General features: G+C 39.3%; 7 protein-coding genes and 2 pseudogenes across 13 annotated transcripts; 4 read left to right on the top strand and 5 right to left on the bottom strand.

Annotated features, from left to right (window-relative positions):
• Nucleotides 1–6,198: 6,198 nt before the first annotated feature.
• On the bottom strand, nucleotides 6,199–6,988 carry LOC136364609 (uncharacterized; annotated as a pseudogene).
• Nucleotides 6,989–16,264: 9,276 nt separating this feature from the next.
• Nucleotides 16,265–31,234, top strand: VCAM1 (vascular cell adhesion molecule 1). Of its 4 annotated transcripts, XM_066325278.1 has the most exons (8): nucleotides 16,265–16,802; nucleotides 18,403–18,493; nucleotides 24,538–24,822; nucleotides 25,473–25,790; nucleotides 26,014–26,286; nucleotides 26,791–27,054; nucleotides 27,480–27,746; nucleotides 30,234–31,234. In XM_066325278.1, exons 3-8 carry the CDS (start codon nucleotides 24,552–24,554, stop codon nucleotides 30,392–30,394), a joined length of 1,554 nt encoding a protein of 517 aa, XP_066181375.1. In that variant the 5' UTR covers nucleotides 16,265–16,802; nucleotides 18,403–18,493; nucleotides 24,538–24,551; the 3' UTR covers nucleotides 30,395–31,234. The 4 variants fall into 4 exon arrangements, with proteins under 4 accessions (XP_066181375.1, XP_066181376.1, XP_066181374.1 ...); XM_066325277.1 differs by lacking the exons at nucleotides 16,265–16,802; nucleotides 18,403–18,493 and adding an exon at nucleotides 23,514–23,816; XM_066325279.1 differs by lacking the exons at nucleotides 16,265–16,802; nucleotides 18,403–18,493; nucleotides 27,480–27,746 and adding an exon at nucleotides 23,511–23,816.
• Nucleotides 31,235–50,142: 18,908 nt separating this feature from the next.
• Nucleotides 50,143–50,972, bottom strand: LOC136364608 (uncharacterized; annotated as a pseudogene).
• Nucleotides 50,973–51,660: 688 nt separating this feature from the next.
• RTCA (RNA 3'-terminal phosphate cyclase) lies at nucleotides 51,661–59,435 on the bottom strand. Its single transcript, XM_066325275.1, has 11 exons — nucleotides 59,240–59,435; nucleotides 59,033–59,133; nucleotides 57,995–58,138; nucleotides 57,101–57,224; nucleotides 56,562–56,620; nucleotides 55,885–56,026; nucleotides 54,658–54,782; nucleotides 54,461–54,519; nucleotides 53,814–53,908; nucleotides 52,605–52,709; nucleotides 51,661–52,252 (listed from the first exon to the last, which is right to left on the bottom strand). Exons 1-11 carry the CDS (start codon nucleotides 59,282–59,284, stop codon nucleotides 52,154–52,156), a joined length of 1,098 nt encoding a protein of 365 aa, XP_066181372.1. The 5' UTR covers nucleotides 59,285–59,435; the 3' UTR covers nucleotides 51,661–52,153.
• Nucleotides 59,436–60,254: 819 nt separating this feature from the next.
• On the top strand, nucleotides 60,255–72,909 carry DBT (dihydrolipoamide branched chain transacylase E2). Its single transcript, XM_066325267.1, has 11 exons — nucleotides 60,255–60,318; nucleotides 64,376–64,499; nucleotides 64,670–64,745; nucleotides 65,621–65,802; nucleotides 66,151–66,278; nucleotides 67,018–67,261; nucleotides 68,025–68,191; nucleotides 68,829–68,906; nucleotides 69,937–70,128; nucleotides 70,274–70,345; nucleotides 71,208–72,909. The coding sequence occupies exons 1-11, from the start codon at nucleotides 60,268–60,270 to the stop codon at nucleotides 71,373–71,375; spliced, it is 1,482 nt and encodes a 493-aa protein (XP_066181364.1). The 5' UTR covers nucleotides 60,255–60,267; the 3' UTR covers nucleotides 71,376–72,909.
• A 1,071-nt stretch (nucleotides 72,910–73,980) lies between these two features.
• Nucleotides 73,981–83,518, top strand: LRRC39 (leucine rich repeat containing 39). 3 transcript variants are annotated; one of them, XM_066325273.1, is made up of 8 exons: nucleotides 73,981–74,157; nucleotides 76,024–76,266; nucleotides 77,116–77,221; nucleotides 78,536–78,692; nucleotides 79,239–79,375; nucleotides 80,731–80,876; nucleotides 81,251–81,403; nucleotides 82,293–82,557. In XM_066325273.1, exons 2-8 carry the CDS (start codon nucleotides 76,142–76,144, stop codon nucleotides 82,501–82,503), a joined length of 1,035 nt encoding a protein of 344 aa, XP_066181370.1. In that variant the 5' UTR covers nucleotides 73,981–74,157; nucleotides 76,024–76,141; the 3' UTR covers nucleotides 82,504–82,557. The 3 variants fall into 3 exon arrangements, with proteins under 3 accessions (XP_066181370.1, XP_066181368.1, XP_066181371.1); XM_066325271.1 differs by having other exon boundaries at nucleotides 73,983–74,157; nucleotides 76,080–76,266; XM_066325274.1 differs by lacking the exon at nucleotides 82,293–82,557 and adding an exon at nucleotides 83,454–83,518 and having other exon boundaries at nucleotides 73,986–74,157; nucleotides 76,080–76,266.
• A 55-nt stretch (nucleotides 83,519–83,573) lies between these two features.
• Nucleotides 83,574–89,414, bottom strand: TRMT13 (tRNA methyltransferase 13 homolog). 2 transcript variants are annotated; one of them, XM_066325270.1, is made up of 11 exons: nucleotides 89,235–89,414; nucleotides 88,853–88,899; nucleotides 88,708–88,774; nucleotides 87,879–87,941; nucleotides 87,685–87,754; nucleotides 87,152–87,258; nucleotides 86,686–86,853; nucleotides 86,351–86,423; nucleotides 85,569–85,643; nucleotides 84,309–84,723; nucleotides 83,574–84,002 (listed from the first exon to the last, which is right to left on the bottom strand). In XM_066325270.1, exons 1-11 carry the CDS (start codon nucleotides 89,376–89,378, stop codon nucleotides 83,804–83,806), a joined length of 1,428 nt encoding a protein of 475 aa, XP_066181367.1. In that variant the 5' UTR covers nucleotides 89,379–89,414; the 3' UTR covers nucleotides 83,574–83,803. The 2 variants fall into 2 exon arrangements, with proteins under 2 accessions (XP_066181367.1, XP_066181366.1); XM_066325269.1 differs by lacking the exon at nucleotides 85,569–85,643 and having other exon boundaries at nucleotides 89,235–89,381.
• On the top strand, nucleotides 89,381–101,878 carry SASS6 (SAS-6 centriolar assembly protein). Its single transcript, XM_066325266.1, has 17 exons — nucleotides 89,381–89,471; nucleotides 90,433–90,493; nucleotides 92,134–92,213; nucleotides 93,434–93,538; nucleotides 93,852–94,023; nucleotides 94,961–95,038; nucleotides 96,008–96,127; nucleotides 96,216–96,407; nucleotides 96,613–96,807; nucleotides 97,150–97,239; nucleotides 97,331–97,510; nucleotides 98,117–98,198; nucleotides 98,551–98,660; nucleotides 99,494–99,616; nucleotides 99,924–100,012; nucleotides 100,462–100,553; nucleotides 100,645–101,878. The coding sequence occupies exons 1-17, from the start codon at nucleotides 89,404–89,406 to the stop codon at nucleotides 100,731–100,733; spliced, it is 1,926 nt and encodes a 641-aa protein (XP_066181363.1). The 5' UTR covers nucleotides 89,381–89,403; the 3' UTR covers nucleotides 100,734–101,878.
• Nucleotides 101,879–102,424: 546 nt separating this feature from the next.
• MFSD14A (major facilitator superfamily domain containing 14A) lies at nucleotides 102,425–116,325 on the bottom strand. The gene is made up of 12 exons (XM_066325268.1): nucleotides 116,115–116,325; nucleotides 110,826–110,921; nucleotides 109,621–109,683; nucleotides 108,924–109,051; nucleotides 107,722–107,836; nucleotides 106,437–106,655; nucleotides 106,031–106,144; nucleotides 105,496–105,567; nucleotides 105,196–105,308; nucleotides 104,976–105,073; nucleotides 104,300–104,463; nucleotides 102,425–103,753 (listed from the first exon to the last, which is right to left on the bottom strand). The coding sequence occupies exons 1-12, from the start codon at nucleotides 116,199–116,201 to the stop codon at nucleotides 103,547–103,549; spliced, it is 1,476 nt and encodes a 491-aa protein (XP_066181365.1). The 5' UTR covers nucleotides 116,202–116,325; the 3' UTR covers nucleotides 102,425–103,546.
• Nucleotides 116,326–119,714: the final 3,389 nt, after the last annotated feature.

The following is a 119,714-nucleotide window of genomic DNA, read 5'->3' as shown; positions in this document are numbered from 1 at the left end:
ACAACCAGTAGTAGCAAAACAAATACCCTTTAGGTTAGCAAAGAGCAAAAAATCAGTTACTTTTAGCATGGTAGTCTGTTTAAAAATAAGAAAAAAATTATTTTCACAGCAATTTTTTTTTTTTTTTACATCTTCCTCCCATTTCAAGATACACTGAATTTGCCAGCTCTTGTTTTACTGTGTATTTGGTCATTCCAGAGTCCTTTTTAACTCCTGTACCTAGTATCAGTATACTAGAAGGACATACTTGAAGTTTAAATAGAAAAAATTATGCTTCCCAGGAGATGGAAAACGTAAAGGGCCTCCATCACCAAAGTGGTGAAGAAGTGGGATTTAGGAATGAAATTCAGAGGAAATTATAACCAGTTACTAAATCTTTCCCTTCCATCAGCAACATGTGAAAAACTCTAGTTCCTGTTAACGCCTTTTAGAGACAACACCTCCCGCTGCTCTGCCCATTTGCATGGAATACAGAGATGCTGTAGATTACCCAGCAAGGAGTGAGTACTACAGTGAGCCTTCCTCCAACGTGTATTCACACAGGGCAGATCATGAGCCTTGTCCTTAGTTAGCTGTGGATTCCTGCTGCTTTATTAAAAACCGGCCGTAATTTTTAAATTTCTTTTATTAATTTCTGTAGGAATCACACACTTTCGCCTTAGTGGGAACTGTACCATGCAGTTTGCCACTTGATTCTGGACTTTGGAGAGCTGACTGCAGGTTTCAGCCTTCAAAAGCTCTAAAAATTATGGTAGGGCCGATACAGTACTTGTACAGCTGGGAGTTTTGCTTCGTGCTGCCTCAGCAACAAGGAACAGGACTGTCTGACCTGGCAACATTTCTGTCCTTTTCTTTTTTGTCTTTTTGCCATTCAAGTGTTTTCCCCTAAAATTCAAGGAAACTCATATTTTGTTTTTTTTCTGATGATGTGTCAAATCCTTTTAAAATAGTGTGGATGTTGGCTGAACCCTCTGCAGGTTCAGTCTGTAGTGACTAAACTGAATGGAAGCCAAGGAGTTCTCTAATGTCTGTTACAAGTCAAGGGTCATGTTGTATATGGAGCAAGAGACATGTATAGTGAGAGGAAGCAGAGTTTTCCCTATGTTTTAAATAAACAATAGGAGGTCCAAATTCTAGCTATTGGTGATAGGAAGATCTTTTTGTTCTGTGAGATTTCTGTTTCCTGTGACACTCTATAAGGTACATCTCCTTCATGTTTTTGGCATTATTTGTGTTTTCTAAATGTGTGATGCAGCACATTCTTAAAAATAACTGTCAACTTTGTATTTGTTTTCAAGAAAGTGCTGATACTAAATAAAGTACTAATTTTGGATTGCAGCAACAGCCATAAAATAGGAACACTCAGCAAGAAATCCAGCGTGACTCTTTGTGGATTTAGTGTCATAGGTGAACTGAAGATAGCATGAGTTGATAAATCTAATGTACTTTGAATTTTTGAATGTGTGTAAGCAGTTGTAAACATTAGTGTTTTTAAGCTGCTTATCACGCATTGAAAGTGCTTATTTTACTTCACTATCCTTGTATGAATTTATTCACAAAATGATTCATCAAAGCAGTGTATTTTAAGGGCCATGTGTTTATAAAATACTATAAGTACCAGGACAGTTGCATTTTGGCTGGTGACTGTTCACAGGAACTCTAAGCAGGGTCTATGAAATAGGCCTAAGAGCCTTGTGAGTCTTCTAGCAGAAGACACAGACAGTAACTGAAAACATGAAAATTTCTTCAAGTTCTTAATTGCTCTGAATAAATCAACAACTATTTATTACAATGAAGATTGTTTCTTGGAAATACCAGGAGTGCATTAGAAATTTACAGCATTCTAATGGGATATTGAATAGGCTCTTTATTGACATGGCATTTTACAACGTACTGATTTGAATAGCAGATCAGAATTTCAGATAATTATTATGAATACATTTATACTGCAATAGTCACTTGAAAAACACTCTTCTGCCATAAAAATTAGTTTCTGGTAAATTAATTTGTTTAATATCCTTGGAAAGTGCCAGATTAATTATGTTTATTTCAATCATCTGTAAATATGTGCTGCTGTATTTGCAAATTACATGATAAATTCGCAGTGCTGGCTCAGTGTTTGCAGAGACACCCTGAGTGAGCTGCTCTCATTGAGGTACAGTGTGTCTCCCAGGCTGCCTGCTGAGGAAGGCAGCCTGGAACACAGAGTAAGAGCTGAGCCTGAAAAGACCATTCTTCTGCTTGCCTCACTTTGGGATTCAAACCCAAGCCTGCTACTTCATTTGCAGTTAAGGGACAGCTTGTGGAAAGACACATCCTCCTTTTCATCTGTTAATGTTGCTGTAACAGTTTATGTGCCAGTGACCCCGTCTGCCTGCCCAAGGACTAAATGCAGCTTCCCCAAATTCCTCACCCACGAGCCTCCTCCCTGAGCAGCAGCCTTCCTTCTGGGACCCGCGGTGTGGGGGAAGGACAGAGACTCCCCACTGCCCCTCATTCTTTTTGTTTGCTTTTCTTTTCTGTGTTTTCTCTCTGAGTGTAAGGTTTCACCAGTCCTGAAGTCCTAAGCTGCAGTATTTTTATTATCAGCAGGAATGTCAAAAGCAACTTGCTCTAGCACAGGTGAGGACTAAAGAAAAAGATGAGAACATTCATAACCAGTGTAATAAGCCAGAGGAATTTGCTCCCTGTGCCTGGTCTGTGCAGCATTTGATGGAAGCAGGAGTTAATCTGATCATGTACAGTCCTTTTTCTTTCAGTTCTAGTCCAGTCCTGTGAAATACAAGAATTATTCCAACATAAGTTAAAGAAGGGACCAATATCTAAAAGAGATGAAGTTTTTGCTGAGAAAAAATAGTTATAAGCAGGAGATTCTGGAACCATAAAGGCCCCTACAGATCCTCACAAAATATCCAGAATGCAAGAGGCTTTTTCCACATTCCTAAACATTGAACTCCATCCACGACTATGATATTAATTTTATATAAAATATTTTGAAGTAATAATGGATGCAAAGGGAATTTCCATTTTCTCTCTTTTACAAGGGTATTTCCACAGATTTCAAACCCTCATTAAACAGTGTGTGCTGTAGTACATATGTACAAAAGATGTTCAGAACTATTAAGATAGCTATTAGTGATTGCTCCAGTAAAAGTTTGTTAGAGATATTTTCACACGAAGCCTGTGAGCCTCTGAGTTCATTGCTGAATGCTCTGCCAACTACAGGGAAGGTTTCTTGCATTTTTATACCTCTATTAGCAATTCTTATTTAGTGACACTAAGGATTCTTTTAGCAAAGCATTTAAGCATATATGAGGCTTCTATTATACAGTTAACTGGAACTAATACCCTCTACTGATGTTATGCATATATTTCAGTATTTTACACAACTTATAACCAGAAATACAGACCTGTGAAGTAACATCTAATTTTTTTTTCAGTTTTGAGATTGTGCTGTGTGCTAAGAGCCTACGCTGAATTTAGTATTGAGTATTTTTGTAATCCTATCTTGTTTTGTTTCTTTTCACAAATACCACGTTTTGCCTAATATTTTTTTCTTTTTTCTTTATTCTCCTGGAGTAGGTTTCAGTTTCAGTATCTCAGAAAATTTTTTTCTTGTTTCTGAGTAGGTGGGGGCATTCCAACAGGATCACTGAAAGAAAGAATAGTAGGAAATCTTAATTAATTGTATTGATTTTGTACAAATGACGTAACTGAGTGACAGCAGGAAATAGGTGGGAAAAGAACAACAGTCTGAGTACACAATACTAAGAAATAACATAGGGCTAGATTTGGGAAGTGTTTGGAAGCAAGGAGTTTGAGAATTTAGCTAGTATTGGAAGTTATAGGACATGCAAATAGGTTAAATGCCTGCAAATATGCCTGCTATAAAATATCTTACAGTTCTGCTAGTGTTAACTATCAGGGCAACTGCAGGCTACATTCGGTAGTGCCTGGAACCATTAATGGCTTGTGAAAATGTAGTCATCTGAGTGATATTGCTACCTTTTTCCAGGTGCTAGTGAGGAAATGTTTGCAAAGGGATAAGAGAGGTGTTCAGCATACTGAGTGAGAGATTGGCTGTAATTCAAAGTGTAAGAAACTGACTTTTGGAAAGACATGTTGGAAAGGAAATGAGAGCATTTAGCATGTGATTTTTGAGAGAACTGAAAAAAGTCCCAAGAGCAATTATGGTGATAGGAAATGTGAGACCTGTCAGTGTAGAAGAGAGTCTTTAAAGAAAATAAAAGCAGTTTTGAAGTTACCCTCTGATTAACTGGGCAGAGAAAATATGCAAAAGAAAAGTGAGTGTGCTGCACACCCATTTTATACCTTTGGTGTATAAAGCTGCAGGTGATTTCATAATTAAAAAAAAAAGATAGTCTAGCTGAACTACTGAAAAAAAGATGAAAAACTAATTACCAGAAAGAAGAATTTCAAACTAACTGTTAATTTACTGATAGCTGAAAAGAAGTTGAAAGAGGAGAATGCAGGTATTTAAGAGATGATATTGCAAGAAAGCTTCAGAAGTTTTATATATCTGCTGTGATTTTAAATGCTAGCACTTGCAGTTCTTCTACCACAGGAGAATAGCCAGTGTTTGGTATTTTACATATTTGTAAAGACAGAATGTCAGAACAAGTTGTCTTATTCAGCAGAGTGTCTTCATTGTTCTAGGTTATTGTTGTTTGCATGGACAAAAGCGCCCAACAGTTGCAGAGAACCAGAGGATGCTGGGCCCATAATAATCAAGAAGGAAGTATAGATGTGTTAGTGAAGGGGGAAGTATTTTAAGTTCCTTCAAGTATGAGAACAATTTTTTCTATCTGGAGATCTAAATATTTGTGAGATCATTGTGCAGATACTTTTCGAACAGTAGCATGTAAATTGTTTCAGTGCTTTGCACAGCTGTGCTTCTTTAGTTTTGACATCAACAAAACAACTTGGGGCATAGGCCATTGCAAAACTTCTTGGCAGAGAGGGAGTTTCCCAAGGGTGCATTTCTCTTTATAGCTGTCTTCCCATAAGGTACAGGGTTTTAACATGTTTGTGCTCATTAGATATTTATACTGTGACTTTCTATTCTCCACTGTATCAGTGGAGATCACTGCCATACTTGGAAGGCATTTGCACAACTTTAGACTGTCCAAAAGGAGAAAAACAAAAGGAAATTGTACATAAAATTGTGAATTATTTAAACATGTTAAAAAACAGGCTCTTATTTTTGTTATTGTATGATGTAGCTTATTTTTCATGGGACATCTGGCTGGCAATGATTGGTGTGGAGCTACCACAATTAGTTGCAGCAGAATAGTCTAATGGGAGCAAAATTTTGCCCATGCCTATGGGCTCATCTGAGTTTGAAAATGGAGATAATAGAGAGAATCAGAAGGGTGGAAAATATCTCCAAGATGAAATTCAACCTTTGAATATTCTGAAGCTTTTGAAACCTCCAGAGTATATACTTTTGTGTGTTTATCGTAATATTTTTATGGTAAAAATATAAAGTTATGTGATATTAACAGGCCAAATTTTAGTACTTTTTCCCTGCTGTAACTCCATACTACAAGTGTTACATCACACAACAACTCCCACAGTTAGGAATCACTGTTGAATCTAAATTCTGCCTGAGGTTTTTGTCTTCATAGTCTAATTGTTATTCTTTGCTTGATGAGCTCTCTGGATGGATTTTTAATTGGTAACTGTTAAGATTGTCTTGTAGGAGCCCAGAGGAGCCTGTTCTGTGGGGATGCTCACAGAAGGCACTGCTGGCTGCTTGGGTTCAGGCAGCTGCGTTCTCCACAGGTGCTGCACTGTTATCTGTGAGTCCTTCCTCATCTAAGCTTAACTGATCTCAGATTTATTGTATTTTATAAGATGGCCAGTCACAGAACAGTTCTTTATCAGGCCCATTTCTAAAAAATAAGTGTTTTCTTTGTGTAACCAAAGGATTCCACACGTGTGCTGTTACACAGACTAAAATTCCAGTCTCTGGTTGGGGGTGTGATTTTCCTCGAGCTGTCTGGAATTTAGGTTCACTTAGTGTAGCAAAACGTGGGAACTTCTGTCAAGGGAAATTGCTGTGAGGCTCTGGGTCTTGCTTGGTGTTTTTTCCTTGTAGAATCAGAGGACCAGAGAATCACTAGGTTGGAAGAAACCTTCAAGATCATCGAGTCCAACCCAGCCCTAACACCTCAACTAAACCATGATGCTGAGTGCAACATCTAAGTTTTTATTAAACATATCCAGGGATGGTGACTCCACCACCTCCCCAGGCAGATCATTCCAGTAGGTTATCACCCTTTCTGTAAAAAAATTTTTCTAATATCCAACCTATATTTCCCTTGGTGCAGCTTGAGACTGTGTCCTCTTGTTCTGTCAGTTGCTGCCTGGAGAAAGAGACCAACCCCCACCTGACCACAGCCACCTTTCAGGGAGTTGTAGAGAGTGATAAGGTCACCTCTGAGTCTCCTTTTCTCCAGGCTAAACACCCCCAGCTCCCTCAGTCATTGCTCACAGGGTTTGTGTTCCCAGCCCCTCATCAGCCTCGTTGCCTCCTCTGGACACAGTCAAGTGTCTCAACGTCCTTCCTGAACTGAGGGGCCAGAGCTGGACACAGCACTCGAGGTGTGGCCTCACCAGTGCCAGCTACAGGGGAGGAATGACCTCCCTGCTCCTGCTGGCCACACCATTCCTGATCCAGGCCAGGAGCCTTTGGCCTCCCTGGCCCCCAGGGCACCCCCTGGCTCATGTTAACCCGGCTGTCACCAGTGCCCCCAGGTCCCTTTCCTGCCTGGGCACTGTCCAGCCACACCGTCCCCAGCCTAGAGCACTGCAGGGGGTTACTGTGGCCAAAATGCAGGACTGGGCACTTGGACTTATTAAATGTCATCTCACTGGACTCTGCCCATCCATCCAACCATTCCAGGTCTCTCTGTAGAGCCCTCCTACCTTCCAACAGATCCACACACTCCCAGCTTAGTGTCATCCACAAATTTACTAATGAAAGACTCAATACCCTCATCCATGTCATCAGTAAAGACATTGAACAGAAGTGGCCCCAGCACAGAGCCCTGAGGTGACTGTCCCCAGCTGGATGCAGCACCATCCACCTGAGAGACACTGGCAAAGGCCTTGCTGGAGTCCAGACACATCCACAGCCTTTCCTGCCTCCACCAGGCAGGACACCTGGTCATAAAAGGAGACCAGGTTGGTCAAACATGACCTACCCCTCTAAACCCGTGCTGGCTGGGGCTGAGACCCTGGAAGTGCTGCATGATGGCACTCAGTACAAACTGCTCCAGGCTCTTACTGGGTACTGTCAGGCTGACTGACCAGGATCCTCCTTCCCACTCTTTTTGTGGATGAGCATCACATTGGGCAGCTTCTTGTCATCTGGAACCTCACCAGTGAGCCAGGACTGTTGGTAAATGATGGAGAGCAGCTTTGCAAGCTCATCTGTCAGCTCCCTCAGCACCCTGGGATGGATCCCATCTGGGCCCAGAGATTTATGAATATCCAAGCATCTCAGCAGTTCTCTGACTGCCTCCTCCTGGATAACAGGGGAACCGTTCTGCTCCCTGACACCATCTACCAACCCAGGAGGGCACTTGTCCTGAGGACAAGCCATCTTCACACTAAAGACTGAGGTAAAGAAGGTGTTAAGCACCTCCACCTTCTCCTCCTCTGCAGTTACTATGTTCCCTTCTGCATCCAATAGACAACAAAGGTTGGTTTACCCTTCCTTCTACCATTAATATATTTGCAAAAACATTTTCTATTATCCTTTACAAAAGTTGCCAAATTAAGTTTGAACCTTTGGCCTCCCTAATTTTTTTCCTACATGCCCTAGCAGCCCCCTTAAATACTTCCTGAGAAACCTAATCCTTTTTCCAAAGATGATACATTCTCTTTTTATTCCTAAATTCCTTCAAAACCTTGTTGCCCATCCAGGCTGGACATTAGCCTCATTGACTTCTCTTTCAGCAAACAATGGCAGTCTGTTCCTGAGCCCTCAAGATCTGTTTTGAAGAACGCCCACCTTTCCTGGACTTCTTTGTTTTTAAGGGCTGCTTTCCAAGGAACTATGTGAGTAAGTCTCCTAAATAGGCCAAAGTCTGCCCTCCAGAATTCCAGTGTAAAAGTCTTACTGATGTTCCTCCTGATTTCACCAAATATCGAGAGCTATGCCCCAGGCATAGAAGTGGTTGCAGATGCAGGAAATGGGACAAAATGGGTGTTACTTCTTACGTAAAAAATGTTTAGAAGCTAGATATAAAGCTGGTTTTCTCTGTAGCTCTGTTATTATGTCGTCTTTTTTTTTTTTTTTTTTTTTTTTTTTTTGTCTGTAATCTCAAAGCATTTCCTCATAATCATGAGGATGTTACTGAAATTCCTATCAGTAACAGGATTTAAAAACCTTCTCCTCCCTCGCAGCTTATTCAGAGGATAATAGATGAACTGAATTGAAAATGTGTGTTTATATTGTACCTAGGCCAACATACTTGATGTAGATCACCAAAACATGAAAGACAACTGCCACTGATTAATTTATTGGTGTTTTCTACCCACTGCTTTGGAGTGCCTGTCCTCTATTAACTTTGATTGCCTAAGTTAAGCACCTGAATTTGCAGAGTAATGAACATTCCTTACTACTTTAATTAGTTATATGACAGTGTTCAGTAACTTTAATTGTGGCTAAATGAGACAAAGTGCAGATATAAAGAGTCCCCTTTTTAGTCCAGCCCCTCTTTAGTTACCACAATAAATTTATCTCTTCTAGTATTGAAACGGAATGTTTCCTGGGAAAAAGTATGTGGGAACATACAAACATGCAAATTTCAATTGTCTTCTCTCCCATTTTATAGTATGTGGATTTGCAACCTTAATAGCAATTTTAAATAAAATATCTCATTGCAGAAATTCCTGCATAACATGTCATACTGACAGAGACCACGGGAACACAGCTCCAGCAGACCAGCTGTGCTGTTGAGCTGCAATGTAGGTGCAATTAGGACTATTCTGGGCACCTGCAAGCAAGAGCTGGGACAGGTTTATTTGCTCTGAAGGATTGAGGGGATGTGTGTATGGTCTGGTCATACACCATATTTAGATAGTACCTCCATTTGGAAATAACTGAAGTTTTTGGTAAAAAAAAACACAAAACAACAACAACCAAACAAACAAACAAAAATCACAAAACAAACAAACAAAAACCAAACCAGTAAAAATTTGCAGAGTTGTGTTTTAAGGAACATCTTAAATTAAGGAATGTGAACAACTATATGTTTTTGGATGCAGGATATTAAAAATTATTTTGTAAGAGTAGCATTTATACCATGACATTTACTGGGGACTTTGCTATGGCGGTCAGGTTTTCATTAAATTTCCTAAAATACTGGTGATATAGTTTTAAACTCCAATATGATTGAATGAGCAAGAGCTGTAAAACACATTTTCTGCTTTATTTGTAAAATATGGATGTACAAAGGCATTAATATGAGTAGGAAATGATCATGATTCAATGCTTAACAGATTAAAAAAATTAAAATATCAAAAGAAATGTTGAGTATCCTCAGGATATGATTCTGTAGTGACTTTCAAGGATATTGGTAGTATGTAATAGTAACATAATCAAGTGGAGTTAAGAGTGCAGAAAATTTCAAAACAATCTAAATTGCCAGAGTGTATCTCAAAAAAGCCTTTACTGGAAAAATACAGTAATTCCCATCAATATGCTTCATCTCATGAACTGTAAGGATAGTGAGTGAGACTTTGTATTTTCTCATTTGATTATATATATATATATATATATATAATTTTTTTTTTTTTTTTTTAGAAAGCATGTCAGTTTCATCAAAATCTGAAGATCAGATCAGTTCAGTAATGCAGGAGTGCCCATCTAAGTGGATTTCATGCTATTGCAGCCTAGACTTTGTAAACTATTGCTTGAGGTGTCAGGGAAAAAATAATAACTAAGCAAATTAAAAAATTCTAGAGAAATTCTTATTTTGCACCTTTATTTAGAAAATTCATATTTTACAAGAAAAAAAAATCTGAGGCAATTTGGAAGTCTTCTAAGATCTTTAGATAACCTAGAAGGGCAGTATTTCCCAAACCTCTATTCTCCAGCTTCCTTACAAGTCTGATTCAGTCTCTTTTTATCAAAGAGAAAAAGTGGGTTAGAACAGAGATATGCCTTGGAAGGGACCCTGAGATGGATTTTGTTTAATCAAATGATGTCAATACAGATTTGACTATGTAATTTTTTTTGTTTCTACATATAGCTATTGATGTGGGAGTTTTTAAGAAAGTGTTTTGATCAATAGTCATCTTCACTAGAACACGTTTGGAAGTACAAAGTAGTTCCATTTTATTAACAGTATTTGATCCATGACTAATTGCTTTTATCTGTGAAGCTGTGTTTCTGTAAATGTATCTTTATGGTTTTAATGAGTGTTTTTAAAGTCTATAGCTAACCCTATAGCTGTAGGAACAAATTCTTCAAGGACTAGAAGATGAGCTTAATTCAGTGGTTGAATTTTCCTTTGTATGTGTTTTTAAGGCTTTTAATTATTCCTGTAGGATTTCAGAAACATGAGTTCACAGCAGGTTCTAGTTTGGCATGTGTTGGTCACTTTGGACAGACTTCACAGCTGGATGAAAGCTTAACTTCAATGACAGATTTACAAACAGGATGTAGAGGCTGTAATGAGATGAACTGCATTAAAGCAAATCTTCTAGCATTTAGCATCCGTAGCTGAGATTTCAGCAAACAGGAAACCATTTCAGGGTGGGGACTACAAAAGTACCTAATGTTCTTTAACATAATTTTGTGAATGCCTGTGTTTCTGTAGCCATAGGTTTCTGTCATGTAGAAAGAACAGGGTTTGTTATTTCAAATGGGCAGCCCTCCCTCCTTTTGCTTCCTAAAAGGCAGCATGTAAAAAGAATTAGAGGGAAACTTCCACTGACTATTGCACTGTATTGTTTTTTTTTCCTAACAAAGGCTGCTTTTCTCAGCAGTCAGTTGTAATTTGGAAGTCCTTCCAAAGGAAAACAGGGCACTTTGAATTGGTCCAAAAGAATCAACATTCAATGGCTAGTGATAATCCTTACCAATAATTTTCTGAAGTTATTGCAAATAGAGAAATTGAAATAGCTGATTGATGGCATCATTTACAGGCCCCTCATTAAGAAACACTCCTGGATGTTTGTATGGTCAAATCATTTGGGTCACACATTTCTCCATAGAAAAATGAGTAAGAAATTTTAGTGCTCTCAACTGCCTTAATTTTGCCCCCCCCCCCCCAATTAATACTATCTCTATTATTATTACTATTATTATTATTATTGCATGATAGTGCTGATGGACATTTATATAAAACATGACTAGAATATAAACTAAAATATCCCGACTATAATTGTATGATAAATAGAATGTTTTACACAAGGAAAAAAGCCAGCCAGGATATTGAAAGCAATTTGGTACCTGCATCAGGGTGATAAATTCTGTGTTCTGTTAGAGAGCACACATGACAGTTTTGTCAAAATCAAAAGAAGAGATGGGTGAATATTTATTAGTTTTCAATTAAAAATGTTTTTCAACCATTTTTAAAAGAAAACTGAAATTGAGAATGACTTCCCTAATTGCTTGGGTATGGATTTTATGTGCCCTGTAGGGAATACAGTACTTTTGAAGATTGATGTAATTCAGCATATAGATACATTGGTTCAACATTTGAGTAGCCTAGAATGATTCCAGTAGAACTTGGAATACTGAAGCATTTTCTCTTCTTTTGCTACTACTGATAACTCTTAAACTTTCCTGTGTAGTTCATTCACAGTGTTTTCCATTTCCTTTGAGCTTATTAGACAAGTCAAATGACAGTTTCCATCAGAAAGAGTAGTCCTTGGCCTCCACTTGTATGCATGCAAACAACTTGGCGATATTGGCATCCACCTGCAAACTGAGAAACACATTTTTAAATTAACTGATATTTAAATATATCTGAGATGATTTGACCTATGAATTCCCTGTTGTTTGGAGAATAGGACTAATAAATCAACTGTTAAAATGAGTCTTAATACTGACAAAATACATGCAAATATAACATTTTTGTGGCACCAGAATACAACTTTGTGTTTATGTACATTTAATAAAGGTAGCATACAGAAGACATTTTCAGGAGTAATCTGCAGTATATACATAAATCACTAGATAAACCTTAAATTCCTTTTTAAAATTTTTTTTCCTGCCTTTCTATAACTTATTTCAATTAAAGGTCAAATGTAAAGGTCACCAACTAAATATAGGCAGTTCAAATGTTATTGATACCTTAGCATAGATGAAATGAGGAAGATTACTTTTTAAATCTGAAGAATAGCATGGACTGTGATTTAATTAGTGAGAATTCCTCTCATTTCCAGTCAATGTTTTGCATTTACTTGATTTAAGTATATTGTGATTTCTGAAACTGATACTATCTGATTATACAACAGTTTGTAGGTAGGAAACTTTTGGGAAGTTTCTTCCTGTCTTCAGAGATAAAATGTTCAAATTAGACAAATTTATATGCACCAGTATTTACCAGTGTTTGTATGCATTGTTCCTTCTGAATGGGTTTTGACTTTTAAAACAATTTTGTGGTTTTTCACTGTTGAAGGAGTAATAATTGTAGTAAAGTATGACAAGTTAAAGAAGGAAGTCATACCTCAAATAAGGAGACATAATCTCAGCAAAGAAGGACATTATTTAAAGAAAAGCACAATGAATTTTGCTGGTTACGAGCAGTCTTCATCTTCTGCTAAAGCCACTGCTGCTGACTATTGCTGTAATTTAGACATTGGACCTACAGTAAAGATACATGGGGGAAATGATCTGTTCCTCAGGCAGGTTTTGCCAGAGCGCACTCTAGTCTTGCACTTCTGTCCTGAGAATGATGGGTATCTCTGACCAGGTGGCCAACTTTGGCAGGATAATAGATCGATGTTCTTTCTTCTCTGTCCCAGAGGAAGCATGGAGCAGGGAAAATGCCTTCCTTCCAGAGGATATTTGCCTTTGCCATAGTGATAGAAAAAGTTGATGAATAAATCAGCCAGAAAAAACCTAAAAAACAAAACATAAAAACAGAAGGGTCAGAAAACTTATGGCAAAGGAAAAAACAGTGAGAATATTGTATATGTCAGGACTCTGGTTGCCATTTCATAAACAACCTTCTTCCTATTTTTGTATAACTTACTTGAACATCCTGTTTCTTTCTTTATCCTGTGTGTGACTTTGGGATTTTGAAAAGGGCTGAAGTCTTAGAAAGGTTTCATCTATTGTGTATTGGGAGAAGGTGGAGTGTTCTCTGCTAAAATTGAGAAATGTTTAAAGAGAGATAATAGATGCCAGTATAATGATAAATGCCAACTTTCTCCCAAGAGGAGAACGGAAAGAAAAACCACAAAAAGAAAAGTGATTTTGATTATATGCATTAGAGATTTACTATTTCATATATTTCATTTGAAACATCTTTGCATTTTGAGATTGGATTTTACATGATATTCAAGCTGTTTTGCAAAGCCAACTTCCGTTCTTCAAGTAAAGATATGTATTCTTGTGATAAAATTTGCAAACTTTTGTGCTGTGGCAAAGACAGTCTTCTGAACTACATCCCTGCTTTGTGCTTGGGCCCTGGGCTGAGTGGCACAGTGTAGCAGGAGCACTATAAATTATCATGTTCTTCATTACTTCAGTTACACCAGTCCTTGTTGCAAAGAAGCAAAGTAGTTCCTCAGCCTTTCAGTCTTCAGTAAAGAATCAGTGCTGGTTTTAGAGTTGCAGAAGACAGCAAGTGATTCCTAGTTCTAGCTGAAATAGTGTTAGTTAGTACTTAATTTCTATTTTTCTATGCTGTTTAGGACAAATTTTAAAAGGCTACAGGCTTTAGAAATACGCCAGTAAACTTGTATTTCCAATCTCTTAGATATTTCTCAAATTTCATGTACTCACAGGATTTTTCTTGTGTTGAATTATGCTCTCAAAAACACAGACTCAGTGCAGAGACCATTTCTCTCTGAGTCCCTGTGTAAGCAGCTGTGTCACTTGTGCTTCCACCATTCTCAAGATTTTATCTTTTAATCTGCTTTTAGCCTGTGTTAGGGATGGGATTCTGGCTTGAAAAAGTTCTCACTGATCCAGTGTAGGTATATTCTGTCCATCTCTGTCTCCTTGTAACACCTACATTGACGAGCATATCCAAACAGGATTTCAGTTCCAAAAGACTGGAAATGGGGAATAGGAGTGAGATCTCTGGTACTAGCCAGCTTCTGGCCTACTTTCTGTGATTCTTACCAAGGTTTAGAGGAACACAAAATTAACTAGAAAAACCTTCTTTCTCTTGCGAAAGCAGGCCTTTCTGTCAAATGCCTTGAGGTACAGTTTTGTTTCTGTTAATATACGCTGGAAAAGACAGTAAGCAAATAGTTCTAAATGTAGGGGAGAAACAACAGCAGCACTTAATTATGAAAATTTTTCCTTTTGGCAAAAGAAGTTAAAAAGTGTAATCTCCAATTCAAAACATGTAATGTATTTTGTATTATGTGGAAATAATAATAAAAGAATAGGAATATTCTCTATAATATTTTTTATCTTAACTATATGTGCTAGCACCATTTGTCCTTTCATCTGAGCTACTTCATAAGAAAAAAAGTTTTCCTGAACTACATGAGATACTGAAGCAAGACTATTTAATAATGTTTTCAGAATTTTCCTTAATATCTACTTCCTGTTACTCATATTTTCCGGGTTTTGTTCTTTTATCTATTTGCATTATTTATTGTGTTTTGTGGAGCATTGGTAAGTAATTCTTGGTTTTTCAAGGAAGATCTTAAGTTTTAGCATGGGAAGAACTTAGGATATTTAAAAGAAATTGTTTTAACACTCTTTCAAATAGCCTCTCAATATGTGGACCCTGGAAATTTTACAAAGTTTGTTGCAGAACCTGACATTGATGCATACCTTGAGTAGTAAGTTTCTCAGAGAAGAACCCGTAAAATTTATCTCTATGTAAAGCACTGTTATGTTGGCAGGAATGGCAGGTTTCATTTCTCTTTAACAGCAAGATTTTAAAGCTGCCTTGGGCTCCTGGGTAGTTCCTGCATATTCATATGGGAAGCATCAAGCTGCTCTCACTGTTGCTGAACACTTCTGTGTGTTGTAAACCCAGATGTGACAAACCAGGCTACACTCGCTTTCCCTGCAGGCTCTTGACATTCCATGAGCTCCAGAAAGCTCTCTGAATAATGTAGAGAGACAGCCAGCAATTACAGCCAAGGTGAAACTGAGGTTCCAATCACGTATCAAGTTAGGCTTGCTCTGTGTTTAACCCTCAGTGACTAAGGAGTTACTATTAAATTGTTGCAACTTATGTCACTCTGTAATCATGAGATTACCAAGAAGTCACAGACAACTTATCACTTGGTTATACGTCCTATTTCTTCTAATTAGAGCCTGACAGGATTTCCAGTTATTATTCACAATGGTTTTCTCTACAGCTATGTGCCAGAAAAGTGCTATTCACACTCAAGTCCCATAGGTACCTGTGTTTGCCTGTCAAAACACTAATGTGGTTGTCTGAGTTTTGCTTTAGTTTTCTGTCTAATACAGCCTTGGAAGGATAAACTGAATCTTAACTGACACATTATAAAAATCTTTATGAAAACTGCTTAGTGCCATAATATGAAATGCATTCATTGAAACATTTGATTTTATTAGGAAGAGTTAGAAAATAAAAGATCAAGGTAAGTTTACGTGTTTCACAAATTTTACAAAACTAAAACTAACTTCACAAGGAAAGTTGTGCAGGATTCTCATCTCCCTGTTTATTCATCTTTATAACCAGCTGCAGTTTTAGTCTAAATTAGTAGCATTTATCAACTACAATACTTTCAAAAACTTAGAAAACAATTGTTTCTTTTATTAAAAAAGAAATATGGTGAGCTAGTAGGAAGTAATAAATAGTGCAGATTAATTTAATTATTGCTTTCCTCCTGGGTGGTTATGGAGTTTTGAACATATACACTGCCTAATTTTTAATCTTGTGATAAACTTCTCTTCATTCATGTAATCATTTTGTACTATAGATTTGACCTGAAAATTTTCCCTCCTTTATGTTAAATGTAAAAATCTTGTAGTAATCTTTACATATAATTTTTATTGATTAAATTTCCAATTAATGAATTAGAAAAATAAATATAAAATAAATATTCTCATTAATAAATAAAATATGCAGGATAAAGGGATGCAATTTTTCTTTAATTTTCTGAGATGCTAAATTGTTGATAGACTATATTTGCTGTGTAACAGCACATTTTATGAAACCATGAGCTACAGAAGGATCCATATGCTGACCTTAGAGGTAGAATAAAAATCTCTTCATGCTGCAAAAATTCAATAGTCATGGCACAAGATACCTGAAAGTGCAAGAAAAGCAAAGGTAGCAGCTGTATCTTGATGCCATAGCAGATGAATCAGTACAATAAAATGTACTAATAAATCACTTATAGGTTGATGGGTTTATATCAAACACTTTATATCAATAATAAAGAATTCCTAGAATGTATTTCTTTTTAGGGTGAGATGTTTGTATTATATTCATTCAAATAATCTTGGAAACTCGGTGTAAGATGATTTGCTTAAAATCTTAATGAATTCACCTTCATACATCTCGGAAAATTCCTGTGCCTGGATCCTGATGGTCTTGCAGATCCTACTCACCATGCTACTGATATCCTGAGTTCTGAAAGGCGCTACAGAGGTAAGATTAATCTCGAGCTCATGAGCCTGTGAGAACTTAACTGATTGATCCTTGATCCGCAAATGGATTCAACACTGCTTATGAAACATGTATGTCTTTATCTGTTGGAAACTGTGGGTTGCACAGAATTGTTCCCTTTCTCATTAGGATGTCCCAGCTTCCAAGTGAAAGCCCTGGCAGAAGGTGCATTGTCATCTCACTTAGTCAGTAGTGATTTCATTCAGCTGCAAGTGAACCATGTAGGTTTGCCTGGAGCTGAGCTGTTGAAAGAGAGGTACCAATCTTCCTTCCTCACAGTGTGGAGCTAACTGTAGTAAAACATTCAGTCCAACTTTATCCAACCAAGAGGGTCATTACACCACCTGTTACTTATGATTTGGTATTCACATACAATTCTTGGGAAATTTCAGGAGAGATCCTTGGCTAAGAAGTATCGGAATGTTGGAAGTCAGGTGTTTCTCATACTAAATCTGCACAGAATTTCATCCTGCCTGAGAGCAATTTCAAACATGTGACACATTTCTCAAGTTGCCTCTCTTATCACTAGAGAGTAACATGGTCTATGATAAAAGGTGACACAACTATGAAAGTCATTCTTGCTCTGTTGTCTGTATCAGACTAAAAGGGCTGGGGCTTTGATGCCTAGCCAAGTAATTGTCTGGGAAGGGGAAATAAATTCCAGTAACTCGCATCTTTCTTACCCTTGCCTGCTGAGAAAAATTCAGCTGCTTATGGTTTTATCGCTTAACCACTCCTACTTTGGCATATTTCTTTTGTGGAAGTGTTAACAAACAAAGCAGTTAAGATGATACCTAACTGTCTGGAGGGGAAAAAAAGGGAAAGAGAGAAATAGTCCAAGTAACAAAACAGTATGGCTTTTATTTAGGGTACAGCATATTCAAGAGACAAAAGCAAGGTGCTAGATCCTTAACAGAGTTGCAGCTGGTTTCAAGCATCACTTCATTTATCAGTATGTGTACAGACACACAAACATACATATTTTACTACTGCAAAATGCTTCTTGCATACTTGTCATTTTGGCTCTATGGAAGTAAAAACTGGCTCGTTCCTGACTGTTTCTCTTTGGAAGGTCAGTTTCTTCAGGACTTCCAGTCCACTTCCAGAGAGGGGAAGGTGACAAAATCGGTAAAAGAAAGATTTCCTTAGTGTGTATCTTTGAAAAAAAAAAAAAATAAAGTAAACTGAGCAATCCCTGTAATTCTTACCTATATGGAAGCTTTAGAAATTAGGAATCTTGACTCCTGCAAAGTTAAGTAATTTAATTTCTTTCTGACATCTGTGTAACACTTCTACCTGTTTATGAGCCAGTCCACTGTGGGACAACGAAGATAACATTTCTATAACACAAGGCAGCAAAAATACACAGCCAAGCACAGTATTTCAGAATATGAACCATTGTAAGAGAATAAAAAAGAATATATTCTGGAAGATAAGTTGAAGGATAATCAATTGGTAGCAGTGCAGTTTTCAGTAGCCTGTCTAGGAGAATCCAAGTTCTGTAGGTGGAATTTCTTGCAGGTGGAATTGTCTGTTATAGATCTTGCTCTCATCATCCCCCTTCTTCTTTTTTGGTCCATAGGGGCATCCACTTACCTCCTGACCAAAGAGCAAGAAGGACGTGGGAAAGAGGGAAGTGACTGACCTACAATTTTATTGGAGAACTGCTGCTGGTGAGTAATAAAAAAGCTTGGTCAGAAAGTTCCCCACCACTGTCTTGATAAACCTCTTCTGACCATGTGATATACTGGCCTTAATAAAATACACAACAAGATTTAATGGTATTGGAATTTCCTGTGGGATGTTGGGGCAATTAAGTAACTTGCTCATATTCCTTCCTAAATGGTTTCGTCTGACTTTACCTCACCATACTCTAAGTTCTAGTTATCACCTCCATGTTGACCTAAAGCCCACTCTATTTTTCGACTCTGTCCATTTTGAATGAGTTTTGTCTGGGGTTTTGTTTTGTTTTCTCCAGTGAGAACAAATGATTTTGATACGACTTGGTATATTCAGGTCAAAATACAAGTAGATCTGAAGTCTTACTTAAGAATTCCTGAAGAGATTTTGAATAGTCCAAGGCTAATATTTGAATTTGACTCCTGTTGTGCATAATATTTAAGGAGAGAAAGGGTTTTTTTACCTATGTCACTATAAAGACAACAGGAGTTCAGCTATCCAAGCTATCGAAGTTTGTCTTGGAATACAGCACTTGGCACTCTAGGTATGTGGATTTCAAGGCTATCTAACAGTTTCATTTTTAGATCCAGCACCACTAAAATCATACTTTTGTTTTTTTAAAAAATAAAGTTTGGAATTTCCACACTATGTTTTTTGCCAGTAACAAAAGACTAAGATAAAAAGTAGGGACTTTTTTCTCTAGTGGCTTTTATTTATTATTAGATGAAGTTTTGGTCTTTCTTGTGAAGTGGACAATGCCTCTGAATAGAAGAAAATAAGAAATTAGCTATTCCATATTCTATGCAAGTTATCACATAATCTGGCAGCTTTGTGGATTTTGATAGCCTTCAGACTGACCAGACAGGAAGTGTCCTAACTGAGAAGCTGGTGCCTGAGAAAGATAATGAAGGAAGTAGATGCATTTATTTTTACATACAGCATTTAAGAAATTCCAGAAAAGGAAAAGAAGCAGATATAAAACTTTTTGAAGATGTTTCTTTTTCTTTTCCTTTTTGCAATAGATGACAAGTTAGATGTGGAGTACAATTGTGAGGTGTGATGTGAGTTACAGGGTAATGCGTTGGTGTTCTTTTTGTAGTTAGGTACAAAGTTACAATTCCTGAAACAGACACAACCCTTTAAATAGATCTGCATGTAGATCTCATCCTTCCCATCCAGAGATGAAAATTATAGGGAGCCAGTGATGCTCTCCTCCCCCTCTTGGGGCTATACAGAGGTTGTATTATTGTCAGATGGTGACAAAGCAGGTGGAGGGAGTCAGGGGAACCAAAGTATTGGGGAGGCTTTGGGAACCAAAAATCCAGGTGCTCTGAGGAAGGAGACAGTGTATAACCTGTAGAGAAGGCTATTGATGTTGCTGAGAACTGAAAATGTTGAGGCTGGCAGATAATTCCCTGATGTATTAGCCACATAATCAGCAGTCTTCATACATATCCTCCAGCTTCATGTTTTTGCAGTTACTTTATCAAGATAAGATCATACTTAAGGTACTACCTTGCATGGGGTGCCTGAAGGGCATTCCTTCTTTGCTGATGCATGTGAGTTTTCCCTCTGAGGTAGCTCTCATTTGAGTTACAGCACAGTCCTCTGGCTCTTTTTCTTTAGGCACCATCATCCTGCAGAGGTAACAGACAATCTTTGCATGGGGTGGGAGCTCTTCATCCCAGCTGATTCTGTAAAGCCTGTGAAACTCTGTAAGGGGCTTTCTTTACTCAGACCCCCAATGCACATCCCAAGAATATCTTTCCTGAGATGTGCGAGGGCTGCAGTTTGAATGGGGGACCTGAGTATGGACTTGCTGTAACACCTCTTTGATATAAGGCTGAAGAACTGTTGAGTCAGACTTTGCTGCATCCTCTCACTGGCATGTCAAGCCTACCACAGAAGGATTCTGATCTCTGAAGTTGATAGGACACAGAGATCTTTAGTAATATGGTTCTGTGTTGGGGTCCTATAGAGAAGTCATGATTCCAGCACAGTATTTTTAGGGAAGTCCCAAATTGTGCCTCTAGATGCAGATAGAGGAATGAACTGCCGTGAAGAATTTTATTGCTGATACAGGAAACAGAATATCAAATTAGATTAGTTTCTTTCTACCTTCTCTTTTCTTAAATTTCCTCTGTCAAACGGATCATCTGTCTTCCCCATAGATCCTTGGCCATAAATCACAAAACTAGTGCTGAAGATTTTAAGAGTCCAAATTCTGCAAAAGGTTAGCATTTCAGCTTTCCCCTAACAGCCTCCACGACACAGTGCAGTACACTAAAAATGCAGGAAGAGGTGGATAAATGCTGGATAACTAACATGTTGGATAACGTGCATTTTGTTCAAATAATTCATTAAGATTTCAAGAACTTGTTATCTCTTTGGCTTAGAGGAAAGTAATAAATGTGTCCTGTAAGTAGTTAACAGTATTGCAGATGTTGAAGCAAATACTTAGCATAGTTCTGAAATGGTTTATTTTCTTAAATTCCTGACAAGTATGATGTAAATTTTAGTTTCCTGAAGGATGCTTGTGTTTTCTTATGCAAGGCCAAAAATTGTGTTCCGTATTTCCAAACTCCCTTCTGCAACGCATAATTGTTTTATCTTTGTTTGTCCATCAAAGCCTTAGAAGTCTCTTTTGATTACTAGATGTATTGAAAAACATGTAGTTACATCTCAGTGCTTAATTCTTTTAATCTTTTCTGCCTTTAGTAATATTTTTGTAATACTTGTTTCATTCCAGTCCTCATTACACTCTGCATGTCAAGATTTCTTCCAGTTGGTCCTAATACTTAATACTTAACTCACTGTGGATGTAGATGCATCCTCCCTTTTTACCCCCAGGATCCTCCTCTGTTTGAATAAAAAGCTAGATTATCTGAATTCTCAAGGTCAAGTGCTAAAACTTGTCAGCTGATCTCTGTTTATAGACAGAATAGACAGTTCTGAAAAGAACCCAACTTGGTGCCCATTTTCCTATTTTGAGGTTGATGCTGAGAGTAGTAGGAGCAACAGTAATGTACATATTCTTTTTAAAATACAGAGAAGGCTCACATTTGAAGTTGTGTAAAGAGAAAGTTTTAGAAAACTTCTTAAATTTTTGGCAGATTTGTAGTTCCTTTAGTAATATTTGTTGGCTAACTCTCTCTTACCTAAACTGTCTGAGTTGAATTTGTCTGATCACTCAGTATAGTAGTCCCTCTGGTAAGGATCCACCTCCAGTAAAGTTAATGGCAGCTGTCCAGCTTAATTTACTGAGAGCAGGATCCGAGTTATTTCCTATTTCATGTTATCTGATGAAGGTCTTGATTAAAATTTTTCCAGTATGCAGTTATGGTCTCCTATGTTCAGGTTTTTTTCTGTCTGATTTCCCAGAAACAAGGAAATATTGCCCTTTCTCTTTCAGCTCAGCTTCTGATGATTATTTAAGCAGTCCAAGTTGAAGAGTTTAATTTCTTGCTTCTCTCTATGATTTAAAAGTAATTATTTGCAACTGAAATTAGAGAATACACTTTCCTTCAACAAAACCAGTAAAATCACATTGTGTAGATGTGTTGTTTCCTATCCTGGATAGCTTTTGGATTTTTGGTTTTGATAGCAGTACTTCCAGAATAGTACTATGCTTGCATTATGTGACACTTAGGAGTGTTTTATTCTTCGTCCTCATCTTCTTCTTTCTCCACCTCCTTCTGCACGTTCTCCTCCTCCTTTTCTTCCTCCTTTAACAAAAAAAAGCCCCAACAAACTATGATGGTGATAAGAAAAGTAAAATATTATGGTAGAATCCACTGTAGCAATTTCATTGCGTTTTAGTTTTAGTGAATTTTGGTTAGGCATTTCTAGATGCTTCAGATTTCCCTGTTTTATTGCCTTCTGGGTAATTCTTAGATTGTCTTGGGGTGGTTTTTTATTACTATTATTATTATTAATAATAATAATATTACATACTTTCTGAGATCACAGATTTTTTTTTTTGTTATCTTTCATCCCATTTATATTTATGAGTTTACTCTCCACATTTCAGTGTCTTCCCTGAGTGGATGGGCCCACAGCTGGACACAGCACTCAGTGTGGCCTCACCAGTGCCGAGTATAAGGGGACAGTCCCTGCCCTGGTCTTGCTGGTCACACCATTCCTGATCCAGGCCAGGATGCCGCTGCCCTTCTTGGACCCCTGGGCACACACTGGCTCATGTTCAGCTGCTGTTGACCAGCAACCCCAGGTCCTTTTGCCCTGGGCAGCTTTCCAGACACTGTTCCCAAGCCTATAGTGCTGCAGGGGGTTGCTGCCAGCCAGGAGCAGGACCTGGCAAATCACTGTATTGAACCTCATCCAGCTGGCCTCAGCACATTTATCCAGCCTGCCCAGATCCCTCCATAGTATGTAATTTACTTAAGTAGTTAAATAAATAAAGAACGGAGATTTAGAAACCTTTATCCATTCTTTGCATTCACAACATTTTCCAACTGAAAACTAAACGCTGAAAATATTTTTTTACTTTTTTTCCTAACATGGCTGCCATATTAGCCAGAAAGAGTTGTCCTCAGAAATATTCCAAACTGCATATCCACTGCAAAGTGGCATTGGGAATATTAGTTCATTCAGTTAATTTGAACAGTATGAGCCTGATTCAAGCTGATGAAGTCAGATCTCTAGACTTCTGCTGTCTGATATATTTCTTCAGTTTTATAGATCAAAAATACTTAGGAGCATGAGTAACAACACCTCTTAAGGTGGTAGCACAGTTTTCAAAGGAAATACTGATTCATGTAATGTTATTTACAGGGGTGAGCATTGTTAAAGTATTTTGAAGATTCAGTCCTACAAACATGTTTTCGTTAAAAGCAAATTTGAATAACTTTTTCTTCTGAGATATAGTTGCATTCAATTACTTGGACTTACGCACATTCTTTTATTTTATCACTTGTTTGCAGGATCAGATCTGAAACAGATTTTTTTCAAATGTAGGCGCTGTATAAACTCAAGTGTTACTATTTATTTTTCTGGGCTTTGACAAAAGCAGCAGAGGGCGCTGAGCCAACGGACGCCGCCCGGTCTTCCTCCCTGCTCTGGATTTCCCCGTCCAGGGATTTCCCACTCTCCCTCCAGGACAGCCTTTATAAAGAGCACACTGGAGCTCTTGAAATAAACTGTTGCAGAGCAGAAAGTTCTCACAGTGCCTCTTCACAGAAAATAGAAATTAAACTTTAGAATTTACTTTCTTTACCCGGTAACAGCAATTACAAATGTTTAAAGAGATGGGAAGAACAAGCCAGGCTGTGCTAGTAATTTTGTCTGTGTTAAGGACTGGTAAGTTGGGGAAGGTGGGAGTTGGTGGTGCTTGTTTTATTTGTTTTAACTTTGTTAAGTGCAAAATGAACCTAAAATTTACTGTTTGATCTTTATTTCTCTTTTCTCCAGTTACCTTTTCTTTCAGTGAATACAACTGTCAATTAAGTAGCTCTGTCAAAATGTCAGTAAGCTTTTTTTGACATTTTCTTTGAACTTTTCTGTGCTCTGCAATGACTCAGTCATTTTCCTATTGAGCTAGCTAAAAGACAGTCTAGGAGACAACTGCAGTGTATCACTGCATGCTTGATTTTTTACTGTCATTGCTGGCAGTATAAGGCAAAATTGGTAATAAATGTCCTGTTGAAAGTGTTTCTGCTATTGTCTTTGCTGTCTACCTGCTACCTCTCCCCTCAAATGTTACAAAGTTTTAGAACCAGATCCACCTGGCAAAAGAACCAGTTGTATTGTGCCAATGCCTTTATTTAAATTTGGTTTATGCCATTTTATACATGAAAACTAGCTGTTAGTCATCTGAGTCTGTATTGTCTTGGAAAATAATAGCAATGTTTATGGGGTGTTTTGAATATGTAAACCACTGTATGAGATTTATTAGTTTAACTTCCACACAACCATAAAGAACTGAAGAATAAAGACCTCATGTCACAGTAGAACATGAGAAGAAATAGGAAGATAGAAGCTGAGAAAGCTGCTGAATTGATGCATGTTCTCCCTTTTGTAGTTAAAGCTTTTGAAATGGAAATTATACCTGCTGAGAGAACTGTGGCACAGATTGGAGACACACTCATACTCACATGCAATACTACTGGCTGTGCATCACCAATTTTTTCTTGGAGAACACAGATGGACAGTCCCCTTGAAGGAAAAGTGATCAACCACAAGACACATTCTACATTGACTATGAATCCAGTTAGAGTTGTGAATTCTCGTTCTTATCTTTGTACTGTCATATGTGAGACTGCTGAGAAAGAGAGAAAGGAGAAGAGTGTCAAAGTTGAACTTTACTGTAAGTAAAATAGTAAAACTCTCTTTAAATAGAAAACTATTGATAGAAAACTCAGGAATTGTTTTAGATATTATGGTTACCAGTTAACTTTTAATTCTAGGATAATGAGTCTGTTATAGCTGAACATATACTTCCTTCTAAGGTTCCTTTATATGTCTGTTCAGGACACTTTCTCAGACCTTTGTGCTTAGCTTTCTGCATTTAAGATTGTATGTACTAGTATTATTTATTCATCTTTTTGATAATTCTTGAAAGCCAAAAAATACACTACCTGTATACATTTCCAGAACTGGGGGAGAAAAAATTCAAGCCTTTGTAGTTTGCAGGGGAGTAATTCAGAAAACAGGATAGCACTAGTGTATGGATTGCTCTGACTGCCTATAGTTAGGCAGCTGTGACTGCCTAGGTGCCATGCTGAATCTTAGTAGTATCTTTCGTGATCATGTTTCAGCAATGGTACAAATAAAATTCCAAAGTTAGTCTATGAACTGCTTACAAAGGACCTGTAGGTCTTCAGATCAAGATGTGTCTTGTAATAATGTTGACAGAATGTCATCTAAACTCAAGATATTTGGTGCCTGGACCTTGCTTTTATGTTGACCCTACTATTCATCTCTGCTAGTCTAAAGAAATTGATTTTATTCTTTTAGCTTTCCCCAGTGATCCTATCATTGAGATCAGCCCATCCTTAGTTGCTGGAGAACCAGCCACTGTCATCTGTAAAATTCCTGATGTGTATCCTTCTGACCACCTGGAAGTTCTCCTAAAGAAAGATGAACATATTCTTCATGAGAAAGATTTTTTTCAAGATGAGAGCATAACTACAGAGACCAAAATTGTGACATATACATTTCATCCCGTGGCTGAAGATACTGGGAAAGAGATTACCTGTGTGGCCAGGTTACCAATTGCTAATATGGACTTTGAACCCAAAGAAAGATCATCTTCTCTGAAACTTAATGCAAATTGTAAGTATCTTTGTACAAGAGCTTTGGCTAGTTAGTTTTCAAAACTGCAAGCAAAACAGCTTACTAAGTCTGGAAAAATCGTTCCATTGTGCTACCGGGATACTCGTAATTCATTTTTTTCTTGGTATTCTGTGACATGTACCTCTGGAAAAGCTAGTGTTTGAGATGTGCATGTCATTCTTCATTTCCATACTGATCTTGTCTTCCTTTTGTTCTCTTGCAGTTGGCCCACAAAATACTGCCATTACTGCATCTCCAGGCAACTCACTAATGGAAGGAGACTCTCTGAACCTCACTTGTGTGACTCAGAGTAACCCACCAGCACAAATAGTTTGGAGTAAATACTTGGCTGAGGAAAGCATTCAGCATCTGACAAGAAACAATGTTCTTTCTATTCCCCATGTCCACTTCAATGATTCAGGATTATACATCTGTGAAGTAATTAATCTGGTAACTAATAAAACAGAGAAAGCAACTGTGGACATCATTATACAAGGTACAACTCTGCTTGAGTTTCTCGTGTATTATCCAGTACCTAGCTGGCTGATCTCTGTTATGTTAGAGGATGTTAGAGGATGCTGAAACCCAAAAATTAGGAAAATATGGGGCTTTCCTTGTTACATGTTCTGGATTCAGCTTCAATTTAAGGCTGCTCCTCATGGGCTGTACTTTTTATTTCTATATTAATTTTCAGCTAATTCTCTGTGTTTTGCTGTTGTACATGCGCACTTCTATACATTTCCCACAATGCAATGCTAGAAATCATAAAAGAATCTTGGAAAGTGGTGGGGGGACACACACTGTTATTTCCTTGAAATATAATGTGTGTACCAGTTTCATAGGGACATCACAGTCTCCTTCTTTGAACTAGTAGTTTTAGTCATTAGTAATAAAATTAATAGAAATTTAATAGTAAAACTGTTTTGGACATAATAATATTATTGTTGTTATTTTTTTTTTTGTTTGCATTACTCTAACAGCCTTTTCTTTTGTCATGCAGGTGCTCCAGTCATTACAAAACTCTCCATTGAACCTTCTACAACAGTTCGAGAAGGAGAAAATGTTTCCATACAATGTTCTGCTGAAAGTAACCCTCCTCCCAAGATTATTTTAAGGAGAAAATCTGACAATGCAAACATGGGGCCTTACAGTGCCAGGAGTATTCTTCTTCCATCTGTGATGTTCCAAAATGGAGGAGACTATGAATGTGTAGCAGAAAATAAGTTTGGGAACAGAAAAAGTGAAATCACACTTAATGTGAAATGTAAGTATGTGTAAAGTTTCCCCAGTCATTTAAAAATAATTAGTTGATTCTTCAGTGATAAATATAGCCATCAAATTAAACAAAACCCTGTGAGAACAAAAAAATCATCATAGTCCTCTGCTTTTCCCTAAGAAAGCAGCAGTGTTGATGAACAAAACAAAGTCATGAAATCTTTAATGTGATGACAGTCCTTAGTACAGAGCTGAATGAGTGAGAAATGCATCTAGATAGTTAGAAGTATTTGGTTAGAATGTTTAGGCTGTGGAGGGTTTGTACAGAAACTCTGATATTGTGTGCTTTACTTTTGTTTTGAGAATGAAGAAGAAATTAGCTTTGGGAGGGTGACAGTCTAGAATCCAATAGGACACATTGGATCCATCTCTAAAAAATCCAGTGATGATTAGCTATAGGACTCTTCCTTTCAGACGGACCAAAGAATACAATGATCACTGTTATCCCTACTGGTGCTCTTAAAGAAGGAGAAACTGTGACAATGAAATGTACTAGTTCTGGTAATCCAGCTCCTGTGATTTCCTGGAAGAAAAAGAAGTCCACCGGGGAGTCTGAGGAAATCTCTAAAAATGCAACTTTAACCATACAGAACTTGAAAAGTCAAGATCCGGGGCTTTATGAATGTGAAGCTTATAATCTATTTGGCAAAGAAAAAACAGCTGTGAAATTATATATTCAAGGTTTGTAGAACAAGACAGAAAACAATTTTTGGTCTATGTATTTTAGGTCCAGATCTTTGTGAAGAATGAGGTAATTGTGTCTTTGATGTCAGTGGAGTTAAAATATGGCCCTAATGTCATTAAGTGATTTTGGAAGCTTTAAACAATGAAGCATGATATCTGCCTTAGTACATACAGGTTATGAAAAGTTAAGGTAGCTGGGCTTCCATCACTCCTTCCACCTGACGAATGTGTGCATGAGGTATAGAGGATATGCAGTGCCTGGAAGGAAATATCCTTCCAAGCAGGCCTCAGTGGACATGTGCATAGGAAGGATTCAAGGAGACAGTACATGCTGAAGCTGCTCTGTGGAAGCACTGTATTACAGCTCCTTGCACTTCCCTAAGCTACAACTCTGTTTCCTGCTCTTACAAGCTGCATTTAAGCTACAAGAAATGCTGATTCCTCAACTTAGATGGAATGATAGCGAAGTTTCATTTTCAATAGTAACCAGACTTCTCTGCTTTAGCTCTGCTGCTTCTGCCTATTGCATAGCAACAGTGTCTTGCTAAGGGATCACTTCTGCCACCAATTCAGCTCTCTTCCCTGTTCTTTACTATTTTTATAGCTGCACCAAAAAGTACTCTTTTGATTTCCCCTTCAAGCAAAGTGAAACAAGGACAAAGTGTTACCATTCCTCACATATCTGCAGATGTTATATCTCTTAGGAGTAGTATGTAAAAGAAAGTTGGTGATGGGTTCACAACCCTTCAAATTGTAGATAGCAAACATACCACAGGCAGCTTGGCTAAGGCATGCAGAAAAATACACATGCATACTATTAATGAACCAAGGGAGCAGTCTCAGCTCACAGTACTTATGTCAAAGGTTAGTTAATATAACTGCTGTGTAGAGTTCATATTAGAATTTGTTTTACACAGAGTGACATCTTCAGTGTCATTACCAATGAATTTAAAATGAATGTCTTTAAAAAAACTGACATGAGTTGCACAGGTTCTTGTCAGAAGTGATAGGGTCTTAATGGTAATGAAAACTTTTGTCCAAAATAGCAGAAGCATAAAATAATTACTACTTCAAAATTTTTTGTATTTCCACTTCATCTTTTGGAAACAGGATATAAAATTGCAGAACCTTGTGAAAAAAAAAATAATACAATTCTAGGACTCCTTCCTATGCCTTTTCTGTTTCTCTTCAGTTGAAAGACATCAGCCTCTGGGTTTGTTGGTCTGTGCCCTTTCATGAACTCAAACAAATAAAGAGTGAATTTGAAATAAAAAAATTAAAAGAGGCTCCATATAATGTAAAAGTATACAACATTATCAATTGATAAAATGTTCTTTTTGTCAGCTGCTGTTGGCTTCAGTGGTGAAGGATAGCTGGTGACAGAGCAGTGTCTACAGCTACATGCTCAACTACTACAATGGGCCCATTAACTGGATTAGTATTTTGCATGCAAAAGCTGCTGATGCCTCATGAGTTTTGCTTCTGTTTGTTGCTAAATCCTGCCTTGCATTTCTTTTCAGTTCCTCTCCAAAATATTATGTTAGTATATCCATCAGAAAATTAAAGAAGTAGAAGATATCACTGTTACATGTAGCACATACACCCTCAGAGACAGTCCTGAAAAAAGCCCATCAGAAGAAATTATTTTGCTATCAATGAATGGAAACTTTATAGTCTGCAATGTCACCAAAAATTCTACAAGCATATATATCCTTCCTATTTTCAGTAAAGTCAGAACAACATTACAGAGATTGAAAGAGCTGCTGTAGGTAGCTGGGTGTATTGCCTTAAACATATTTTGTTTGTGCTTTTTAGTGAAATCTATGTCAAGGTGAGCATAACTAGTTCATAGCTGATCCTTGCATGACAGTACTGTGGTTAACCTAAAAAAAACCCCTTTGCCCAAAATCAAACCCAGCAACCTGATCAGAATATGCTGTATTTTAACGTCTTTTCAGTGTGGCTGTCGTTGTCTCTCTTACCTGAGTTGCTGTGGTGGCTTTAAGAATGGGGCCACAAAAAGGTGATTCCTGGCTGCATTTCTGTCCACATGTACAGACAGTGAGACTAATGTAGAGGATGTTGTGTTTCACAAAAAATCTAAATACTGAGCTTTTAAAGCATGGCTTTCCCCTTGAAAGATGAATTTCAGGTGGTTGAAAAGTACCAAAATGTTTCCTGGGTATAAGATGTTCCTCTCATATTCTTCATGAATTTCACAGTATTCTCCACTGTAGATGATATCAGATAGGTTTTAACTTGCATAGCAAATTCAAGACCAAGGTAGTGGCTAGGACTTAAAGTATATAATATGAAGTTACTAAAGAAAAAAAAGTGAGGAAAACAGAAGAATTAGGCTTTGTGCATGAAAACAGAAATATGTTCCAAATGAAGGCCATTAATAACACTGCTTTCACAGTGATGCACATGTATCTGTTTCAAACAATATTTACATATTTTTTCTCCTTTTGTCTCCATTTTCAGCAAGGTTGGAAGAACCAGATCAGATGATACCACTGATTATTGCCTTCTCATCTGTAGCAGCAGTCGCGGTACCTGCAGTTGCAATTTTGATCTATGTGTCAAGACAGGCAAAGATCAATGGATCCTACAGTCTTGTAAAAGCACTCAGGTTGAAAGTTTGATCATGTGACTATAAGTCTTTAGTTGATAATAAGCACATTTATTTATTGCTGTGACTGGTTCTACTCTTCTGTAACATATGGTAACGACTCTTCTGTAACATATGGTAATGAATGAGTGACTTAAGAACAGCACCATGCGATAGGAAATGGGCTTATTTTCATGTTTTGAATAGTGCTTTGGTATTTAAATTAAAGGAAGAGCTAGAATCTTGAGCTAGAAATTGGTAAATCACTTCTGTGTTGAAGCATTCTGAACAAAGAGTTCTATGCAGAACTAGGTTTGTACATAGTGTATAATTTGTGTTATAAATATATTCAACTAAATATCAGTTTGTAAAACTGAAGTCTTCTTGCAACTGTACAGAGAAATTTTGTTCATTCATAGATATAAATCAATATTGCTTGAGCTGATCGGGTGATTTTTATTTTGTGTTACTCTGCAGCATGAATGTTTTTTAATATAATTTGTCTGATTGTGGTAATGTTTGGAAAACATATCTTTTCACTGATATTTCTATAAATTCTGTACCTTCAATGAAGTTACACAGTCACTGGGCTATGCACTGCTAACAAATTTAAAGTAATTTAAGCCTTCGAGGCTCATTTGTGAAACATTTTATTTTAAATATTTTTCAAAAAATGTTTGGGGTTATAATCTAGTGAATACTAGGACTGCTAAGGTATTCTTGCTGGCTTCAATCATTCTCAGATCAATGTCAGAATTCTATTATTGTGTGATGAGCCAAAACAGACCCTTCTTGTAAAATATAAACGGATTGTAAATAATCTTTACAGATTTCCACTGAAAAATAAAACTACCACTAGATGTCTTTGACTAAATCCCCCTAGTGATGCTTGTTAAAGATTACGCCAGAGTACACATTACTGGGAAAGGAAATTGTCCTCGGCAGCAACAGTTGTGGGTGTCATGGGAAAGGTACAAGCAAGGCCAATAGCAACCTCAAGGCATAGGCAGGGGGCAGAGGCAAAATCTGTGCACCTTGGCAATGGTGGGTGAGTTGTTTCCTGAAGAAATGCTCTTCCCAAGCTTCTCACAGTTGAAATCTAAACCACATGCTTTACAATTTTCCTTTTAACAGAGAACTGGTGTCTGCATGCTTCTCTCTGGTTAGTGCCTCTTTCACCACACACTTTCCAGTGTTGTCAAAATGGCTGTGAAAATACTAGACTTCTAAAGATGGAGGGAAGGAGAGGCAGAATTTGATAGTATTCCTCCTTACCTCCCTTCTCCTGAGTAGCAGTGGTGCTTTGGCTCGTCTGGGTGCTGATGTTCAGCACTGAAGGCAAAGTTATGGGAGGTGCAGGCTCTGTGGCTGAGATGTTGAAATGCATCCTGATGCACTGTGGCCTGATTCACTAGGATCAGGAGGCTGCTAGGCACAGGAGGGTGGGCCTGGCCCCTCCAAACTTGCACACAAGAAGCTCAAACAGAGATATGTGCAAAGAATATGTCTTGACATTTTACACATGGTGTATACTCATGGTAATAATGCTGCCAACAGCAATGCAAATGGGACTTGCTCTGGGATGAGGCTAGCTCTGGGATGAGGCAGTGGTGCACATCTCCTATATTTTTTCATAGTTTCCATAGTTTAGCAGTTGTTTTGTGCACAGTAAATCAGTTCATGCAGGATGTCTGTCTGGATTGGAAAGGGAGGCTTGGAAAGTGGAGGTGTAGCAGAAAAATGGGAGAGCAGTGTGGACTTGGCTTGGAGGAATGTGAGCATGCAGTAGGAGGGTGAAGAAAAGATTGAAGACAGAGGAGGAGGAGAGCTTTGACAGGCCCATGACATAAATTTCTTGGAGGTGGTGCTAGGCATATTTATTCAGAATAATGTCAGGCCTGTCTCAGTGCTGTCTTGTGAATAAACCAGAAAGCATGATTTTTTCCACTGTGCAAAACTTTGGTGCACACACATTTTGCCTAATCAGCCAGGTTCTGGTGTCTGTATTGCAGGAAGGATAGCTAGGAAAGATACAGACAAGGAGGGCTGGAAAACAGAACAAATGAAAATCCCGGGGACTTTCCAGTTTGCAGAGAGAATGCTGAAGGAGGAGGGGTTCTGACTGATGTTTTCCAAATTGTGATGGCAGTTGAGAGCAAATAACAGATGCAAAACTGTTCGCTGAATTACACAATTCCAGAACTACAGGATATGCAAACTGAGGAGAAAGTGCTTTAACAAAAAAAATAGAACACTACTTTTTTCAGCGTGAATGTTAATCTACTGGAAGCTGCTGCAGAAGGGTCAGGAGGATAACAGTATCAACTGGTTCAAAAGCAGAATGGAAAAAATAATGGGCTAAAGGTCCATAAACAAAACCAAAAGGGAATAGACAGAAATGTACTGTAAAACATCCCTAATTTGATGGCCATTGATGCTGAGCAGTCCTCAGGACATATACCAGAGAAAGTGGGCAGTGTGTGATATCCTGAAACAGTGTCTTTCACTGCTGGAGACATCCTAGGGTTAGTGGGTTACTGGTGAGACCCACCAAGGCATGCCTTGCCTTCCTAGTCCTTCTCTGAGCAGCCTTGAGCCATACCATGCAGAAGGGGCATAAGGTTCTTGTGCTGTTTTTCCCTCTCCTGTGGACTGAAAAGGTGTAAGATGAGTGGGAGAGAGAAACAGAAGCCGTCTTGCAACACTGCTCTGGTGCTTGAGTAGTCTTTACTGGAAATTCCTCCACGAGTTTCCAGTATTCAGCTGTTGGTTTTATCAGTATTTCTGATGCAGATACAGATGTTAATGTCCACGTGGCTTATCTGCCCTCTAAGGACCTCCATTAAGGTATTAAGTGACTTAAGTCAATAGAAATTGCACCTTGATTTCAACAGGGCCAGCTTTTCCCTCAGAAACATTCAGTGAATAGATAGAACTAGTGCCCATTTATTAAGAGGTTGCTCTTGTGTGGGCAGTGAGCTTCCTAGCAATGAAATCATAAAGAAGGATCTTGCCAGGGGATTTCCTGCCCTACTGTCTGATTCTTGGTATTTTCCAGGGAACTTAATGATACCAGTACAAGCTTGTCCTATGGAGATAGAAAGTGCACAGTCAAATAACTTCTCTTTTTATTCAAAATTACAGAAGGAATATTGCTTCTCCTTACACAGTTTCTCATCAGAGCCTCTGCCCTGGCAAAAAGTCACGAAAAGCAGCTCCAGCCCACCGAGTGGTTTCAGAGCTGCCTGGAGGTAGGAATCCCTGCCACAGGGCCTATCTTTATGATCAAGAATGTGGTCTGTAAAAGAAAGAGCTGTGACAGGTCCTCTCAGGTTTTCTCTATAAAGTCACTTCACAAGTTACATATTTGCATTTTCCCCTGTCTGATCTCTGCTCAAGCATAGCTTTGTCTTTTTGTCTTCAGGGATTTAGCCCAAAAATACCACAGGGTAACGGTCTTGAATCTGGATTTTAACAGGTGACTGCAAAATCTCATTCCCTGAAGTCAGTTCAGGATGTATTCTTTCATGTAAAGCTCAAACAGGAAAAGACACATATTTTAAATGTCTCCAAGAATGCTTTCAAATAATTTTTAAGGTATACTGATGGGGAAAGTTAATGTATCCCATGAGAGAGATGCTGTTGTCTGCTGGAGATAACACTGGTGGCCTTGTATTTGAAGGGGCAGGCTCCCCCTGTTTTCAGGGACTAGCAGGGCCTGATCAGGATATTTAAGACCAAATGATGATCTGGTGTCTCTGAATGGGACAGGTCATTCAGCTTCAGGGACTTACTGTTGTGCTGGACCATGTAACTTCTTTAAGCAGAACATGTTCCCCTGGAAGGGATCTGATCTGGAAATTCCTCACAAACAGGGTGTATGCAATTGCCCTTGGTTGCTGGTGGTGCCCTTCCTCTTGTATATACATGGCCCACTTCCTAATCCAATTTTTCTGTCCTTTTACACCATTCTTCACAAATGGTAATTGCATGCTGTAATCAAATAATCTCTTACTTCTTTGGTAAACTAAAGATGTAGGGCTGTTGGAAGCCTACATTTATCAGGCCTTTTCTACAGCAGTAAATAATACTTGTAGTTTCTTCTAAATCCACTCCAGCACTACACATGCCTTTTAACATGAGGCAAAAAAAGTTTGTCAAGCCAACCAGTCTGAATTTTACCCAGACCATTCAACTTAGCAATCAAAACCTGACAGAGTTTTTGTCACTATACTCAGTTTGAAGGCCACTTCACATTTAAGAAAGAAATGAGAGAAGTGGTTATATCAGGGAAACTCCCTCTCTTGTTCCACGGTCTGTTGTGCAGCTCAACCTCACTCCAGTCTTTAAACCTCACAATCTTTTAAGATCCACATGCTACATATCCTGCCACCAAAGCAGTGTAATTTATGTTACCAGAAATATGGAAATGCTTGTGAAAAGAGTGATGTGCTTTGCTCTTAGCTCCCAGGCATCTTAGTAGTGTTTTGTTCCAAGTGCCTGGGTACCTGCCAGGTACAAAAGCAGGGAATCTCCTGCCTGTCCCTCTGGCCTTCTCACCTGAGGAGCCCTTCTGGTGCTGCTGAAGTGCACAAAATGGCCAAATGTGCAGCCGTGAGATACAGGGCTGGGAAGTTCCCTTTGGTTACGAGGTCCTTGGTTCCTCTCAGTGATTCTGCTGTGTTTATGGTTCATTTCAAATGAAACAAGAGGAACACTTTTTCGGCAGGTTGAAAATTTACCCTTTAAAGGCACCTTTTACTTTTTGTAATGTGAAGAAATTGAGATATTTAAAACTGAAGATTTATTTCTTCAAAAGGCAAATTTATATTTTATAAATAGATGTGATAGGGGGTCTGGGACTCGGAGCTTATGTGACTTGAAGGAGGACTACAACTACTTTCTTTTTCTTTTTTTTTAATTGCAGTAATAAGCACTATATCCATATGTTGTAAAAAAGACAGGAGCATATGAGGAAAGAAAGATCATTTGACTTTAATCGTCTTTGCTGTGCATTATTGTAAGAACTAAAATATTCTGTCCTAATGTTGCTGGGTTTTTCTCTTAAATATTTTTCCTTTCCTTTTGAATAAGAAGCAGATATGGGACATCTGCTCTCAGCAGCTGAAAGAAATGGTGGCATATGATGTTCCAACACAGATGTCATGTCTGGAACACTCCCACATATTTCCAACTGCTATATTTCATGTTGTTCTTTCATATTTATTGGAGATTTCCAGTGATGGAGACTATCAGTTTTTACACTGATGTTACTTTGACACACTGCTACCAGTTGAGCCACAGAGCCTCTTTGCTAGTCAAGCTGGTAGATTAAACTAGCTTTGTACATTCCCAGGCACTTGGTGTACAGGGCAGAAAACAGCACTTGACCCTTTGCACCACTTTTAACATGCAGCTGAATAGAGAACTTCAGAGCAAAAGCCTGTGATATTGACTTGACTTTCAGCTAATGGGCTCCAACAACAAAATATTACCATAAATGATGCATTCATTTGCTTGTTTCAATATCAGGAATACAACTGCATTCAGATTTTAAAATTATATTGAAAACATATCTACTATTTTTCCCTATTGATTTCTCATTCAAATAAAATTGGATATTTTATCCCTTCATTTATACCCAAGCATCAAAACAGTTGAGTGAGATAAGACAGCATGATTCTTCACTATTGAATAATCATTCATGCATTCATATCTGAAAACCATGCTGAAATAAATATCTTAGTGAGCTAATTTAGGTTTTGTAGATAAGATCTGGGAAAAAGGAAAGAAAATCTCCTTCATACAAACAAAATTAAGTTCTAGCAATACATTGTTGTTGAGACTTTTGTTTTAGTTCAAAATCACAATGGTCTTGTGCTGATAACAGAGCAGGCATGGAGCAGATAGCAAGATTTTGTTTGTATTGATTGAAGATCACTTCTTTTGAGAAGCTGTGACGATGTTGGCATAAGTCACTTTTCCCAAGCTGTCTGAGGGGAAGTAAAAACAAGAACATGGCAGAATTGGGCTCTGCTTGCTTTGTCTGACAGCCAAAAAAGTGGTATATATGTAAAAGCAGGTAAATTAATAGAATGCAGGAGGATATATTTCCACATCTAAAGGTAAATTCCTAGGCTGAAATTTTGTGTTCAAAACACAGATGTGCTGAAATATCCCATTTATTTTATTGTATGTATAAACTTTTTGTAAGAACTTAATTCTTCTCTCTCGTTTGCTGTTTAGTAGTGTTTGTGGTAGCAAGCAGTTGAAGAGCACATTTCACCTGTGGGCTGCATGTGTGATTATTCCTCTTTTCCTTCTTGTGTCTAGCTCACTGTTAATGCAATAAAATGAGAAGGTATAAACCTCCAATATTCACTTCTTTAAAAAATGAAAATCTACTTTATAAAAGCTGTCATGCTTTTTAATTAGCAAAGTCCTCTTGCTGCAAAAATGAGAGACAGGTGAGTAGATGTGAGTTATGATCAAGGCACCTGTTTAGGCTTGGGCTTGATTTAATAGAGAAGAGCAGATAATTTCTGTGTGAGATAACTGCTGAATCACCCACAAGGTTTCTGCAGTCTTTTACAGATGCATATGCATAATTTTTGAATGAGACCAAATTAAGAAGCTAACAAGATAATTGTAGAAAGACTCAGTGAAAGGAAAATGATATTCATTATGACAAATATCAATTCATTATGATGTAGAGCATAAGAATGACCACAATATGTCAAGCCAAGGTTTTAACCAGCACCAGGTAAAATTAAATGCCTAAAAAATGCTGTAAAATCAACAAGCATGGTAATGTGCTCTCTGAATGCACTCCCTCCAGCTACTTTGAGGCTCAGGAGTTTCCTGAGTCAGAGTTTTCTTCACTGCATGAAGTAACTTGCAAGGGGTTTGTTTTCTGTTCGTTCTGTCACTTGAAATTATGTAAATCCATAGCATGCACAACATCCTTGTTTTCAAGAGAAGAAAAACTGCTTTGCTGAGTTTGAGATGTTATGGTGGCATTTTTGGGAGCTTTTGAAATTTCTGCCTTACCCTCTTTTGGTTTGTGTTCTTTTCAAAATGGAAGAAAGCGGGGGAAAGTTTGTGCCATCTTTCAACACTGAGCTATCTAGATTTCCAGATAATGTCTGGGACACAAGAGAATGCAGTGTGAAGAACTCTGCACAGCATTGCCACAAGCTGTCAACAGTAGGAGAGAGGGATTTGGCAGTGATCCCACAGCCTAGCTGGAGAGCTGAATGTTCAAGACCTATTAAGGCGTAATTCTGCATACAATTTATATTACCAATTACTGTATTTAACATGGTAGAGGTGAGTAATCAATTACCTTCAAATTTGAAGAACTCTCACTTAGATATTTAATATTCAAGTATAATGAAGCAGGGGATGGCTGTGACAGTCATGGTTCAGGACTAGCAGGAGCAAGCCCAACCACCACACCTGCTTTTTTTCTTTGCAAACAAAATGAAAGCCTTCCCAATTCTTTCCACAAAAACCGTGGCAAAAATTTTGAGGTAGGTTACTTGGATTATAGGAGAGACTAATGTTTTTGGTATGTAGAAATCTGGACCAGAGAGTATTAGTGATTTGCTGATGCATTGTTAAATGTCCTACTCTTACTTTAATAAGAGTAATAAAAAAACACGGTAAAGACTTTAAACAGGTAAGAGAGAAATATTTGGAATCTTAGTGAATTGGTAGAACATTTTTAAAACCTTACAGAATTTTAAAAAAGTTTGTTTACATAGGTATTTTTTCTACTGTTAATGAAAAAAATTTAATTTCAAGGTAGCATTTTGTATGATTTATCAAAATGAATATGTGAAACAATACACCAATAGCATGAAGCATAGATGAAACAAGAGCTTCTTTTGTTGGAGCCTCTGAAGAGTGTGTAATCAGAGCTCAAGTCTATGACACTTGAAAAGAAAAACTGTCAGTTCTGAACCACCAGATTATCATCCTTGCCTGTACTTAAAAGATGAATACCTCTTTTCAGTTATCTTTCCTGCAGTTGAACTGTCAAGAACAGACATCTTGAAAGCATGTTTTTTGAGTGTCTTAAAAGAGCCATCCTCGGGATGGAAAGTGACAGAAGTCTGCAGTCTAAAGGAATGTAGTGCAATGCACCTTCTAGGTCACCCTGAGATTATGGCCCAAAGATAAATTTTATTAAGAAGTGCCTTAAATTTTATTTAATTTGCTTGACCAACCTAATTCTTGATAATTTGATTTCTGAACATTCATGAGGTCACAAATGGACTGAGTTAAAAGCATGACTTTTTCAAAAATACACTGATGGCAGGTTTAAGAAGCAAAGTATGAGAAAAGTTTTGTGGCAATGCAGGCCTTCTTTTCCATGCCGTTTAATCTGGTTTACAATTTGAAGTTTTTAAGATGCAGATATGTCTAAGTACTGATGCTAGGTTAAAAAATGCATCTTAGAAGGGAGAAGTGTGTTTCTGGACTGATTAAAGGTTTTCAATATCTCTCCAGTCACCAGAGATTAGAGAGAACACAAAGCCAGTACCTTCTCAGAGGTGAACAGTAAAAAAACAAGGGGATGTGGCCAAAACATGTGATAAGGGAAGTTCCAGTTGTATGTGAGCAACAAACACATGGTGAGGGTGGTTCAGCAGCCAAAACCATATCTCAGCACCTGTAGGACGTCTGCTCTTGGGGTTTTTTGCAATTCAGCTGGAAAACACTACGATCAGTCTAATCTAACTGTAAAGTTACCCTGCTGTCAGTGAAACACTGTATTCGATGATCTCCTGTGATCATCCCTGCCTAATTTTTTTCTGTAACTGTGCATGACAGCAGCTTCCATGAGATACCATTATTTTTTGATAAGGAACAATGTAATTCCCATACAGGATCAGATGAAAAATATTCAGACATTGATCTTTGGCAATAAGCAGCAACCACAGTTTCACAGGATCCCTGAAGACAGATTTAGGACCAGCTGCTTCTACAGTACTAAAGCTTTCCTTCTTTTCATCTGATATATATTGCCTAAATGCAGGCATAAGACTCAGTCCATCTCCCAAATCCATGACATATTCACAAGTCTAAAATTCCATTCGTTTCATGACTCCCTTTTAAGTGCTCTCCCAATTGCTTCCTGTGGAAAAGAGTTGCACGGTTTAATAAGACACTTTGTGAAGAGTATTTCCTTTGATTGGTTTAAAATACTTCTCATTTTTGTCCTCCTGTTTCTGAGTAACCTATCACCTTCTCTAAAACCTCTAGTGCAGTGTCACCTTTCCTTAGCACTTATCAATGTGGTACTTTCTATTCCAACTGAAGCTTTATTATTTATTTACCTTAAAGGAGCTATAATATTTCTTAGATTATTCTGCATCTCCTTCCTTGCACTGGAATATTTTTGGGATATTGTTGTCTTAAGCTGGCATGGTCTGGCTGATATCCATAGTTTCCAATCCCAGTCACCCAGAGTAAGCCAGAAAGAGGGTCTGCTCCTTACAGAAAACTAATTTCTCATCCACGCTTCCCTTTTTTCTTTTCTTCTGAGTTCATTTTTGACTGCATCACATCCTGAATTGAAGTTGCTCTAGAGTCTTGCACTTATTTAGGCTAGTGCAACCAAGGCAGAGGTGGTGACCACCAGGATGAAGACAGAGCCATCTCTTCCACTTTTGCATCAGTTCAAAGTGTCTGTGACCAGTTGCCCCTGCTACCTGACCTTTTTTTAACCATAGAAGCACACTCAGCAGAGACTTCTACTGCAGCTAGAAAAGTGTTTTTTAATTGTCTACTGATTAATAACTTCATCTAAATGGCCATTGTTCAGCATGTCAGCAAAAATTTCCTGTGGAAATGAAGTGGAAAGTGGTTGGCTGCTCTCTGGAAGTCTTTGGTATTTATAAAGCGTGACCTGGATTTTCCAGCTAAACTGACTGAAAAATATTTTCCATTTCCCAGAACAGTGTCAGAGTATTTGATAACCACATTTAGGACTTTCTTTAGGTCATCCCTGGTTGAAAAGCATATGCAAGTAAACCTGTATTCCCAGAAAGAGTTTAAGATTGTCTTAAGATTCTTTTAAGTGCAAAGACCGGTACTGTAAAGATTAACGAGACTGTCAGGGATCACACAGGATACAGAATTCAGCCCCTGCAAAGGAAGATGTGATGATGGATTATATCTCTCCTACAGTTGCCCTGCAGTGCTTTGCAGACATATACCTTTCCAGCTTATTGCAAATGGCATTTAGGATCCGCCATCCATAAATCACCAATATCATCAAAAGCCCATGAAAACATAGATTTGCTCACCATGAAAAGTTCTGAGAAGCTTTGCTGTAGGGCAAGGTCAGAATATTCTCGTTTTAATAAATAAGCATTCAGTAAAAGAGAAGTTTTCACTTCTTGTTCAGTATTAGTTATAGAAAATTCCTCTTGTGCAGCTTTCCTGTTTGAAAATTCTCACTTGTACATCCGCTCTGGATTACAGCCACGTGACCATTTCAGTCACATCCCATGAACTCCAGTGCTTCCCTGTGTCACTGGTGTAACACCTCCTCAGGGGCTTCCTGCAACTGTTTTAGCCAAGAGGCCAGCTGGGTGAAACAACAGGACACCAGCACAAACCCAGGGCTGTAAGCTGTGGTCAGTGCCCACTGCCCCTGCAGAAAGCCAGCAGTCTGGAGCCAGGACCTTTTGCTATGGAACGTAGGGAGCAGATACAGTGCTGTAAGTGAATGCATGCTCTGAGCTGCTTTCAGCAGTTTTGCTGTACAAGTGATACATATTGGTATGTCAGCATCTTCCCAGCATTGTTTTGAAACAGCAAGTTGGTTCAGAACACATTTTGTTCCTGTTGACTTGAATTATCACTCTCTTGCTCAACAATAAAAAATGTCAAAACCCCCAAAACCTATGTCAAAATCCATGAGTTGAGCACACAAATCTGCAAATAATTGCTGTTTGTCTTTCTGGTCTCTTTTCATAAAGAAATTGCTTAGGAAATAACTTTCCATGACACTCTAAAGTCAGCTGCTTTACTCACAGATCCGTGCAACATCAAAATTCATGTCAACCAACAGCAGTGCCTTTTTAGAGGAGCATAACTACAGTGTGGTCTGTCAGCCACCCTTGCAGCTATTCCATCCCCTGAACTAAATTTGGGTGTTTGTCACCATCACCAGCACTATTACTACTTGCTTCTAAGATTAAAGGGGGAAATGTATCTATCTGTACACAGTTGTAAAGCTGCGCCAGAGTGACTTTCTCTCTGTTTATTACTTCTGCTGAGGCAGAAGAGTGCTCTTCCTCATATGGTGGTAATTTTAGTGCAGGGTAGATCAAGCATATGTAAAAGTAAAATGCTGGGAAAGAGACTATTCTAAAATTTGAACACATTTTCTTTAATCCCTTATTTGTGGGCTGTTTGTGGATACTCTGTATCTTGGTTTAACTGAAGGTCGGTCTTGCATTTATGTGAGAAAAATAAATCTTGTTCTTTCCCTGGATGAAGTTGGGAAACCTCAGGAATCTCATGCAAGTAATTTTGTGAAATTTCCATCCCAGCTTCCCAGCAGTTTAGATGCAATCTTAGTCATACTCTGAAGAATATTCTGCCCCCTAAACAAGGAGTACTAAAAGAAAAACACCCTTCTTTCAAAGATGTCTGTTGTCCATGGGCCAATAAGTAATTTTTCTAAGGACTGTAAGGTAATTGCTAGACCTCACAAATCTCCATGTGTACAATGGGAATAATTTTTGCTAGAATGGTATTTGACTGACTTTACTTCTTAGCTTCCTTGAGCCAGAACTCCCAACTAATTCATGCTGCCTACACATTAAATCTCACTTTGTCTAAGTTGGGTGAGCCAAGAACTTGCCAGGAGGAGTGACTCAGACATGGGGATAGCCTGGTTCCAATGAAAGTCTATCCCTCCAGGCTCTGCGGGTGCAGCTGGCTCCAGAAACTTGACCATAAACATAGGTTCAGATACAGCATTATATGCACAAGCTTAATTTTCCTCAGTTTCATGTGGTTTCAATAACAAATTGTTTGATTCAGAAAACCCCAACCCAGCTCTGTAGGAGGACGTGTCTCTCCCCTATTTACACAAAAAAAGATATGAACCTCACATACAAATAATTCTATTTCGTAAGATGTCATGAACCAGCATTTCTGCAGCTGTCTGTGCAGGCAAAGGCTGGTGCTGCATTCACAGGAACTGAGCCTCTGCTCATTTACACTGTAGGAGGGGCTTTCAGAGATGTCCTTGAATGTTTTCTGCATCTCCAATTGTGGTTTTCAGGAAGTAAAGTGGTTTTACAAGGACCAAGGTTAGCTGCAGCCAGACTGTACTTCTAATTCTGTCGTTTAACAATACTTGGATATTGTAATGCTTCTCTAAGTAGATGTGAATGTGAGAAGGGGGAAAAGGGAAATGAGGGAACTGGAAAGCTGGAGAGAAGGTGAGAAATGCACATAAAACAGGAAATATATTAACTTGAAAGCAGACCATAGAAAATAAAAATAGAAGCAGAAAAGGAAATTTTAAAAAGACTAAGAAGTAAAAAAGACAATTTAAAAAAAATTGATTCTATTTGTCATAAGTACTTGGCTCAACTGCAACTGAGTCTGCAAGATAGAGACACTGATAGTCTGCAGTGCAGGAAATAGGCATTGCTCACTTCTTCACAAGCTCATGTGCTACAACGAATGAACAAAGGAAAGAAAGAAAGAGAAGCTTAGAAAAACAAGGTAATTTAAACCTTCTAAGTGTCAGAAATATTGTAATATGCCATGAGATCCTATGGAAAATTGTGCACTTTTTGCGGAGGTTTTCTTACTTCCATCTGCTGAATTTTGTCCTTATTTCTCTTACTCATACTACACGACCAGTGGATCTTGGAAACAGCTTGCTAATGATTTACTGGACACTTGGATTTCATGCACTCACATGTGGGAGAAGAAGCTTTAAGTAAAAAAGGTTAGATTGTGGTGGCTGGCCCGGAGACTCAAAGGCCTGGTTTGTGCTCACTGTGCAGTCCATGGGTAGCGGAGCAGGGAACCACCCGAACCCTTGGTGGCTGCTGCTGAGCCTAAGTGGTGTGTGCATAAATTCAAAACTCGGTTCACCCTGCAGGAATGTCGTTCCTTCCATTTGTGATCTTGTATTGTGGGGGGCCAACAGCCTTTTGATAAGAAAGCCACAGTAGTCATTTAACAGAACAAAACATGGTAGGGTTTCCCTCTTTTCACAATATGTGCATTAAAGCATCTCCCAGGAAGTAAAAGATCCACGTGTTAAACTTCCTCTGCAGAATGGATTTAACTGTCTTTCCCTCCAAACTGCAACAATCACTAGCTGTCCAGTTTGCTGTGGGACAGAATCTCTATTTTCTTCCTGCAGGATAACCGGGATGACTGGGGTGTTCACACGGAAGAAAGTTTCGCTGGTTCTGTTTCAAGGTCATTAAATAATCATTGGATAAAACACCTAAATTTTGTCTAAATATGGGCTTGACTCTTCACTAAATGGCAAAGTATTTGAATTGTGCTTATTTCACTGATCACATACTAAATAATAAACAGGATACAGGAATCTGGCTGGCAGTCAGAGGACATAAATCTTGTCCTGGAGGTCACCATCCTATGAGACGGAAGCAAACAAATCTATCTAAAAGCACAGTTTAAAAACTTTTTTTGCTGACTGACCAAACTGTGTTAAAAGGAAGTTAGTTCACCATCACATTGACCTTTTCCTCTGTGAAGGTGCCTATCACTGATTCTGTTAATTATTAATTAATTTCTCACTGCAAGCACAAAGGGTTAATATATAAAGTATTTTAGTTTAGTATATGACTTTTGTACTATCTTAACCCATTCTAAATAGTCTATTTCATTGTCACTAATTCAATCTGTCTCCATCTGTGCAGGTTTTACAACTGTTTTTTTTTTAAAAAAAGACAAGAAAACTTAAATACATCCTCAATTTCAGAGGAGCTGAGCACACTGCAGCAATTTTAAACTTCAGTGGGAATACAAAAAGGTACTTCTGGAATCAAGACTTCATACAGGTATGTAAATATTCTCAACTTTACCTGGCAGCAGGCTCTGTCCTATTGGAAGACATAAACTTCTAAATCAGTTAACTGTGTTTCTCCAGAAGTTCATCAAGTGTTTGAAAATATTTTTCCAGTTGTAATAAATAAGGTGAAAAAATCAGCACATTTGAATGTTTCCATGAAATGGTTGCATAGGATTTTTCCTTTCCCTTCAACAAAATCAACATCTTAGATATTTTTTGCAGTTGCTTTTTGAAATAATTCCATTTTAGAACTGAAAAAGAGGTAAAGAAAAAAAAAAAAAAAATAAAAAAAAAAAAATTAAGATTTATTTTCAAATGCTTTTGAGAGCCGAAACTTCTAAATTTTGGAATGGAAAGAGGTAAAAAACCCCAGCAGTGGTAATATTAAGAATGCTTCAGCTGAGAACTGAACAGTGTGTAGCAAGATCACTGGTAAAACTGTAGAGTTGAAGTTCAAAGCCCAGAGCTATGATGTGGGGACTATGTGGGATAAAAAGATGAAATGTTTGAATAAATAGAAGGCCCAAGATTTGCTGGTCTTTATGAAATGTAATTAATTTTTAAGTCCTATTTTGAGTTCATACAGTTCAGCTTAGTTTACGGAGTCTTTCTTTATTGTTTTACATCTGATAATTTGATTATGAAAATCAACTCTCCCACATAGCAGAGAATGCTAGCAATCCTGTTCTGATAAGAGATATTTATACAGCACCACCAAATCACTTAAACATAAGGGGGCCATGTGCTTATCCTCATTTCTGATGACGAGTCCATTGTAGCTATCTAAGATTTGTCAGCACATGTTGATATTCCCTGTTCAGTCAGGGCCAGTGCTTTCCAGTACTGCTTCAGAGCAGCAACTTTGACTTACTTGGATATTCTGTGGATTTATTTGCTGTGAATTGAGACTCTTTCTTTGTGCTTGCACCTTAGAGAGGTGCTGATAGATAACCCAACTTTTAACCTCTCCTTGATCAGGGAGAAATGAAAAATCTAAGGAATCTTGAGAAACAGAGCAGGGGAAGAAAGGACTAACTTTTGTAAATTGTAAATATAACCGGTAAATTTTCATGGCTGAAAGGTATATTGAGTGAGCATTAAACATTTTCCTGTAAAGTATTTCTGAGCAGGCCATTCCAGCAAAGTAGAATTCAAAATCATAGTTGTCTGTGGAGAATTTAGAGGAGATGATGGTAGAATAAAAGTGATGGAAGTGACATTTAGGCTCATTGCTTACTCTCCCTTCCTTTCTTTCCAAATGTTATAATCTAATAATAATTTTAATTATATCTATAGCCCAAGTTCCATCTTGAGTTATACAACTGTAAATTCTCATAGTCATGGTTTCATCATATTAAAAGCAAATGTTTGCTATTATATTACAATTAAGCTTTGACTGCTGTTTCTAAAACACAGTATACTGGACTTTGTCTTAGTCTGCACAGACATTTTGTATAAGACCCATTCTGTTAAAAAGTGAATGCTTTATAACTTCTTTTTAATGGTCTACTATGAGCATTTCTGAACTACAAGAGTTGGATAAACTTCAGCTGGCATTGTATAAACTAGAAGAGTGCAATGCATGTAAAATTCTGTTATAGGGATGTTGCCATATGAAAAAAAAAGTCATTAAACCCTTTCACAAATTGTCTTTTTATATAGGAATAATTTATCTGGTAATGAAAGCCTTAAGTAGCTAGAAAAATATCTCTGGAAGGAGAGAAAGAAAAATAACATTAGATGTTTTCTGAGCTAATATTTGTTCTTTTTATGGATCTTTCAAAACTTGTATTGGGTGACATAAAATGTCTAAAATTTAATCCTAAAAATTTTTATGTGAAGAAAATGATTTAGTTATTATCTGAAAGTGTAATTTTCAAATAAGAGTTCCTTGTTCTAGCAGATGTCCTATCATTATGGGATCCCAAATACTTTGGATTTGGAAAGCATTGCATAAAAAGCATCCTGGGCAGAGGAGAGACAGTTGGGTGGGACAAAAGTTCAGTCACACAGCTTGCAGTGGGACATTCTCCATATGCACACTCCACAAGAGCTTTTAGCTTTTAAGTGCACTTATCAGTAGGCTTCCTAAGCCTTGAACTTTGGTCTTCAAGGCAATAGAAAATCTGAGATTAAAAGAAAAAATCTGGTTCTGCCCAAGTTTACACAGGACTGTGTTCTCACTTGTTTTACCTGTCTTTACTGACCTTTCCACAGGGAAGCACTTTTCAGCTGATCTCTTTTATTTTATTAGATATTTATATTACTTCCTATTCTCTCCCATCACCAACAGATTTGATATTTGTGTTTGCAGTCACTTCTTTTGAATTCAAGATGTAGCTCGAATTCTAAAATTTTTTCATTGTTCCCATTCTAAAGAATTTGCGTTGGCAATTTTTTCCTATTTGCATCTTTGTTTAGTGTAGTGATTTAAGCTCTGCTTGATTTCAGCATTGTCAGTTATAGACAACCTGTGCTGGAATATTTTAGAGAATTCTTCCACATTATGTTTGGATGATCATTAGTTGTCAGGTAGGGATTTCAGGATCATAGGATGAGGTGGGAATGGATCACAGCTGGGCGCTGGTCAAAACTGCTGTACAATGCAGGGTCAGCCCTGAGCTCAAGCTGGGTCAGTCAGGGCTCTGGCCAGCCTGAGCGTCTCTCATTTCTGTTTCTCACCCTCTGCCACACACCATGGCCTGACTCAATCTCCAACCTCATCTCTGTGCAGGCACTGGCCATTTGCTGGTAGATATTCGAGCCCATCCCCTCTCCAGGCTGAGGGAGTTCCCTTCCCTGAGCCCCTCCTCACAGAGCTCCAGCCCCAGACCAACTTCACCACTGGTGTCCTCCTTGGATGGAGGGCCCAGAACTGGATTCAGTGTTCCCAAAACGGGCTAGAAAACAGTGAATGTGTCACTAACATTTCAATGACCAGAACAAAATGGCCGGGCGCAGAAGAGGAACAGTCACCAGTTGATCTAAGGGCATGCATGATAGGAGAAAGGGTTCAAAAATACCCTTTTTGAGAGGAACCGAGTTCAGTCAGAACCAGAGTGCAGTATTTCCTGGAGAAAGTTTTGTAACTGCCTGCATATAATGCCCGTATTATTTGTCTTGCAACTCCAGTCCCCACATACCTGAGTGCAGTGCCTCTGATCATTGCATCCATCCAAACACAACTCTCTCTCTCTTGCAAGTACACCAGAAATACACAGTTGGAGAGGATTTATCCCGTTTCCTTGGTACATAGAACTTCTGAGTCATTGCCACTACTTGTTTGAGCAGTACTAAATGTAAGCATCTTAGTTGTATCTGTACACCCACACTGAAGTTTTTATATAAGATTCAAATGTGCCTGATTAACATAAGAAAACCCTGTGCATATTTGTGGAGCAGGTGCAAGCATGTCTCATCTCTTCCTGAACAAAAGGTTAATACATTCTCACAAGTGACTTAATCCAACCTCATAGTTAAAAACTATGTGATTGTAAATGGAAAAAAATGAAAGTTAAAAAGCTTCAAGTAATGTTCTGTAAATACCGGTTAATGTTCAAAAAGGACAGGATGTTGTTTAAAAAGAGAAAAGTTACACCACTAACTACCAACAACTAATTTGCACACTGCATTAATCTTAAGAATTATTTATGCTGTAAAATTTAAGCTTAAGTACATACAGCATCTGCAATGTAGGAGTGTGATGTAACAAGGTCTGCAGCTCGTATTTTGACTTGTAGATTTAACATCAAGTGAATTGAAGGTACATGTAAGCCTGGAGGATATAAGTTTTATGGTGCAGAACCCCATTGAAAAGGGAAGATAGGAACCTGGTAGAATATGAATGATACCAGTAGTCCCAAATTCATTTTATGGTTTTTTCATCTCAGTTAAAATTTGTTCAAGTATATATGTAATGGAGAGTAATTATGATATATAGAAAAAGAAGAGGAATTACAACAAACATTTTCTGGCAGGAGGTTACCATGAGGTGACAGGGTGTGAATTGGGCCTGGATAACAAAATTCTGTGTAGCAGTGGGTAACAATTATTTGGGGAATATAATCCCATTGAGGAGTAAAACCTGTTGTGGATAACTACCATCTAAAGCTTTTCTAATCCCAAGGAGAAAAAAGGTGCATGTAAATCCTTGCCAAATCAGCCCCAGCTTCCTCCACCGCAGGCAGCACAGTGGGGATGGCATGAGGGGACAAGGCAAGCAAGGAAGGGGCACCTCTGCACCTCTCCCCTGCCTAGTGCTGGCCCCAAGGTCGGGTCACAAGGAGCAAGGGCTGGACCAGGCCTGCCAGGAAACTACCAAGGACTGTCAGTAACAGCAGCTGCTCCTTGGAACAGACCTGTGGAGCTCGGTGAGCAACAGCAAGAGGTGTCAGGCTTGGTTTTTTTTTTTTTTTATTTACCAAGAGGAGCTTTATTTCTGGTAACCTGGTTGTGTTGATCTTTGTTAAATATGTTGGCTGAGCATTTACATGCTTTTCTATGTCTGGAAGATAAAATTGCACTTCAGTTTTTCAATGGGATTTTTTTGTTCAACTGAATTTTGGTTTATTTAGTGATTTTTTTAAACTTTCATTGGTAATGAAGTCTACACATTTAAAAACCAAGTCAAGTATATTAATTTTTCAATACTGAAAACAGGTAAAGATCCATTCAAATGCAGTTTATATGAACTTTCTTTCTTAAGCACAAACAGCAACTTCTTTGGAATTTTCTTTCAAGTTTTTTTGTTTGTTTGTTTGTTTGTTTTGTTTTGTTTTTGTTTAAATACATTCAGAATTTTTCAAAAAGGAAACACTGAAATTCATTAACAGTACAGCCAAGTAACTCAGAGAGGTGCTCTTCAAAGGATGTTGAGTCTGTGTCCCAAAAATACTTTAGCAGGTGTCTATTGCCCCCTTCAGACTGTTCCCAGTACAAGAGAAAAAATAATTAGTGAGAGATTAATAGCATTCCTTTGCACTAAGGGAAAAACCCTAAGAAGAAAGATATTGTTAAGTAGATAGCTGGCAAACTTTTTTGGATATTAGCAAAGTTTTTTCTTGGTATTAGAAATGCACAGTGATGCACTAAGTAAGTAATTATCTTAATTAGTATGGCAAAAAATACCTCAAGTTATATCTTTAGCAGTTAGATTCAGTAGTCACAACTGAGGAAAAAATATTTTAGAGCAATGGCTGCAGGATGGACTGGGAAACTTGGAAATCAATTCAAGCTTCCAGAGTGCATTTATACAGTTTTGGTTAAGTGATTCCAACTCTGTGATTGGGGTCTTCACATGCAAAACAAATTGTGACCTATTTCTCCTTTCACCTTTATACTTCAGAAAAAGTTTTTGTGGCATGATCAACACCAGCCTGGTAGAAGTTTTTCTTTACTTAATCCCCAGATGGGGATGACACACCTGGATTTTATAATACACACATTGTGTGTATTTACAGTGCTCCATGTCCATACAGAGAGATACTGTCTATAAGTGTGCTCAGCAGCACCCTAATCTCAGCTGAAATTAAGTACTCCCTACAAATAGAACACCGCCTCAGTGAAAATGTAGCCTCAGATAGTATGCTAAGTGACAAGGACAACTGTAGATAGAAAATATAATCATATCACAGAATCACTGGGTTGGAAAAGACCTTCAAGATCATCAAGTCCAACCCAGCCTGACTCCTCAACTAAACCATGGCACCAAGTGCCACATCCAGTCTTTCTTTAAACATATCCAGGGATGGTGACTCCACCACCCTGGGCAGACCATTTCAGTACTTTATCACTCTTTCTGTAAAAAACTTTTTCCTAATATCCAGCCCATATTTCCCTTGGTGCAGCTTGAGACTGTGTCCTCTTGTTCTGTCAATTGCTGCCTGGAGAAAGAGACCAACCCCCACCTGACCACAGCCACCCTTCAGGTAGATGTAAAGAGTGATAAGGTCACCTCTGAGTCTCCTTTTCTCCAGGCTAAACACCCCCAGCTCCCTCAGTCATTGCTCACAGGGTTTGTGTTCCCAGCCCCTCACCAGCCTCGTTGCCTCCTCTGGACACAGTCAAGTGTCTCAACGTCCTTCCTGAACTGAGGGGCCAGAGCTGGACACAGCACTCGAGGTGTGGCCTCACCAGTGCCAGCTACAGGAGAGGAATGACCTCCCTGCTCCTGCTGGCCACACCATTCCTGATCCAGGCCAGGAGCCTTTGGCCTCCCTGGCCCCCAGGGCACCCCCTGGCTCATGTTACCCTGGCTGTCACCAGTGCCCCCAGGTCCCTTTCCTGCCTGGGCACTGTCCAGCCACAGCGTCCCCAGCCTAGAGCACTGCAGGGGGTTACTGTGGCCAAAATGCAGGACTGGGCACTTGGACTTATTAAATGTCATCTCGCTGGACTCTGCCCATCCATCCAACCATTCCAGGTCTCTCTGTAGAGCCCTCCTACCTTCCAACAGATCCACACACACTCCCAGCTTAGTGTCATCCACAAATTTACTAATGAAAGACTCAATACCCTCATCCATGTCATCAGTAAAGACATTGAACAGAAGTGGCCCCAGCACAGAGCCCTGAGGTGACTGTCCCCAGCTGGATGCAGCACCATTCACCAGCACTCTCTGGGCCCAGCCATGAGCCAGTTCCTAACCCAGCAAAGAGTGCTCCTGTCCAAGCCCTGGGCTGCCAGCTTTTCCAGGAGTGTGCTGTGGGAGACACTGGCAAAGGCATTGCTGGAGTCCAGACACAACCACAGCCTTTCCTGCATCCACCAGGCAGGGCACCTGGTCATAAAAGGAAAATTATGTTGGTCAAACATGACCTACCCCTCTAAACCCGTGCTGGCTGGGGCTGAGACCCTGGCCATCCTGGAAGTGCTGCATGATGACACTCAGTACAAACTGCTCCAGGCTCTTACTGGGTACTGTCAGGCTGACTGGCCTATAATTACCAGGATCCTCCTTCCCACTCTTTTTGTGGATGGGAGTCCATATAATGGAGTTAATACTCAGTGTCTGGGCTGTAATGGTGATTTAGGTGATTTGCCTGAGAAAGCTTTATAAAATAGATGAAAAAAGAAGATTTAGAAGGTTATCTTATCCATTGAGTCTTCTTTCTGTAAGATGAAAAAGAAACTATGCTGCTAAAAAGTTATTTTGCATTCACCTTTCCCAAGCACAAGCTGCTGAGATAACAGCACATATAAATGCCAGCCTGTTATAGGGTGACATTGCTTTATTATTTAGCAAATGGCTAAGGAAGAACAGCAATACAGATTTCATGGTGCATTTTATTCCATGTACCTCATAACATAAAGGTTTCCGGAGAACAAAACAACATTTTTTTTTTTAAAGGGCAAGAAATACTGAACTAAAATAGTTACTTTCTACTTAGGTAAAGTTCAAAGCTTCTAACTGAAGCTCTTGCATACATACAGTATATTCTAATTGCTGTCTTGTTGCTACTCATTTTGCTGCTAATATTAAAAAGAAAAAAAAAAGTAGTTTTCATTTTTCACATGACAGATTCAGATTCTCACCATACCAAGGAAAAGCTTGACATCAACCTTCAAGTTAAATCACTCTGATGTGAGAGAAGGCTCCTCCTCTTCAGGCAGAGTATACATCCAATGAAGTGTAGTGCAATACATCACTGAGGTATGTTGAGTGTTGCCTTTGGCAGCTTGCTGCCTTTTTTTTTTTTTTTAACACTATAAGTTTGGGTTAATCATCCCCATTCCTTGGCACTCAATGATGTAGGTATTATTACCAGGGTCTTCCTCTTCCAATTTTGTCACAGTAAATTTGGCCTAAAAGATGATTAGAATTACATCACTAATTAAGTCATCACATGCAGTAGTTTAAATATTCAATATCTGATGTCAAATAGTTGTATTGCCATGTGTTTATGTATAGTACAGCTTTGAAGGATTTAACTCAAAAAACTATTTAAATAAAGGTGGTAAAAGTATCTAATCATTCTAAAAGCCTTTAACTTTAGAGTATGCTCCCTTCCTACAGGAAAAATCCCAGATAAATATTAAAGCAATTGTTTTGTCAATGCTTGTCCTCCATGATCAATTTCAGCTCACACTGCCTGATGAACTGTACATTGCCAAGAAGAAAACTGGTAAGTAAACCTTCCTGAATGTTTGGACTCACCTTCGTTAGCTGCTCTGCAAAGTGTATAGCTGTTTGAGTATGAAGGGTAATTGGTCCACTTTTCACTCTAGACACTCCCTTTGCTAGTGCCATGAAAATGATCAGCTGAAAGGGAGGGAAGGGTAATTATTAAATCATTCTTCAGATTCTAGGAATTTACTGGTTAAAAAAAACCAACCAAAACTAGCAAAATGTCTTTAGATAGAAAAATTTTGTCTTCTGAGTTTCATAGAAGTTCAAGAAGCTGATTTTGAAGAGTGATCCAAGGCTCCAGAAGTTTGGAGATTGCTACTGCCTATTATAGAAGGGCTAGTTTTTCACAGTGGAGTTTGCCCCTGAATTCCTGGCCCTGAATTCCTGGCCCTGAATTCCTGTTATTACATTTAACTTTGCTCTCCCTCATCACATTGCCCCAAAATTCCCCAAAGTCATGTCAGACTCCAGATTAGCAGATTACCCATATGAAGAGAAACTCATGAAGAGATACTTTAATTCCAACACTTCCTGATCACATATTCACCAGACAGACACCTAAAAACCTTTGATTTGACTTAAAAACATCATCATGACAAAAATACTGCAAGGTATGATTAACTCTGTGCAGTTCCCATACACAGTGACCCTGGCTGTGGCTTGTTCCCATCAATTGTATTTGCATGCTCTGAAAAAAGTAGGCTGAGTCCAAGACCAAAATACTTACTATACTACATAATTTAATGTGTGCCCAGGTGTTTACAGCTAAGAGATAAATCATCCTAGCTAAACCAGCCCAAGATTCTTAGCAGGCTAAGAAAAGGTAGTGGAGGGCCTTCATTCTCAAATGAAATTAGGGGAACAAGATAATGGGGAGCATGTCCAAGAAATCCTCTAATACCTCCCCTTAGTATCATTCTATATATGTAAGGAGGGAGTTGTAGTCACTGCACTACATGGAATGCCAAATAGAAGCAAATTCCTGCCTCTTTCTTCCATATTCACTGAGGGTTAGAGAAAGGGAAAAAAATTGAGGCTCTTGGTGCAAAGCTAAAAGCATTTGTGGTTCCTAAGAACTGAATGTAATTTTGTAATTCTAGTGATGTTGTGACTGCACATCTCTGAGACGACTAACTAACATCTTGCTCCTTCCCTGTTCAGATGTATGTTGTTTACAAGTAGTGCATGCATGTTCTTGCTACTTCAACTTCATGTAAACACATACAGGAACCTTACTTGGTCTTGCAGAGAATCATCCACAGTTCCACCATGTTTAAGATTCTGAAGCAGCATTTCAGCTGCTTCAATGCCAACCTTGTCAGCATTCTTTCCTAAGAGAGAAATCAGAAAATTACTATTTAAAAATACAAAAAATAACTCCAGGAAATTATCAACTTGTTAAACCTTATTTTCTTTAAATCTTATGCTCTTGCCTCAAATGTCTGCTTAAAAGAGCCCTTCCCATCTTATGGTCATATATAGTTTATACTTTCTAAGCAGTGGAAAGAAAGTAGCCTCATTTAGTCAGAAAAACATCTGATTCAAATAATTTAAAAACATGATCATTTCCATTAATTTAAATCTAGATTCACTCTTGAGCAAAAACATCACATATAAAACACAAAGTACATGTTATTAAAGTTCAGAAATATTTTCAGTGATTCTCCATTCTGATACAAGGTAAAGATAACAGTTCTGTATTTTTTGTAATTTTCCATTTACTATGTTTTAAATCTGTTAATTTCTGCTGTCCTTTATTTCTAAAAATGTACATTTAAAAATGAAACATTCAAAGCATCAGATCTTTAAACAGATGGTACTTCAAATTCCTATTTATTATTGGTATATTCAGTTAAATCTCAAAGAATTCATGGAATTTTTACCTCTCTTGCCAAGTGATGACCCAGCTAAAAAACAACCTGTTGAGGTCTCTGCAACAATGCTGAGCAGAAAATAAGAGAAATTAAAATTAAGAATAAAATCACTCATATTACAGTTTATTTATCAGATATGTAATCAAGATCTAGGTAATTAACCAACAAGATTAGAGGTAACAATAGAAAGCTTGGCCTCATCTTACATTATTCCACTTCCAGTCCCAACAGCTTGATCATCAGGTTCTCTGACAGGCTGAATGTTAATGTAAAGATCTCTGATTTCTTTTCTGATGCATCTCACTGCTGCTGCTGACATCTCTTTAGCCAGCTAACAAAACAAGACGTAAACCAAATAATTAAATTATGTAATACACCAGTACTTTTTCCTCATAAATCTAATTATTACAGTTAATCCCTGAATAAAGGGGCTACTTTATTAACTAGATAAACAAAAGATTGCTATAAACCCCTACAAGGAAGAACTGAATGTGATTTTTTTTCTGAAAGTTTTTCTACAATATAAAGGTAACAAATGACAGTTAGAGAAGTGCATGTAAAAACTTCAATATCAACAGAAATTCAAGAACTTTTCTTCATAGAGAAAATGAACCGATTTCAGTCCTCTTGCAAAACATTAGATTCTAAAAATAGCCCATCCCACAACCAAGTGCAAAAACCCCACACCACAATTATATACAGAATATACTCTCTAAGAGAGAATACATAAAATAACAATTTTACATCACTAGCAAATTGGGCCATATGAAATTTATTCCATTCCTGTGATCTATTCATAGCTATATTCATAGGTTTGGAGATTTTAAGACAAAAACCAACAGTCCACAGCTTTTTTAAAAGTAACTCAGCTTCTCTTCTTCCTTCCTCTACTAATTCCTATATGTGAGAAGGAACCTTAAGGAGATTCCAACACTCGGGAGAGGAAGGATAGAAAGAAAGAGATATAAAGGAGCAAATTTCTCTCCTTTTTATTTTTGGCTAAACCTACCCATAACTGGTTCTAATATCCTTAGAAAAAGTTGAAAAACTTGTCTGGCCTCCTCCTATTACAGTGCTCATAGATTTATGAACAAGGGCCCTAATTTCAGATTTAAAACAACCCACGTGAAGAGCACAAAAATCAGATAAAAGATATCCCTCAATATATGCTAAAGACTTTTGAATAGTCCAATGAAGGATGAGGATACTGTTCTCATTTCCTGTTTTAGCTTTACACTGCTGTGCAATAAAAGAATTTTAGATATGTCCAATATAATATTCTACAGCCTGAATAATTGAAACCATTTAATAAGGTTGCTTAGCTTGTGTAAGACTGCAAAAGACGGGAGAGTAGAGGAATGTTAAGCAGATTGCATGAAATTTTATATAGATATACGAAGCTGGACACTACCAGAGCCATGATAAGCACTTACTTTGATAGGTAGTGCTCCAGCAACAAATGCCCTTCCATAAATCTTTGTCACTGTGCCACGTTCTGTTAAGTTTATTGGGCTCAACTCTTTGACTGGAGACATCTGGACTACAACTTCACCACCTCCTTGAGGATAGTAGCCCCTGTTTAGAAACAGTAATTGGATATAATTTAATGCAATGATCACAAGGAAACCAAGAAAAGGGCCAGGAGGCTCTTCATATATTTTGTTATACATTTTTTGTACATACAAATTTTCTTGATGCATGCCTTAGAAATCCTTATAATGGAATTAGGTTCTCTAACAGTAATTAGGTTCTCTAACAGTAATCTAACAGTAATTACAGAGTGCATCCTCTGTAATGCACATCTTATTAACTTCCTAACACCAACCTAACTGGCACCTTGGAAAAAGTTCAGTAATGCACTGTCTGTCCAGCATGTTCTCCCCTCAGGGGAGCCAACAGGAAACATTACACAGCAGCTGTAGACTCAGCAAGGAAAAAAAGACAGCAAAGAATCATATCCCATTCATCATCTGGTGACAGTACACATAGGGGGAGCTAATGCAGATTAGCTCATATTTTATAAATTCATCCCTCAGTTTGATTGAGAGCGCCTTCTGTGTGCCTCTGCTCACACAGGGGTTCATTAAGGCTGCACAGCTCCACAACTCACCTCCTTTTTATGTCACAATTAAACGTGAAATTGAACTTTTCGACTATTGGCTTGAAAACCTGAAAAATAAACATATAAAAACACAGAGTGAAATTATTTTTCCCACTATTTTATGCAATCTTAAAAGAAAGAAAAAGCTCAGCACAAAAAATTCAGTTGCATTATTTAAAAAAAAAAAGATAGCCAGTCTCATCCATACAGCTTATTTGACATTCCTCACACTTCCTTCTCAATGTCACTTTGTATAAAAGGATTTTCTTATGGAAAAAAAGAAAAGAGTAATTCACAGCACTTCTAGAATAAAGAATACATTTTCAGTGAAATTTTCTGTAGTAATTAAAACGGGATAAACCATTTGGTTTTTCAGGAAATTCCATGAAACATCAGTTGCTCTCTACATCCAGTACACTAGTAGTGTATATTCCCATGCCTAATTCCATAATCCCAAATAGACTTGCAGTAAGAGCAACAGAGGACCAGCAGTTACATTGCACACACATTCAGGGAAGATGCACCAAGGCAAAGGAACTTCTCCCTACCATGACTGTGTAGTCTATCTGAGGAGCCATCTCCGCATTAGTCCCACCTTTTAAATGAAGCTCTGATGGAGAAGCAGCAAACAGCACACAGGGCATTGCTACCTGCATCAGCAGACACACACTCCTGAAAGCAATTACAAGATACTCATAATATACTCATAATATAATACACTCATAATCCATAAAATACCACAGAATCATTATATATCAAAGGCAAATTACTTTCCATACATTTACCTTTGTATTTTATTTTTTAAATTATCGATAAACTTACTAGTCTTAAAAAAATACTAATTTAAAATTTTATGTCCTTAGGAAGCCTAAACATGAATGTTTTCATTTCACAATAGTTTCATATTTAATAGTTCTGTTTGAAGTAAACATTATGCATCTCAGTATACTGATGGGGCCATCCGAACTCTGGGTTTAGGTAGCAGAAAAGGTTTAGGCAGCGTTTTAATACACGGATGGAATATGTTTCCAGTTCCAAAAGACTAGTATGACATACTGTGCTACTACGAGTGTAAGTAAAATGTCAAAATTTATCTTATTGTATGGTGATTATTTCAGACCTCATGGATCTGAGATATTTATCAAAATTAATGCATTTGCTCTGGTATGTAACATACGAATAACACCTGAAGTTTTAAATACATGGGCAGCTGCTTTTTGCATAACATGAACCAAGAGTTCAGCTTTTATATCAATCATAGTTTTATATTTGGCATGTATTTCATGCATATCCTGCCTATACTACAGGTTCTTTGGTCATATAACCTAGTTCAGGCATCACATTATCCTGGGGTCATTACCAAATTATAAATGTTCTTTTTTTCTCCCTCAATCTACTGTGATAATTTTAAAGTTACCAGAAGCTGGTGTACAAAGACACACCCTGCTGTTTTTGTATCTGCTATGTGGGTTCCACCTTTGATCTTCCCAGGAGTGAAGGTTATTTCTGTTGAGCCAATTTCTCCACCATTCAGCTTCCCATCACACAGATCTCGAACGATCTCCAACCCAGACAGATGCTGAGGTCTGAGAGTGACAATACACAGTTAAAGACACATACAAGTAGACTACATGTTCATATTACATTAAAAGAACCACTGAAAAAAAACCCAACAAATCAACAACTGAAAAACTACAATTGCAAATTTTGGATCAGACAAGGATCAGAAATTCCCTCTAGTTGCTACAGTACTTCTGAGTTCACAGGAGCCAAAGGAGCAGTACTCAGGCCATAATGCAATATGCAGGATTCTGGTCTCTTTTCCACTAGAATGAGTTCAGACAGACAGAGGAGATGCAAGAGCAGTCACTTGTCCAATGTAATAAATGCTTGGACAGAAACGGACTGGGCTAATGATGACAATACTGGCTGAGCCAGAACCGGTTGCAGTGGTACAAGAGAGTTAACAGGCTTGCTGTGTATTTGCCTTGTGCCGGTTTCCGTTCGTTAGGGTAATTTAAATAGGAAATACACCAACTGTTCTTAACGCTGGAAATACACTAACTGTAGCAACACTAAGATATGCACTAATTGCTCTTAACCCTGTACGCTGGGTAAGCTATACTTTATTCCGGCATGACATGAGTGTGTTCCCCGTTTCAAACCTTGCTCCGTTTAGCGCCTGGGGAAACATTTCCGAGGCAGCGGCCGGGCCGCGCCCTCACCTACCCCGGGGGCGGGACCGCGCTGACGGCACCGGCGAGAGAACCGAGCCCGCCTCATGCCGCAGCGCTCCCCCTCGCTCCTTGCGAGCCACAGACGGGATTTTCTAGTAAAAAGGCTCTTCTAAGGCAATGGAAACACTAGTATTTCCGACGAGAGCAGCCAAGGCCTTGCGCGGCCCTGCCCCGGCCCGGGAGGGCCCCACACGCCGTAAGTGACCGGCTGAGCGCCCCGGGACCGCCCGGGGAGGGTCTCACCTGAGGCCGGGCTGGTTCCGCCCGGCGCGGATCCGGCGCACCCGCAGCGGCAGCCCCAGGAGGCAGCTCAGCGCCGTGGACACCCGCAGGATCTGCCCGCCCTGCACGGAGACACGGCACTCGTCAGGCGCTACGGCACTTCCCGCGCACCCGGCCAACCCTTACCGCTGCCCGGGGCTAGGTAAGCCGCGGCCCGCTGGCGCTCACCCCCTCCATGATCCCGCCGTCTATCTCCACCCTGTCGCCGTCCATGGCTGGCGATGAGCGCTGTCTCTCGCAGAAGAGGCGCCGATGGGATGGCGGCGGGGCCCTAAACACGGCGAGCCCTCGGCGAAGCAGCCCCGGGGCCAGGAGCGCTTCACGGCGGAGGCGCGCCCGGGATGCGGAGGCGCCGGTGCCGGGGGCGGGCGGCGGTTCCGGGCACGCGCAGAGGAGGCGCGTCCCTGCCCGCCCGCCGGGGCGGCTCCGCGGCGGGGAGGAGCTGCCGGCGGCCCGGCGCTCAGATGGGGATAGGGGTAGCCGCATCGTCCCCGCGGTACCGTGTCCCGCAGGAGGCAGTGCCTTTCCCCTGTCCTGACGGCCGCAGCGGTAACAGCCGCGGCATTTGGGAGGTCAGAGCCATGGGCACAGCGCTGCCGCCGGAGGGGAGCGGCCGGACTAATGCCGCTAGTTTTCCTCAGCATCACAGAATGAATTAGGTTGTAAAAGACCTCCGAGATTATCAAGCCCAGCCTATAAGCGAATACCACCATGTCAACAAGACCATGGCACTAAGTACCACGTCCAGTCTTCTCCTTAAACACCTCTCGGCTTGGCATCCGCGCCAGCTCCCTGGGCAGCCCGTTCCAATGTCTAATCACCCTTCCTGTGAAGACACTCTTCCGAATGTTCAACGTAAATCTCCTCTGGCGCATCTTAAGACTGTGTCCTGTCGCTCATCACCTGGCAGAAGACGCCGACCCCCACCCGGATACAATCACAATCACCTTTCACGTAGAACAACAGACACGTGGCAGGTACACTCAGGACTTCATTACGCGTTTATCGGGAACGGCCGTACACGCCGCCCCGCTCGGCTCCGGCGCGGGAGCCCGCACACAGCGGCCGCTCTCGCGGTCCCCCCGTGGGCGTGTGCGGCCCCGGGCGCGGCCCCGCCGCTGGTTGGCTGTGGAGGCGCGGCCGCCGCCGGTTGGCTGTGCCGGGGGTGTGTGCGGCCCCGCCCTGCCCGGGGTAAGATGGCGGCCGTGACCGCGCTGAGGAGCAGCTGCCGAGCCGCGGGGCGCCTGGTAAGGGGAGCGGGGACCCCGCGGGCGGCGGCGCTCCCGGCCAGCCGTGGGGGTGAGGAATAATGTGCGGCGTCCCGGAGCCCTGTTCCCGCCGTCCGGCGGGCACACAGCGAGCACCGCGCCTCTGCAAACACGACGCGTTTCGCGGACCTGCCGCCTCGGCGGTGCCGGGGGCCCTCCCCGCTGTGCGCTGCCCGTGCTCCCCTCAGGTGACCGGGTGCCCGGCAGTGCCCGCGCCCGCCTGGCCCGCGCTGCTCAGGGAGCCCCAGAACCGGCACTCTCCGGCCCGCGCGGCCCCCGAGTGCCCTGCCCTTGCTCCTGCTCTCTGTGAAAGAATCGTGTGCCTGTCTGTAATAAGCCAGTGGCATCCTCCTCTTCTGTTATTTCTAAGTCATCCCATTATTACTTTGCCTGTGCGTTGCTCTGCCATCACCGCTTCTCCGCCCACGCGTCAACTCCCCTTGCATACTGCATCTGCACGGAGACGGTGTGGCTACACGTACAAAAAAGGGAAATGGATTTCTTTGAATCACAGGAGCCTTGATACTTGAAAAGTAGTTAGGATACCTTACCAAAAGAATTGAATTTATTTGCTTGCCTTTTTGGGATACTTACAATTTCGTGAACATAGACTTAGTTCGTGCTTTCTTCTGTCTTCTTGTATTATAGTCTTCTTGCTATTGTGAAGAATGTTGATTTCCTATTATGCCACCCCTATTTTGTGAGATGGCAGAGAAGAAATAATTTTTGAAATTTAGATTGACATTCAGGATCAGTTCCAGTTTCTAGTATGTTTTTTCTCTTAATAATTCATATTGTAATTTTGAAGCATAATGTTGAGGAATCTTTAAATGATACTTTTGCAATCCAGTTTTCAGCTAGTAACTTATAAGTATTTGTAAATAATTTTACTGATTAGGAGCGCTGAAAACAGCGCTTTCTTTTAAGTTGTATTTCTACCTATCTACTCTTAAATCCAGAGGGAGATTCTGGTAAGATGAAAATGCTCATCTTATCTATGTGTATGCTGAACTATAGAATTGGCTGGTTTATAATGTGTGTTTTCTTCAAGCACATTTTGAATCTGAGCCAGGAGGCCTTTGTGTTAAGTGGTAGGAACACGGCAGTTACCTGGACACTGGGACATGTGCCCGGTATTTAGATGAGAGATGACATTGGATAAAAACACATTACCAGGAATGTTGCTTTAGTATATAGGTAACTATATCCTTGGAAATATAGACTGTGTATGCAAAACACATCCAATGTGAGGAAATGTTCATTTTAATGACTCGATGGGACAGAAATCAAGAGAGTTTAGCAGAGCAGTATTCTTTAATGCAAAGTCATTGTCTGTGAGCGTGAACTGTTTGATTTGACTTGAAAATTTAGTGTTACTCCATCAGGTAATCAGTTCTCTGTAGGCTGCATAAAATATTTTGGTCTGAGGCCAGCATACATTTTCTGGATCAGTGGTAATTTAGAAAACTGGAGTTGTCTGGTTTTTAAGGCTACAGCTCAAGCTGAACCTGAGGGGCAGGGCAGTTCTCCCCCTGAGTGCTCCCCTCTTGGCTGGGGTCAAACCACGGCTCTGTCAGCCAGGCTGGTGGGGCCTCAGCTCCTTTTTGCCAGAGTCACTCTGCACCTTGGAGACTTGCACAGGACAGGTGTTACCCTGCTGTGGCATTATTGCCTTTAAGTTGCCGTTTAGTGTAATAGTGTCTACATTAAGAAGCTCAGTACTAGCAGTTATGTTTGGGGTTCACTGATAGATTTTTCCAGGCATCAAAATATGTGGATGGGTATGCTATGGATATTAGAATTAATTTTGTCTCTCATGTGCCATTTTTAATTCCTTGTTTGGCATTACACCAGTATTATGGTGATTAAGTGCTGAAATTGTAAGCACAGTCTCTTTGTTTAATGAATTTGAATTTTTTCCTTGTTAGTACAGAGTAGTGCTCTATGAAGAGATTGTGTCCTGTATTATTACTTTAACATACTAGCACAACTTTTTGGTAGAGAATGTGCAAAACTGAAAACCAGAAAGATTTCATTTGTAAAATGAAATGTAGCTTCATTTTGTAGTTTCAAGACTACAAAAGCAATAGTTTTGAATTATTCCTACAGATATAATATGAAACAGCCTGATCACTCTTCAATAACAACACCAGTCTCTTTTTTTGGCAGTGACATTGCTAATTCACTACCTGCATTGGTAATCAAAGGTTAAAAACACATGGAAATCATTGTGAAACTTCACATTTAGAAATAGTTCAGAGATTTGATGTGCTTCTTGTGATCATCTTCACAGGTAAATACTGAATGTTTTTCATTTAGGGTCATATAAAGAGAAAGGAGGGTTTTTGCAAGTTTGTGACAAAAAAGGTCTAGTTGAACAATTTTTTCAGTAACATTTTTTCTATAAACATGTAACCTTCAACTGGGAAGAAACCCAGAATCAAAAATAGGTGAAAATAGGATTGTGGAGATATACATTATATGCCAGTGTTGTAATTTAATGAGAACTTTAAATGTGTTCCTAAAATGCGATTTTTTTTATAGCTTAAACCTGCCATGTTACCTGATTGTTGAATTCATTATGCAACGTTGTTTGGAGGACTAATGAAAAGATTTTCTATTTGCTTGTTGTAGGAATTAGAAAAAATACTCATTCTAGATCAGTAGGTACCATCTTAGTGGCAAACTGAAAGGTAACTCAAATGATGTAACTTTGTTGTGTCCATTATGATAGATTGTGTTGTATAAATGTTTGTTCTTTAAAGAAAGGGAATATTAAATATAACTTGCAGTGCTAGGTTAAATAATACAGAAAATGAATACATTGTCAGTTCAGAATTGTATGGCCTGCTGAATAATGTACTTTTTAACAAGTGAAATATGATAGCAAATAGTTGAACAGTTCGGGGTGTGGGGAGGGAAACAAGAAGTTTCATATGCTCTGTAATTACAGAAAGGATTTTTTAAACAAGAAGTTAAAATGAGCTTTCCCATGCAGGTGTGCTGTTTTCTGGCTCCTCTGAGAAGATAATTTCTAAATTTTACAGTTTTCAGCTGAGGTACATTGTAGCACCTGAATTTTTTTCGTGTCTCTAAATTAGTTAGAGATCTTATCTACAGAGAAACGGTTATTTTATAAATTTTACAGCACTCTTAAGACAACATAACATCAAAATTACATTAAATTTAATAAATTTTGCTGGATAAGAACATGTCTGAACTAACCTGCATTGAGAATAATAAAATATCTATTTATGTCAATTTAAGCACTACCACCTTTGCTTTTGATCATAATCATAACTAATTCCAAGAGGCTTTACAGCATACAGTTTTGTCTGAAGAATCTTTCAGAAAAGTCTGTAGACCCTTTTCCGTTGATTTCTGGATAAATGTAATTGTAACCATAAAAGAAAACCGTCTCATGGCCAGTTCTTACAAAATATCATTGAAGCTGATTTGAGATGTTGTTTACTTGAAGATGATTGCCTCCTATAAAGGAACAAAAAAGAAAGGGCAACTCTCTGGGCCTTCTGGTATGAATTTCCTTTCTGATTGGTACTTCTGATCAACCTCTGATGGGGATAAGAACTGATGAAGACAAATATGCTGGTTTTCCCTGAAGTCTAGGGAAGCCTTCCAGCATTCATCCTGGCAAGGAATATTGCAGATGTCTGATGTAGTTGACAGTGTGTGTGCTTTTTGTGTGCCTGTCCTGATTAAGCTAATTCCTGAGAGAAACAATAGCAATGAATCACTCACCAAATCCTGTCATGATTTTTGTTAATTAGTTATGTCACTGTGGCTTTGATCTCCCCATGTGTTGGTTTAGTGAAAGAAGTTAAAGAACTGGCAAAGCTTTTGCTAATGTAAAGATTATTGTGTATTCAAGAATATGTTCAGTGTAACTGTGTTTCCATAAGAACTTCTCTCATGTAGACTAGAATGAAACTATTTTAGTATGAGTGTTACATCAGGAATATTAAATGAGCTCTGATCCTCAGTCCATTGTATTAACCCTTGAGACTTTTCTCCCCAGGTTTGCATTCATCGGGTTAGATCGTGCAGCAGCATTCGCTTTATAAAATCAAAATATGTGTGCGTGTTTGACAAATCTGCCCTCAAGTTTAGTCATCAACAGCGATTATTCAGAACATCTCCTGGTAATCTTTTTCATAATAAACTAATTTCTTTTATTTTGCTGTTTTATGAGTGTTGTGTTAGAGGTTTGCATATGGCTGGTGTGTAGACTATTTCTGATGCATTCAGATTTTTGTCTGGTAGCTTGTATTTAATATTAAACATGCTTTATTTTCTTATTCTCTGTTTCAAGTTTCATGTGGCCAAATTGTCCAGTTTAAGCTTTCTGACATTGGAGAAGGGATTACAGAGGTGACTGTAAAAGAATGGTAAGCTCTGCTTTCCTGGAAATACACTAAGAAATCAGCAGGTAGTTTAGCAGCTTTAGCTGTATAATCAGTGAGTTATCTGAGAATATTTTCTGGCTTACTAGTGAAGTTTCTCAGGTTTCATTTTGCACATCTTAAAACCTTGTACATACTGAGTTTTAGATTTTGTTTGTTTGCAATCTGATATATTTGTGAGTGGACAGAGTGGAAGGGACGGGATGCACCTGTATATTTCCTTCATTGATGAATGTTTCTTGAGTTCAGAAGGCCTGCCTTTTGTTTACTTAGACTGAGCTTTAGAAACAAATGACTAATCTGGAGAATCCACATCATTTTTCCTATACTCCTTCTCTATTGCTTTTTAGTAAAAGATTTGACCTTATAAGTTGCTTGTAAAAAGCCAGAGATGAATGGATTAAACAAAAAGTGTACAGTGGAGGGAGGCAGTGTTGAAACATCTTGTTCTTTGTACAATTCTCTTTGCATGGAAGACAGTGTTCCCTACTATCCATTTCCTTTCTGAAACTGATCATATATTGACAAGTTGAAACTAAGAACTTCCTTGCATTCAGATGAAGCTGGACTCATTTGTATTTTTAGATGCTTTATAATCTGACAGGAAAACTGCTTTACTAAAGTAAATGTAGTAAGTGTGTAATGATATTCATAATCATGTTGTCATTTCACCAACAAAGACTTCTGTGGCAGTCAGGCAAAATGCATGTAGCAAACATACCCAGGATGTAGAATTTGTCTTCTGATCCGGAATGCACTTCCATGTTGTGGGATGTAGATTACTGAACTTACCAAAGAAATACACAGAACAGGATTTTACACTGTCTGTGTTTCCCAGTAGCCTGTGTCTTTCCTCCCAGGTACATAAAGGAAGGTGACAGTGTGTCTCAGTTTGACAGCATCTGTGAGGTGCAGAGTGATAAAGCCTCTGTTACTATCACCAGCCGTTATGATGGCATCATCAGAAAACTCCATTACAGCATAGATGATATTGCTTTTGTTGGAAAACCACTAGTGGACATTGAAATTGATGCTTCAAAAGGTATTGTAAGCCATTCTTTTTCTCATGCATATTTTATGTTTGTTGTCATAAAACAATCAGTGACAGAGGAGCTTACTTTTTCCTCCTGAAAATCTTCAAAGATTTTTTTTCCCTTTTTAAAGTCAAGAAATTTAAGTAGAGAAAGTTGTGATATTTAGTAGAGTTTAAAATCTCTAGACATATCCTGTTGAATATTTAGCTTAAGCAGCAGCCTTTAGCAAGCTGTGTTCCCCTCCACATTAACTCAGAGTAAATCCTAAAAACTTCAGCTGGCACAGAATGGTTGAGATTGGAATTTAACTAATGCTTATAATGTGGTAAAGTTAATTTTTTTCTTTTTGTTTGCAGGCGTTTCCCCAGAAGAAGATGTTGTTGAAACACCTCCTATGTCTCATGAAGAGCACACTCACCAAGAGATAAAAGGTCACAAAACATTAGCAACCCCTGCAGTTCGGCGCCTGGCCATGGAGAACAATGTAAGTTTGCTGAATAAGGTCCTGCTGTATTTTACCCAGCTTTTATATGCCTGTTTGACTGACTAGAAGAACACTGACCTAGAGAAAACACTTGTTTTCAAATACATTTTAAATGTGTGAAAAGTGTTGTAAAAATGAAGAGGATTGTGCTTTCTGATGATTGTGATGGATAGAAAAAGAATTACTGGGTTTAAAACACAGCTAGGAGGCTTTAGGCCAAAGACTGAGAAAACCTTTCCAGAAAAAAAATAAGACCTTGCCAGAGGAGATTCCTGAAAATCTCTACAGACAAAGTAGGAGGGAAAAATAAAAAACACCTTTTTTGCCTTTCAGATTTGTATTAGAGCAGAGGATATACTAGGTGATGTTTTACATGCCTTTCTAATGCCTTTTCATCCCTATGAATATTCCATTGGTTTTGAAAGCTCATGATGCATTTTTAGGAGAGATTTAAGTGACAAATAGCTTTGCTCAAATTGATATTGCATTATTGATCCTGTGAGGTAATTAGGAGATTAATAGTATTCATAGTTCCTCCTTGAAGTATGCAGTCAAATACCTAGTGGGACTTCTAGAGGATTTGAACTATGTTGAATACTTAATAAATTATAGAAAGGAAAAGAAAACTGCAAATTCATTGGATCAGAAATGGGAATAATTTTTAACTGTAGCTCACAATATAAGATATTTTTATGTTGCTATAAAACTAAAGTGTCACAGCTTGTTATGTACTTTTCAGATTAAATTGAGTGAAGTTGTTGGGACAGGGAAGGATAACAGAATCCTTAAAGAAGATATACTCAACTACTTGGCCAAACAAACAGGAGCTATTTTGCCTCCATCACCAAAGGCTGAAATTGTCCCACCAGTTTGGAAAACAGAGGCTGTGCCAGCTGCTCCAAAGGACAAAGCACGCAGAATCCCTGTCCCTGTTTCCAGACCCATTGCATTTTCAGGAAAAGATAGAACTGAACCTGTAACAGGTAAATCATGAAATATGAAGTCTTGAGGCTATGGTCACAGTAGACTACCAGTAGCTGTTGCTGTGTGAGTAGCTGATTCCTTTTGATGGGAGTGTGTTTCATGTTATTTTTATGCAAGTGAGCATTTAGGAAAACATTCTCTGTAAGAAGCATCTTTGCTGAAATTATTTTATGAAATATTTGTTCATGTTTTGGTTGGATGGAGCTGGGCCACAATTTGTACTTCTTCAACCTGTATGTTGAAACAGGTAGGAATTCTAAGGGATTTGTCATGGTAAGAATCATTATGCAATCAGTGGCAAAGTGCAGTGAATTTAAGGGTTTATCAGTGCTTAATAATAGCATACTGCACTATTATGTGAGTAGCATTCACACTTGTTCTGGAGAAAATGCCATGAAAGACACTAAGGTAACAAAAATCACATTAAAAGGGAAGGTTAAAGTTTTTTGGTTGCCTTTCAAGCAGTGTTTATTTGGGGAGGCTGGAAAGTGTAATGCAGATTATCATATTATGATTTCAAATTCATACACACATAGGAGAGAGTTGCAGTAATATAATCTGAAGTATTACAGTCATCAAAATTGAGTTCTATGAACTGAATAACTCAGTAAGTGCTCTTTACCCTGTTGTTTTTGGTTATGGTTTAGCTTTGGTTTTGTTTTTGCAAGTTGTGTAACCTGGTTAATGGAAACAGGTGAAATTTCACCGTAACTTCACAGAAGCTGATATTGTTGGTTTAAGGAGACAATGAATATTTTACAGGTTTTCAGAAGGCCATGGTAAAGACTATGAGTGCAGCCCTGAAGATCCCTCACTTTGGTTATTCTGATGAGGTTGATTTAACTCAACTTGTTCAGCTGCGAGAAGAGCTGAAACCTCTAGCTGAAGTCCAGGGAGTTAAGCTTTCCTTCATGCCTTTCTTCATAAAGGTGAGGCATGCAGCAGAGCCCTGTATGGAGCACAGGTTTTGCCAAAATCTGTTCTGTGATTGTTGTAAGTTTGGAGCACCACTCTATCATCTGGATAATTATGGCATATCAGAGGAAAACTTTCAACTTGTGTTTTGTTTATTGAGCCACTAATTAGTTTACAGTTGAAATTGCAGCTAGAATTATGTAATATCACTGAAAATTTTTGAAATATGAATGGGAAAGTATAGAGTGCCTTCAGCATCATTTAATATAGAGATAAGCATCACCAGCTGTTTGAATCGCACAAAACTAGTTTTTGAAATTGTCAGTATTTTTTTGAGCTCCTTTAAAATGAACTTTATATGGAATGCATTATTATTGATGTTACTATTGAAATCTTTGTATTGCTAATGAATCCCTTAGGTCACTGACTGTTGTCCCTTCTATTGTTCAGAAGAGCAGACAGTTGCACTCATGTGCAGTGAATGTACAGCTTAGTCTGAAACTTTTGGCTATTGCACTCAGAGTCCTGCCTGAACACACATTCCATATTTTTATTAATCTGAATTTTCTCCTCCCGTTACTTCTTTTCCATAGAGCTCTCTGCTTATAAAATATGAAAGTCTATTTTGTTTTCTTTTGTTGTATTTAACAGGCGGCCTCTCTGGGATTGCTGCGGTATCCCATTCTTAATGCTTCTTTGGATGAGAACTGTCAAAATGTCACATATAAGGTTTGTAACCTATGGATAAACGTTGTGAGCAGAAAGTGTCAAGTAATGTCTAACAGGGGCTTTTCAGAATGTCTGAGCTAATTATAACAACCAAAATTATGGTGTTGTGCAGGAAGCTGATCTGTGTGTTCAGATGCTGAGATCTAGATTTGATTTATTGTGGGTCTTATTCAGTAGCTTGTAGATAAGTTACTTTGTTACTCAGACTTGCTTCAAAGATGAATATTAATATATTAGTTTCCTATTTTTCACCTGAATATGGACCAAGCTTTTAAAATGAGAACATTTCAAATCTAATACAACAATTTTAAAGTAATGGCATGGTGCTTCACCTATTCCAACACTCAACCCTTACATATTAAAGTACAGTCTTGATAGAAGTTATATAGTTTTTATACAAGCTGCTGGATCGATTCTTCTGGGCAGCAAGTATCTATTTTCTTAAGTGATGTGTACTTACTCCTTGCAGTACAAACTTGTATTGTTGTTTTATAACTATATCTCAGAAATTTTATATTCCTAATAAAAAATGAAAAGCAGGTGATATCAGTGATGTGAGTGTTAGCTAAGGCCATCTGTAATGGAAATGGAACACTGGGTCTCCTTTTGTTGCGGAGAAACTGCATACCTCGTGATTGAAAAGTTTGTGGTGTTTTTAGATGACTATGCACACATCAATTTTTATTTTTTTTTTAATGTTAGTGTTCTCTTTAAAATCTGTTATTTATATTTTGTTACACATATTATCATCCCAAAGTGCAATGTTTTCAGTGTGAAGCTGATTCCAGGACTTTGTATTCTCTGAAGGTGAAATTGTCAACATCAATTTACACCTTGCAGATGTGAGGCTAATTTTAAAAATCACATCCTTTTCTCCCCTGGAAGTTGTATGCAGGAATTGCTTACTAAATACTGCACTTTCCAGGTTAAAAAGATAAATTAGAAAGATGTGATTGAAGTGGCTTTTTACATAAAATACATTTTATGTTGACAGCTTATATTAATGTCTGGTTAATGACACTTGCTGCAGGCCTCACACAACATTGGAGTTGCAATGGACACAGAGCAAGGTTTAATTGTCCCAAATGTGAAAAATGTTCAAGTCTGCAGCGTGTTTGACATTGCTGTGGAATTAAATCGCCTCCAGTCCTTGGGCTCTGCAGGCCAGCTGGGAACAAGTGACCTCACTGGGGGAACATTCACCCTTTCAAATATTGGCACAGTAAGTACAGGGAAAATGAGAGTTGCTTCTGAAAGGGAAGCTTTACTGAAGTTTGATTTGCAAAGAACAAAATCTATAGCAATTAATTCAAAAAGCAATCTGCTTAAAAGAAGTTAAATAATATCCCCACCATTTTCTTTTCCAGATTGGTGGCACTTATGCCAAACCAGTGATACTACCTCCTGAAGTAGCTATTGGAGCACTTGGAAAGATACAGGTACATTAACTTCATCACAGTGATGAGAATGTTAGCTAAGGTCATCTATAATGAAAATGGAACATCGAGTCTGCCTTTGCAGAGGAAATGCACAGCTCCTGACTGAAATGTTTGTGGTGTTTTTAGATGACTATGCACACACCAAATGTTTAATTAAAAGTCTCCTACACCAAAAGTTCACATTTATTTTTCAGAATCCTCTTATATTTCACTCATATTTATGTTTAGCCTTCTGGTTACTAAGAAACAAGGTAAATACAGTTTTACAAGTTTTGCAACATGGAAATAGAATTTTGCTATCAGTAGGGAGAAAACTTGAGAATTATTCTGAAAATGAAGTTTAATTTCATGAGCCAGGTAGCTGAATCCATACAGAATTTTGAACGTGAAGGCAGTTCTATATTTTCTGAATCTCAGGCTTTAATTCTTTAATATAGACATTTGAGCTCAATGCTGTAAATGAAATTAGTATTAACTGAAATTACTTATATGTTCTTCCTCTCAGCATTTTTAAGAGATGCTTTAAGGAAACTGCCACTTTGAGAATTAATAAGTGCAATAAACTATTAAGGAAGAAACTTTTGAGTCAGGAAAGGCTTTTACTACTTCAGTATTTCCATAATGGTGGAAACAGGGTATGGCTGCTTATTATGCAGGCTTGCAATATATTCTAATCTACAGCACAAACAGTAATGGAAAGGTCTTGGTTTTTTAGCATGGTGCTACTGCTGTCTGTCTAATTCAGCAAAATGTTTCAATTTTGATCAAAATGTTTCAAATTAGCAAGAACAAAAAAATACAGATTTGCTAACAGAAGTGTTTAATTTAATAATTCTGGTTTTGTCCTTCCTCTGATTTTTAGGTTCTTCCTCGGTTTAATGGCAAAGGTGAAGTAGTTAAAGCACAGATAATGAATGTGAGTTGGTCAGCGGATCACCGGATCATTGACGGAGCTACAATGGCCCGCTTTTCTAACTTGTGGAAATCTTACTTGGAGAACCCTGCTTCAATGCTGCTGGACCTTAAATGAAGGAAACCATGGCTAGAATATGCCTTTAAACTCTGTGGATTAGGCTGAATTGTTATAAAAGCTGTCTCTGCTAACATGTGCCCTTTGCTACGTGCATTATATAATAATGTTATGTGGTTGAAAGTTCTCAACAGCTGGTATCAGTCTCAGTTGTTACTTCTTTCATTTAGTATTACTGTAATTTCTTCTACAGCAGACTGTCAAACTGAATAGGTCACAGCTTCTGATTATGGTGGTGGAATATCTTTATTTTGCCTTTTATAATTAGAATGATTGTCAGGCCAGTGTGACTGAGTGCCACTGCTCTACACCTGCAGTATTTATAATCTGAAGGGAAATTTTGGAGGGGAATATGCATAGTTCTTCCATTTTGGACACATAAATTTATTTTAACAAATAATACCTGAATTCCTAAAAGGGATTATGCAAAAATCATATCCAAATAAAATGCCTTTAATGCTTCTACTGTAAGATGTCTAGAGAGCTTTTTGTTTTTTTAACTGAGAAAACCTCTTAAGTCTTTTGCTAGTCCACTTTTTCTGGCAATTACTTGCACAGGTACTCTTTATCAAACTATATATGAAGAGGCCATATGTATTCAAATGCTTATGGACAACACTGATTGATACCTATCAAGGCCTTAATACTCTTTACAATATCCTGTATTTTTAAAGGCTGAAAGTAGTTTGAGCCCTTAATGCTTTCCAGTTATTTTTGATTCTTACAGAAAGCATCTGTCCATTAAAACCAGATGAGAAAGAAAGAAAGAAAGAAAACAGAATAAAAAAAGAAGGATTTTTTTATTATAGGATGTTCTATTATTCTGTCATTAGGTAAGCCTGACAGTAAGTTGATCATGATCTGAAAGCTTGTATTCTTACTGATATTCAGATACTAGAATCTGATAGATTAATCAGATTCAACCAAGAATGAATATTACTAGTTTGAGATACGGACTTCTTATATTCAGATACAAGGCACATAAGGAATAGGTTCAAGTTAAGGCCTTTAGAACAGAAAACTTATGCAGCTTTAAGGTAAACCAAACAGATCATGAGGGATCAGCACTGCTGATTTAGTGGGAGATTTGAAGAAAACTGTTGGGTATCAATACCTTCTAAACACATAAGTTTCATGCAGACATGAGAAAAGACAGTTGCATAGCCTTAAAAATGAATTTGTAATGCACAAAATGGACATTTTCTCCTTTTTTTAGATATATCAAAAAAGGGAGCAGTCCTCAAAATTGTAGACCAAAGTTGTCTATTGCATTTAGCTGTGAAGATGTGAGACAGGCTCCCAGAGGTAGAATCCCTGCTATCCATGATGCTGAGGCTGAATAGGAGGAAAGCTGGTAATGTATGAAGGGGAGTGTGACGCATCTGTGTAAGGTGCTATTAATATTTCTATTGTGGTATAAGGGTCTTTTATATAAAGGTCATTTCTTGCAAAGTTGGACTAATATATTGTGCTTATCACTTATTTCCTTTTTATCAGATTTATTTATTCCTAATAAAAAACATAAAGCCACAAAGTATTGTTTTTATTTGTGAATTTTATGCAGGCATGAGTGACTCAAACTCTCTTTTTGCCTTAAAGAACAGACTGTACTCCAGGCTACCAAAAGAACACAGCCTAATGTCTACTTTCCTGCAAGTATATTGTTGTGGTAAGGGCTTAGTCTAAAGGCTTAGGATATTTTTTAATCTGATGACCATTGAGAAAATAAATTGAAGAAATAGAAGTGTATGAAAGAAAGCAATAAAATTACTTTGAAATACTTAAGACAGAATAGTTTTACTTACACAAGGAGAAGATTGAAAGCTAAAATACTTATTGTCTTTTTAAGGAGGTATTGGTATTCATGTATTGTAGACTGGGGAGGGTTGGGGTTCTTTTGTTATAAAATTCAGTATGGTAGAGTTACGGCCAAATTAATGATACTTTTAAAATTTCATCTTCACAATTTATACTCCAGTGCAATTGGTTAGAACTATCCAGTTTTATGGCTTCTGCCTCAAATAGTGATCTGTGATTATTTTTGTCTCTCTCTTCCCATATGATTGAAGAAAAAGATTCTGACAGACTTGTTCTCCTTTTATCTTCTCCAAGGGCTATTTGAAGAAATAGAATGTTAAATATGTTTCATGATTGGAACCATGAAAAGGAGTGAGTAATAACACCTTTGCACATCCTGGTAAAGATTGCTTTTCTGTCTGGACTCTGATAATTTGCAGTAAAATTCTTCAGCGAGAGAATTCTTCAGCATGGGCAAAAGTAATGAATAAAATACCTAGTGATGTAATACCTTTCCTAGTCTGTTTAGTCACTGTTGCTACTTAATAGCACTCTGAAGCTTAGTTACCTTGCAGAGAAACATTACTAAAGAAAGCAGTCATTTTTAATTCGATATTGGCCTTTTTGTTTCTAATTGTAATTTTTAGTTCAAAACAAGCTTACTGTGTTGCATAACAAGTATTCCTTTGTTCTTCTTGTTCACCATTTCTGTAAATGGGAGTCCAGTTTAGGGGAGCCCAGTCACACTCAGCAAACTGGGAAGACTTTAACAGTAGTAAATCCTTGGGGGGGTTGCAAAAGTGGCTCATGTGATGCCTTCTATTCTCAGCATAGGTTAAAATTAGAACTAGACTGACATTGCATTGGAGTCTGAGTGAGAGTTTTAGATGGCTTTGGTAATGCAGACAAGATTCATAATTTATCTCTGCTCTTGTCCAGAAAGCAATGAGTCCCAGAAAATCCTTGAAAACACCAAATAATTGAGGTAAGTTGTTGTTAAACTCTTTCTGATGCTTGGAGGTGAAGTTCTTGGGAGATCTGATTACTTGGGTGTGAATTTGCAGTTGTTCTACTGCCACGCTTGGGAATTCACTTCTGAACTGTTGGCTGTGATGGCAAGATTATTATGGGTTTTGTTTTCTTGAAGAATAATAAGATCTAAGAACAAGACCTTTTTGATGGAATCCTGTTATATAATGAAATGATCCTGAAAATAGTCATATATTTAGGTCTTTTGATATTTCATGGTTCTAAGGCAGTAATTGTTGAATAATATGAAAAGGGAGGTGCCCAGAGTAAGCTTTACTAGAAATAAGTATTGGTTTGACTGTGTATAGTATGATGATGGGTTTGGTAGTACAACTATTAAAAAATGTCTCTTTTCTGCACAATTTATATTAAAAAAATTCTAGTTTTCTACCTAAAAGAGCTTGTAGTTCAAAAAATGTCTGTAAACAACAAGAAATGACAGATTAGTTAATCACTTAACCTCAATAGAAATTTATTCCTGAAAAAATCGGGCAATTTGAATTGTAACCACTATCTGGATCAAAAAACATCATGCATACATAGCATTACTATGTAACGGGTTGCATATTGGGATGGGGATTGGGAAGGGTGGTTATTCTGATGACAACTGAAAGAGAAGCTAATCCTTCAAACTAATAAATGTGATCACATTTACATGGAGGAGGGAAAAAGTATACAGTCCTCTCTTTACAGGAAAAAATCCAATCCCTCTGTAGGAACCCAAAGGCCAGACTGCACTGTGCCATATTGGGTTGCCATTTTGTCACTTGTCAAATCCTGCCATTTTTCCTTAACAAACAGAGAACACATAAGAATCATAAATATTAATGTATTAGACCAGATTCTTCTTTTTTCAAGCTTTATAATTTTATTCTGTGCTGTCTTTACAACAGGAGGCAATCCTGACATTTTACATTTGATTTGCCTACACATTTTAATTTGATTTCAGTATAAGCAGACTTTACAAATAAGTATTTTAGCAAAAGACATAGTAAAGAAAATAGAATGGTTGACAGTTTGACCACAAAAATAATCACTAAGCAATTGTGGCTTATCCAGGCCACATGAAATTATAACAGAAAAAATGTGAAAGAAAAGATTGGTTCTAAAAGACATACCTGCAGCAATTATTGTAGGGAAATATATGTATGAAAAGACATGAAATTCCTCTTTTGTTGTTACCTACCTGCTTGTTTGGAAGAAAGTTATCCTTACTTTTTTTTAGTTGGAAGCATATATAGGATAAATTTCTTACTTGCTACTACAAGTATCAGTAAAAAGTTAGAAATGGAGCATTCAGATTATCAGTGTTCAGAGTACAGTGCTGCTGACATGAAGTTTAGCCCTGCCAGCTTAACTGAATATCAGTATCTTTGCCCCAGTAATGGCAATAAGAATGATTTTTAGAAGGATGCACTGATTAGGATGAATGAATATCCTATTTTGCTGCTCTTTAGGACAATATGTATTCATTATCTCACTAAAGGATAAATAACTTCAGAATTTTAGAACTGAATTTAATTTTAAATGTGAATTCTGATACTCTGTAGGGATACAAAAACATTCAAAGAGAAATCAGAAGGCTTTAAATGCATTCTCCCAAAGGTAACTTTCCCATTACTAACTATAAAATAGATTGTAATGAGTTAACCTATGAAGAAACTGAATGCATATAAAATATACGAATTAATTTCCAGGAACACTTCAGTTTTTGTCCTTGACTAGTTGCATTTATTTATTTTTTGAAGAGAAAGCAGTTGATAAAATTCTGTCAGTTCTTTACATTAACTCATTTGATAACAGAATGAAGTGAGTATTGCAGTATTTTAGTTTTCACATCACTGTTCCCATCTACCCCATGGTAAACCACACCTGAAGTGTTGCATTGAGCCTGAAATTCTGTCAGATCCCTGCAAGCAAATTTGAACATGTAAAGGATCATGGCTGAAACTGCAGTTTGCCTGGGAACATTCACTGCTGTGAAGACCCTCTGGGAAGTGAGAATACACAAGATAAATGAAGAATTACAGAAAGAAAAAGAATTCAGACAGAGGTCTGCAGGAAGGTCAGTAAATCTTAGCTCTTTAAGTATGTGAAAAGCTAGACCATTAGCTAGTAATTAGTTTCTTCAAACTCATGCAGACTCTAATTCTTTAGTTGTTACTCCAGCAGGATTCCCAGTGATTAGTGTCTGTGATAAACTTATCACAATGTCTGTGATAAAAATATTAGTCTATAGACTAAATCCCCTGAACTCAGATACTAAAATCCTCTGCTCTGTAATTATTCTAACCTGTGAAGATTTGTTATGCTTTCTTCTCCACTGAGGTATTAACAGGGTTGCTTGGTCTTCTCTCTGGCCAGCGATTTTATGAAATTCTAAAAAATTTAGGATTCTATTTTTGGTACTCGTGACTTATCAGATGTGTTTGAAATGAAACAACAAATTCAAAAGTTACTCATTGAGAATAAAAACAGAAAGAGAATTACCTTGTTATAATTCTTGTTTAGGTCCCCTTTGGAAATCAAGCTAAAAGAAGCTGATTGACCTATTTTCTTGCACTTATATGTAGTGGAATGGAAGGCTTCCATGTTAGGAGACTGCTTCAAAATGTGCTTTGGAACTTAATTCCACTAGAGGTTATATTCTGTGGCCCTGCTGTAACATGTTGAAAGGGAATCATGTCCTCCTTCTGAATGTAAATTTGAAGAACTGTAAAATAAAATTCTATAAATTAGTACAGCTGAACATTAAGGGCTTATCTTGTCTCCAGCTGATAGTATAATAACATCCAAATATAATTACTGTTATTTGACAATAAGGCAATTGTCTTCTTTTCCAGAAAATAGATAGAACAGTAATTACTGGCTGTATTCATTGTGGCACTACTGGCAGATCTTCTTTCCCTTGTAGGCTGCTGCTTGTCTGGGAGGAGAGAGCTGCTTTAGCAAAGCTCAAAGAAAAAGTTATTAATGAAGGTGGAAGAGCAATTTTAAGGATAGAGGAAGAAGAATGGAAGGTAGTGTTGACAGGAATAAATGCTGCCTGTATTGAATGACTAATGCATTAGAAAACTACTATTTACAACTTTACACTTACAGTGGTACTATATTTGTTCTATTATCTACTCACTGTGCTTTGCTAACAGTGAATTGGGACACACTGTTGTGAGTGTAAAAGCAAGTTCAGTGGTTTTTAGTCCTGAATATTAAGCATTACTCTGCAAAAACAAAGCACAAAAGGCTTTTCTGCATTAGAAGTTATTTACACTGCAAAGTATGATTTTCATTATGTAAGTTCTCATCTAACATTCACACACCATAACTACTGAAATGTATCAAGGTGAAAACCCCCTGTGTTTGGGTGCATGAAAGTTTTTCGTATTGTTGGTTGGCCAAGAGTGAAAATGAGCCAGCAGATTCTCAGAACACAATTGTTGTTGTTTCTCATGCACAGGGGTAATCTGCTGTTAATGCTGGCAGAGTGAAGGCCAGCAGTGCTCTGAGCCGTGCAGAAATGCACAGACGAGCTCCTAAGAAGTGATGAGTATTAGTTTGTGTTGAGGCCTGTGAGAACACGACAACCAGACCCAGCCATACTCCAGTGTTCAGAACTCTTCACATATAGACACTGTAGTTTTTTATCCCTTAGCTCTTCTGCTTTCAGCTGCTCACTGTTTTTATTGACAGACTAGGAAATAGAATTTAGGTCTCTTTATGTGCAAGTATCTATATAGAGCAGTTTCATCTTCAGTTATGTTGAATGTTTTTTAAAAAGAAAGAAACAAAACAAAACAAAAAAGCCTGAAATTTCTCAACGACAATAGTGCAGGTATCTAAATCTGGGGAGCCAAAAGTGGGCAGGTTAAATCTGTGATCAGAATGACAACCCACACTAGTGTTCACTTCAGGATCATGGAATATGCTGAGTTCATTGAGTTGAACTCCTAGCTTTGCACGGCACCATCCCCAAGAGTCACACCCTGTGCCTGAGAGCATTGTTCAAGCACTTCTTGAACTCTGTCAGGCTTGGTGCTGTGACCACTTCCCTGGGGAGCCTGTTCCAGTGCCAAAACACCCCCTGGGGGAAGTATCTTTTCATAATATATTGATGTAAACCTTTCCTAATATGTATGATATTAAAATTGTATCAGTTATACTTGCCATTTCTAGCATATTTTAGAAAACAGTTATCAAGACTCATTTTGTAACCTACATACTACAATATAGCTTAAGAAAAGAGACAGACTGGTAATGTTAGTGTTTCAAATAAAACTTCTGCCTCAGTCTGTATTCTAAGCTGAATTTCTTTTGGTTTGTATTTCTTGTTGTAGACATTACCTTCGTGCTTATTGAAACTAATCCACCTCCAGGAATGGCAGCTGCACAGAACTAGTTTGCAGAAAATTCCTCAGTTTATTGGAAGATTTCACAGCCTTGTTGTTCTGGATCTATCCAGGAACTCAATTGAAAGTGTACCTAAAGAAATTGGTGAGCTGTGCTTTTATTTTAGGCTGCTTTTCTAAGAAAATTGGTCTCCCACAAACGTACCATTTTTGTGCCCTTTGCCTGTCTGATAGTCCTATTGGGTAGTAAGAAAACAGATGATTTAAATCTGACAGTGAGATAGAAATCTCCAAACCATAGATTCTGTATAAACTAAAAATGGGACTGGATGGAAAAGACATCTCTATGAAAGCTCCTCATGACAAAACAAGGACCTGTTTGCACAGCAGGGACTAGACATCAGAATGCAGCTAGCAAAGTGATCCTGAAAATCAGACTTCATGTTCTCAGTCCACAGCATGAGTAGCCTAGTCAGATTTTTTTGGGTTTGGGTTTTTCCTTGAAGCAGTCAACTAGACTGCAGTCCTGTACTAAAGAGTCCTAAAGTGCTATTATTTGCAGTTCGGTGACTTCTTTTTGTTTTGTGAGAACACAGAGCATTTATATAACAGTAAAAGGGTAAGAAAAAATAAGTAATATTGTGCCTCAAATAGAATAAACATGAACATTTATCATTTGTGCTCTCTGCAGGCCAGCTGACCAGCCTCCAAGAGCTGCTTCTCAGTTACAACAGAATAAAATCTGTTCCTAAGGAAATAAGTAACTGCATCAGTCTGGAAAGATTGGAACTGGCTGTCAACAGAAGTATCTGTGATCTTCCTCCTCAGGTTTTGACTGTTTAGTTTTATTTAATGCATATTTTGAATTATCCAAAGCCAGTTATTTTTATGCATTGCATTTCTGTTTTCAGATTTGCTGTGATGCTGTGATTTCACAGTGCTCCACATAAACACTGATGTGAACAACGTTTCTCTGACTAGTCATACTGAAGCTGCATGAGAAGCACACACATATACCTGAGTAGCTGAAGTCTCTATTTCAGGCAGATAAATGACTTGACAGTGCATAGAGGGCAGTGACACACTCCATATCAGTTTGTTTAGGCTGGCTATCATCACTGATTTACCCCACTAAGAATCTGATGCCTTAGCACAGAGAAGTTCCTTTTATGGTTGAGAGTACAAATTTATACCATATGCCAGGACACAGCTGTAAGCATCCTTACTAGAACAGCTAGATCTGAAAAGGGGTTGTGTGATTTATGCAAATGCCTGTGCAGAGGTTAACAGTTGTTGTTCTCAAATGCTGGAAACAATTATAAGAGAATGAAAATAACTACTCACCTACTATGGAACTTTAATTTGAACAGACTGAAATGTGAGACCTGCATCTATAACTATTAGTCTTTTAGGTAGTCGACAGCAATCAGTGCCTTGCAAAATTGAGTGAGTGCAACCAGCAATAGCCAACATAGAGTCTTCAAATGGAAATATACACTGTTAACCAAAATCCAGAATTTACAAAATCTCTGTGGACAGAGGTTGCAGGGTGTAATGTAGAAAATCCATAGTTCTGTGGTGATGTGAACACTGGGAAGCTTTGGTTGTGCACACTTGAGTGGCACAGTGTTGAGACAATGGCACCAGGTCTGCTATAAAACATCTTTGTGTCACTTGAACATTGCAAAAGCACTGAAGGCATGATTCACCAAGGGACATAGGTGGTGTAATACTGTGTTGTTTTTAGAATGTCTTGCCAGGGTTGTAAACTTCACAGCACGGAAGGTGTCGTGGTTCACTCCAAAATACAGTCCATGCAATTTGCTATATAAAAATCTAAATATTTGATTAATGAAAAATGGCATATTGCATGGAGTATGAAATACTAAGGACAGTGCTGTCTTTAAAATTCTTTTTCTTGAGGCTTGGGGCATATCTGCATTGTAGTTAGCAGTTAGGGCACTTGCTGCTGAGTGGGAGGTAAAGTTCTGCTGCCTTATCAATTCCCAACCTATCTATCTTCCAGGCAAAACTGTTATTGTACTATCAGCTATTGGAACTCAAAATCATTCTGTGTTACTGGCTCCAAAATGTGCTGTAATGTTTCTCATTATTTACTTAGGTTACTGCTGGACTGCTGCAACAGCTACACAAAGTTGCATTAAATCTCCCCTTCTTTTCAGCTCAGTGACTTAAAGAAGCTGTCACACATAGATCTGTGCATGAACCAGTTTACTGCCATCCCTTCAGCTCTCCTCAACATGCCGAATCTAGAATGGTTAGATATGGGGGGAAACAAACTCCAGGAGCTTCCTGATGCAATTGACAGGTAAATAGATCTCAAAGCTCATCCTAGTGCAATCCCATTACATTGAAATTCTAATGAATAAATACTGTTTCTAAAGATAATTTTTATGTTAACCTCACTCCAAAGTCAAGATTTTATTGGCCCTGATGTGATGTTCTGGATAAGCAAGAATAATCCATTCAATTAACAATAAATTCAGTATCAACTATAAAGTTAAATGTTTATTGTCAAAGACATTTTTCAACAGAGATTAGGTGATTATCTTAGATATGGGGTTTCCTTTGAGACTTGTTGCATTGTGAGTCCTTCATGTGGCTGAAAAATTATTTTATAGTAATGGCTGATAAGATCAATTTCCTAAATCTTGATTTATCCCACAAATACCTATTTTTCAGAATGGAAAACCTCCATACTTTATGGCTCCAAAGGAATGAAATAAACTCTTTGCCAGAAACCATTGGTAATATGAAAAATCTTAGTACTCTTGTTCTTAGCAACAACAAACTTAAGGATATTCCAGCTTGTATGAAGGACATGATAAATCTGAGGTAAGAAAAAGCACCAGAAATATAAATGAAAATACTAGAAAAAAAAATTAAGCCTCCCTAAATTAGCTAAAGAAGTAAATTATGATAGCTATAGTCTCACATGGAAAAGTAAACTATAATACATTTTCTCATTTCATAGTCCTCCCTCTATATTTGCCTTTTTATATCACTCTCTAAAGGCAAGAGCTTGCAGGCATAAAAATGACAAAAAGTAGAACTTTGCAATTGAGAATTCAAGCATTCAGAATTAAACAAAAATGATTAGGTTTAGGGACATGGATAAAACTCTCATGTACTTGATACATAAAATAAAAAATGTAAATTCTTAATTGGTAGAATTTGAAGTACTCCTTAGTATACTGTGACAGAAACTTTCCTGTTGTTAGCATTTTCATTTGGATTACTGCATGTTGGCCATTTTAGAGGATGCTAATCTGCACAAACCATGCCTAATCCAAAAGGACAATTCCTATTCTCAGTTCTTTTGGAAGCATCTGCTTAACTAAATACAAGCATAGACCCAAGGATTGCCCAGGAATAGAGACAGGACTGGCACCCGCCTTGCAAAGCTGGGAGAAGCCAGCTGCACTGTTCTCATCCACTCACCTGTTTGTGAAAGCTCAATACATCTGACAGTGGGGTCAGAAACTGAAGACAAAATGCTGAGGACCACGATGTTTTTTCCCCACCACAATCAGTTACTGTTACAAGGCATACTCTTAGCTTACTTTTTCTTCATACTGCTGATAGAATGGTGAGTTTAGTGTAACAAGAACTTGATTTCCTTTTGCTTAAAATAGCATTTGAGAAATCTTAATTCAGTTTCAAAAGGATTATTTTCTCTGAACAAAACTTACTGCAAGAGTAATTTTTTCTGGTGAATTCCTAGATTTGTCAACTTCAGAGACAACCCACTGGAGCTAGAGGTAACACTCCCTCCGTGTGAAAACACAGACGAGGAGGAGCAACAAGAAATGTTTGGCATTGACTTCATGCACATGTATATCCAGGAGTCACTCAAGAAAACAGGCATGGCTTTTTTATCAGTTCTTATCTCTCCACAATACAGTGAGGAAGAGAGGGATAAACTGGATAAATAAAATCTAGGATGTGTATGAAAATGAAACATGAATAACCTTCTTAATAAATAAGTAATGTTTTGCAAAAAATCTGTAAACAGGTTTTTGCTGAGGGCAGAAGCACTTTCAACAGGACTTGGCACAGTAAGGTCTCCCTAGAAACAGCACAGATTCTGGTAGGAACGTACTGGAACCATGGGGCACTGTAAATAAATGTGCCTGAGTTACCTACACCATGGATAATTAGAAGCTGATGACGTCAAACAAGTGTTTTTTTGTATTTGCAATTTAATCAGCTTACATAGTGAAGGTCTTCTAGCATCCCTTAATTCATGAAGCTCAACTTTTCCTATTTTTGGATGTTATCCAGATGGTACTTCCAGAGGAAGATTAAGGGACAAAAGCTATGTTCCCAACATACATCTTTTATAAATACCAGATAAATAGATGTTTCTCTCAACTTGCTTTCCCTGACATAAAATAGAGTCACTTGAAATACCCCCAGTTTCATCCCATTTCTAAAACATGAGAAAAATTTGCTGTTCATTGTCTCCAGAGTAACAGTTTTAATGTTGCAGTAAGAGACCCAAATAAGCACTTTTGAATAGATGTTCAGTTGGCAGCTGTTTACTTGCAGAGAGCACTTCACTGCAGATATAAAATGTTCTCTCTGATCTTCATTTTGTGTTTTGTGAAGGTTTAAAAAAATGAATGGCATGCTCTTGATTTAGAACACTAAGCCAGCTTTTTCCTCATCAATATTTCATAAATGAATCATCAAATTAGTAAAACTATACCAAGATGATACCTTAGACATAAGTTTTCTTTCTGAATAGATTCCCTAGCAGCACAGGCTGATGAAAGTACTTAGGCCTACTTAAATATTTTAAGAGGAAATACAAAGCTATTCTGAACTTCAAAGTGAAAATAAAGTATGTCAACTTCTCTTATTTTAACCTATTGTCTTTCAGGAAATGTGGAAAGCTGTACTTCTGGTTCTCCTCCTGTCATGAATCCTAACGATTAAAGAATGTAACTGTGAAGGAAGAAAATATCAAGTACACTTTTCACAGCAAAGAGTCTACAACAGGTTTCAAATTTTCTTAGGGATTTTATTTTTCCACTGACGAGAACTGGTTGGTATATTGGTAATTTTCAGTGAAACTGGAAAATATAATACCTTTTCTTGGGTACAGAAAGAAGATAAAAGTGTTTTTTGGTTTTGTTTTTTTTTAAGAAATGAATTAGCTTTTTAAAAAAAACCCAGATGAGTTTTACAGGGTTTGTTTTTTTTTCCCCCTACCAATTCCAAATGTATCTCCTATGATATAGTTGGCTCTGGTATCAAAGCAGGATTTGGGACAGCTGTCAACAGGACATTCTCCAAGGACACAGCAGACTCTGTGTAACACTGCAGTGCAGCCTGGTATCCTTGTCGCTGTAGATACTCAATCCGTCCGTGATCAATCAGCCGCTTACAGAGCCAACCCATCTCCTTTCGCTCCTCAGCACTCAGGATCCTGGGCCCAGAGAAAGGAAGGAGTGAACAGCTGTCAGAAAATAGTTTTGGTAATTAACATTAGTAGTTAAGTTTAGAAAAACTACCAAAATCATTGTAAATTCCTTTCAGTCAGGCAAGCACGACTGCTGAAATATTTTGAAATGTACGTCCATGCAAATTGTATTTTTAAAGTAAAATATTTCTATAAGTTTAGTAATGAAATGTTTCTGCAAAATGAGTCCTTTTGAGGACCCAAAACAATTTAATGTGCCACTCTACAGCTTTTCTGCTGGAGTCCATTTGCTAGGAAAAAAAATGTACATACCCTTGTAAAGTATCAGAACCACTCTCTGTCCTGCTGAGCATTTGCTCATGTTCTTCTGTGTCATTCGTTTGATCTTCACTGTCTTCACTTGCAGAAGCTTTGCTTGTGGTTTCTTGCATGCCACAAGTGGCCCAACTACTCATTCTCTGAAAATAATGGAATTCTACTTGTCCTAGTCCTACTGATTTAAAGAAATCTCTGCCTACATAATGTGTCCAGTCACACTTGTGATGGCAACACAGAGCAATAACTATTCCAGCTACAGGCTTATGGTCTCCTGTGGCGCTTTCATTAGCAGCAGATTTGTGAGGAGCCACCTCTGTCTGAGCAGCCCTGCAGCGTTTTGGTGCTGGCTCTTCATCTTCTCCATCACAGCAAGTGGTGTAAGTTTCAACCAAGCATCTCAAAGCAAGATCTAGGAATGAACAAATACATCCCCCCCAACAAAAAATATACATAAACACCATGCCATTATTTATCCAGGCTCTATCACGGTTGGGAATGTGCTTCCCACAAAGAAAAATAAAATTACACATCGCAAACTAAGTCAGAAAGCAAGTTCAATGATGACTAAAAATTACAAACAGGCTTTAAAAACATGAAAACCCTAAATGTGGTTTCTCTGAAGTTTCTAAGAGCTTATCCTCTGAAATATTTGTTCTGCAAAAGTGAATTTAAAATAATTTGGTTAACAAATTGGCACCTTGTAGGAGATTCTCCCCCCAGTAAAACACACAAGTATTTGCTCTAAAAGTTGGATATCTAAGGCACAGTCTATTTAATAAGCACATGTACTTCTTAAATGCTTAACTGTGTCATCTTTGTCATGCTACCTATAAAGGTGTCACATTTGAGATGTCTTTCTTTAATAGCAGCCCTGTAACATTAGAAAAACTTTTTAGTTTAAAGTTATCAGGACAGAAATCTTATTTGTGTTTGGGATACAGTATTCAGGCAGCCAATAAAAATTTAGAAAGAAAATTGTTTCAAAGAAGAGACAACTGTGCTAAAAAATGTACTCTCAAATACACAACCCATACCACCACACAGTATTCTCTGTTCTAATCTATTAAAGCCAAGAAGGGCTTCACTTCTGCCCAAAGTATCCTTACATCTATTAATTACTATTAATTACTGTGTACACCAACAAAGGGTTAGAGGGCAAGAACAGCTTAAAAGGACAGTTTGGAAGATCAATCCATTCAGAGTGTAAGGTTTAGTACCCTGCCTTTCTGCAGTTCACACATCTGTAATTCATACCTGTTGCAGCACCACACAAATGCTTCCCAATTCCTACCACTGGTAGCTTTTTCTTCTCCAAAATTGGTACCTTATCTGGAGGGAAAAAACAAACACACCAACCAACAAACCCCTATTTAACCCACAACTACCCAGCACCTCTGTTTTTTCTGAATAATGTAATTTCAGCATACTCAGAAATAAATGTTTGCCACTACTAAAAATACAGTGATCAGCACATTCAGTTATAAGCTATTGAAAGGAAGGAGTCTTTTGTTAGGACAAATTAAAAGAATAGGATGCTGTGGCTGGGAAGCACATTTAACCATTTCAGCCTTTCTGTATTGCCTATGAAAGGTAAATATGACATTAATGCATCTCCTGCTCACTGTGCTCCCACAAATTCTGTAGTACTGATGTGCATCATGTGCTTAATTCTACACATAAAACATTCTAAACAATGCAAAGGTGTTTAATTCTGCAAGTGCTAAAAAACCTTCAAAATGTATTTGTTTTGGTACTTCTCACCTGTAATGATGTCCTGTGAGTGTATAAAAAGTAGAAAGCTTTAAAACTCCATTTTAAATATATGTACATGTATCTCTATGTATCTTCACGCATGCTGGTGTGTGTGTATGTATATCACACAGTATCAACATGTCCAATCAACCACTTGAGAATAACCTTCAGAACCAAGTACATTTAAGCATGTTTCACACAAACTGACTGGAACCCCAATTCAAAGTTTAAAATTTAAAAATAAGCTTCTATTTCAGAATGACACAAGCCAAGAAGGAACTTACTTAAACATAAGTGCTGAATGTCTACTTGAAGCCTCTCAAATACAGAATCTCTCCTTTTGTGTTTTCCATCCATCTGTTTAAACAGAACAAGAGATTACATAGGGCTGGCCACTAATAATTATAATTTTGCTCCAGGTATTAATGTCAGACTTTTTTTCTTGTCAAGTTGACATCTGTGAAATTCCAACATGAAACATCAGGATTTTTTTCTAATAGATTTGCTATTAGTGAAGCATGGAATCTATAACTTGTAAAATTTAAATTTACTGAGGATAAAAAATAAATACTAACAGCTTCAGTGGCAATGGTTTAAAAATTCTACTTTACCCTCTTACCTTGAATCTTGTGGTTGCCCTTTCCACAAGCAAAAACTGAACATTTTCAACGTTCTCTAAGGCAATATCAACCCAGTGAGACAGCTTTCCTCGCCCAGCTCCAAACTCAACAAAACACCTTCCTGGACCAAGTAAATGCAGTTTTTCCATGTTGCCTAAAATAGAAGCCTACAAACATCAAAAGATTATTTGTGAACCAAGAAAATGTATCCCCTGTGTTTTGTAATGCCTTACAGAAAAAATATTCCTTCATGGAACTGCAGAAGGCTTTTGTAAGCCTTCCTTTCAGTGGGGGATCAAGGAAAAGATGATGTGTGTACAGAGGAAAGGGATTATATCTTCTATTTTACCGTATCAGATTTCCTCTGCAGGACGCAACTGGCATTATGCACCCAGTCACTCAAATTTACAGCAGCACAATTCCATGTCTAAACCCCTCTATAGTTATTAGCAAATCAGACCAAACCTGTTGTTTCAGGTGTTTGAAAGCAGATTCCCCATTCTTTGGGTCATTTAAGGCTTCTTGTAAAGCCTGGTGGGACAGTATTTGTTCCTTAAGATGAAGTTCTAGGCCTGGAGGCAAATACAAAACTTTTAGGTATAGCTTTCAAGTTTCCAAGAGTTCCTAGTATGTAATACACATTATTACAATTATGACATGAGCTCTGTTTGTAGTATTAGCAGAACAGTCTACTAGGAGCTTAATTCCATCACTGTGTCTTTATATCAGAGCTGTATTGTTATCTATAGTGATATCTGAGTGAGGAAAAAAAGAAAAAAAACAAAAGGAGGAGAAGACAGGATTGGAGTTTTATCACTCTTTCAATCTAGTTTTCTTTTTGGAGTAAAATTCAGCTATTGGAGGTCTGCCTGATAATTATTTCAGATGTGTATATGGGACCTATCTCATATTTTTACAGGTATCTCACAACAAAAATAACAGTGAAATATTCAATCAATTCAGTTTAAAACTTCTTAAGTATTTAGTATTAAGCTCACCATTACTTGCTTTTTTCAACTTGAGAATTAAGTTCTGCATCTCTTCAATAGATAGACAAGATAGAGGAACCTTTTTAAGGAAATAGAAAGTGGCACCAATAAATACGAGACCCTTGAAATTTTCTGTATCTTTGTAGTCATAAATTGCAACATGTAATGTAAGGACTGAACCCAAAATCAAGTAATGTACTCACTTGTTTTTCTGGTATTTCTGCTACATCTTTTAAACCAGCATTAATATCTTGAACAAAGTAGACCTTAAAAAAGAAAAAATTTGATTCAGTTAATTACCAGGAAGCAAATAGCTAAATTCTTCAGTGTTCTTATGGTAAAGTACATAGCAATAGGAATCCACTACAAAGTAAGATCTTCCAAGTAATTTTTTTCCTATAGTATGATCCTCATCCCAGCCAGAAGTGACTCTTCTGACACAGTTTTACAAGACTGAACATGTTCATAAGAGTTCAGCAGTCAGTGCTTACTAGACAGATTCCAGAGACCATTTTCAGGTTTCCCAGGGAATATTAAAGGTGCAATTCTAATAGGCAGGCAATAAAGAAGCCATCCTCTGCTTTCTTGGAAGAGCTGTTTAAACATATGTCCTGCTCCTCCCCTTGGCAGCTGTCAGCCACGCTTTCCATGGCTCACTGCCAGCCTGACTGCAGTGGGCTGGAACACCCAGAGCCTCCCTGCAGCTTTTGCTTTCCCAGGAGGAGCTCTCAGAAATGAATGGCATCGTGAGAGCCTGTTCTCTGGGTGCACTTCTGAGAAAAATGATTTCAACATTTTTATTTGTTACCAAGAACTGAAAAAGTGTACCAAATTACGATGACGAGGGGCGGAGAATACGAGGGGCAGAGAATGTGAGTTGCCTTTCAGCAAGTACTTCCAGAGCTTTCATCGTGCCTTAGTGTAGTGCTTTGCTAGAACTGCTGCCCTGCAGCTCACAGCTACTGTCAGCACAAAAAATTCTCTGCAAGGCCTTAAATCCGAGAGGAAGTGCTGGAATTACACTGCACTTACAGGCTTTGGCTTCTCTCTTGAGTTACATTTTTTTAAATGCTTTTGTAGTTGGTCTTCATACACAGTGCTAAAAGTCAAATGGAGAGAAAAGTAAGTATCACGTGAATACTGACAAAGAACGGCAAAAGCATTTATATATACTCACTGTTTTGGATCAAGAGGGCACGGAATTCTTTTTCTGTCATTTTGTTCCTAGTTAGAAAAGTTTTAGAAAACACTTCAGCATGCATTCAGTGTTGTGTTTTAAAGAAGCTGTTGAGGGGCATCAGCTTCATAAAACATCTATTCGGAATAGGTGAGTTAACCGGAACGAAGAAATTGAGATGAGAACTTAATATTTGACTGGACCCTAATAGAATAACCCCCTAATGCATGGGCAGCGGTACTGCTGGGCTCAAGCGAGTGCCCGGCACACCGAGGCTCAAGGGAAGGCACTGGCGCTGCCTCTCCCACCCGTGCCGCCAGAGCGGGGCCACCCCAAGCCCGCCCTCCCTCCCTCCCTCCCGGCCGGGGAAGGATCCCTGCACCTCCTCGTGCCCGTGCTCCCCACAGAAGCGCCTGCCGGCCGCCGGCACCATCCTGCAAAAGCGCCCCTTCCTCTGCACGAAGTGCGCGCAGCGGCCCGGCTCCGGCGCCGCCATCGCCGCTCCCGGCGGCCCCCGCGCCGCCATGTTGCAGCCCCTCCCCGCGGGCAAGATGGCGGCGGAACGGATCTTCGACCGGGCGGTGTCGGTGCGAGTGCGGGGCTGCGGCTGCGAGGAGCGGTGAGTGCGGGCCGGCTGCGGGGGAGTCTCTCTGCGCTCCTCAGAGGGGCTGCGAGCCACGGGCTCTTTGCTGCTGCCTGCCCTGTGCTCCGAGCGCTGCTGCGCTTTGGGGTTGCTGCCGGCGCCCTGCGGGTGTGGGAGGGACCGGCTCTGGCAGGCCCGGGGCGGCCGGCGAGGGCCGGGCGGTGGCCGCGGATGCTTCGCCGAGGGGGTGAAGCCGGCGGGGCAGTGGAGCGAACTCGCAGTGGCTCGGCTGTGCCCGGGGCTGAGGTGAGCCCGGGGCCAGGCCCGCCCGGGTTTGGCGTGTCCCGGGCCGCAGCGTTGCCCGCGGGTTCTCCCGCCGCTCTCCCGCACCGCGGCCTCTGCAGGCGCGGCTCCTCCTCAGGGGCCCGCGGGTCTGAGCCACCTGAGCACGGCGGCAGTGTCTGGGGAAGCTCAGACGTTCCGTATGTGAAACGTCTCTTCAAAACAGAAATAATTTCCGCACTCTGGGTCCTGTCTGGATTAGTGTGTGCCCGACTCACCTGTGTGATAAGGCGCGGAAAGGCCGATGTCTGTGGTGTGCGTTGTAATATAAGTGACTTAGTGCTCGACAAGAAATCATTGAAGACAAGGTAGCACTGTATAAATAATTATCAGGAGTTTGAGCAATCGTTAATAAATTTCAACAGGCTTTTACAAAAGTTCGAGTTTCTGGACAAAGTTTCAAAACTTCTGCCTTGCTGTTTAAAATCTGGTGGATGACAAGCAGAAAAGCAAGCAGAAGAAAACCAGCTCTGGCTGAGGAGCTGCAATGACTGAAACACATCTTAGGTGTAGTCATCGGTGGGAACTTTCTTGATGTTTATGCCCAAATTTTTATTTTTGAAATGTCACTGATTCCTGTAATGCAGCTGTGAACATGTGTTATGTGGAGAATGTTTTCTTGATTTATTACTGAGTTTCATCTTTTTATACACAGGAGATTAAATGTTCGAATGAATATTGAACTACTGTCAATTTCTAATCCTGTTCATAAAAAGGTTTGTAAGTTAACTGTATCTTTGTCATTCATTAGGTATTACCTGAATTTCATTGTATAAAAGGATAAGTAGGAAAAGGAAAAGCAAAAAGAGATTTTAGTGTTTGTCATTTTACTTTATTTTTATTTAATTTTTTGAGTAACTTAGTTGGTTTGGTATTGTGTTTTAACACCCCTGCCCCCTCCCCCAGCCTTTTTCAAGCCTTTTCAAACTAGTTTAGTTTGGCTGCTGATGGGTCTTAGCAAGTTTGCATATTAAAAGCATTTACAGATGCTCAGGGAAACATGAGAGCTTAAGAGTACCTTTAGTTCAAGGTACTAAATTTGGAGTAAAAAAATAATCTTTCTCAGGGAAAATAACAATAAGATCACCACTAGAGATTTATAATCTCTTCTATTCTGTATCTGATTTGTCACCAAAGTATTCATCCCCCAGCATGATGTTAAGGTTGGTCATGGGCTGGTTATGGTGTTGTTGGGTAAAGATTTGCTTGTAAAGGAATGCAGCAGTTTTTGGTCAGGTTCTGTCCTGGTGGCAGTGATAGTGGTAGTTCCCTCTACCATTATCAGAAGCAGTTCAGTCAGAAGGGTTGGCTGTGCTTCAGCCTGTGTCAGGAGGAGCCTGGAAACTGGAAATGCAGTTGAGTGATCAGTCTGAAGAGAGAACTTCCAGTGCTTGGGCAGCTAATGGGACATCAGACCAAGCAGGCATTTTTATCTCACCTGTCAGTCCACCACTGCTGGCTTGAGGTAGCATTAATTTTAATTTAAGTGTCTGTGTAAATCCCCGAGTTTGTTTGTGTGTCCAGCTGAGAGTTTCGTTGGTGTTACTGGCACCTGAATTACTGAAACAAGTTTCAGCTGTGTGTCTGCACAGTGCTGTGTCACACTTCATTATGTAGGAACAGCTGACACATTTCTGCTCCACTTTTGTACCTTTTTTGCTAGGGAATATCCTTGTCACAGGGGCGAGCCTTGCTACAGGGAGCAGCTGCCTGGGCCTAATGTGCTGCATAACCCAGTCCTTGGAATTCAAGGCTCAATGCTTATGGAGAAGGCAGTTTTTCCTAAACACTCTGTAGACCCCCAGTGAACAATGAGTGTCTATTTAAAAGCTAAGCAGCATAATGCTGCAGTTTGCCATGTGGGATTCCTGGACTTCAGCTGTATCCCATCTGCAGAGCTCTGTATTACAGTATATAAAATTAGCTGGTGGTTCCATAAACTGTAGGAGCAGTGTGCTCTGAAATGCTTCCAGTCATGGCAGTGAGGTATTAGTGAACCAGGACAGTGGACTGCTAGTGCTACACTTATTTCATGAGGGGGAAAAATAGCAAATAGCTTTTTTTCTGAAAAATGGTGGATACACACTGAATTTTGAAACTTTTGCTGCTCAAAGTTTAAGGGTTTGAGTTGGTTTGTTTTTGTGAAAGAGTTTTTCTTGTTTTCCCACTGTAATATTTGAAGTTGTGTTAAATGGTAGTGTAGTATGCCTTCTGAATGAGTTGCCACAATTCTCTTGTAATTCTCTTGACTAAACATTAAAAACATTCAATAGTCTCTGCCATGCTGGTTTAAATATTTAAAGACTCCTGAGTAGATGATAGTATTTTAATCCTATGTAAATGTCCATCTTTTCAGGACTTAGCTGTTCGATTGACTGATGATACTGATCCTTTTTTTCTTTATAACCTTGTCATATCAGAGGAAGATTTTCAAAGGTAAGTGAAATTGCAGTATTTTCTCTGGGAAGCGTTTCTAAATGGCAAAATTGAACCAGGGAGTATTTTTAGCTTAGAGTGATCTATGTTAGTGTTCAGTTTTTGGCAGTTTTCAGTTATGGGATTTTGTCAATATTGTTCTCTGTTCAGTGGGTGGAACAGGCAGGTTCAGGAGAGTGACCAGCTCAGGTTACACTCAGGAATGCTGGCATCCTGATGTTCAGTTCCCTGCAGGGACACAGTGCCACAGTTCATATTTCTACTGGTATCTTCTGTTTATCCCAACTGCTTCTTACAGACTGTTGTGTGTGGGTGTGAACAGGGTCAGGAAGTAAATATGAGAAGAAAGTCTGTTTGCATGGGCATGGTTTTACACACCTGAGCCTGTATCTCAGGGGTTTCTTGCATAATTGTGCTATTGGCTCTCAGTTACTTGCTCAGAATTTGAGTCAATCATCAAATTTGGATTCCAGGCATGAACAGTTCAAGTTTTTGCTTTCTTTGGGCATTTTTTTGCTTTGTTTTCTTGTGTTGTTTGTTGTGGTTTTGTTTGTTTGTTTGGGGTTTTGGTGGGGTGGGGGAGTGGCTTTGGTGTTTTTAAAAAGGGAGGTGGGATCAGTATGTGGATCAAAAGGCAAAGGCAAAGTAGTGTTTGCGAGAGAGATGTGCTGAAGTGTTTTGTTGCAGGGAGGCAGAGCTTTGTGTGTGCACTGTGGGGTGTTTGTGTCTGAGTTTGCAGTGTCTGTGGAGAGGAGTGGATGAGTAGGGGACAGAGGTGATGGCTGAGGCTCCCTCCTTGTGCTGTGCCTGTTCTCTGTGCCTGTCCCATCACTCCTCCACGCTGTGCTGTGAGGGTGATGCCTGCTCAAAGGAACACATTTGTTACACCACAGCAACTTTTGGTTTTTAATGAATGCAGCCCATTTGCAAGAACTCTTGTGATCAGAAGTATCCTCTGGGAGTTATTACCCAAGGTGTGGCTCTAGGATGACCCTCTTCATGGGAGATTGCCCCAGCTGAGCTACTGTGGTCCCTTCCAGCCTGGCCACTTCTGTGATTTTGTGATCTGTGAACACACTTCTAAATGAAAACAGCATGCTAATAAACTTTAATGACAAGATCAGAACTCATTCTTTCTAGTAGTGTAAACAAAGTATTTTATCGGAAATCAGTTACAGTTCTCTATATTGTTAACATTTTTTTCCTGTCTGTTTATATAGTTTGAAATCCCAGCAAGGTCTCTTGGTAGACTTCTCTGCTTTCCCACAGAAATTTATAGATCTGCTTCAGCAATGCATTCAGGAGCAGAACAAAGACATGCCAAGGTAGGTCACAAGTGTGTGCCATGTTACTCTGTATGTACCTGTTGAGTTCTTAAAATGCTTGTCAGTCACTCAGACTGAGAAGAGTCAGTAGAAGAGGATAATCTGACCTGCCTCAACGTGAATATAAGTTGGTGGATAAAACCTGAGTCTTGGGAGGAGAATTCTTTCTTGAGTAAAAACTGGATAGCCGTTTACTGCACATATAAAAATACATCTTATTGGGAAATAGCTTAGGATCTACAGGTAGTTTCAGGAAAACAAACAAACAAACAAACAAAAAACTAACATTTGATTATCTTGGTTTTTCCCCTAGGTTTTTGCTGCAGTTAGTTTCTTCAGCACCTGCTCTAGATCACACACCTGTCTCTTTAAATGTAGTGGAGACCAACCCTTTCAAACACCTTACTCATCTTTCTCTAAAATTCCTGCCAGGAACTGATGCAGAAATAAAGAAGTTTTTAGCCAACTGTTTGAAATGCCTTAAGGTAAAATGAAAGTTTATCATAACTGCAACTAAGCCTCAATGCTATATGTACTTAAGTATTTTTTTCATTCTGAATAATTCAGAAGTATGTACTACGTTGCATGCTCTGGTTTGTTTTTCCTTTCAGCCCATATATGTCATTGCATGCAGCTCCTTGGGTGCATGCTGTAAAATCTGAATTGTTGCTGTCACCCTGGCAGTGAAGATGCTTCCTGTGTATTCAGGCAGGCAGTGCCATTGGCTGTGGCAGGAATGGGAGTGTTTCACACACAGTGCACGTGGTGTGCATTGCTGAGGGCTCTGGCTGCTGCACTCCCTGCTCACAGCTGTGCTGATGGCCAGGGCAGCTGCAGGACTTAGACACCTCCGAGTCTCTGTTCTGCACTTGGCTGTAGGAGGGACAGGCTGCTGGTGATGGTGAGGCTTGGTGGCTTCCGAAGGACTAACAGCTGTAAACTGCATAGGGAAGTGGGAATGTTGGTGCAGTTTGGTAGCATGCTGGGTTTGATTTCATGAGAAATTAAAGGTCTCATAGTTTGACTGTTGTCTGTTTCAGTTTCATAGCCTGGGATTTGTCTCTCCTACCATGCTGTTGTGTTTCTAGGCACCTAATAAGCCATTTTAATAACACAGATTTATAGTATTTCAGTTGACCTCTTGTTTAGGCAACTCCTTTGTTAACAAGTCTTGTAAATAAGATACTATTTCCTTGTAGAAATTTGGTAAGAATTTAATTTGGAGTTTTTACATTGTGGGCTAATGGCTTTTCTTTTGAATTTACTAATTATATCTTATTCAGTATGACACATATTTAACAATCTTTTCATAAATACAGTGAGTATATGGGTGCTTAGGCAGGCTGTGCTGATTAAATGGGAGCTAAATATAGCTTGTATTTTGGGAGCTAAGGTTTTGACTTGATGTCAATTTGTACATAGGAGGATAAAATGATGTTGGAAGAAAAGCTTAAAAAAACTGAAGAGGATCTTACCAGGCAACTGAGCTACACTCAACAGGTAACATAATTTTTAAACTTCTGTATATTGTGCTTTTTTGATTTATGGAAAATGTCCCTTTTTGTAGGCTGGTTGATTAGCCACTACCTAGCCAAGACTGAGACTGAGTGAAGAGAATAGTCTACTGCAGCTTTTCTAGGAGTGAGTAAAGCCTGCAGCCAAAGAGTTAAATTGAGTTCTTGAAGTACTCAAGCAGAATTTTACTTTATCTTTTGCAAAGGTCTGTGTATGCACACACAAATTGAATACTAAATATATGGTCATGTGAAGATAAATGATAAATATACTTCCTATATTCCATGAATTGTTGGAAATCCTTTTGTTTAGAAAAATTGTGAAACTATGGTAAATAAATTGGAAGCCTTGGACTTTAATTACTCCTTTTTTATTTTTGCAGTCAGCATAGTAATCACTTCACTTCTGTATTTCAAGAGAATGATTTGGGTCAGATTCTGCAATTATCGAGGTGGCTTTTTGACCATAATGAAACAGAACAATTCCATTAAAACTGTTAAGAATTATTTTTGGAATGGAATATTTGTTTGCCTCATGTCTGCAGCTTCAGTTTGAGTTACTGGAATGTGTATGCTGCACTGGAATACGGAATTACAATTAAAAAGAGGAAAAGATGCTGCTAAAGAACTTAATTTTTTTTCCCCAGTAGAGTGCTCTGTGTTACAAGGGTAGGGAGCATCAACAGGCTGTTTTTGTACTCTTAAATAGTGGTTGAAAAAAAAAGCAGTTGGAAATTAAGATTATTTTGTGCACAGCATTAGAACAGTGCTCTTCAGCTTCTCAGTGCCTTACTTTTCCTGGTTACAAAATTAACATATTTCACCATCTGGTGCTGAAATGTAGACTTTTTTAGTAATTCCGTGTCCTTTTAGTAAGTAACAGTAAAGAATCCCTCAGTATTGGCTGAAATGCTTTACATTTTTAAACTCCCTGTGCTTTGTCAAACTCAAACAGAGCTTGGCAGAGAAGAGCCGGGAGCTTGACAAACTGAAGAGCGAATGGACATCCTACACTACAGCCCTGAGCAACAAACACTCACAGGAGCTGACAAGTGAGAAGGAAAGGGCTCTCCAGGTACAATGGTTGGAAAGAATGAACAGAATTCTTGTGTGGGAATAGTCAGATTCATCAAATAACTGCTTCGTTTCTTTGATTCTCACAGGCACAAACTCAGTACCAACAACAGCATGAACAGCAGAAAAAGGAATTGGAAAATTTGCATCAGAAAAGTATTCAACAGTTGCAGAACAGGCTTTCAGAACTCGAGGTCATCAATAAAGACCTAACAGAGAGGAGATACAAAGGAGACTCCACAGTCAGAGAACTGAAAGCAAAGCTTTCTGGATTAGAAGATGTATGGCTTCCCAGTACCCCACCTCAATCTTACTACTCTTACAGCATTAACAGTCTCTGCCTGGGCATGTCATAGGAAATACAGCATATTAAGTTCATTTATTTCCTCTTCATTCCATATTATGCTTACTATTTAAATATATCTGTTGAAATTACTGTTACTGGTTTTCTTGAAGAATAAAAGTCAATTCCTTCCCAACATTTAGGAATGTCAAAGAGCGAAGCAGGAGGTGCTGTCCCTGCGCCGAGAGAACACAACTCTGGATGCTGAATGTCATGAGAAAGAGAAACTCATAAATCAGCTGCAGACACGAGTTGCTGTCTTGGAACAAGAGATCAAAGACAAAGATCAGCTCGTCACCAGAACAAAAGAAGTCTTAGATGCAACACAGGAGCAAAAGGTTTCTTCATGAATTTTTTTAACCTTCCTAATTGTGGGTTCCATAGAGTAGCTGCTGACCAGTTTTTAGGAATGCAGCCAGTCAGCTTGCAAATGTAGTTAAGATTCTAAATTATGGCATCGAAAGTATACTGGGTTCAGATTAAATGTTGTGATACTGGAGTAACAGTTTATGGTATTTTTTTGTAGGGAAAAAAAAGGGTTCATCCAGATCCTATAAAATTTGGCTGAAAAGCACTGACCGGTTCCTTGTGAGGGTAGTTCTCAAAGAATTGTGAACATTCTACTTGAAGTCACAAACAAGGTGTATCACAGCCTTGTATTTTGTACCATTCTGTTCAAGGTGATCCTGGAAGAGAGTACAGAGGAAAAACAAAGGCACATTGAAAAACTGGAGACAACAATTAAGTCGCTGTCAGCTGAACTCCTTAAGGTTTGTTTGAATGTGACACTTCCCTTGTGTAGCATCTCTCTTTTTCTTAGCTGTTTATTTTTGTAATATATGGTGTGGCATTTTTTAATAGGCTAATGAAATTATCAAGAAGTTACAAGGAGATTTGAAAACTCTAATGAGTAAATTAAAATTGAAAAATACAGTAACAATTCAGCAAGAAAAACTACTGGCAGAAAAAGAAGAGAAACTTCAGAAAGAGCAGAGGGAATCACAGGAGATGGGACAATCCCTTCGAATGAAAGAGCAGGAGGTACTGATGGGTTAACCTCGTGTGCTGGAAATGCTGTTGTGTGGACTTGGTTGGGTTTTGTGGGGTTTAATTTAGTTACAGCAATAAGATCTTGAATCTTTCCATGCAACAGAATAGATTCTTTTGCTAATTTAACATGTTAATTTAAATGTGTCATCAGCTTTCAGGTTTTTTAATGTTAACCTGATTTGTAAAAGCCATCCATTTATGTGGAAGGCTACCAGAATTGTTTTAAGAGAACAAAGCAATGTAAGGAATGAATCACACCCTTTAGGAGGCATTCATGTGTAAGTTGGTGAAGGGAATAAGAACAGGAATAGAGTGAACTTTTTTCTTCCATTCCATTAAACAGGATAGTCCCCTGTCCTTGCACTATTTTATTGTAGAAAAATAAAGGTCAGAAAGGATTCTGGCTGTCACCTTGTCAAAATCCTAGCTGAAAGTAGGGCTTCTTTAAAAGAATTACCATGTTGCTTTTGTGACAAACTGAGTTCAAATTTCTTCAATTTTAGAGTAACTTCATACATATTTGTTGTTGTTTGTAGTTAGTCTAACACTAGTAGTAGAACACTGCTGATGATTTTACAATTGTTATGGGAATTACAGGTTTGCAAGCTACAAGAACAGCTAGAAAGTACAATACAAAAACTTGAAGAAAGTAAGCAGTTACTGAAAACCAATGAAAATGGTAGGTTTATACAGTTTGATTTTCCCTCCGTAAAAATGACCCAGTGATCTCACTACTACTGAAATTGATAGAAGCAGCTTTTGGTGAAGAGTTGCCATTATTATCATGTATGGAAAAGGAGCCTCTGGCTGTTGTGGGCGTGTGGCAGCCAAGAGCTGCATGGAGGGAAGCCTTTCCTTGAGAGTGGTGCTGTGGAGTGGGGTGGGTGCTCAGAGGCTGGAGCTGGGCAGGGAGCTTCAACAACTGGCTTTGAATGGGACTAGGGAGGAAAAATCCCAGTGAGCTGCCCCTTTTTATGAAGAAGGGCTACTGGCCTTTTCAAACAGCTTGAGCTTTTTCTTCCTCTCTGCAGTTATCACGTGGCTGAACAGACAGCTGAGTGAAGTTCAGATGGCAAAGAAGCTGGACACTCCTGCCAGTGCCCATGCTGCTGGGAGGGCGGCTGGTTCCCCTCTCGGCATGGTAAGGTAGAGCTGTAAAATAACAGGCTGCTGAGGGGGGCAGCAGTTGCTAAAATGCAGGGCCTTAAAAGAGGGAAAAAAAAAATCCAAGGCGCTTTCATCTTCTTCTGGCCTTACGGTTTGGGGTGGGTGTGGTTCAGCATTGTTTGTTTATTTTTCAACAATATAAAACCCTGTTGGGTCCTTCCTGAGATCCTGGGCCTTGTAGGTGAGGTCTTCTAAGCTGCTGCTTACATAAAACACACAAAGCAATACAGAATTAGCTTAGAAAAGATGAAGTGCTGAGTGAAGGCGAAAAACGGTATTTTTGTGTTAAGATGTTAACTTACTAATTCTCTTTGTAAAGCTTCAAACCCAAAGTGTACTGTTTGAATACTCTAGTGATTTTCAGAAACAGGAAAGTCAGGGGCTAAGGAAGGCTGCCTGCCATCACTGTTGAATACTGTGACTTGCTGCTTCTCACCCTGTGTTGCACGGGGTGCTGCTGTCACAGCAACAACAGGAATTGATGAGCTGCTGGTTCACAGCAGAAGGGTATGTTCATGCAAAGAGGTCTCTGGATTTGTAGCTGGATACATTAATTACTTTAATTAATGACAGAGTGTGTAGCTTATTACTAGCTAAGACTGCTCACCTCATTAAAGTTTTTTTAAGTTATTTTTTCCTTAAGTGTGCAAGTCTTGGAATAGTGATGTTTTCTTCCCATCAGGAAGTACTCACATAAGTGTTGGCTTTTTAATGGCAGTTAGTTGTTAATTTTGGAGTTTTTAATCTCTACAGTTACTTGAAATATTGTGTTTCTCATTTATGGATATATTTCTATTTCTTTCACAGCCTGACCGACCATCTTTTCACAGCTCAGGGATCAGTCATGCCATTTCTCCTCTCTATGCCTTCCAGAACTTTCTGGAACCAACACACAGCAAAAATGGAAATCCCCAATGTCCAGTACCAAAGGCAAGTACTTCAACTTTTTTGTTAGATTAAGAATGTGACAGTATATCAAAGCACAATGTTTTGACATTTTCTCAAAGTGTATAAATATTTACTGATTTTACTCTTTGGCTTCCTGCCTTGAGCATTACAACTGTTATTCATAGCTAATGCTGGTCTTTAGGCGCTTGTTCTCACAGGCTTTGCTGCACAGCAGGGCCAGTGAGGTGTAGAGACAGGAATCCCTGGGAATTTGGCTCTGTGCATGCCCTCGGGGGAGGGGACTCAGATCTGGAGTAACTCTTAACCTTGCAGCTTTTTGTCTCTGCAGGTCCAGTTGAACTCACAGCTTTCGAAACTCAGTCGATGTTCTGATACTCACACCATGTCTGCAGCTGGTCACGCAGCAAACAAGGAGAAGTGAGTGTCAGCTACAGCAATTTACTATTTTATTATTTCATTTATTTTTCACACCTTGGTCATCTTGGTGTGTTTAGAACTGACAGTTCTGCTATTGGCCTGGTTCTGTGATCTGCCTTCTTCATTACCATGCTAATCAATTCTGTGTTGATTTGTTGAAACTGAAGGAAGAGCTGTGCCTGCAGAAGTCAGCCCCAAGGAACAACAGTTCAGTGTTGCTCCTATTGACAGATCCAAGCCATCAGGTGCTGGGTCACAGAAAAAATTAGTTCTAGGCTGTTCTTAATCTACTCAGGGATGGTTTAAATTTACATGGTAAAGGTCACAGAAATGCAGTAGTTGCACTTCTAGTGAAGATTTTCTTGAGCAAGTCTGTAGTTGCCCTCGTTCCAATGCACTGGTGACAAACTGCATTTGCCTTAAATTTTAGTTTGCCTTTCTATTTCTAGTGGTGACCAGCTGGGGCTGGAATCTAAGTATTTCAAGAAGAAAGATGACAGCATTCCTTTACGAGGGCTTAGTCAAAATACACTTAACTCAGGTAAGTACAAACCACAACAAGGTACGTTTGAAATGTCCTGGCAGGGCAGTGACAGCCATGGTTCAATGTGGTGTCCTGTGCTCTTCTGCAGAGTACCTGAGACCCTACTTGCCCAGCAAAGCCCAGCCGTCCCCAAAAGCTGCTGGAACACCAGTCTCAGCCTATTTTCCTGGATCATAGCCAGGGTCCTTACAGTAAGAGTCCCCTTGGAACCATTGGGGAGATTTTTGAATGTCCTGCAAGAGTGTGTTAGTAAAGTATCAATGTGAACTGACAGAATTTTATGAGCCGGTTTTCTTTGAGGAGGGGATCTTGACTGACTTGGATGATGTTTCAGGGTGCTTGAGCCTAAGGAAAACATAAAGCCTTAAGAGCCTTACTGGGAACAACACTGACCTCTCACCAGGGCTGTGCAGAATTTTCTTAAGTCTATTGTTACCCTGTAAATCCTCCTAAAAACTCACCAAAGTGCTCTGAATTTTTATAAGAAGTGAAATGTACATTCTCTGAGTGAGAACAATCACCTTAATTTCTATTTCTTGAGTGCTTTCAGAGAAAGAATGAGGTGAGGAGAAGGCACAGAACTGTACTGTGCTGTCCATTTTAGAATGGTCAAGCTCATAGAGGGGGCATGACTGCCTCACAAACCTTCCCTCACAGTTTAGTTTTAAAAACATGCTTAATTTTGGAACCAGCTTATTTGAATTGCATATAGACTTACAAGTAATCTCATAGTAAAAATGATAAATTATTTCATTGGAGGTATAAAATAAAAATTAAAATTCTCAGTCTTGGTTTCCCTAAGTTTTCTATTAATGTCTTAGTATTACATTCCACAGGGCACCATGCATAAACAGTGGAAGGTGAAGTGGCTGAATAGTTAACTATTATCAACACCTAAAAGTCACTTTATTTTTATAAATTATACTTTATGACTGTAAAACTTCAGTCTTACAGTCATAAAGACTTCAGAAGTTTTAGACACTCTTACATCTATGCTGTTTGTTCTAGTCTGAATTCAAATGCTCATGGATCATGTCACAGCCCCTTCTGGGATATCTTTCCTTGGTGTCCCCTGCAGAAAGAGCATTCATGGACTTCTGCCAGGCACAGGACCCTTACAATGACTGTTCCTTACTTTTGGTAAAGATATTTCCTTTTACCTTAGTTACTCAAGTGGACCCAGAGGGCTGTATAGTTCAGTGGTTTGTTCCTGCTGTGTGAAATGTGTACATTTGTTTATAAATTAGCACTGTGATAATGTATAGTGTCTGATTTTGTCATATGTACTTTTTAATGGAAATATTAAATGGTTTTTATTAAAAGCTCTGATTAGTTGATCTTCCAGGAGTACTAATGAACATCTCCCCTGTACTGAAATTCCCAGCTGAGGTAAGCATCAGTACAGCTTCATTTCCTTTACTTTTTCTGCATTTTCCGTGTCACTCGTTGTTCCCCAGGCACAGCCCCACAGAGCTCCTCTCTGCAGCTGTAGCTGGGTGTCAAGTGCCTGAGGCTGTGCTCATCCTGCAGTGCACACGGGAGTGTGGCAGCACCTCATTTAGGCCACTTAGATAAAAACAAACCACACGTGCTGGGCCTGGGCAGCCCAGGCCAGGCTGGCCCTGTGCAGCTGTCTCCTGGGAGCCTGGATCCGTGCTTGTCCTGGTCCCCTGGAGCCCAAGGAAACAAGTGCTGCTGGACAGTGGGGACCCTCGTACCTGTGCTCAGGGCTGCTTTAGCTGGGATGTGAAGCTTCATGCTGGACCACCACTGCTCCAGCCGACTTTTTCCACCTGCTGAAGTATAACACTAATGCAACTACTGAACTTCACCAAAGGTTTGAAGTGACATTCACACTTATTTAAAAATTCATTAAAATATTCAACTTTATTAACAGTATATTTACATTTTTTTCCTGCGCTTGGTCAACCATGGTGAATGTTCAAAGGTAAAAAAGCATTAAGCAATAACCACAAGATGAAAACATTTTAAACCTATACAATACTTTTTACACAAATTTATACAAAGGAACACTTAAATAATACAACTGGACACAAAAATATACACTTTTAGAGAAATTCACATCAGTAATTGTATAAAGCTCTCTTCTGTACTAAGGGTCCTGAAAATTTAGGACTAAAACTTTAAGCTCTGTAATGCAAAAGGGTTCTTGTGACAGTCCTCAAAGGCCACTATATAGCACATGGACAGATTCAAGGCTATCAGCTTATAGAGTTCAGTCTGTGTATTCAAGTTTTGAGGTCCTTTATGATTAAGCAAAGATCAGAAATAGAGTGGTTTAATAAACGGTACAGAGGAAAGCAGAGGTTTAGAGCCATTATTAAAATCTGTAGGCCCAAAACACCCACTTCGTATTTCCACAAGTGTTTGATACGACCGTTTCTTCAAAAATAGAAAGAGTAAATGCACTTACATAAAAATAACTTTTACTGTTAAGCAAGCGTGCTCATGTGATTTTTATATTAGTACAAACTTAAAAAAAACCTGCCATGTGACTTTTAAAAGAAATTATACTGATTCACCTCCCTACTGAAGTACATTTACATTAAGGCTTTGAATCATCTGACCCAAGATTTTACAACATTAAAATGAATGGGTCCACATGGATGCCAGTCTGTCTCATTGAGACATAGCATGACTAGAATTAAAGCTCACCACCGTAAGGAAACAGAAGGACACATGCTCATGCCTTGACTCTATTGTTTGTCTCCGAACTAGAATGTAAAGTTTAGCAGTAACAGTATTTCATGGCAAGAAACAAGTATGTAACAGTTTGTTTATAAAAGCAAGTAAGTTTTTATAGTTCAATGGCAACATCTTTGGAGAAAGTTCCTGTTTCAATTCCTACAGATTTCATGCAGAAAGATACTTCTTAAGATTACCTTAAGAAATTACATTTTGATGGAGTTGGAATGTGTATCCCAAACTGCTGATGAAAGAAGAGTCCAAACAGACATCCTGGATTTTTGTCATACGTTTGTATCTTGCAGTAATGGTTCTTTAGCTTCACCAGGAGCCTGTGGGCTGTGGGGATGGCCGTGGCTGCCACAGTGTTTCTTCCAGTTGCTGGATCTTACTGTTAGGTTTGTGTGTTCCGGAATAAACAAGGCAACAAGCAGTGCCAACAGCACAGAGCATGCTCCAAATAAGAATGGGGGCCCAGGAATTATGGAATTCTGAAAACAACAACAAAGTGTTTATGACGTTTTTGACACACATTAACAGCCTACAACTGCCAGTTACCCACTTGGAAGAGCTGCTGCCTGACACAGTAGTGAATACAGTGCAGGCTTTGAGAAGGAATATGAAAGATCATTACATCCTAAGCACATGATTCTTATTAATGCTTGCCAACTTCCTTTTCTAGTGCAAGTTCTTTCTCCTGAGTTTCCCCAAAAACTTAGAGCTTGGTAAAAGGACAACAAAACAAAAACATTCACCACTGCTACCTGTCCATCCTTCCCTCAAGGTACTCGTCTCACAAGGGTCAAAGTTGTCTATGACTGTCAGCTGTAGCTATCTGAAAATTAAACTAAACTAGGGCATGTAATTAAACAGATCAGTTAAACAACCCTCCCCTAGAAGGACTTAGAAACTTCTTTCTACACCCTGCATTTCCAGTCAGTGTAACAAAATGTATCACAGCATCAAACTGGAGAACTGATGAGCAAAGGAGCCCTTCCTAACTTCTTTGGGAAGCAGTAGGTGCAAAAGAAACATACCTGTTGTAAATGGTACTGTGCAGCCACACTGCCTCCTGACGAGGACTCAGGCATGGGCAGTTCATTCAATTCAACGTGGAATATATAGAATATAAAACCATAAAGCGCCGGTCCCAACCCATTACAGAGTCCTCGAATTCCTGTAATCATGCCCTGAACAACACCTGGAAAAAGTAAAATACATGTTCTTACCTATCTATACTTATATAATTAACTATTTCTAATGACTTTATTGACTTCAAACTGATGGAAGCAGGAGAGCTCTAAATGATGTTGCACTATGGGGCACAGTAAACAAGGGGGACAATGAGCCTGTCATTATCATATATTCGAGTGGTTCTTCCATCTGCCTTTAGCAGAGGCAGTGCCTGCCATGTCGAGCTGGTTCAGAGGATATGGACACTATCCCTGCTGTCACTGTCCCACAGAGGAGAGAGCACAGCATGCAACAGTGAGGAACAGCACACTGAGTTTGCTGAATGTTCTGTTACTGTAGGGCCTTGTTGAGTTTTCTCTCTGCACAGAAGTACATGGTACACAGTGCAACTTCCACGCAACCTGGATTTAATGTGGTACCCTCAGGTATCTGGGCTGTCCTGCACTAAGCCCAGACCCAGCATGTCTGTCTGCACAGTATTGCTCAGCTAGAACTCAAGAGAACCAGGAGCAAACCTACCCTGCTGGTCAGCATCAGCAGTTCGTGAGACCAGGGCGCTGACAGCTGGGAAAGTGATGCTGGACATGGCGGCCACAGCACCGGCTGCCCACATCATCCTGCAAAACACACACTGCAGTCGGTGACTGCTCTGGGCTGCAGCTCTGCCCTGCGACTGCAGGGACGCTGCACTGGCCTTCGCAGAAGGGATAAAGTGCAGCCCAAAGTGAAATGTGCATACCATGGCTCTGACCCAAAGCCATACCAGGCCAGCTGCAGTATTTGGAACCCCAGGCCCAGCAGGATGGTGTTCTTATTTCCAATGGACCTCATCAGTAAACTCAACACTACTGTCTAACAGAGAAAGCAAAAGTAAAACGTCAGAAAAACAACATTTTATTCTCAATGTCAAATACATGCAGAAGAATTATTTCAAAGTAGTGTTCTCCAAAAGCAGTATTTGCCTCTCCTGAAAAAACCCCACGGTCATTTAGCAAGTAATATGCTTCCCAAATCAATGACACACAGAGCAGTAACTCACCTGTGCAATAATGGAAAGAATTCCAAGAACTGCTATAAATGCTGCAACACTTTCAGATGAAAATCCCATTATCTATATTAAAAAAAAGATAATTTGATTATTAACCATAAACCATGTGGTCATGATATCACAAACTCCACTAAGGGAACACATAATGCAGAAGACCAGTATTCAGCTCCTCATTTAATCCCATTACATCCAACAAGTAAATAAAAATAAGGGGACATAAATAAAAAAACAATTAAATTGTTCCCTCAAAAAAGTAAGACCAGTTTAACATATTGAACCTCGTAGTCCAAGAATAAAGCAAATAATTAAAAAATACAAGAAATTGTTTTATAACTCATTCATCATTCCCCTCTCTTTTTGCCTGTCTAAAAGAGAAAATCAAAACAAGTGGACTTAAATAGATTGCTGGGAGCTTCTAAATTACATGAGTTATCTGTATTTTCCATATTAGTTCAGTAGTGCTGAAAACTTTCTTAAATCCTGTAAATTTACTTTTGTTCAAATTCATACCAAAATGTTCCATTACCTGTCTGAGGTATAGGAAGAAGCTGGAATATTGGCCTGCCTCTGGGAGGTAGGAAAGAAAGACTGTTATGCAGATTAGCAGCACAATGGAGTCCTGGCCGACTTTCTTCAGGGACTATGGCAAGAAAAAAGAATTACAAAACATTCCACCTTTGTTTCCAAAAAGCACCCCTAGCTGGGCTCTGAAAAGCCTGATGATTAATGAAGTTGTTACATGGCACCACCAAAGGATTCTCTGCATATTCAGCAAGATTGCTGGCAAAAGTATTACCAGTGAAGCAAGGTCAAGCTTGAAGAAATTGAAGTCTTTGTTTTTCAAGCCTGAACTACTGTAAATTCCATCTCTTCCCTGTATCCAAAGCTCAATATCCACAAATAACCGAATATTCCCTAGTTAAGTGGCTTACTGCAAAGGGGTCAGCCTGTTCCCACGAGATGGGTGCTCCCCAGGACGCCGGCCTCATCTTCTCTGGCAGCGACTCGGGCACAGCCACAAGGATAAAGCAGATGTCCAGCAAGGCTATTGCTGTAGCCAGCACCACCACCAGGCTGTCGCCGTACGCTCGGCCGAGGTAGGCACCGATTGCAGGGCTGGTCACTAAACTTGCTGCAAAGGTTGCAGAAACCTGAAATAAATAACAGCTGGTAAGATTTCCAGTGAGACAAGTCAGCAGTGTTATTACCACATTTCCTCCTTTTCCGAAGCCTAACCATTATAATCACATAGTGATTAAAAGTAACCTTTTTCTGTGCCTACATGGTAACAGCTGTGTATTTTAGACAATCACAAATTTTCCAGATTTTTTTTCTGATAACTGGACAGCATTGTGAGGGCTCATAGCAAGCAGTCTTACATGTACTGACATAATTAGGTTTAATTAATCATAGATTCTTCTGATACCTCTGGGAAGCAATGAGCTGTATTTAATCTTCATACTAGAGAAACAGGCAATGTCTGTTAAAAAATAAATCACATGTATAAAAGGTATATTAAATGTAATATGCTGGTCAATCCAACTCAGTAGTTGTCAGTTAATCAGCTGGCCTTGTGAAAGATACTAACTTAAAAACTGAAAGAACTTTCTCAGCATATCTCAATCCCTGATGTGTACAGGCACAAAGAAACGATTTAGTTCTATTATCCATTGTTTTCAGCTCTTCCTGCTGAATGGTAATGGATTCTGTCAAGGCTCCTGGGACCTGGCAGGTTATCAGGAGATAACAGAGAAACAGAGTGAGTTGTAAGAACATCAAACAGACATTATCTCAGCTATGTTTGTTCTGAACTGCAGCTCAGCTCGGTGACTGGACACAGGCAGAGGCAGTCAAGTATCACACAATGGCAGTTCCAGGACAAAAGGTGAGATTTCTGAGAAGATGACACAGTAGTACCAGTGTGGGCAACAATGCAGGAATAACTAGAGCTCAGTCAGATTACACCCTTAGGACTGGTAACAGCATTTAAAACAGACAGGCACTACAGCTTTTAACATGATCATGGTTTTGTTTCATTTAGAAGCAGAATATTCAAGAGATACAAGACTGGATGACAGGAACAATTAAATAGAAAAACCTGACTCCAAATTAGAACCAACTTGCCACAGAAGAAACAAAAGCACAGCTTTGAAAAGCATTACAAACTGTAGAGCTTAGTACTGAATATCACAGGAAAAGAGCTCAAATAATACATACCAAACCATAGGCCATGCTCCTCTCATGTTCTTGGGTTATGTCTGCTACATATGCAAAAACTACAGAAAATGTCACTGCAAAAACTCCAGACACGGAGATTACAGCGAAGTACCACCTAAGAACATGATAAAAAAATTAGAACAGCTGAACAGAAACAAAGTCTATTCAATCCAAGTGCAGTCAAACAGTAAATCACCTTGTCAAACTTATCCTGACAATTTGAGATAATCTTGAATAAAGCCCATGTGACTGTGTCTTGATAGAATTGTGTAACTCCTATTGTGCACCAAGTACAAGCAGCATGATTTTGTAAACATCTACAAAAAGCTGCCGTGATTAAGGACTACTCAGAACGAGGTGCTCAGCTAATAAACTTCACTGGTCTATGACCCAAAACAAATTAGGAACCTCAGTACTTTGATAACCTGGTCATTGAAAGGATCCACATTAGCTGTATCTTTATGTTAAAGATACTAGCATTAGCATTTGAAACCTTAATGAACACTTAAGAAACAAGCTCCTTCTAAGCAGGGCTGAGCAGCCCGTGTGACCAGAGAGGAAACAGGAAAGGCTGAGGGAGCTGCCTGAGCAGGTGGCTCAGCAGGCAGCCTGTGTGAGTGCACTGTGCCACTGCTGCTCCACCCTCAGAACAGCAGGGCTGAGGAGCAAGCCCAGGGCTCTGACTCCTGCCCCAGCTGGACGCTGTTCCAGCCAGCTCATGGTCAGTAAGGTGTACAAACAGCATGAAAGCCGGTCCATTTGTGAATTTGAGAAATGAAAGTTTAAGAGGGCTGCAACACTGTAGCTTACAAATGGTTACCGCATGCACCTGCATTAGGTAAGGCCTTGATTTCAGCGTTGCTGGCTGGTGTCTGAGTGAGAACTGTGGCCACAATCCAGGCCTGCACAGTTCTCTGGACAGCTTTCTTCAGCTTTGGCAGATGTGCTGGACATAGGGCTCACAGAACACAGATCAAAATCAGCAGCTGCTGAAATTCTGAACAAGGCCTTTGGCCTCACAGCAGCTGCTTCAGGTTGACTGTTCCCCCGCTTTGCACAGAAATAATAAAAATGCCTCAACCCTCCATGAAGAACGAACAGCATTTTATCAACAATGCTACAATTTTATCAACAAAGCACATGAGCATTAGATAACAACCTTGGAAAACAACAGCCAATCTGGCATGAAACAATTTACTAACCATGGGCTGATCTTCATTAGTGGTATTGGTGCACAGGTGAAAAATACTGTTAGCAGCAAGAAGGACTTTCGTCCCCACACATCAGACAGGGCACCTATGAGCGGGGCACTGAGGAATGACAATAAGCCCTAAGTGACACAAAACATTGGCAGTTAGAACTAATAGGTCACACTCATGGCAGATGACCACGCCACAGTCTGAGAGCAGCCTGGGCTCTGGTCTCATCCAAGCCAACAGCTACAGTGCAATACAACAAAGGCAGTGTGGCCAAGCATCACTGGTCTTCTATCCAATGTCTGGCTACATAAAACTTGAGATCTGTTATCTCAGAGCTACACGAAATCCAAAATGCAGATGATCCACTCATACAAGCAGTTTCATGAACTGTGTTTTATAGTGTACTGGAACAACAAACTGCAAGTGAAAAATTATCCACTTTTAGCACCTTACACATAATTTGGAATTAAGCAACTACATTTTTATTTGCTGAACCCAAACAGTAGATACAGACCAAGCAATATCTTACTAAAGGCAAAAAGATGCACATCTGCACTTTCAGCAGTAATTTACTCCCATTTTATTCATACTGTGAAAGCCATATTGAAAAACCTCTTGATTGTTTCAGTTGGCAGTTATTTCTATATTCCTCCCACCATTCATTTCAAATTTCACTTCTGATTAACTTCTGTCAACTTACCTTTACTCCTTGAATTAGACCATTCATTAGAAATGTATGTTTTGGGAAGGTTTCATGCAAAACCTGGAGAGGAAATATGAGTACAGTCATTTACACAATATGAACAATATGATACAAATATCACTCATGATACATTCAACTTTATGATGTACAGCAGGGTTTTTTTTATTTTCATAGAATATTGAGATAAAAATAGAAGAAAAAAGGGCAAACCACAAATAATGTGACTAAGCTTTAATTTGCATGGAAGGCATTTTGAGATTTCAGTGTCTGAAATATAAATAAACCACAGAGAACCTAGAAAACGATCTCTGAGCAGATTCTCCAAATGTTACTGTGTCATCTGTTGGCAACGGGGAGAGAGAGGAGACACATCACCATCCTGAAGTGGCTCTCAGTTTGGAGAGCAGAATCCAGAAATGCAGCTGTCTCAGTCTGATTTGTGTTTATATGAGAGGGATTCCATTCAGTGACAATGTGCAGTTTGTACCCAAGAGAGTGCTGATGGGTAACATCAGCTTTCAGAGCAGCACAAAGATGCTTTAAAATTGAGTTGGCTGGGGAGATTTGTAAGCCTTCACTCCTCTTCATTTGTCATCATGTATCACTCACAAATTAAATCCAAACTAAAAGCAACCAACTACATGAGGAAGTACCTTGGTACAAACACATTGGTATGACTGTTTCACTAATCACAGGGATGCTTTGACTGCTGTAACAGGGTCTGTGCTCTGAAGCTTCTGCTTAACACACAGCCAGGTCAGCAAAGACCTCCCTACCTACACACACCCTTGCATAATGTTACCACATTTTTCATTTGTATTTTTGCCCTTACATTTGTAGTTTGCCAGTGTTTTTTGGCATCTTGAAAGGAAAGATAGTTCTATTACTACCTCACTGGTTTCAATCAGAAACTATTTATATGTAAGTTTGAGTGTTAGCAGACTTGCATGTTAACAGCTGTGCTATACCATTACACTGCTAAAATGAAATAAATTAATAAATTTTAATAATTTATTTAAATATTTATTAATTTATTTAAATATTAAATATTTTAAATATTTAATAAATTAAATAGATACCATCTAAAAATACAATAACTTTTCACTTGGACAGCAGTGCAGTTCACTGATATGTAATTTTCATTTCATGTAATTCAGAAGGTGCTCAGTGCCTTTGCAGTAATTGTCCCAAGGATCACCTACCACTAGAGTTGGAGCTGTCAGGAGTCCCCAAGCAAAAAACTCCAAGAAGATCACGATGACAGCATGGTAGACACTGGGTGAACCTATTCCTTGAGGCTAAAACAGGAGAAAAGACAAGACAGGTGATTAAAACATCTGGTTTTCTATCAGTCATGGGAAATGCATCTGAACACTATTAAGAGAATGATTAATAATGAAACAGGACTCAAAACTTGGGAACAGTTACCCAACAAACTGGTATGGAATGAAACTCCTTCTTTTAACTCTTTGATGCCAATGTCCTGAAGTGTCCTACTCTAACTCTGCAGAATCCTTCACTGCCATCTCAAAAAATAAACCACTTACACTGCCAATCTGGGAAACAAGGATGCTACAGGGAAAACAGACTCTTCTTCAGACAACTAGTTTGCTTTCCTTGAGAAAAGTGTTTAACTCTACATGAAGCCACATGGAACCAAGTTTCCATAGTTTGAAAACACAGCAGTGCTCACACTTGGCTATCCCCAAGTCTCACTACCTGGTCCATCAAACAGCTCTTCTGTTACTAAAAGGCACCAGTGCTCCATACAAAACATATCTCTAAACCAGGAAAGAAACTAAAATCATGAACACCAGAAGCAAATCTCAAGAACAGCACTGATCACTTCCCAAATACTGAGTGCAGGCCTGTCAGTTACAGTGTGCTTCAAATGCAGAAAGAGATGGAGATAAAAGATTTGACAAAAGGAACTTGAAATTCTTCAGTAATTTGGTAGAATCAGAAGTAACTTTTGAAGAGAACAAAGAGCTGGGTGGGAAAACCTGCTCATCTTGTAGACTCTGTAAATGCTGTCAAACAACATGCCACAGTCCAACATTTACAAATTAAGGATAGGGTTCACTAATTATTCTCAAATGAAAGCAGTATGAATAACTTCTCAGAAATCGCATATGCATTTTTTCAGCTTAGAAATGCTACCAGTTCTGTGCAAAGGTGAGTTACAGAGTGGCCCTGATGTGGTCAGACCTGGCATTTCCACTGAGCACACACACAGGCCAAGGACCTCAGCTGCTTCCCAAGAAGGCTCACTGGGATTTTATCAATATAAGTAGCTAATGGAAGAGTAAATGCAAGAGCCAGACTCTTCTCAGAGGTGTCAGTGACAGGACTGGAGGCACATAATGAAATACAGGAAATTATACTTGCACCTTAAAGAGGCAATCCTTCTTGAAAAAGGCTGCTCAGTGAAGTGTGGAGCTGCCATCCTCCAAACCCCACTAGACACAGCCCTGAGCAAACTGCTCCAGCTGACCCTGTCTGGGGTAAGACACGGGGGTAGTTGGATTAGTGATGTTGGAGGTGCCTTCCAGCCTCAGGTACTACACAATTATAAGCTGAAGTTAGGTAATATTGGAGTATTTCTTTTATGAGGATATTTTTACAAGCCATACCTAGTTTTTCTTTCCAGATTCCACTATTTCCAACATACAAAAAAACACCAAAAACTTACTGAACAAATGTAAGAAATAAATACAGAAAACCTCACTGCCTAATCACTCCTAGTGCTAGAAAAGATCATAATTTTCAAAAGTAACCATATCAGTCTGTAAAAGGTGAATTACAAAAGTACCTCAGCATCGTACTATTTTTCTTTCCCAAGCCCTCTTCAGTAAATACAGACATACCATACTGATAGTCCTATATTTTTTCTGCCTACTCTCCCAAGGATGTAAATTACCAGTTTTTGTAGGTACAGAGGGTGGCTATAATTATCCTCTCTTCCCACAATTCCTTTCACTTTCCACCCACAATCCTTATTTTAGGTTTGGGTTAAAAAATTATCCAGCTCTGCACAAACTGCAAGTATCAGTGTTAGCTGTTTGACTCAGTCTCATAAAATCAGTTCATTCTGATATCCCCCACACTGCTGTCACATTGCTGGCTTGTGAACCCCTGAGGCCTGACAGACTGAGGGAGGTGTCACAAACCATCCCACCCCTCCCAGCACAGGGGTCAGGAGCACCTGAATCCACAGCAACCAGGAGTGAGCTCAAAGGCCCTCTGTGCCCCTGCTGCCCTCAGCCAGCTCCGGGGCTGCCGGCAGAAAGTGAAACAGCAGAACAGAGCAGGGGCTGATCTGCACAAGGGAACTGACTTCAGAGGCCCTGGGTGGGTCACTGCTGCCCTCTGCCAGGTCACCCAGCTGTCAGCAGCACCCACAGAGCTTCCCAACACACTGACAGAAACTAGAAGTGACATTTAGATCACTACAGTGCAACTTCCCTGCTTTCTTGTTGCTAGTGCTCACTTATCACAGGTGCTGTTATTTATTCTACTCTATAAAGAAAAAAAGAAGGTATTTAGTCACATTTAGATCATCACCTCTATAGCCATTTTTAAAGGTGGTGGCAACTATCAAGTAGCAAGGATGCTTCTGAGGTGAAAGGGCAGGGGAAGGATAAGCAGTTACACTGCAGTGTATTAGGACACATGACAAGGAGACCACAAGGTCTCAGCCCCAGGCTGACACACTCCCCGAGCCCACAGGAGCTCTGCAGGTACTGGGTGTGCAGCCCTGCCATAACCTACAAACCTGCCCCGTGCCTTATAACGGGCCAACACCGAGTAATGCTATGGCCTGAGTGCAACTGACCTGGAGAGAACAGGTACAGAGCCCTTGTGTGAACAAGCTGGAACTGAGACGTTCCAATCAGAACAACAAACCTGCTCTGCTACCAGCAGCCAGAGCAGAGTGTGTTTGTGCCTAGCTAAACCTGTGGCACCAACAGTGCTCCAAGAATGCCTTTTCCTCTGCTTAGAGAGGTGCCTTTAATCAAACACTTCGTACTCTCGGTCACACCAGCAATAAAAAGTGTACATGCCAGGCAAGCCCAAGAACACACATCTGACAACAACAGAATAACTACCAAAGCAACAAAGGCATCGTGTGTAAGACACAGCTGTTGCTCCCCTGCTGGAAAGAAAAAAAGCACCAAATGAAGTCCTAATCTCTAATTCATCTCATGACTGCTTCAAAAATGCATCACTGTACATAGGATGAATACATGAAGGATAGAAAAATTAAAATTGTTGGAGAAAAATAATGTTGAAACAGACGCTGTGGTTGCCTCAGCCCTGGAAGTGTTCAGTGACAGGCCAGATGGGAGTTTGAGCACCTGCTCTATGGAAGGTGTCCCCGCCCATGGCAGGGGGCTGGACAGAGATGATGTTTAAGGTCTCTTCCAACCCAAACCATGTGTGACTCGATGAAACCACATCACTGGTGTTACTGCCTCTCCTTTGGTGCAATCTGACAAGACACACTTGAGTACAACACACCATCACACATTCCTTCTGTGACAGAGCTACTAAAGCTGCAAATAGAAAAACACAAAAATACCACCCCTCATGCACCAACCCCAGCTCCTGCACCACCCACTGCCTTGCCAAGGGGGCCCAGCAGAAAACGCAGTGGGAGGAGAGGCTCTGCAGAAACAATAGGTGGGGTTTCCTTTTTGCTTGTTTGGTGGCTTTTTTTGGTTTCCAATGAGACACTCTTTCTGCCTGCAACACTACCTCATTAACCATCTGTATATTCATACTGCTTCACACAATTTTCACTAAGGTCAAACAGTTCCAAAATAAACCAATCAGGCTGGAAAGTGAACATGAAGATGCTTGATTAATTACTGGTTTGCCACTGGGAGACATTGAAGAGATGGGGACCCTTTGCAGGTACCTGTTTCCCACAACGTCACACACCACCCTGGGTGATGAATGATGCAGCTGAGGACACTGAGCACTGAAAACCAACTCAACATTTTAGCAAATATTAAAAAAATCCATGCATGAAGTTTCTGTTGTTGCTATAAAGAACACTCTCACATGGGACTTCATAACTTAAAAAATATGCACTTTAAACAAATAAATTTCCAACACCCTCATCTAATGTTTACGAGTCATTTTTCCGTGTTTTCCAAAAATTAAATTACTAAGAACTCACGGCAGTTTGCACTCAGCTTTTGAAACTGGTGGTAGGTACTGAATGATGTGCTACAAGTATCACGGAATGCAGTTAATTGTAACATACTTTCTCCTCTCTTGGCAAAAGGAAGTCAAAGTGGAGATGTTAGGGACACTTGGAAACACACTGGATCTTAATCAATGATAGTCCAGAGAGAAATAACGTCCCCTGAGTAACAACACTCTGCTTGTACTACTCATCTAAAGTACTTGTATTTAACATTTGTACCAGGTAATCTCACACATTTCTATCTTTACAAACAGCAGGTTTCCAGCAGACCCTGGAAAACACCAACAACCATTACCAGACTTCGTTTTGCTTCCTAACATGTCAGTAATCCAGCCAGTTGGCCACTTCAATGAACAAGTATAATGACTCTCTGACACCTGTCTCTTCTGCATTATTGTTCCAAAAAGACAAACTGAAGGGCCACCAGCAATTTAGTCTGTCAAGATGTCTCTTTATTTGAAATAATGGCACTAAATTTAGAACAGGGCACATCGAAGTTACACAGTGTTACACAGTGGAAAAAATCCAGGGGCAATGAAACATTGGAAGTAATGGCACCCATCAATATAAAAAAAAAACAACCAAACAACAAACCCAAGCAAAAACCCCACCCAAACCAACTCCAAGCTCCAGCAGCCGAAACACTCAACAACTTCCTTTCTTTTTCAAATTTATATATTTACGAGGAAGCAAAACGGGGAAGAACCGCAAGGCCTTTCTTCCAGGCGCCCTCTGCGGAACCGCTCAGGCGCTGCTGGCGCCTGTCCCTGGCGGGCCCGCTCAGTGTGACCACGGGACAGCGAGGCCAGCGGTCCGTGTGCCGGCGGCAGCCCCGCGGCCCTGCCCGCACGGAGCCGCCGCTCCCGGGAGCCGCGCTGGGCGAGGGCGGGCTCGGACACGCTCCGCTCACCTGGGGCGGCCGTAACGACCCGCCGTGCCCCAGGCCCGGCGCCTGAGGCCGCACTAGCTGCCGCGGCCCCAAACCCACGAACAAACTGCGTCTACGGGCGGAGCAAAGCAGCCTGACCCGCTCACAGGTGTTCCTCGGGCAGCCGCCCGCGGACCCCGGCCCGGGCCGCCGAGCGCGGCCACCAGGGCAGCGGCGGTCGTGAGGGCACCGAGACCGACACAGGCGCGGCCGCCCGAGGCCCACGGGCCCACCGACCCCCGCCGGACGGGACCCTACCCCTCCGGAGCCGGCCCCCGCACAGCCACAGAACCCGGGACCCCGCCGCCGCCAGCCGTCCTCCGGGCAGCCCCACATCCCAGGCCTCACCGTCCCGCCGTCCTTAATGATGATCTTCTTGGCCAGCATGATGCTGCGGTTCACGGCGCGCTTCTTCTTCTTCCCCGCCTGGGTCATTTTACCATCGCACCCCGGGGGCGGCACCAGCGGCCCCTCCCGGCTCCCTGCGGGCCTCGGCTCCCTCCGTCCCTCCGGCGCGGCCGCCGCCACCCCTCACGCGCCCGCCGCCATCTTGCGCAGCCCCACCGCGCGCGCAGCCGGCGCCGCGCATCACGCGATCGCGCCATTGGCCGGGCGCGGTCACGTGGGGGGAGGCCCCGCCCTCCCGGAAGTGCGGCGCTGCGCCGGGAGAGCGGCGCCTTCGGGCAGGCGGGCGGCCTGACAGCGCCACGGGCTAAAGCACCGAACGCGGCCCCGCGGCAGCCTCAGCTTCTCATCCGGCTCCTCAAGCATCACCCGTCCCTCCTATCCGAATCGAAACACTCGGCCCCGCGTTCTCCCTCCCGGAGCTGCTGAGGCTCCCGGGAAAAGGAACAAAGGAGGGCAGTTCGTACGGGATATACCTGACATTTCTAGAGCCAGAGTCCACCAGCACAAATATATCCAGCACAGATATAATCCACCTTAAAGATCCAGCTTGGAGACAGATATTCTTCTTTCTTACTATCGAGTTTTAAACTTAGTTTATTATGAAAGCTCCAACACCTTCAAACGGGTAGGTCATCCCAGGTTCTGGTTTACGACAGCGCCTGCAAATAACAAGATAACATGGATCAGCTTCCCCATGGCAGCGAGCTAATTAGCGGAGAAAATCTTTTAGAAACATGTTGCTGGAATTATTAGGTTTTCTGGGGCTTATAAATTCATCTGCTGCTGATGTCTGACACCACTAAGGAGCCACAACTGTCCATGTTACTATTACATTCACGATAGAGACACAAGTCTCCATGGCTGTATCTACAGATCAGTCTGTTCTCTGTGTTCTTAGTCCTCCACCTTTCGGCCCTCTTGCTGCTTATCTCCATCTCCCCCGCCCCTGTGACATCCCCGTTTCCCCCCAAACCTGAGCTACTCATGAACAGCTTGTTGTCCCAACAAAAGTGGAAGTCATCCCCGAGGTACAGCTGGCACTGCAGCTCCCACCGTGTCACCAAACGGGTGTCAATCACTCACCACTTAAAGTCGTGCGGGCTTCAAGTTAAACCCTTGGTCTTAAGATCCAATACCTCTGATCTCATCAAAATGCACCTTTTAAGAAATCCAGAACTTGCTGAGGCACAGCCCTACTCAGACCAACGCATCTAGTCACGGTGAGACAAAGACACGCAGAGTCCAGCTCATGAAACAAAGTGTGCATCTAGCTGGCCTGGGATGTTTGCTATTATCAGTCTTTTGTTACAAGTATTAGGGTGTCACATGAAGGATCTGACAATTCTGTCCCACTTCTACTTGAAAAGGAGAGGGGTCATAAAACGCTGACATAGTTTCAAGTCTGTTCCTCCAAGTGCTGTTACATTTTGGTGGGAAAGTCACACACAGACATGTATGTGACATGTAAGGGACTCACGTATAAAGTCAACACAGCTGCAATGTCAGCAAAGTCATTTGGTAACTAGGCTGACCAGATGGTTTTCTCTCCTCACCTTCAAATTAGACCAACACCTGTTATTGATGTCATTATCTCAAAATAAATCTATTTATAAAATAAATAAAGTTTGCTCATGTAGACAAAGCAGATGATTCAAATAAATGAGAATGCAGAATAAACTTGCTGTTGCTGTCATGAATTTCAGCCAGCTATGTTTTCAAATATTAAAATCCACTCACCTACACAGATCCCAACATAATCTGCTCTAACATTATTTAACTTCTACATTAACATAACATTAACCTTAATATTTAACAATATTGAACACAAACTCCTGAGGAAGAGAAACAAGAATGGTGTGTTACATCTAAACACCCACAGTGTTCAACCCTCTATACTAAGTGAATGCAACTACTACCTGCTAGCCACAGAAGACATTACCATCATTTTGGAAAAGGGAGGAAAAAGGACAGAGTACTTATCTCCCCAGAGGGATTCCAAGGCACAGGCAGGTGATGGTTTCACTAGTTTCAGATAACATTTCTCAGGGAGTGCCTTTACGCCAATCTTGAAGAACACCATCCCTAGATGATGAAAAGTCAATTTGTTACTTAATGGTACAAATTTTTCAGTTTAAATCATGTTGCATGTTAAAGTTAAGGAAAGGGTGAAACTGACAAAAGAAACTGATAGAAATAAAGTGTCCTGAAAACCGCTGTTGAAAAGACCTAGTTTTATTATATGAATCTGCAGAAAGGACAGAGAAACAAATTATCCATCATCTATGGCAATTGCTTGTGAACTCTGGGTCTTTGATATATGGTAAATTATAGCTATTCATAGCTCCTTACAGTGTTTTACAACCACACCCCACACTATCATTTTGTATTAATACCCAGGTGCTCCCTACCACCCCTGGTTCAGGGTACATCTGGAGTTTCAGACAAGCACAGAGTGTCACAAGAACACTGCTCTTGAGTGTGATTCACAAGAAGTCATGACACAGTGCTCAAAAAGAGGTATATCTCAAATTAAATTGCTGGCAACATTCAGTAAGATGTATGTTAAAGGATACCATTAACAAATATGACAGCCTTCAAGAATTTACAGAAAATTGTGCTAAAATAATATTGTGAAATATTAAACAATAGCTAAAACATTTTTTTCTTTCTGCAAAAATAAGCATAAGGCAAGCCTCTCCTTTTAACAAAGCTCTCAAACAGTTTTTTAATCGTATTCTTAATCAAGACAGTGCTTAATTTCAACCAGTTTATTACCTTATCTACACACATAGAAAAAAAACCCCAGATTTTTATCTCAATATGGATTAAAAAGACTGTCATGTAAGATGCATTCCAGTGTTCAGCAGTGTTATACAAAAAAAAAAAAAAAACTTTTCCAAACTGCCTGGAGACACCATATATTAGACTTGTATTTAGTGTAATCACACACAAATATCAACATCAATATATTAAAAAACCACCTTAGACTACCTTAAAAAGTTTACAATGTTTGAATAAATGTTTTCTATTTGGGCTCATATACTGACAATAAGGACAAAGTTTTAAAAAAATCTAAAAAATTATACTCATGGCAGCAAATATAAACATATGCTTAGCATATAAGCAATTCTTACCAAGCTATAAATCACTAATGAAATGAATATGGCTAATTACAATCAGAATGATGACTGGAGGTTGAAGACAAGTTAATGTGCCATGTCTACTCTAGAATGCAAACATGCAGCAGACATTCTAGAATGAAAACAGGCACTGAATGGCAAATAAGGACAGGTTCTTTTCTTCTATAAATTCAGCTGAGCAATACTTAGAATAAGTTAAGAATTCAACTGAACAGAACTTTGGACAGTAACTGAAGCAGAAGACATGATCTAATCAATTCCAAGTATTCTGTTGCATTTTGTCCTGAATTTTTCTTTAGTAGAATGTCTTAATTCCAGATACCTAAAAACATACAATGAACTTACCTGGAAAGAGCAGGACTTTCCTCCTGTGGAAAATAATCAGCATTAAAAATTAAAA

This window comes from Sylvia atricapilla, chromosome 9, assembly GCF_009819655.1.
Source record: "Sylvia atricapilla isolate bSylAtr1 chromosome 9, bSylAtr1.pri, whole genome shotgun sequence".
Classification (NCBI taxonomy): Eukaryota; Metazoa; Chordata; class Aves; order Passeriformes; family Sylviidae; genus Sylvia; species Sylvia atricapilla.
This window is presented reverse-complemented; position numbering and strand designations above follow the sequence as displayed.

Bases quoted from the DNA above. Each gene is read 5' to 3' on its own strand.
- DBT (XM_066325267.1), top strand. From the start codon at position 60,268: ATGGCGGCCGTGACCGCGCTGAGGAGCAGCTGCCGAGCCGCGGGGCGC. The intron at 67,262-68,024 runs GTAAATCATGAA...AATATTTTACAG, and splicing joins TAGAACTGAACCTGTAACAG to GTTTTCAGAAGGCCATGGTA. The intron at 68,907-69,936 runs GTTTGTAACCTA...CACTTGCTGCAG, and splicing joins GTCAAAATGTCACATATAAG to GCCTCACACAACATTGGAGT.
- RTCA (XM_066325275.1), bottom strand. From the start codon at position 59,284: ATGGACGGCGACAGGGTGGAGATAGACGGCGGGATCATGGAGGGG. The intron at 59,134-59,239 runs GTGAGCGCCAGC...GTCTCCGTGCAG, and splicing joins ACGGCGGGATCATGGAGGGG to GGCGGGCAGATCCTGCGGGT. The intron at 53,909-54,460 runs GTAAAAATTCCA...TTTCTCTCTTAG, and splicing joins GTCATCACTTGGCAAGAGAG to GAAAGAATGCTGACAAGGTT.
- TRMT13 (XM_066325270.1), bottom strand. From the start codon at position 89,378: ATGGCGGCGCGGGGGCCGCCGGGAGCGGCGATGGCGGCGCCGGAGCCG. The intron at 87,755-87,878 runs GTGAGTACATTA...TTCCTTAAAAAG, and splicing joins CAGAAATACCAGAAAAACAA to GTTCCTCTATCTTGTCTATC. The intron at 84,003-84,308 runs GTATGTACATTT...CTCTGGGCCCAG, and splicing joins GGTTCTGATACTTTACAAGG to GATCCTGAGTGCTGAGGAGC.
- SASS6 (XM_066325266.1), top strand. From the start codon at position 89,404: ATGGCGGCGGAACGGATCTTCGACCGGGCGGTGTCGGTGCGAGTGCGG. The intron at 92,214-93,433 runs GTAAGTGAAATT...CTGTTTATATAG, and splicing joins TCAGAGGAAGATTTTCAAAG to TTTGAAATCCCAGCAAGGTC. The intron at 96,808-97,149 runs GTTTCTTCATGA...ATTCTGTTCAAG, and splicing joins ATGCAACACAGGAGCAAAAG to GTGATCCTGGAAGAGAGTAC.
- LRRC39 (XM_066325273.1), top strand. From the start codon at position 76,142: ATGGCTGAAACTGCAGTTTGCCTGGGAACATTCACTGCTGTGAAGACC. The intron at 78,693-79,238 runs GTGAGCTGTGCT...TGCTCTCTGCAG, and splicing joins AAGTGTACCTAAAGAAATTG to GCCAGCTGACCAGCCTCCAA. The intron at 79,376-80,730 runs GTTTTGACTGTT...CCTTCTTTTCAG, and splicing joins TCTGTGATCTTCCTCCTCAG to CTCAGTGACTTAAAGAAGCT.
- MFSD14A (XM_066325268.1), bottom strand. From the start codon at position 116,201: ATGACCCAGGCGGGGAAGAAGAAGAAGCGCGCCGTGAACCGCAGCATC. The intron at 106,656-107,721 runs GTATGTATTATT...TATTTATTTCAG, and splicing joins GGAGCATGGCCTATGGTTTG to GTTTCTGCAACCTTTGCAGC. The intron at 105,309-105,495 runs GTGAGTTACTGC...TTTCTCTGTTAG, and splicing joins TTCTTTCCATTATTGCACAG to ACAGTAGTGTTGAGTTTACT.
- VCAM1 (XM_066325276.1), top strand. From the start codon at position 24,471: ATGAGAAGAAATAGGAAGATAGAAGCTGAGAAAGCTGCTGAATTGATG. The intron at 26,287-26,790 runs GTACAACTCTGC...TTTGTCATGCAG, and splicing joins TGTGGACATCATTATACAAG to GTGCTCCAGTCATTACAAAA. The intron at 27,055-27,479 runs GTAAGTATGTGT...TCTTCCTTTCAG, and splicing joins AATCACACTTAATGTGAAAT to ACGGACCAAAGAATACAATG.